Here is a 144,179-nt window from a genome sequence, read left to right on the forward strand (position 1 = left end):
TTAAGGAAGAGAAATCTAAGTGATATCGTACTGGTCCAAAACTGACTGAGTGATAAGCACACAGCACATGCGTTATCCTTTTATAGTCATGCAAAGTTATAGTGATTTTAATACGAGGGTTGTCCCAAATTCCGCAGACAAGCGTCGTTTTGTAGTAACCCAGTGTCATAAATTAATGAAACTTTCAACATAACTAAAACTACTAACAACTAATATTTTTAGTGTAAAACATTGCGTAATGACACAGATTTATCCTATTTAAATGAAATAATTCAATGTCTGGTGTAAAGAGGCGGCGCAATCTCAAAATTTGCTATTAAAAATCGGTATATAAAATGTAAAATCTCGCAAAAAAGAAATTTCTTGTCAAAATTTCGTGGGATAAAAATTATAGTTTCTCAAATTACATAAATAGCTTTATTACATTTTCAACAGTGAAATACTGTGATTTGTTTACTGAATAAAAGTGATATTCTCTCACAGTGTGAAAGGATACCAAAATGATATTCTCTCACAGTGTGAAAGGATATCAAAGTAAGTAAAAGATAATTTCTGTCCTGTCATAAGATAGAGATAGTAACTAACCATCTTGATAGAGATAAAATTGCAAATTTCATCCCAAATATGTTGCTAAAATCCATGCTATGTGATGTTTTCAATCTCACAACTGGTAAGCTATGGCGTCTCAACCGCTCAACTATGACGTCAAGCCTATGGCACTGTGTTAAGAAAAGACAGAGACAAAGGGGAAATAAAAAAAAATGTAATAAACAGAAAATTCAATGTTTTGTAGATGAATATGGAATTTATTTCACTCGTGAGACAGAATTTTTTTTTATATTTTGACTCGTGCTTCGCACTCGTGAAAATATCAAAAAATCCTGTCCCACGAGTGAAATAAATTCCATATTCATCTTCAAAACATTGAATATCCTCTATATCTTTATTCCAATTTTAACGCATATGCCTTCATTAGTAAGAATTTTATAAGGTTCATTTGCACTGGTTAGACGCTTGACTGTTTTAAGAAAATGACGCCGCATTGACACAGGCGGCGCAATGAAATATGATAAAATAGATCGGAACTTTAATAGAGGTGCATAAGAAGAATGTTTGGAACACATAAATATATTCAAGTTCGTATTATTTGTATGAAATAAGCAGTTTTTCAAGGTATATATGGAAAACGAAGCAAGGAAAAAGATCAGCCGAAAGAAATAGACAAAGAAATCGTCGTCAAAGCTACACAGTGCAACTCCATTCGGAAAAACGGACAAAAAGTCCCTCAGAGATAAGGAGATTTTTATGAATTATTTATAGATGCATGCAATTTATACTTTTTTGGCGTATATTTTGATGTTAACTACACCATAACAATTATAATATTTCATAAATCTTTATGTTAAAGTAGAAAATATGATTCTGATAATTAATGCATTTTCCCCAAAAAATCGTACCGGTGATGTTTACGTATTTTTTGACGTCGAAGATTGCGCTGGGTGGTAGGACACGGATCATATTAACATTCTAATTAAACGTACTTTTTTTCAAGAAATGATGTTAAACTTTCGTAATCTATCAGCTAAACACACACTTTAAACACCCACAAAATTACATAAAGATACATTTATTTCTGCAATAGATATGAACTCAGTTTACGGAATTTTGGGATAACCCTCGAGGGTTGTCCCAAAATTCCGTAGACAGAGCTCATATCTTTAACAAAATTAAACGTATCTCTCTAAAATTTTTTGGGTGGATGAAGCGTGTTATTGGTTCGTAAATTACTAAGTTTTAACATGAATGCTTAAAACCAATTCGAGTTATTACAATTTCAGTGTTACCGTTCCTTAACACCCGGAGCAATCTCCGACGTAAAAAAAAAAATGCACTTAACATCACCAATTCTGATTGAAGTGGTTTCACTAATAAAAGAAATAAGTTTTAAATTTAACATAAACATCATAGAAATAAATTAAAAATATCTTAATTGCTATGATACGATTTGACATTAGAAAATACAAAATTTGCACATGCATATGTATCCAATGATAACGATTTTAAAAACCTCATGTCTCTAAGGGTTTTGATTTCTGTGTCTTCTCAAATGGAGTTGTACAACGTCACTTTGGCCACGATTCCGTGCCCTTTTCTTTGGGCGGTCTCTTATTTAGTTTCGCTTTTTCACGAACTTGGACAATTTTGATACACTAAGGACCGAAAGATATTTCCATGCGTAACCAAACATTTATGATTTCTGCGTTTCTTTAGGAGTGAATTAAAATTCAGAACATTTGATCACAGTCCAGTGTGCCGCCTGTGTCGACACAGGCGCCATTTTTCAACTGGTCAGATTTCAAATTGATGCATATAAAACGTTATAAAATTCGTATTAATCAAGGTATATACAATAGAATTGGAGGAAAGGTAGTTTACATTGCAATTTGAATAATATTAATTTCTATTTTCGAAATTCTGGGTATTAAATACTTTTTCTTAAAATTTTAAATATCACATACCGATTTTTAATTGCAATTTTTGGGTACTGCGCTGCCTTCTTACATAAGACACTGGAAAATTGTATTTAAATAGGGTTTAAATGTGTAATTTTTCAACTTTTGCCCATAATTGTATTAGCTATTATTAGTTTTATATATGTACAAACTTTCATTGATTTATGACACCGGGTTCCTACAAAACTACGCTTGTCTACGGAATTTTGGGACAACCCTCGTATTATTTATGTCATTTCTATTCAAAATCAGTCAAAAAATTAATATCAATCCATGCATCGATTGTTTGTTTGTGTTATGCATCCTTGAGGCTTGTAAGGAACAAACGAGCCGTCAAGCGTACAGGATTGCTCTGAGTAGTACAAGGACCAAAAAAAAAAAGAAAGAAAAAGAAAACTGTAATGTCTACCAGAAAATATCTTGCTCATTAGATCATACTTCTTGATCATGAAGACATGGATTCAATTAACCTTATCCGTTAATTTAAATTTCGTAGTTAGGGCAATCCCTCAAACAAAACCTGGTCAGAAAAAAGAAAGATTCAACATCAACAACGCTTCAGAATGAGTTTCTCAAGGCAAATGCCAATGACATCCTTTGTTGAAATATATACTTGATGTCGCAGACGAAATTGTTTACAATGGAAATCGTTGATAGCTTGAATAAAGAGCAGCTTGCTATTTGTTTAAGATGTTGAGTTTCATGACAATTTTGTTGGATATTACCATACTGATGACAAAGAGGCATTAACTAACTTCAGTGTCAAAAGGATATGCATTCTGATGCTTGAAATTTTCTTCTATCTGTGTATGCGATAGTGTCGTTACGGTAATTGCGGATGAATCTAAGTCAAATGCAATTCAAACTGCTACTAGTATCAAAGAAAATACAAAGCTTATCAAATTTTCACCTCGTAAAAATGCCATTTTAGCAAAAACTTAAAGTGCATATAATAATGAACGTATTAGCTTTCCATGCTTATGGGTCTTCTGTCCTACTCGTTGGACATGCATTGAGAGTAGAAGCTCTACACAACATTATTGGAAATTGTGAGCTCCTACAAGAGATATGGAATGAAGCATGGAATGAAGCATTAGAATACAAGTATTCTAGATGAGATGAGAAGGAAATTTAGGGATGTGGCTCTTTACATGCAGGCATTGACTTTCTCTTTGGTTCCCTTTTCATGGAAACAATTTTGAGAAACTGTGATAACATGAACAAAGCTGTTGTCACTGCTTCTGAAGGTAAAAATGTCAGTTCTGACAGTACAGACTATGCAAAAGACGACAAATGAGGAGCAGGTTGCATGTTTTTTTTTTCTGGCACAAGGTTGAGAAGAAAAAGCAAAGAACTGATAGTAAATGAAACTGCGTTTTTTTAAAACAAAGATTCCCAGTAGTGTCATCCAGCAACAGCACAGCTAAATTATCGGAAACATTATTGTGGGGTCATGGACCTTGCAGTAAATTATATTTAATACCGGTAGGACCACCCAGGTTTTGGTCTCCATAACAACCAGAACCTTTAAAAGAAAGCATTTCAAGTCGTCAGGATTCTAACGAATGATTTTTTTGTGTGTAATTTCTTCATAACAAATAATAAATAGAGGGTTTTTTGAAAGTCAGCTCCAGAATTTGAAAACAGACCTTAAATTCCCTCCAGGGTAGGGATCACTTAATGTTTTTGAGAACTTTGTGGTAGAGGGGAATACATAATTAGGCTATATTTAGCGTTTAATCTGACGCATGCCTGCTACTAATGCTGTTCATGAGATTTCCGTCAATAACCAGCGAAAAGTGAAATCTAACCTAAATCGAGAATGCCCCCTGAAAGAATGAACAATCTTATGATCTTGCACACGTATACAAGGAGGAAACTGGAAAATGAAAGTTTTTGTGGCTATTGGAAATGAATTAGTGCAGACCAAAGAATATAGAAAATTCCTCTGTGATCACATTTCAAATGAAGGCTAAATAATAACTCGGTCTCCAAATAGGGGGTCAAATATTTACATGGAATGGTAGGCAAAATCGCCTCCTCTGGTAGAGATGGTCCTTGGTAAGATCTTGATATTCAAACATCAACAGGAACAATATTTTCTGGTTCCAGCAGAAAATGCTTCTAATAATATCGTCTTTGTTTGTAAGGCACATTATTACAACTGTATTGTAGAACTTCTATATCTGGAAATCCTTAGTCGCAGCTCACTTTCCTAGGATGAAAGTTTTCAAAATCACATTTCAGTATTCAAATAATTTTAACATTACAGTTAACCAATGTGAGTTCGATCTACCCTATTTACACTGAATTCCTAAGCGTCATAAAAATCCTTACAAAGATGCAATGACGGGTTTAGCAAATGCTCTACCAATCCCGTATCTTTACTCTTTGAAATAAAATAAAAGCTGTAAAGGAGGAAACTCCCGAAATACTGTGCTTCAGCATATTCTAGAATTGGTATAAATCAGACGTGCATTCTCAAACACCCCAAAGAACTTTAAGAAAATATAAAATCTTTTTTTTTTCAAAATTCAGTAACATCAAAACGTAGGACTTTTCTACACTTTATACAGCCATTCCTCACGATATATTAAAAAAAATAGCCTTTTTGATATCATAGACAACTACTTCCTCAATACAAATGGGACTCGAAAATTTTCATATCTTGTGATCGGTCATATCCAACAAAATTAATTTGTTAAAAATCACTCTGATTCTACACACAAGTACTCTGAAATTGATATTATTGGTCCTTGGAGACGAGGTCTTCCAACAAACTATTGGAATTCCCATTGGAACTAATTGTGCATCTTTATCAGCCGACATGTTTTCATATTCCTATAAAGCAAAATTTATTCAAAAACTTCTGTGTGAGAAAAAAGAAACACTTGCTGTGGCTTTCAACTCGACATTATTAACTAACAATAGCTACTCTCATTTGTATGTCGACTTGATATATCCTAGTTAACTCAAAATAAAAGACACCACAGTGTCAGTCAAATCTGTTTCATATTTGGAAGTTTTATGGACTATATATGATAAGGGCCAACTAACAAGTAAATTGTATGACTCGCGGGATGACTTCAGTTTTTTCATCGTCAGCTTTCCTTATTTATGTAGTAATATTCCGCTATCACCTGCATATGGTGTTAACGTCTCTCTACTTATTCAATACTCAAAAGCATGCTTCGAGTACGATCAATTCTTAAACCAAGACAGGCTACAGACAGATAAGTTGATGTTACAGAGATTTAAACAAACCTGTTTAAAGTCAACATTTCGTAAATTCAATGGTCGTTATAATGACCTTGTTATCAAAAATAACCTATCAATGGGTCGTATTTTGGCTGACGTGTTTCATACCAATTGTCAGGCCTTTGTTTTAATTCTAAATTTGAATACGCAATATTCCGTCTATTTTACTTGATCAATACATAGGGCTCATGGCGACAGGGGATGCTTACTCCTCCCAGGCACCTGGTCCGACTTAATTCTGGAATTTCCGGGGGTCTGTGTTTTATGCCCTGTTCACAGATTTGTATTGTTTGTAGATTTTGTTCAGATCGACCAATGTTCCTTACCTTAACTTTTTTTTCATTTTACAGGAAAAAAAGGATTTTTAACAAAAAGATTTCTCATGAACATTCCACCATGATGATTACTTTTATATTGATATGAAAACACCCCAATATGATGCATTTTCTTTTTTACAAACCATGGCTTGGTGTAAAAACCTTTTTTTTTTCAAACTTTAAATTTTATATGGAAATATATAGATTCTTTTAAAAAATAGATTTCTGAGAGTACTTTGTTTTGATCCTGTTTGTTAAATCATTCTGGACACAAAGTTAGGGTGTAGAAAAAATGGGGAAGAGACAAATTTTATAAAATACAAGTATATGTATTTAGGGGAGAAAATCTTGAAAAAATATTCTCCAGAAGATATTCAAAATTCAAAAAAAAAAAAAGGCAATAAATAATTAAATAAAAATAAAAAATAAAAAGATGACGACACAGAACGTCACGGAGCACCTATCATTAATAAAATCTGCAGCTGCACTCGGAAAAACACCAGAAAAAAGTCTGACAGTATTGAAGGATGCAGGAAATTTGTCAGAAGGGAGACGTGCATTTGTTTGTAAATGGCAGGCGGTTTGGGGGTGGTAGAAACTCTATGTCAGAAGATGGACGGTCTGTGAGGATACGGATAATCAGAAATAAAAATCTGATCAAAAGAGCTAGTAACAAATGGAAAGAGAGGGTTCTTCACTGTTGCAGACCTTGCGAAAGCGGCGTTAAAAAAAAAATAAAACACTGACAAACAAACTCATGCGTTAGCAAACTAAATGCCAAGTGCTAATGAAACATTTCTGATGATATGGTATGGCGTAAGACTGTGCGTGAAATGAATAGGGAGAGTATTTTTGAGAAACTCATGACGTTATGATTTTGACGTTACAATCATGAATGCTTTTAAGTGTGCTCGTGTTCATTGAAGAATTAAGTAACATGAGTTAAATTAAATCACATGGAATGGAAGTTCACTTATCAAAAATGAAAATAAACATTCTTACATATAATAATGTGCTGATCTTGAATAATACCGGTACAACGAAAAATGACATTATCCGCAAACCTTTCGAACAACCCTCGTATTTAACGAATTAAAGAAGTCGACCTTTTGTTTGCCTCTGTGCCTAGTTAGGATGTTTAAATCCCCTACATGTATATAAAGTTTTAACTCCTAGATTAAAATTTTTAATTAAATCCGCACTTACCCCCCTGGTCAGGTGTATTTAAATTAGGATATGGAATTATTTTCTTCTCCTTGGAATGTATTATCACATTCGTACAAAATATTGTCTCGATTTTTAGGTCACCTGAGTCACTCAGGTGACCTATTGCTATCTGTTTTCGTCTGTCGTCGTTCGTCGTGCGTCGTTCGTCGTCAATCGGTCGCAAACCTTTGAACATTTTTAGCTTCTTCTCTGGAACCACTGAACCAATTTCAACCAATTTCGGCATAAAGCATCTATGGATGAAGTTGAGTAAAAATTATGAAATTCATGGCCCCTGCCCCCCTGGGGCCTGAGGACTGGGGGGGGGGCTTAAACCATCAAAATTAATGCGATCTTTAAAAATCTTCTTTACTCCTGGACATCAAGTCAAACTGTTGGTATGATTGTAATAAGCATTGAGCCCTCTACCAAAATTGTGAACTTCATGGCCCAAGAGTCAGGGATTCTGGCGCTAGGGCGGGGCTCTAATGATTATATAGTGAAAATGCATTAATTCTTTGAAAATCTTCTCCTCTGCTCCTGGGTAATAAGCCAATGAACTAAGTACAAAATTATGATCAGGAAGAGTGCCTCTTCCAAAATTGTGAATTTCATGGCCCCTGGGGCAGGGCTTCTCAATCTGGTGTTAGGGTGGGGGCTCTAATGATTCTATGGGGAAAAAGCATTAATTCTTTGAAAATCTTTTCCTCTGCTCCTGGGCATTAAACAAACTAACTAAGTACATAGTGATCGTGAAGAAGAGTGTCTCTTCCAAAATTGGGAATTTCATGGAGGTGGGGTGGGGGTGGGGGGCTTTTTTAATTATATACTGAAAATAAATTAATTCTTTGAAAATCTTCTCTTCTGTCCCTTGGTATTAATTAAACAAACTAAATACATAGATATGATGAGAAAAGGTGCCTCTTCCAAAATTGTGAATTTCATTGCCCCTGGGTCAGGGGTTCTTGCGCTTGGGTGGAGCTCTATTGATAAATTAACAAAAGTGCATCAATGACATATATGGAGATAACGAAGAGTATTCAAGCTCAAAAGTCCATTAAACAATACAAAATAAAAGCAGAGCAAACACGGACCTCCAAAACGTCAGAGGTGGGATCAGGTGCCATGGAAGAGTGAGCATCCCCTGCCGACCGGTCACACCCGCCGTGTGCTCCTTGTCATGATCGAGATATAACGGAAAAATCCGTCGGCAATTCAGTGTGTAAATAATGGCCTAATAATTGGTATGAAAAACGTCAGTCAGCATTTGACTCAATGATAAATTGTATTTGTATATCGACCATAGAACTTACGAAATGATGAACTAAAACGAGACTGCTGATATTCTTGTTTCATAAACTTGTTTGTCAACAATTTACCTCGTTTTAGAAATTGTACATACGTAGAGCATGCTCTTGCGTATCGAATCAACTGAGAGATATAAACCCCGTATGCAGGTGATGAAGGTACATGTATATTGCTGCATAAGTAAGGGAAGTTGACGATTGAAAAGTTAAAGTCATCACGTTTATCATAAAGCTTGGTTGTTAGATTATAATTAACGTCTTTTTCAAGTAAAATATACAAATATGAAACAGATGTGTCAGACTCCGTGGTATCTTTTATCTCAAGCTCACCGGGATATATCGTATCGACATAAGAATGGAAATAACCATTGTTAATTGACAATACGTCGTCGATATATCTAAATGTCGACTTTAAGGCCACAGCAAGTGTTTTCTTCTTTTCACGTATAAGATTTTGGACAAATTTTTCTTCATATGAATACAAAAAAGGTCTGCTAATAACGGGGCGCAATTGGTACCCATGGGAATTCCAATAGATTGTTGGAAGACCTGGTCTCCAAAAACCAAATAGATATTGTCAATCAGAAACTCAAACATCTTTTTAATATCAACTTCAGAGTACTTGTGTGTTTTGCCCTCTTCAGTGTGTATATGCTATTTCAAATGCAAACAATTTCAACCTTTGTGAGATTGTTGCAAATTTTGGAGATTTTACATTAAGTATACTATAATGTTAGATGAAATATCAACAAAAAAAATTGTTATAATTGAGATTTAATTTTTCATCTTCATGTTTGTAGCGGCCGTCACGGTAGCTCAGCCGGTAGAGCGCTCGCTCCGTGATCGGAAGGTCGTGTGTTCGAATCACGGCCGCGGCTGACCTAAGTCGATAAAAGAAAAAGGTAGCAACTCTTCTTTCGCCAAGCGAAAAGTGACTTTGAAGTGAAAGTTGCGGGTCCTTCGGACGAGACCTGAAAAACCGAGGCCCCGTGTCACGGTAGGCGTTTGCATGATAAAGAACCCTCACTCCTTAATGGCCCTGAGTGCCGAGTAAAGGTCTAAATTTGAAGCCATTCTCCGGTATATGGTGACGTATCTATATGAGTGAAAACATACAATCAATAAATCATGTTTGTAGCACTATAGGCATTTCGCTCGCCTACTTCGCCCATCTTCTTTTTTTCTCCTGGCTCCCCCCCCCCCCCTTTTAAAAACGGTGCTACGTCCCTGTAATAGCATCAGTAGCTGGATTTGAGTAGGCGGAGACAAACATATACTTTATGTCACCTCCTTGAAAACCATCGACAACCTCACTTGCGTCTCGGTTGGCAATGGTTTTCTTGGAGTGAAGGTTTTCAATCTTACCCTCAACTACATACGATAAGATTTATTGATAATAATTTGGGGTCCCTCAGGGCATACAAGTAAAGAATAATACGCATAAGAAGAAATTCAAAATTGATAGCAGCAACATGTCGATATTAAAAGAAAAGAAACTAACTAAAGAAGATTATGATGATTATAGCAGTTGGGGATTACCTATAATAAATGCTTAAAATTTATTTGGTTCTTTTTAACATTATATAATTCACTATTTCTTATTTTAAAAATATTGATTCAAAAAATCACTCAGCTTGATAAGCAACATATCATTCTCATTAGACATAATCCAGAAAAAAAATTCTTTATTTGTTAAACTATAAAAAAAAAAAAAAATATTTTTAGCAATATTCTAAAAAAAAAAAATCATGTCTATCATGTTTATATAATGGAGATTCAATCAGTGAGTGAATCTCATCTTCCACACAATTCATGTCACACATTCTACAAATTCTTTCATTTCTTGCAAGGATGGTTTGCTGTCCTTCCGTGTTTACGCTTTTTTTTTTCTCCATATCTTCCACTTTCAACTCTGAAATTATATGCACTTATTCTAAATTTACATATAATTTTTCTTTGTTCATTTTTTTAAATAAATACTTCTCAATTCAAAACTTCTTTTTACATAGAAATATGTTGTGAGTTTTCCGGACAGATAACCCTGTTCTCTTTTTATAAACCAGTATTGAAGCAGTATTTATACAACTGCACATGTCATGGTGTTTATGTCTCCCAACTCATTCGATTGGTAGTCTAAGAGCATGTTCTGAGTACATGCATGTACGATCGATCTTATCTAACAGAGGCGGGTTATTGACAAATAATTTAATGTTAAAGGGATTTCAACAAACTCGTTTCAAATCAGCATTTCAAAAATGTTATGGTCGTTATAATGAACTTGTTTGCAAATACAACCTATCATTAGGTAGTATTTTGACTGACATACAATGCATTCCATACCAATTGTTATGCCATTATTTTTTTTACTTGTTTGACTACGGAATATTCCGTCCACCTTAGCAATGCATAGGGCTCAGGCGGTGTGACTCATCGAGAGGGAATACTTACTCCTCCTAGGCACCTGATCCTACCTCTGGAATTTCCAGGGGTCCGTGTTTTATGCCCAAAGGCGAAGAAATACGTATACTCTGTGTAGAAGACTAACATTAGACGCGGACACACGCACATACGTTTGACTAATAGTGACTTACATATATCTATATCTCGCATCAGAAAAATATCTTGTACATTTTCAATTCACTTGGTGGAGAGAAATGTAATCTTAACAACTTGATAATAAGCTATGGGCATACATTTTACAGAGTTAAGTTTAATGTATATGCATATTTAGGCTTAAATATTCCTCATCTCTTTGTTATTAACATCCGAAGTCAAAACTATCGGTAAGAATGTCCTTTAAGAAGGGCAAAGCATGTAAATATCAATATTTTCCGTGCATGCATTTTGGGGGTTGGTGGGTTGGTTGGGTGGGTTGGTAGGGTTAATTGCAACATTTTTTTTTAAATAAGGGAATGACCATTCGCTTCTGAGGAGATGAGCTGGCAGGTTTTGAAAATAAATAATCTGTCCTTGAAAACGTTGAAAATAACTGGGAAGGAGGAAATAAATACTAGTAATCTGACCTTGACTGGTGCCCCCCCCCCCCCCCCGGCCGAGACAAATTTGGGCAGATTTCTTTTTTTTTTTTCCCTACTCAATTTTCTCCAGGGAGAAAAAAAAAAGCATAATCTGTCTCTGGTTTTCTTCTCGAAAATAAATAAATTTGTCCTGCCAGTACATGTTTATAAATAATCTGACTCGACAAAAGGACATGGGCGAAAAAGGCGATCTAAATGCTTATAGTGCGACAAACATGATATGAAAAATAAATCTCAATTATAAAAAAAAAATTCTTTGATATTTCATCTACGCGCGTAAAATTAAAGTATACTTTATATGTAAAATCTTTACAATTTGTAAAAATCTCAAAAAGATTGATATAATTATTTGCCTATGAAATAGCATACACATATTAAAGAGGGCAAAAGGAGTCATTTTCTCATACTATAACACAATCTTTTGACATGAGTATGTCTTTGCTCCATATTTTTAAAAGTTTATCCTCAAAGTTTGCGTAAAAATATACCTTTTTTTGGCTAAAAAAAAAAACATGGAGCAAAGACCCACTATACCTTAAAAATACACTTTTATGACATAACATTAGCATCTCTCCGAGAAATACTTGAAGTCCATTAATTTAGTCAAGAGTCGTATCACAAACGTGATTTAAATACCACCATTCATCGGGATCTGTGTAGTGTAGCGGTTACGTAGCGTGTCAGTCTCAGGGAAAATGATACTCAGGATATTTTATTGCTAGGGTTCGAACCCACAAATACCACATTCTTTTAATAACATAGTAATTTTTGCCGAGAAAATTTTCCTCAGAAAAGTTTTGTGTTTCATAATTTCTTAACTTTCAAATATGAGAACTTTAAATACTAAATTCACAAACTGAATGTTTTTTTTTATATATATCTGAAGCTATAGACTTTCTGCACGCCTTGTTCACTCATCTTCTTTGTCAGCCCCCCCCCCCCCCTCTCCAAGTCGAATGGTTGTCCACTATAATCAACTTTTCAATACTCTGCAGTCAGCCTCATATAACGTATTTGAATGTTCAACAATTTAAGTTTCAAACTGACTGAATTTTAAGTCATAATTTTTTGGAAGGAAGGGGAAAATATTCTTTATTTTGCCACGTACAATCATCGTTATCTCGCTCTATACATACATGTATATTAAACTTAGGACTGATCTCGTGTCGCTGCACGCGTGGATCTAGAAACTCAAGTTCAAAGTAAGAACTGGGTAGGCATGCACCTATTATAATTAATCTAGACTATTTAATAAAAGGTGGTGTCTTTTTGTGTATAGAAGTGGGGGTCGGTTGATACCTCCTTTTGAATGCACACTCTTCTTACTGCTTTTCCCAAGGGGCGGGGCGTTCGCGTACTGAGACACTCCCATTTCGTCCAAAGAGAAGCTCCGCATCCCCCTAATTTAAAAGTATTTCTTATTTAAGTCCTATAAAGTTGAAATAATGTCATATTTTTATTTTTGTGTAACTAATCAAAGACATTTACTTGGGTTTACTCAAAGTGACAAATGATGCAAGTTTCACCTTGAAACAAGCTAGACAGGTATAAAAAGATATATTTTTATTCCCCTGTCATTTCAAAGTCTGGCTCAGTCGAGATAGGTTAATGTACGTATCTTTTCATCCAACACTCCATGTAGATCCACCTATAAACACACGCAGATTCCTTTGAATAACTGAGACGCATTTTAAAATATAAAAAATAAAAACCGTCGAGATCGGAAAAAAACACGTGTTACACATGTGTTGTGGCTGGCCGCGTGACTTTAAACCTGACAGGTGACGTCACAGTTTACAATGTTCGACACGTGAGGAATAGCATGAATGTGGATGCCAGGCTTGTAACACGTTTCAATTTTCATGGAGGACGGTTGACTATTAAAATTCGTGTTTTTGTAAATATTTCTTAGAAATGGCAGATTAAACAAGAATGGAGACTTGCGTAGAAGACCAGACGGCAAAGAGGATAAAACTCGAAGTTAATGACAGGTAAGGAATTTTAAAACCGGAAACGGAGCAGTTTTGCGCCGTTGTATGTTTACAAATTCCTATTAGCCAAAAAAATTGTGCATTTTTAAACAGGAAAGTAATTTTATTTTCACAAAAAAAATTTCGGTATGAAAGCGCATGAACATGTGTATGTATTGAACCGTACTGTGCCCCAATTTAGGTCAAGATCTATAAATAGACCAGTTTCGCACGTGTCGATACACATGGCAAGTGTATTTGTTGACATTATGATACTGCGATGGAGATTGAAGTTGAAAAAGGGGGGTGTGGGTTAGAACACAATTTAAATAGAAATAGTAATGCAAATGATAATTATTTTTAGTTTATATGAATGTGCCTATTGTTATTCTTTCGGCATAAATAATTAATTTGCATGCTTTTTTTTCTGTGACGTGTGTGTAAAATGCATGCAGGTTAACATGTGTTAGTGTATTCTGACTGTATGGATTTTGCATGCGGCACAGTTTGATGCAAAAAAGTGTTCATTCGAGATTCCACCGACTCTTAACCCCTACGCCCCCCCCCCCCCCATATTTATTAAACTTCAAAAAATATAATTAAGAAAGAGGAAAAGGAAAGGAATCAAATGGGTTTTTTTAAACAAAAATTAAAAGTTGTACCAACTCCGTCCATGTTAAGGAATCTTATTATGACAGCAATGCTTTGCATGTTTGTTAATGAAAGGGAAATGCTTATCAGCCAGATTTTATAACTGTCTTTCAAAAAAGGGGGCAATATTAATTCAATGCTTAATTTCTCCCCTAATGGACCCAAAAATCTATTAGGGATACTCTGCATCATGGATGGAGTGAACATGCAGCACTGAGCACTCTTCAAACAAACCCAAGGGGGGGGGGATCATTTGCTTCAGTTTGTACCACCCCTATCACACTTTGGAAATTGTAGTGAAATAAGTATGTGCCTTAATTTTGTCAGATATTGAAGATATATACCCTCATCAGTTCCATCCCCTCAATCAGGTTGGGCCAATGGCCCTACTATTCATAAAATGAATGGGCCATTTTGAAATTTAAGGGGCCAAGAAGAAATATGTTAAAATTCTAAAATATATCATAGTATATGATGCTGTGATAATGCATATATCTTTGACAACAAAATTTAAGAAATTAAAAAATAAATGTCATTAGAATTGACAATTAAGGACATTGGCAAGTCAGGGTTTTCCGGAGAAAAAAGGTTTAATACATGGGTTTTTTCGCTTATAAAATAGTGATTGAGAGTGATCTCCCGTGTAGAATTCTCTAAGCAGTGAAAACCAATATAGCGTATGTTACAGAGGTAAACATAAGCACGTGTACCTCCTTCAACGGGTAGAATCATCTATACAGCAAGAAAGAAAAGCTGTAATGGCTTTGTTGTACATTGTATTCAGGGACAAAGAGCCAACAGGTCATTATTTACCATAGTTATGCTCAGTTTGCTGGAAAGGGCAAAGATGTGACATATGCTGAAAGGTAGGTCGACCATGCCGACTGAGAACAGTTCTTAGGTCATGTGAAGGAATCGGCATTTAGTAACTACGAATAAAAGTCAAAAATAAATCCATGACAATATTTTTATGACAATGAGTTTCAATTCAGTCAATTACATGATAAAACAATCAACCAGTCTCTTGACCAATTTTAGCTGTTAAGGGACGCAACTCCAAAATAATGATCGGTGCCGATATACCCATGTCTTGTTTCTAAATATACATTTTTAGCCAAAATATCTAGAAGTCATAGGAAATGAAGATACAATAATGTATATAATACAAAAGCTGTATGAAATAAATGGATTTTGAAGAAATATTATGGTGAAAAATTATGTAGGTCCCTTTTATCAACATTTTACATAGGAAATGCATTAAGAATTGTGAAAACACTAATTTGACAAAATCTAAAAAAGAATGATGGATTGGTAGGTAAAACGATCCAGAATATAACCTGTTTAGTACATTTAAACCTACTCAAAAGTTCTTGAAAAATTCTATACAATAACCAGGAACCTTGCCAATGTCCTTAAATCATATGACATTGACTAGTAGATGTGATTGTTCTGTTTCTAAGAACTTCATAAATCATTTGTCATCTAATACAGCAAGTGTTAAAAAATATTTATTTAAACCGAATGCCCCATTTTTTTTAAATGTATAAATTGCCAATATAGAGATAAAGGGACAGACCAAGATAAGTAAACTGTTGATATTGTATTTGAGAGTAAGGTAATATTTTCCATATATGGCCACATTTTGTGGGCATGTCGCATGGCACAGCATACCATCATTGCACTGCACCACTTTTCGGAAGTATACACATGGCGCATGGGGCGGCCACTTCCCAGGCAGAGTAGGGTTCTGAAATCCAGGGTTGCTGAGAAGAGGTTAGGCTCTTTAGTTTTTGTACATATAGTTTTTCTTCACTTTCAGTATTTGCTAGGGGTGCAGCGATACACTAACCTCACGATACGATACGTATCACGGTATTCAGTTCACGATACGATACGTATCACGATACATGACAAGGTTAAAAAGTCTTTCAAGTTTGTCATCATATTTTTTAAAACTTGACAGGGTTATATAAAATGTTCATATTTTTTAATGATAATTAAAAAAAATTTTTTTTAACTTGAATTGGATTGTTATGTTGATCTTTCAGTTTTGACAATATTCTAAACCAATGATGAACATTTACCATGTTTACAGGGAACTACGGGGACCTTTCCTAATAATCTTCCTTTTAAATTGGAATGAAAATGGAATACATTCATTCTTTTATTCCTTTTATTTACGTAGAAAACCACTTGTCATATTTCTTGTGTTAACATGTTTTAGTCAACAAGACAGTGAATTTCCATCGAAATACACACCTGATGAAATATCGTGTATTACCAAAGAATACGTTTAGATCTAAAGAGTTTATCATTTGTCTTAATATCTATAACTTATAATCACATTAAGTCCATCTCCGTGTTAAATCTGAGGTCTGTAAGATGCTGGAGATGAGTTCAACTTCCGGTAATGCGTTATCGGCGACCACACGTTTTGCAGGGAAGCCATTTTGAAATTGTAAAAAAGGAAACAAAACGGACAATTCGGATAATTCTGGACCGATTGAATCGAACCGCGATATCAGTTTAGCGTATCGTGAATTGAACCGTGGAAAAATATACCGCGATATACCGTCAAACGGTTTATCGTTGCACCCTTAGTATTTGCTGCATGCATATATTTTTCCCATCTTCATTGAAACGTCGATCTAATATGCTTCTTCCAGGTAGATAATCTGTGACTGACTCAAAATGTATTCCTTCTTAAAATCTTTATTATAAATTTGAACATAAACTTTTAATTTACAATTGTAGAATTTAAGAATATTGTAAAAAGGATTTAAAGTACATTCAACATTTACAAAATTCCAACTAAGTTACAAGTACATGTATAATCTCCGTTAGAATCGTGCTTTATGTCTCTGTTCTTGTTACTTGTATTCTGGCAGTGATAATGTCTCAGATACTGCCATTTATTAAATAAGATTACAGTAACTTAATGTGTCACTTTGATATTTATGACATGTTTTAATAATGGAATATTTGCAGAATGATAACTTTTTTAAAAATTAGGTCAAACTTAAAGGTCAAGGTCATGGAGTCAAATATCATAGCACATTTAGAAACTTCTTGTCACAGGTAGATGCACTAATCAAATATGAATGCCCTTTCTTCTCTCATTAACAAGTTATCACAAACATTAAAATTGTTGAAAATTAGGTTAAACTTCAACTGTTCAAGGTCATGGGGTCAAATATTATAACATGTTTGAAAAATGTCTTGTCACAGATAATGCACATGTCAAATACAAATGCATCATCTTCTCTGTTTCAGAAGTTATACAGTACCCGCATCGTTATTCTTTACAATTCTATCGTGTCCTATCGTGCGTTTATCCTATCGTATCGTGCGTGTATCCTGTCGTATCGTGTGTGTATCCTATCGTATCCTATCGTATCGTGTTTTCCGTTTATCAGGTTTTGCGTTTTCTATCGTGTTTTCCGTTTATCAGGTTTTGCGTTTATCGTGAAGATCGTTTATCAGGTTCTATCGTGTATCGTGTTTTGCGTTTATCGTGTGCATTCGGAAACCCTCGCTTTTTATCTTTACCTTGAAAAGAAACACCCGAGATATCTCGAGTTCATCTTTCGTTTTGTTAATTTATTTAGGATTAATCTAACTGTTGAACAAAAAGAGAAATTAATACTCTAACTCTGGTATATTTTTAAAAGAAAATAAATAAATAAATTAAATAGATTAATTAATTAATTAATTAATAAACAAGTACCGTCACCAAGCAGAGAGCACAAATCGAAAGTCAAATTCTATTTTTGTACATGAAATAATCGATTTACTATTTTAGTCATTTGTTATTTTTTTTTATTTGTCGATATGTGAGAAATATTTTTGTCAAAAATAGAAATATTATCATCCCTTTACACAGTTAGAGTCACAAAAGCGAGACCTTTATTAACTTTGTTTTGATAATTATAGAAACATAAAACATTAGGTATGTGTGCAAAAAATAAATTATGAATAAACAAATATCAGTATCTTTATTAAGGCTATCCTTTTTATCAATAACGGAAACATAAATGTTGTCTATGCGCGCAAGTTTTGTTGTTCCTTTGTATTATTATTTTTCTCTGATAAGTATATATTATAATATAGATGTTTGTCATTCATATTTAACTACTGCATTTAGAAGAAGTAAAAAATAAATAAATAAATAAACAAAACCACACAAATTTTTATTATACATCTTACCTACTTCAGCGCGGAGATGAAGTAATATACCGTAACTTAGTGACAGGTGGAAGCGCTACCGTGACAAGAGAACTGACACCTACCTGCCTAATCAGTACACTGTCTTCTTGTCAAGTCAAGACACCCCCCCCCCCTTTCCCCTACATGACCGGCCCGTGTGTATTCAACGTAGACATACCTGAACTCTAACTCTCACCTGGTGTCAAGTATTTACCTTGAACCCTACTGGGTTTCAATGAAATGCATCTACTTATTTTCTGGATATTGTTCATAATTTTTATGAACAACACTTAATTAACAATTAAAGATTTTATACTAAGAAAATTGGTAAATGTACACTTCCGTTACATCTTAAAAATTGAATAATTGAATCAAATAAAATATAGGCGAGGTTTGTCCTCCAAACTCCGTTGATTTAGTTCATTTGTATATTTTTATGTAATTTTTATAGGTTTACAGTCATAAACATGATTGGTGTGATCAAATAAAAAAAAATGCACTTGCGGTACTTCTGGATCTTAGGGTTTTCTGTGTTGTCTGTCGTTGTTACATGTAAAGGCGTCTCAAAGATACATGAAAAAAAATCACCCGATTATGCGGTGATACACAAGACTGGTAAATACCTTGTATTTAATTTTATTTGTGTTTATCGATTGCATATAATACGTGACTATATTTGAAGAATTCAATATTTATTTTTATTCTATTTTATTTTTATTTATTTATTTTTTTTTAATTTTTTTTTGCCTTTCTGAATCGGATTTTTTTTTGGGGGGGGGGGGTTATGGACCCCCCCCCCCCCCGCTTCCCCGCTGACTGTGCCTCAAATGGGGTTAAGAATTTCATAATGTACAAAGTTTTGTCTAATTTTGACGATGTCGTCCTATATAAGATAAGTTTTGTAACAATTATTACAAAGTCTAATAGCAATAATTGACAATTATTCAATCCGAAAATACACTTGTCAAATTGTGGAAATTGATTTATTATTTATTTTTTTGTGTTTGTTCTAATATGTTGTAAACAAGTGTACGTAATCATTCAATGTTATTTAATACAAAGTTTAAGTACCCAATAAATATATTCATATACATTGTAAGCTTAGTTTACACGTATCTATAGTAGATACAAATTCTGTTATTGTAAATGCTTTTAACACAGGCACGCTAAGAAAGCAATATCATTTCTTTGGAGGCGGCCGGGGGGAAGGGGGTGGGGTCTAAAAAGAAATGTTTGAAAAGCAAACAAAAATGGCTAAAGACATTATTATTGTCGATGGGCAATATTATATAAGCATTATATTACTACTGTATACTACACATGCTGGTACACTGTAACATTTTTTTTTATTTATACGACTGCATGCTCTATTCTAGCTTAATCTTACAGGCCTATAAAAATACCAAAATAAATACAAAAGAATGGAAATGCGATATTTTTTCGGCTAATAGATGATGACAGATCTAGTGACGTTTATTAATTTTATGAAATTCGATTTTTTTCGCAAGTCTCCTTCCTCATATATACATATACAATGTATGTAATTGGAATGTACTTGGAATATGTAAATAATTTCTAAGTGCATGGGATATGTGTGACATATATATTTGTATATGGGAAAGATTAATTATTCACAGTCCAGTGCACGGTCTGTCTCAATGCAACTAGCAATTTCAGCAATTTTAAAACGTAAAAAAAATAATTAATTTATATAAAATATAAATCAAATTCGTAAAAACTTGGAGGAGAAAGCATTAACCTTAAAATAATTATAACAATAATTTTTCAACCCCCCCCCCCCCCCTAAATTATGACTAGTAAGATTATGACTTTGGTAAGATTTGAATTATTAAATACAAACTATTATTTGATTTTGGATATTTCGCAGACTTCTAGCAAAAGATATTGAATCCAAATATTTCATTTTTTCTTTTACATGTTTTTCCGTAAAAATAATCAATGTTTGTCATGAATTTCATAAGGTTTTATTTGTGAAAATAATGAATAATAATATATTTATAGCGTTTCGTGAATTTATTGCACTTGGGTGTAAAACTTCGCTTATCTACGGACTCAAATTTCAAATTTAATGATTCGAAGGAATATCGACATTTGTATAATTACACAAAAAAATCGCCTAATTTCCATCATAGAGTGGAATTATTCTTAAAATAATTACAGTTTCAATTTGATGACGATCAATTTTATTGACAAAAAGACCATATCTTTTACAAAGCATAATTACTTCAAATGTTTTATCATGATAAATTTAAAATGTTTTATCATTTCGATTTGCTGCTTTGTAAGTAATTAAAATTATCATACTATAGTATATCAAAAAGAAAACTTTTCGTCTTGTCAAAAAAACGTTTCGCATTTTGAAACAATCTTATCAGGTTTTGCGTTTATCCTATCGTGAAGATCGTTTATCAGGTCTATCGTGTTTTGCGTTTATCGTATTTTGCGTTTATCGTGTTTTGCGTTTATCCTATCGTGCGTGTATCCTGTCCTATCGTGCGTGTATCCTATCGTATCGTGCGTTTATCCTATCGTATCGTGCGTGTATCCTATCGTATCGTGTATCCTGTAAAGAATAACGATGCGGGTACTGTAACTAATATTAAAATTTTTGAAAAGGTCAAATTCCAAGATCCAGGTCAAGGGGTCCAAAATCCTAGTAGATTTTGGAAGGTCACAGGTAATGTACATGTGAAACATGAAAGCCCTATCTCTTTCCATTCAAATGTTATGAGCAAGTAAAAAGTAATGTTAAAATTTTTGAAAAGTAGGTCAAACTTCAAGGTCAAGGACACAAGGTTAAAAAATCATAGTAAATTTGGAAAGGTCACAGGAACTGTACTTGTGAAATATGAAAGCCATCATTCAAAAGTTATGACCAAGTTTAAAGCTTTTGTGACAGACAGACAGATGAAAATGATTTAAGGTCCCCTCACTTTTGCGTGATAGCGGGGAACAATTAATACATGCTAAACATTAGATTTCTGTTTGTGCTTATATTTATAAATAAACATATGTCTTGGTTTGACTGTGGATAACAATCCCCTTACCTGTCATCAACAGATCAGATGGTGGGTGTGACCTGTTGAGGGGATACTTAATCCTTGTAGGCACCTGATCCCACCTCTGGTGTTTACAGGGGTATTTTTGCCCGGTTGACTTTTTGTATTATTTACAGATAATGAGATTGATCACTGTTCTTTATCATCACCTTTTATCATTTTGACACTAGATATAAAAATACAAAATAATATTTGGGCACGCTGAACAATATTGATTTATAATTGTGGATGTATATTACCGTGATGTAAAAATATTTAGTTGAACCTCTGAAAGCATATACATTTAAATATTAATAATAATACATGTCAGCTTACAATATGCGAACATCAGATTCTGTATTGTTCATTAGTAGTGCGATGTACAGAAATGACTGGTATATTCTGGGTTTTATGTCGGTCAATTTAATGATGATGAATTCAGAATATTAGGTGTATTTCTAAGATGAAAATTGCGTGTTAACCATGTTTCCTGAGAATGAAAATATTCAGCCTTGGCAGTTTGTGTGGTTTTATGTCAATCACCAATACCTTAGCTTATTAAACATGTTAAAGCTAGTCTAATCTAGACGTGTCTGCATGCAGCTATAACTTATACTAATTGAATTTTAATTAAAACCCACAAAAAGGATGATAAATATGCAGTAATGACAAATATTTGTCTCAGTTACAAAATTAACAGCCAAATTTAAGATTGATAAAAATGTGCATATTTTATATATATACTAGAAGAAATATTAACATTATATCCAGAATATTCCAGTCATAATTATGATTATACATTATATTAATCTGCCAATGTCTGATTGCTTTTTGTTTTATACATGTATTGTTTAGATTAATGACTTTAATGTATATATTTTTTTTGTGGTACATTGTATCTTAGAAATAATTTTGAGAAATGTTGGATTATTATTATTATTTTTTAATTCAAGTATGGCATACTTTTGTAACTGATTATATCAAAACCATTAACATCATTATAAGCATAGCATTTCTATTTTTTTCCTTTTGGTTTTTGTTTTTTTGTATTAATAATGGAAGTTCCAAAGTATAATTAATGGACTTTCGAGACTTCTAAGTATAGATAGTTTTATTGGTTACCTATGTTAAATAAAAGGATGATAATGTGAAGGCCACCAAGAGGCTGTAAACACAAAGAGACATACTGGCATATTCAGCAAAAAATAATTATCAAATAATTCAAGAAGGGGAGGGCTGACTGTTCTTGTCTGAAGAAAAAAATACATCATAATCTGTTGGACTTTTATAATCAACTAGATGCTTAAGAAATCTCCCAGCTCTAAGTTAAACTTAAATGCGTGTCTACGAGAAAACCATGCAGAATGCTATGAAAGCAAGTTTTTCAAAATTTCTTGAAACTTTGCATACAAAGTGAGATCAAGGTCACTTACTTACTGCGTAAGTTTGGTGACGTCATTTGATTTGTTACCATGGATACAGGGAGAATTAGTTTATCGTCAGCCTATTTCTATACCCAGTATGGAAAAATAACACCTTTTGTACATATTCTGTTTGTGTATAAAAAATTTCCATAATATCTTCATAACTAATGGATTTAAGGAATTAAAACCTTTGAAAAAAATATTTACAGAATTTTTTCCACCTACCTTTTTGAATGTGAAGAGCTACGAGTGCAAAAAGGTCACGATAATTGTAAGAAATAAAGATATTTGAATAGTCTGCAGAAAAACAGCTATAAAATTCCAAGAAACGCTTCCATTGATTTCATATTTTTAAAAAGTGATTGTTTTTAAATATATTATTTAGTATTAATGGGATTTTGGTTGCAAATTTAAATTAATGGAGTTTTCACTCTTGTAAGTGCTGAACTGCAAGTGCAAAAAGGTCACAATAATTCTAAGGGATATTCTGTAGAAAAAACAGGCATAGAATTTTAAGAGACACTTCAGTGATTATATTTTTTATCAAGAAGTATTTGTTTTAAGATATTTAAGTAAAAATAACAGGCAATTTGGTGGCACATTTGAATTAGTTGATTTTTTCACCCTAGCAAAATTACACAATATCTGGGTAGAAAGGCATACTGGACTACTAGAGTGATTACATTTTGAACGTTAAATCATTTCAGGCACATGACCTTCAATCTTCATGACTGAAATTAGCTTATATTTATCCAGAATGTCACAAAGATGCATGATTTGAATATTTGTTTAACCAGAAGTCTTTTTCGAGACTGTAGCTCTACTGGTTTGTACTTCTAACAAAGGAAGAGATAAGTAGCAGTTGGACTTGACTTTGTAACAGAAATAAATAGAATAATGATCCTTGATTTGGTCTCTTTTCATGGAAATCTGACTAAAACTAAAGGGGGAGTAGATTTTAAAAGAATTTTACAGAAATTTCTATTTTAGTAACCATAGCAACACCGTTCATCAAAATCAAAATCCGATAAAAAAAATTATGTATCTCAGTGTACTTTACTTGTGCCAAGTAATATTGGAATCAGACCAAAACTGTAGGAGTAGCTTTTGTTGACGGACAGACAGACGACCAACCCCTTACTATCGCATAAGCTCTTCTGGTCTCTAACCAGTAGAGCTAAAAATCATGAGTTTTTGACAAGGCTTAATGTATTATAGCAATGAACTGGCTATACATGTAGCTATGGGGCTCATTTTACAGGATCCCTTAGCATGAAAATGCACATTGCAAAAACTGCAAATACATAAAATTGCAAGTTTAACAGAGAGATTGTTCAAAAGTGTGAACACATCAGTAAATAAAATCCACTTTTTCACAGTGTTGCCCAAATTTCATACAGTTCTTCATTGCAAAAGTTGTTTTTAAACATGCAAAACATTTTATAAAAATGCTGATTTTGTTTGCCCTAAAATTATACAAATGAATGAACAGAACAAAGTTTATGTCTTTTTTATACCATAAAGTCATAAAAACACAACTAGTATTTAAATGAAATATTTGACAATGCTCAATTAAATTCCTTCAACTGCATTTGAAAAATACCAAATGTATCATGTACATGTACATGTTACTTTTACAGAGAAAATTTAAAGACAGCAACATTATAAAAAATTTTATTACTAAGATGATCTCTAATTTTAAATTGTCAAAAAAAAAAAAAAAATTAAAAACTCATTTGAAGCTACTACGCTGAAATAAAGCAAAATAATATTTGAATTAATATGACAAATAATGGCTATGCTGTTCTTAACAAGACAATTTTTATTGATATAACATTTGTATTCCTTTGTATAACTTTGATCCCCTGTTATGGCCCCCCTATTCTCTTGGGGGGGGGGGGGGGGGGGGGTCATGATTTGAACAAAATTTGAGTCTACATTACCTGAGGATGCTTCCATTTAAATATGACTAATTATGGCTTTGCTGTTCTTGAGAAGAAGATTTTAAAAGGCTTTTTCCTATGTATTCCTATGTAAAACTTTGATCACCCATTGTGGCCCCACCCTACCCCTGGGGGGAGGGGGGGTCATGACTGGAACAAACTTGAATCTTCACTACCTGAGGATGCACCCATATAAAAATGACCAATCATGGCTTTGCTGTTCTTGAGAAGAAGATTTTTACAAATTTTTCCTATGTACATGTATTATATGCAAAACTTTGATCAACCATTCTGGCCCCACCCTACTCACGGGGGTCATGATTGGAACAAATTTGAACCTACACTACTTGAGGATGCTTCCTTTTAAATATGATCAATCATGGCTTTGCTGTTTCTGAGAAGAAGATTTTTAAAGGCTTTTTCCTATGTATTCCTAAGTAAAACTTTGATCACCCATTGTGGCCCCACCCTACCCCTGGAAGTCATGATTTGAACAAACTTGGATCTACACTACCTGAGGATGCTTCCATATAAGTTTCATATTTTCAAGCACAGTGGTTCTTGACAAGTTTTTAGGTGATGCCATCAATTTTTCACAAATTCATGATTATCTCCCCTTGGAAGAAGGTGTGACCCTTCATTTGAACAAACTTGAATTCCCTTTACCCAAGGATACTTTGTGGAAAGTTTGGTTGAAATTGGCACAGTGGTTCTTGAGAAGAAGATGAAAATGTGAAAAGTTTACAACCACGACAACGACGACGACAGACAATGGACATATTTCGATCAGAAAAGCTCACTTGAGCCTTCGGCTCAGGTAAGCTAAAAAAAAGTTTCATCCTTTTCCTTTGGAATGCCGTCGACAGCTTGAAGCATCAACTCTGTACCTTGGCATGGTGCAACAGGCCCTATTGCTAAATGTACTGACTGTAAAATATTCCTGAACAGCATTGCAAATAGTCCAATTTCTGAGATACTTGACACTTTAAGGGAGGGTAATCTCCATTTGACAGGATATGCTTTGCATGATTGAACAATTTATGCTGAGATCTTTCATCTTTTGACCAATTTATATGCACTGATGATATGAATTCAAAATCTGTAAAAGCAATGACAAATTGATGTTTGAATTAAAGTTCATAATTGATATTGCAATAATTATGATAATCAAAGAAGACATTTTAGTACAGTAAATTTTCATTTATACCCAAAAGCAAAAGAGCATGTATTTTGATGTTCTAAATGACATTGGGAATTAGGGAATAATTTCAATTTTACAACAAAGGGACCTTGGCAATGCTAGCCTGAATCACCTTTATTTCCTATTTTGTAAGAGATCCAAATCCCTTAAATGGCTAATTGAGTTTAATGCAAACCTGCACATGATCCAATGCAAATATAAAACAAGCTAATTCAGAGAATTGTGGCCCCCACTTATGGAAAAAAATGAGGATGGAAGAACTGGACCAAAAAAAAAATGCAGATGGAAAAAGAAAAAGGTCAACCTTAACCTTTCAGCTTTTGGCCTTAAAGTCAATTGGTGTCTTTTTTTATTAAAGAAATAAATTCAAGACCTCAAAGAGAACCAAAGTTATCACCAGGACATTATTTATTGCAAGATATGAATTTTTCAACTAAACCTTTTAACTTTGAAATCAAAGGGGATTTCTTTAAGTCATTGGGAATTATGATATAAAATTTAACAGAAAAAGCTCAAGGGAAACTAAAGTTATTATTTGAGTTTTTTTTGTATTGTAGGAATTTCCAACCTTGACCTTTTGACCTCAAACCAATAGGGATCTTCTCTAGGCTGTAAGGAGTTGTGATATGAAATGATATTGCAAAAGCTCAAAGGCTTTAAGAGATATTGTTCCCAAATTAAAGTGTTATAGTACATACATGTGCAGACAGAATGACCAATGGACAGACCAATAAACATTTATTGGGGGGGTTGGGGGGGTTGGGGGGGGCTGTTACCTGCAGGTATTAGGTCATATGTTTTCTGTTAAGTCCATGACTTCTTCCATTTTCCTCCACTCTTTGCTCTGTAAAATAATTGAAAAAGCCATGAAGTATATATACCCTTATACATTACAGTTAATGCTAAAAAGGCTAATGCTGAAACATTTTGAATGAATCATAATTAAATAATTTTAAAGCTCAAAACTTGAACTATATGGACTGGACTTTTCAGTTTATCAGTCACATATTCAGGCATCTTCACCATTTAGACCTTACTTCACATAAACTGTTCTTTGTTATTTTACTTATCAGTAATGTGAATGAGCAGTTACATGTATATTATCATGATTATAGTAACTTGTATGTATACATTATAAAATGTTAACCACATGTACAAACTCTGGTTCATGTCATTGAACTGCATGAGAACAATGTCCACTTGGTTATATTTTTCAGTGTGGAAATGAAACATATTTGTTAATTTTATTTTTTGAGATATTAAACATTGACATTATCTTTATTATTATGTAGAACCTTAAAAATATTATATTATATTACAGTAAGTGATCACCTGTTTGGTTTGATTCAATTGTTGCCTTGTCAATAGGAACACATTTCTGCTAAAGAATAAACATTAATTTTAATATTAACTATACAATACTTAATAATCCTCATAGTTACATGAATACTTATAACCAGTTATGTACACATAAAATGAAACAGAAATCACACTTGAGATTTTATTTTTAGAACTAATTCAAAACAATATGCAATTGAAATTTTATTTCCAAACAGGATCGGATCATTTACATGTGAAATGATCAAGATTATGAAACTATTGAGTGTAAAAGCCATTCATCAACATTTACTGTAGAATCCTTAATTTATGTGAGTACTAAATATACTCAAATGAGAACAAGAATTAGCAAGTGGACTGCTGCTCAAGAGTTTTCACTTTTTACATGTATTTCAGCTATAACATAATAAAAGCAGGTAATTTTGCTTCATAAGTGAAACTTGATGTATAAGTTACTGAGTAAATTTTAGAAATAATTTGATAAAACTTTTACGTATAATTATAAACACACAGTATATGTATATGTACCTTTAAGCTCTTCCTTCAGCTTTACTTCCATACTGATTTTTTAAAGTGTGTTTCTATACATCTTTTGCATATACCTGTAACAATTAGGAATCAAATTAGTTGATAGATATAAATCATTATAGATTGGACATGTAAAATGTATAAACTTGATATCAATAGGTTTTCACAAACTATAAACACAAAGTCAGTAAATATTTCCAATTATGATATCACTTTGTGATATTATATTTACATGTATAGGGTTGTCCTTAAGACCTGTGGGACTGGGGAATTTCTTCACCTATAATGACATAATTCCCCAATTACTCTGGTATTGCCCTCTCAACCCTCACTAAGGGGAGGAACCCCCAACATGCTTTTTTTTTTTTTTTATAAATCTGTTTCATTTCTTATTGACAACCCAAATATCATGTACAGTGTCTCTCTGAAAACTTTAAGGTCAGAAATTAAGTTAATTTCAATGGTTTAGCAAAATTTCTTAAGTTTTTAAACTGCATAATGTTCTTACCAGTTCCAACAGGCAAAACCTCATTCAGCTTGACCCTCTCGGTTAACGGGTTTGCATAATAGCGTCTCCCCTATCAGGTATGGGTGACAACATGTTCTTTTTTCCTTTTCCAGTGTAGACCAAGTATATTTCTGTGTTTGACACATACATGTACATGTAGGTATGTTTACAGAAATTAGACTGTCCAAGTCCCATAACAGCTGTATGGTTCAAGATGGTTAACGATAAGAAGCGTTTCACGGACAGAAATGTCTTATGTGCTGCATTTAAAATACCTTGTATATTCAACTGAATCTATTTTACAATCTTTCAACAAAGCTAGAGATCTTTTATCATAATATTGTCCTCAAATCAACACTTCATCTTTTCGTCTGCCATTAAGACATCACACTTTTAATTCCTTTAAATAAGGAGAGTTCCACTAAGGGAGATAATTTTTCTAATAGTTTCAGCCAACTTCAATCTATTTTTAAATTAGCATAATGCCATTTGCAACCAAATTCCTTTTAACTATATATTGATTTTGAAGGATTTTTGCAATTAAACTGATATTTATAATGTTTTAAGCGTTTCTTGGGTTTTTACAGCATTCTAAAGATAGTGGTATTTTAAACACATTGATTTAATCTAATTTTAGACCCCACTTTTACAGAATCAGTGTTGATAAATGAAATTAAATACAATATTTCTAGTTAGAGCACTTCCTTTAAATTTATTTAATATGTAACATTTGAATAAAAGTGCATTTTTTCCTGCAATTTTTTTCTCTTAATCTATGGGTGTTTTTCAAAATATTTTCATAAAATGTGCTAAAAATAGAATGTAGGGCTATAATAGGGATCCCCAAAGGTACCTGACAGTTTTGATACTGGGATTTATTAGAGGACACATGATGCTAATCAGAAACAATAAAATCAGTCAAAATGATCACAATGCCTTTCATAATAAAATTTGGATTTTGCATGGTTTTCTCGTAGACACGCATTTAAGTAGGCCTGAGCTAAGCTTAGATAGATAGCCCTGAGCTAAACTTAGGTAAGCCTGAGCTAAGCTTAGATAGATAGCCCTGAGCTAAACTTAGGTAGGCCTGAGCTAAGCTTAGATAGATAGCCCTGAGCTAAACTAGATAGTCTGAGTCTTGACCTAAACTTTGTAGCTCTGACATAAATATGTATAATTTCCATTGTCAGCCTTACAAAAAATAGTTGTAAAAGAGTTGCTATATTGAAAGTAAGAAATGTTAATGGGATGAATTGGGACATTTGGTATGTTATGATTGTGATGAATAGACATGTCATCAGAGTTGTACTGTGATGGTAGGGGATGATATCTCAGAAGGGGTCTGTGCTGATGTTTAAAAAACAATGCTACAAAATTCTAATTTTGATTGCTTCATTTCAGACCTTTGAACTTTGCCATCAACCCAGATGAGTTTGATTTGCAATGTGTGAAGAAACCTAAAGTCCCAAGGGTAATAGTGCCATTAGTTTTGTCAATACATGTAAAGCATGAAAAATGTGCTATTATATTTAAAAAAATATATGTAGACCTGTACAAAAATATTTGTTCACTGAATCAATCATTTTAGGGAAATATAGTAGCTGCCCTTTAAAGTGTTATATTTGCCATGGTGCAGCATAAAAGCCAGAGCTAGGTTATGTGGATCAAATTTCAACAATAGGTGTAAGGCAGTAATTGGGTCTCAGCTAAGGCTAATGCTCAAATCTAGTACTTGAAACACATAGTGGACAGAGGAGGGAATATCATTCAAGAGTCAGTATACCAAAGGTCAAGGTCATAGACAGGGATAGGCATGCTTGTTTACAGAGAGGCATAGTGGCAGTAGAAAGTGACTTATTCGGGTAAAAAATATGGTCAAGTGCCACGACAAAAATTTTAAGTTTTCAAACAAGAAAGATTGGATACTCTGTTTCAGAGACACCACTTAGAGGTAATAGATGACAAATGAAAAGAGAAACTGTAAGGTCAAGGCCAGTGATTGATATTAATTTTGTTATGATAATATATAAAGATCATGTCAATTTAGCACTTGAGAAACTGTGTTTTTGGAAAAAAATGATATGTTAGGGGATGACTCACTGTGTAACTGTATTTAGCTCTTCTGAGCTATGGCCACTGCACAAATGGCCATTTGTGCAGTGTGCATAAATTTTCTGGAAAATGGGCCATATCTCAAGAACCCTTAGTCATTTTTTTCAAATTTTTGTACAGAGTATCCTTGGACAAAACTAGAGTTGTGTCCCTTAAACAAGGGGAGATAATTTGAGAAACAAAAACAAATGAAGTGGTTGCTAAAAAATCTTCTTCTCAAGAACCACTGGGCAGATTATCACCAAACCTACGTACAAGGATGAAAATATGTTGTAGATTAAAAGTTGTTCAAGGCATCACCCTGGGGCAAAGGGCATGGTTTCAATGTCACTTCACCTTGTGAATCACCTTGTACATGGATGCACTTTGGAGCCTTAAAACATATTTATCAAAACGTACGTCACAGTGACTTTACTTTTTGAATTTTACAGGTATTCATTTTCAAATTGTTTTAGAGGCATATTTTGGACACTTTGAAGCATAGGATCATCAAATTTTGTCATTTGATGCATCTTGGGTCCTCAAAGTGTGTCAACCAAAAAGTAGGTCACTGTGACCTACTTTTGGCATTTTAAGACTATATCCTAATATTTAAGAAAATAATGGGCTTAAATTCATCAAACTTTGTCAGTTGATGCATCTTGGGTTTTCAGAGTGTGTTAAAACTTGTAGGTCATGTTGACCTACTTTGGGCCATTGGTACTTTCATAATCAATTGCCTAACCAGTAACATGCATTGGTTTTGCTTCTTTTGAAAATTTAAGATAAAATCTTTTTCATGCTTTTATGTACTTGTTTGTGCAACTTAACAAGCACTGTTTACTAAAGAATTTGTTATAATAATGAATATTTACATCTCACAGGACCCGATGTCCCACCGCATTATAGAGAAGAGGCGGAGAGATCGCATGAACAACTGCTTGGCGGAACTCAGTCGTTTGATCCCAGCAAATTATCTCAAGCAGGTTAGTCTCAATATCTCAGGTAAAGCATGATAGTGAGCAACAAAAGGGGAGGAAAATTATTTCTAATATAAAACAATTTATCTCAAAAAAGGAGGAAAAAATTATACTAAGTATGATAGGCAAATTATCGCAGTCAAGCAGTTGTGGAGAATTATAATAAATCAAAAGTATTACCTTGGGTGAATCAAGATATGTTTGAAAAAAATGAGAAATTATGTTTTGCAGGTCCAACTAAATTTCTTAGGTGGGGCATGCTAGTTATGTCAGAAACAAAGGACTAATTAAGGGCAACAAATTGAGAGGGAGGTATATTCACTGGTAGTAGGTCTACAGAATTAAGCGAAATCTAATAAAATGCGGAATTGAAGAGAAAGATTGTTCCCCCCCCCCCCTTTTTTTTTTTTAAATTTTTTACTATGAAACATAATTATGTACATTTGCTGTTGAAACCACAGGGTTGTGATTTTTTTGTAGTTGGAGTGGTTTTGTCCCTGAATTTTCTGCAGTGAACTTTAAACTTTAAGCAGAAAATTAATGTGAAGGGGTTATTCCTGTTAAGGATAATTCATTGTGTTACTGATTTGTTTTCAGGGTCAGGGGAGGATCGAGAAGACAGAGATTATAGAGATGGCATCAAAGCATATAAGGCATCTACAGAATCTCAACAATTTCCATGGTAAGCTCAACGTCACCTAAACAAAATATTTATATTCTTCATCAAAGCAAGTCTTCAGAATCTTTACAAGATGTATTATTCATAAATGTAACAAAATATATTGATGATTTTGAGCCCTCTCTCTCTCTCACACATACACAAAAAGAAAGGATTATTATAAACAAGCTGTTTTATCTAAAAATGTAACCGAATATAAATAATGATGATTTTTGAGCCGCTGTCTTGCACACACACAAAATGATCAAACTTATAGCAAAGCCCTATATTTTATATGAATGAAAGAAGTATAGATGTTCAAAATTAGAGGCGTCTGGAGTGATTTTGAAAGCATCATCAGGAAAATCACAGTAATCTGTTGTCTGCATTTGATTAATTCCTTGATATCATTATGTACCTGCTTTACTTATACAGGTGGGCATTTGGAGAATTTCCAGGTAGATGGTGCAGGCCGGGCTTGTTGTGAGGATAAATTCTACATGGGCTTCAAGGAGTGTCAGGATGAAGTGATGAGGTATTATGTGGAGTTTGAGGGTCGGGACATCAAGGACCCAGTGTGTATAAACATCGGAAAACATCTGGAGCAGGCCAGTCAGAAATTCCTCCCCAAACATGTCAAAGGTATATGTTTTTTTGTGGAGTTAGGAAGGTTAGGTTATCCTCCAAACAAAGTTTGGAGGATAAGGCGGTATAATTCCATATCAGAGACACCCGCATGTTTAATCAATTAAAGGGTTTATTTTGAAAAGGTCAATGGTTCTGATAGTATTATAAATTTGAGTCTTTTGATACCTTGGTTTTTCATCCGTTCCAATAAGTCTAAGATATATCACTGTCCATTTAAACTTAAGAATGTACATGTAGTAAATGATTAAACTGTTCTGCAGCAATATATGTTTAATTGATTTAATCCTGAGTTGAAACCCAGTATTAAAGACATTCAATCTAAGAAAAAATAAAGAATGTGTAGACACATTTCTGGTGATAAAATGTTTGAAGTACTAGAGACGGATGTTTTACAGACATGAAGAAATTTTTGTTAATCTGTTATGTTTGATTTCTTTAGATCATGCCAGACCCATGAAATCTGATGAGATCGTAATTAGTGACACAAATAGCAATCAGAGTTCCAGTACTTTGATGCTTGAGCCCCAGGTGGCCCCCCCTAGATCAGCCCTTCCAGAGGCCACACCCAGTAACAACCAGGATCGTTTCTTGAGGACTCTCCTTTTACCCAAAGAACCCTCCACGAGTTCTTTCAGCAGTTCTAGCCACTCTTACAGTGGGTCAAACATTTCTGAGGAGTCCTATCTGTATCCTATGTCCACGAGGAATCCCGAGGGGCACCAGGCACAGGGTCGTGAGGAGACCGAGGGGTCTTACTCCATCAGCAGTCACTCCACAGAGAAATTAAGTCATTCCACTGATTCTGATAGAGACAGTAGTCATAATGGAAGTTCTAAGGAAAGTCATGCTTATAAATTAAAACACAACATCATGAAGCGGTTCTCCCAGGACGAGAAAAGGGAGCATCATCACCTGGGGACACCCTCTAGCGATACTTCCTCCAGCAGTTCGCGGGAAGATGAAAAAATGAGGAGGAAGTACCTGCGTCACAAGCCTCGCCCCCACAGTAGTGAAACTAGTTCTGTTCATAGCAGCTCTTCTGGAAGTGATTGTCAGTCTAGTAACATTCCATTGCCAGCCTTTGTGTTAAACCCTGATGGAACTCATTATCTCCCCATCTGCATCCATCCTTCATTTCTCGACAACATTTTTCCGAAGAAGGAGTCTGGTAAAAATTCTATTTATCATCCTATTAGTATCCCGGTCAATTTTGACGGGCCTTACATTGCGATGCCTCAGTCGCCACTTAGCCAGCCATGTGGTTTGTCGGGCAGCAGTTCCAATAAAGACAGGATGTTGGGCATTCCAGAGATTGTCAACTAGGAGAAAATTATATTTTTTACTGTTACTTTTATAAAAAAAAAAATTGTTTGTAGTATTAATTGTTGTTCTATGGAGTTATCTGTTATTAAGGTTATTCATGGAACAGTTGTTAACATTGATACTTGTAAGTTGCTGTAGTATGTAAATTTGTAAATTTTTAATGTACAGATGTTGAATATTTTATGCCCCCATAATCGAAGATTTGGGGGCTTATAGTTTTTGGTCTACCTGTCCTTCTAGCTGTCTGTTTGTGTGCTAATCTGTTTGTCTTTTTGTCTGCAAAAACTTTAACCCTGTCCATAACTTATGACAGATTTAAGCTAGGGCTTTCATATTTCAGATATTTATTCCTTGTGACAAGACCTTTCTTAGAGAAATAACACTTTTGACCTCTTAACCTTGACCTGGAAATGAAACCTACATTTGAAAAAAGTTTTAACCTTGGCCTTGAGCTGCCATACGGGGGCATCAGTGTTTCAAAAACTCATCTTGTTTTTCATGTTAAAGATCTTTTCTACAAAAGGGGACTAACCTAATTGATATGTTTTAAGCCACAGTCCATGGTTTTTTTCCATATATCATTTCTATCTATATTTCTTCAGTAGCAGCTTTTTTCACTATGTTGATTGAGCCATTATAAAATTGATACATGTATTGGTATCGTTTTATGTGGGCAATTAGTAAGGTGCTATATTTTCTCTCTTAGAAAATTATGATTTTCTTATAAGACACATAGATTGTATTTATATTTCAAATATAAAATATATTGAATACGCTTATTACAATATTTGGGTAATGTTACATTTAAAAAAAAAATGTTTTTTTTTAGCCAATGAAGAAGCTTTTGTATATATTCTGTCTAATTTCTGTTTGTGTTGAGTATTGCTTTAGAATCCAAACATTATCTGATTGATGATTTCCAACAGTAATTTTTTTCTTCTGCATTTTAAAAATAAACTTAGAACTAGGAGTATATAAAAAAAACCATAACAGCTATGTCCCTTAGCCATTTGGCATATAATCTGTGCATATTTATTGTTTTAGTATACTAATTTTTCTCTTTATCTTGATAAGGCAGCCATTGTTTTAAAATTTAACAGAAGGGTCATAACCCTTACTGTGATGCTTATAATTGTCTATAGGTCATGACCCTCACTATGATTAGACACTCTTATGATTACAATTGTTAACTTTCTTTTTGTTCTCATCACAGGCCCACAATTTTTTTCTTCAATATGATACTGTAAAACAGGTTTCTTGGGTGTAAACTTTAACATTTTGATTGCTCAAAGGTATGCCAATAATTTTAGTGGAGCTATTTTGGGGGGAAACAGAGTTCCATGATACTGCAAAAAGAAAGTCCATCTTCTAGATGAGTTTTCAGTAGGTTTAATAGATGTTTCAATACTGATTTAATCAGAAGTTTTAAGTCAAATCCAGTACCAGATGACAGACATGTTTAACAACAGACTGGTCACTTGTTTTTCTAGTATTCAGTACTTATACACAAGGATGCAAATTTAGTTGTTAAAATTTTAGTGGGTTACTACAAAACTTCTAAAGTACACCAGTATCCTGCTAAAAAATTCGAGTATATGGTACCCTATTATAGTGGAACTTATTTAATAAATCTTGTACATCTGTCAGAAAAGATTCGTGACGATTACTATGCTGTGACACCCTAAAATCTAGAGTTTATTCTTGGTTTTATGAGAAAACTTTTTTTAACCATATATTTAATGATACTTGTGTGAATGAGTATTAAGTGTTGGTTTTTGGTGTCATATATAATCCATATTTATTCAGTACTAGACTACTGCTTTGAACTGTTAAGTCAGTGCTTTATGATAAAGTGAACCATAAACAAAATTTGTCGAATAATTCTCCATTTATGAAAATTTCAGAACCAATTCACCCAATAATCTTTACTTTTTCGCTGCTACCAATATAGATAGCTACTTTGACTCAGTTGTAGGTACACATGTACTCCACTGTTAGTATTGTAGGCACATTTTATATGAAAGCTTTTTTTGAAGTTGCGGATGAAAATAGTCATTTCGTTGTTTTATAAAAAAAAATTGTTAAATACACTGCGTAAAGCGGATGAAAATAGTCACTTTGTTGTTTTATAAATAATTTGTCAAATACACTGCATACAGTGATGTTTCACTTAGTATTGCATTTTTTCACTACATGTGGAGTCTTTTTGCAAGATATTCTTGCATATTGGAGCTTAATAATGAATTGACATGTTATCCTAATCACTGTCAACGCAGTGATGTTATATTGTTGATGTTTTATGAATTAAATGTTACAAATTTTTAACACTGACTTGTTATTGAATGTTTCTTTCAAAATATAACAGGTAACATATGGAAAACATTTTTAGCTCTACTGGTATCAGTGACCAGGAGAGTTTATGAGATAGAAGGTGTGTGACGGTACTTATTGTCGTTTTGTACATATTGTCGTCGGCGACAATATGTACCTACACTCACTGCACATATTGACGGCCATCGGTACATATTATCGCCGACTGAAAGGTTACATATGTACATATTGTCGCTGGCGACATTATGTGCCTTACCCTCGCTGCACATAATGTCGCCCCACAGACCTTGTTGCTTAAAGATTTTTTTTTGTTGTTTTTTATGGTAGTTTTGTGAATGTTATTGGTGTGTAAGTCACACTTAAGTGTCTCGTATGCTATTTCATATAGCGTGATTGTGACGGTACATTTTGCCGTCCTTTTCATATTGTCGCCAATGACAATATGTATCTACCCTCTCTGTGCATATTGTCGTCCATCAGTACATGCACATGTCGTATGAAAATGCATGGCAATGTTTCCATATAAATATGATTAATCATTGCTATGCTGTTTTTGAGAAGAAGATTTTTAAGAATTTTCTTATATACATGTATTCCTGTGTAAAAAATTTGATCGCCCAAAATGGCCCCACCCTAGCCCCGGGGATCATGATTTGAAGATACTTGAATCTACACTACCTGAGGATGTTTCCATAAAACATCACTAATCACGGGCCTACTCCTGTTCTCAGTGGTGGATTAAGAAACTTCAGAACCGGGGGGGGGGGGATGGGGGTTTAGAATATACATATTAAACAAACAGAATTTATAAAAGCCAGTAAAATATCAAACGAGGGGCGGTGCGCCAGTACTAGACCCGCATTTGGTTCTTGAGAAGATTTTTAACGAAATATATGGAGATAACGAACAGTATTCAAGCTCTAAAGTCCATTAAACAATACAAAATAGGAGCAGAGCAAACACGGACCTCAAAAACATCAGAGATGGGATCAGGTGCCATGGAGGAGTAAGCATCCCCTGCCGACCGGTCACACCTGCCGTATGCTCCTTGTCATGATCGGGAAATAACGGAAAATCCGTCGACAATTCAATGTGTAAATAATGGCCTCACAATTAGTATGAAAAATGTCAGTCGGCATTTGACTCCATGATAAATTGTATTTGCTGACAAGGTCATTGTATCGACCATAGAACTTACGAAATGATGACTTTAAACGAGGCTGCTGATATTCTTGTTTCATCAACTTGCTTGTCAATAATTTACCTCGTTTTAGAAATTGTATAATCGTAGAGCATGCTCTTGCGTATCGAATCAACTGAGAGATATAAACCCCCTATGCAGGTGATGAAGGTATATTGCTGCATAAGTAAGGGAGGTTGACGATTGAAAAGTTAAAGTCATCACGTTTATCATAAAGCTTGGTTGTTAGATTACCATTAACGTCTTTTTCAAGTAAAATATCCAAATATGAAACAGATGTGTCAGATTCTGTGGTATCCTTTATCCCAAGCTCACCGGGATATATCGTATCAACATAAAAATGGAAATAATCATTGTTAATTGACAATACGTCGTCGATATATCTAAATGTCGAGCTGAAGGCCACAGCAAGTGTTTTCTTCTTTTCACGTACAAGATTTTGGACAAATTCTTCTTCAAATGAATACAAAAAAAGGTCTGCTAATAACGGGGCGCAATTGGTACCCATGGGAATTCCAATAGATTATTGGAAGACTTGGTCTCCAAAAACCACATAGATATTGGCAATCAGAAACTCAATCATCTTTTTAATGTCAACTTCAGAGTACTTGTGTGTACAATCAGAATGTTTTTTTAACAAAATAATTTTGCAAATGTCCAATGACAAGGTAAGTAAATTTACGAGTTCCATTTTTATTGAAAAAGCAGCTGTCAATGATATCAAAAAACCTGGACTTTAATTTATCGTGGGGAACGGTTGTGTATAAAGTTGAAAAGTCGTAAGTTTTTAAGCTGTTGATTTTGGTAAAATCTTGTGTTTTCAAATTTTCCAAAAGTTCCTTGGAATTTTTAAGTATTCACATCTGATTTACACCACTTCTCGAATATATTGTTGCACAGTACTCTTGAAGTTTCTCCTTCACTACTGTTAATATCTTAGTGAGGAGTAAAGAAAGAGGCTTGGTTGAACATTTACTAGAACCCGCTATGTATATTTGTTTGTAAGGATTTTTATGAAGTTTCGGAATCCAATATAGATATGGTAATTCAAATTCATTTTGGTTGTTTGGAATATTAAAAATATTCAAAACTGAACTAAAAAAAGAATTTCTCTATATATTCCTATGTAAAACTTAATCACCCATTGTGGCCTCACCCTACCCCTGGGATCATGACTTGAACAAAATTGATTTTGTTTCTGTTTGTTTGTTGGTTGTTTAACGTCCCTCTCGAGAATTTTTCACTCATATGGAGACGCCACAATTGGCCAGTGGAGGGCTGCAAATTTAGACCTATATACTCGGCACTCAGGGCAATTGAGCAATGAGGGATCTTTATCGTTCCACCACCGACCCAGTAGTTCTTGAGACGAAGATTTTGAGAGAATTTTTCCTATATATTCTATGAAAAACTTTGAATTACATACTGTAGCCCAACCCTTCCCCCGAGGGACATGATCTGAACTGATCTCGTGTCGTTGGACAAAAAGAACTCTTGTGTGATAATCAGAGCTTTTGAGATGGGACAATCATAACCTTTATTGTGGGACAATCGGAACAAACAACTAGTATCGTGGGACAATCGAAATTCATGGAGCAATCAGAAATATTGTAATCAGAAACAATAATAACTATTCTAGTGTAACAATCAGAATTCACTTGTTATTGAACAATGGGAACGCTTGTTGTGTGATAATCCGAATTCTTGTTGTAGGATAACTGGAACTCTCTTGATGTTTGACCATCAGAACTACGAGTATTGTATTGGGACAATTGGAACTCTTGCTTTGGAACAATTAGAACTCTTGCTTTGGAACAATTAGAACTCTTGTGCGACAATCGGACCTCGTGTTCTTGAACAATCAGAATTGTACTTGTTGGATAATTATATCTCTTGTGGGACAATCGGAATTTTGTTTTGGACAGAGTGCTGGACAATCACTTGATGTGAGACAGTCGGAACACGTTTGCAAGTTTCCATCAAAACCTCTAGAAAAAAATTCTTAAATTTTGTAAAATATTGATAGCAGGGGTGCTGGGCTTTCAATTATCGAAAATTATCAAAACTGGGACGTGTAGGAGGCAGAATAACAAAACAATACATTTAATTAGAATAAGTCAACATGGTAAGATGTACTTTCAAGGGAACCTAAAATGACGAGGGATTTTAAAGAAGTCAAAGTTTTCGTCATTTACATGTATTTATAAATAAGTCGGATAAATTTATATCCTTCATGATTCACAATATATCACCCACAGCTGAATTGTGTCTATTAATGAGGTTTCAGTTAAAGAGGTGTGGATTTACAAATGACATCAATTCAATAGTAACCGTCTTTAGAGCACTATACTTTATAATGACATTGCCTTGAAAGACATTTGAAGGAAGAGAGGGACTAGAAATCAGGGACTGGTATGGAGAGGAAGGAAGACACCTACTTTGAATTTTAACACCAACTTCGTTTTTCTGTCGATGTTTATTGTTACCTCATCCATAACTGAGTCACCAAGGTTGATCTTTTAACTAATGCTGTCTATAAACGCTTCTGCAGTTACCTTCAGCTTGAAATGTGCGCGGTTTAACAACTGGACGTGGTCGGCTTCAAACATCTTTTATCGTTCAGATTTCTTCCTAACTGAAATGATCTAATCATGAAGTAAAATCATCAGCATCTTATCTCCCATCTCCGCTTCTCCAAAATCCACAGCAATGAGGTTCTGCTTTATTGTCTATCTTTTTGTATTCCGCTCCCGACCTTATGACCAACTAAGGAACTCAATCAACCGCCTGAGGTCAGAAAAACTGTAGAAGAAATGTGCAGATCAGACAAAAACAGTGGTGGAAAAAAAAAGTAGAATCATTCTTATGACTGGGAAAGAAAAACTAGATCCCCACAAAATCTAGCTAACAGCAGATTTGAAGGAAACTTCTCAAAGCTTTCAGACAAAATAAAAAATGAGTTTGCATCAGTGTCTATTAGGATCTGAAACCGCGTAAAAGTCAGGATGAGGCAGAACCATGACCAATTCCCATCAAATTCATCATTACACCAGATGAAGTGGTAGAACAGCTTTCGAGCATCAAAATATCCAAAGCTATGGGCCTCGTTTTCATTCCACACTGGATTTTGAAATAACTTTCAAACACCATCGAAAACCAGTATGCGCTATATCCAACAGCTCCCTGAGAGAAAATTTCACTCCGGCAATTTAGAAGAGAGCGGATGTTGTCCCTATACGTAAAGTAAACCCTTTAATCAATTCTGCCAAATATTTCCGACCAATATCTCTCACACCAATACTTGCAAAATTAATGGAAAAAACATACCTACAACATCTAAGATTAGCATGTCCCAACATCGTTCCTAACAAATATGGTGTTAGGAGTGGAAGCTCGACCACCCACACTCTTCTTAAGATTCTACAGCCTGCGCACGAGGCCAACGAGGACAGTTAAAAGTTTTTTTCGAATGTTGCGCATTGATTTCAGCAAACTTCGATCATATTGATAACAATAAGGTATTGAAAAAAAGAAAACAACGGCATAGACTTCAGGTATAAGTGATTGGGTTTAGAAGCTTTTTATCCAGCCGTCAAGTTGTCTAGTCGCCGGCGTGGCGCATTGGTCAGAGCGTTCGCTCTAGAGTTGCGGAGTGAGGAGTTGATCCTTAAGTCGCGGGTTCGAATCCCACTGTGGGACGTGGAGACAGGTCCTTCGGATGAGACCGTATAAACCGAGGTCCCGTATCGCAGTAGCTGCTGGCAGGAAAAAGATCCCTCACTGCTCAATGGCCCTAAATGCCGGGTATAGGTCAAAATTTGTAGCTCTCCACCGGCAAGTGGTGGCGTCTCCATATGAGTGAAAAATTCTCGAGATGGACGTTAAACAACAAACAAACAAAAAAACAAACAAACCCAATTACCGTCAACAACGAGTGAAAACTAACGATGTAAAATCCGAATGGACAGAAATCAATGGAGGAGTGCCTCAAGGAACATTAATATTGTGCAGCCCAGAATTATTCATTCATGCGGTGGCCGACCTAAAACAAGCGTTCCAAATGTCGAGTTGACAAAAGAACCATCAGAATTACAACAAACAGCTGACAAGTGGTCCTAGAGAAAACTGTACATCAATACTTTTGAGACAAAAGAACATGATCTCATTTGGAAAGAAGCAGCTGATTCCTCGTCCGATCAAGGAGGGTCAGGAAATTAAACGAGTAAACGAAGCCAAATTACTAGGCGTAATCATTAGCTACAACCTGAAATGGGATGTGCATGTAAAATATGCTGTAGAAAAAACCTTCTTTTTACTTTCGGCAATCGCCAGTTAAAACATGCAGGTGAGACCAGTGTGTGAGTATGCGTGTCCGGTGTGGTCACCTCATCACATGTTATGTGGTCTTTCTGCCCTACGTGGTTTGCAATTGCCAGTCGAATATATTGTGGCTGTTACGATTTAAATGTCTATCTGACCTTAAAGGTGCTTGGACACAGATTTGAAGTTAATATTTTCTCAAAATTTCTGTATAATTTCACGACTTATATGTTGCTATAGCATTTCATACTGAAATATAATAAAAATCTTATTTCCTCTCGAAGTTATTGAAACTTCAAATTTCTGGACGCGTTTGATTGACACATCCTTGCAATTTCACAAATTCTAATTTTATTCTTAATACTTAAGAAAAGTGGCAATTTTGTTGTGTATTAATGAAAAATATTCAAACTATAATACAGAAAATTCAGAGTAGAAATGTTCGAAAGCAAAACCCACTCACAGTATTGTCAGTCCGTGCTCAGTGGTGTGTGCAAACTTTAGCAATTGAACAAACCCGATGAATCGTAAACATTAACAATAACAGAACTCTTGCCCTGTTTACAAAAGCAGTTTACGTTTCACGGGTGCATTCAATTTGTTAAACTCTGTACACAACACTGAGCACGGGCTGAAGATATTAGTGAGGGGGTTTGCTTTCGCACATTTCTACTCTGAATTTTCTGGATTATAGATGTAATGTTTTTCATTAATACACAACAAAATCGCTTCTTTTCTTAAATATTAAGGATAAAGATAAAATTTGTGAAAGTGCAAGGATGTGTTAATCAAACGCGTCCAGGAATTGGTAGTTCCAATAATTTAATTAAAAATAAGTTTTTAATTATATTTTCGTGTGAAATGCTATTGCAATATATAAGTCATGATATTATACAGAAAATTTGAGAAAATATTAACTTCAAATCTGTGTCTAAGCACCTTTAAGCTCCAAAGTACATGTAACATATTATTACATTTTTTTGTCAAGAAATTGTCGTATCACATTGTAAATGAGATTATAAATGTATAATGATCAGCAATGTGTCATAAATTTTAATGAACCATTGATCTTTGAATTATGATCAGATGGAGGAAGAGAAGTGTACTAAAATGATTTTTCTAGTTTCAATAATAGGAGGACAGTCATTTCATAAACCTTGTACATTTTATACATTTACTTTCACCGCTGGTAAAAACTTCTTATTTTTTGAGGATTTCCACATGTATACACGTCATGTGCAGGTCGATATGTTTGTAATCGGAAACGAAGTTAAATTTCTTTGTGGAGAGGTTGAAGAGTCCAGCTATGCCATATACAATCTGACAGAGCTGTTTGTCAAAGTTCCGAAAAAATGTCCGTAGTGACATTGATTGGAACAAAGTTTGGACCTGTCCAAAGTATTAGGTCTGGAAAAACCTAATCAGGAAAGCGGAAATTTTCCATCTTAGAAATATCTTTGGACTCATGAATCTTCAGCTTCTGTTTTGCATTTGTTGAAATGGTTTCAAATTGTTCTCGTCTCTCTCAAGTCGCTTTCTTCATCTTCGTATTCTTGTACTAGATTGTCCACTGCTGCGTGCCATTGTTTACCCTGAAGATTCTAAGTTTGTATGTTGCCTGAAATTCGTCTAATTCGTCTATTTTATTCTGTATTTCCTTCCCAAGTCGTAAATTTTCTGGCATTTTCTGTGATTTAATAAACTCGGCCTCTCGGCTGGATGGCTTAAAGACAACTCGGCCTCTAGCTAGGCCAGACAGAAAGTGCAATACAATTGTACTGGACCTCGAGCACAAGATTTCACACCTCAGAACATCTTGTGCCCATTTCTCATCGTCACTACCTTTAGCCATTTCCCTTTTGTATCACTGTTTTTATGTCAAATCTGAAAACAAAACGTTATGACATCAAAGATGTTTCCTTGAAATGATTGGTAGAGGCAGCTAAGTAGCTTACATTTATTAACGCTTGAATTTTATCGCAGTATTATACAAACTAAACACCCTGAATGATTAATCATGAAATATAATAATAAGGTATTTAAACATTTACTAGTGAAAGCTTTTGTCAAATGCTCATAAATTTTTACTAGTTACTTACAAGTTCTTTACGGTTAAGTCGGGGGACTATGGCATGTCAAAATTAACAATATTAGATCTTTTCCATTTGTATTGTATAATTTCACATTACAAGTAGAAAATTATAGAATACAGATGGAAAATTATAGAAATTATAAAATACAAATAAAAATTATACAAAACAAAAGAAAATTATAGAATATAAATGGAATATTATGCACTTCAAATGGAAAATAATACAATACAAATGGAAAAGATTGAACATTGAAACGTTTGACATGCCATAGGGGACTGAAGGTTTTGTATCTTTTGTCTGTAGGTCTGTCTTTCAGTGTTGGTTTTTCAGATGAATCTTTGTAAATAGGTTAAAATATGATGTTCTTGATCAGTGTCTTTCGAGCATCACCAGAAAAAATGTGATGTGTTCCGGTCGTGAATTAAAAAATCCTTTCGTGTATTTTACCTTTGCAGTTGTTTTTTAACACCAGTCGTAATGTTTATTATTAGAATACATCTGTCTGTTTACAATTTAAACAGGGTTTACGAAGTCATGATATCATCTAATGTCCAATCGATATTTAAACTGCACAGATAATGATACCTGTAATAACCTGCAATAACTTCACCGGAATTATGTTCAAGTTAGCAGTCTGCCTTTTTGAACAGGAATGCAAAATGAGCTGGATGCGTGAATTAGATAAAATAAGTATACTTTTTAAAAACAACTTTAAAACTTAAAACAAAATTTAATGCATCTTCAGTTTTACTTAATTTCTCCAAACCTCACCAAGTATTTGCTGTGCTATTTATTGATTCGTTAGGAGATATGGATTCAAAACGAAAGTAGGTTCATGATATTTCAATGCATATATTTCAAAGTACATGTACAAGTAATTAAAATATGGCATTCATTTATTATTAAACCAAATTTACGTTTTGTAATCCATACCTTTCTTTTTAACAATTTCCTCGCCCGTTTCTCGATGTTGTTTTAGGCCATATATAACCTATAATATTGATCTGCTTAGTATTCAGCTTTTTTATATTTAGGACTGGTATTGGTATTCAGCTGTTTTATATTTAGGACAGGTATATGTTTTCACCTAGTGCTTCTTGTAAAGCATTTAAAATCATAACATGAATAGACATTGTTCTGGCCTTAGAAAAACATTGTATAAGTTTCTCATAGTCATTTGCATAGCTTCTCAAAAGAAAAAAATTGGGTCTTTAAGAAATAACGTGGTCTGGAATATGGTTGAGTGAAATTTTGAGCAAAGTCCTCTAATTCAATTATTGTGATTGCTGCAAAACGCATAGTATGAGTTCTTTGAAAATTTTATAAAATGTCTTTGACCAATTGCTTAAATTAGCAGGTTTATTCATTTGTTTGTCTAAATACAAACTATATATGTTTTAAAATTACAAGGATGTAATTTTGCAAAGAGATGTCCAAAATATGCCTGAAAACCTCCGGTTTTGAATACGTGTAGTGCTTTGTCCAGTTCAGTAGGTATTATTTTTGAGTCATTGCCTTTTTATCTCTTGGAATCTAAAGATTCCTCAACATCTTAACTCTTCTTCATATTTCTTCTGCTGAGACTACAAAGCACCACTTGATCTTTCAAGGTTAAGAGAATCTAGTCAATCAATTAAAAAAAGAACAAAGGTAATGATAGATTACTTTTTTAAATCAAAACTCTAGCTGTAAATAGAACACACTTCGTGACAAAATTCGGTGAATGATACACAGTAATTTTCTATAAAATTTTTATGTTTATTTGGTTGATGTTAAAAGTTTCTTTTCTGCGATCCTTGGTTTCCATACAGTAATATTTAAAATACCCTTCTATGTGGTGTTAAAAAGAATCCCCGTACATGTATGTTGGGGAGTTTTATATTCACTATTGAAAAATAAAATATTTTGAAAACAATTATAAGAATTGTTACTTTGAATGATTTTTGCAAGTCCACGAAGACTTTAATTTTAAATGTAATATGAGTGCAATACTTTTCATACAGAAAACGTGATTTTTTAATAGTATAATAGAAAAATATATACAATATGATAAATGTTTATATCAAACAGATAGGAGAAAAAAGTACCCAAAGTTGATTTAGTTATTTCAGATAAATAACTTTTGTTAATATCCTTATTCCTACAACATTTTAACTCCTAAATTTATCAATTTTGATTCAAGAGTCGATGGTAAAATAATCAAAAATCACACTTAAAAATATATATTATGTATATTAGCATAAAAATATTAGCATCGTAAAAACTACTCCTAAGTACTCTTCTCTGGCTCTCAACATCCTTTCTGGCAAGAAGATAGCATTTCACCGATTACTGGAAGAGTTTTGTGTAGGTAAATATAATAGAGCATGTTCATTTAAGTCATGAATGGTTGGTTCAGATCAAATTCATGAATGATGCAAGTTGGAATGCTTTAAATTTTCTGATATGGTTCATGATCTACAAAGGAAAAGAAGTCTTCATTAATTACTGTCACACATCAAAAAAGGTTAAATGTAAAATATGTAACTCATATCTGCAAAATTTGAATTATGAATTGTTTCTATTAATCCTTTCCCTCCTATATACAGGTACGTAGATATGACAATTTTTAATTGAAAATGACTCCAAATCAAACAGACATAACAGATTTTAGCTGAAGGGTTGCTTTTTAATACAAATTTAAAACGCTTTACTGAAAGTATTTCTAAATTTGAAAGACCTACAAAACGATCAATTCTGATAAAAGCATATAATATGTTTCAAATCTCATGGTTAAAGCAACTTTATTTAAAATTACGTATGAATTCTTTTGGATAGAATTAATGTTTATTACATCCTTAGAAATAAAAACAGTTTTTTGACATATGCCTGACGTCACAATAGCCGTATCAGCTTCCAGGGCTGATACAGATCTGCAGGGCTGATACGGATTTATATCACACCCTAGTAGTTTGAATCTTAAAAAAGTACTTGATATAATACACCTATTTTTTTGTTAACATTTTATTAATTTTAAATTAAAAATAGGTAGCAACTGTTCTTTCGCCAAGCGCTAGGCACTTTGAAGTGAAAGTTGCGGGTCTTTCGGATGAGACCTAAAAAAGAGGCCACGTGCCACGGTAGGCGTTGGCACGATAAAGAACCCTCACTGCTCAATGTCCCTGAGTGCCGAGTAAAGGGCTAAATTTGAAGCCCTTCACTGGTAAATGGTAACGTCTCTATACGAGTGAAAAATTCTCGAATGGGATGTAAAACAACACTAAATCAATCAATCATTAATTTTAAATTACTTTTCTTTCATATAATAAGCTACATGTCAGTAGTCAGTCCATGATTTTTAGGTCTTCCGTTTTCAACGGAAGACCTATAGTGATTCTACTGTTTCTTCTTCTTATTATTATTATTATTTTTCATTTTTATTTTTCTGACCTTTTCAAATCGCGATATCTCAAAAACTACTCGTTCATTTTCAGCCAAATTTTCAGGAATGATTTGTTATCTCATGCCATTTTGAAATATTGAAAAAGTTTGGAAAAATTTACTTCCGGTCGGGAATTATTACGATTTTTCACTTTTTCCACTAAAAATCTAGTCCATGAATGTTCTCAGAAACTGTTAAAGGTAGGAGTCTGAAACTTTCAAGTATGATAGAATTTGGTTTGTAGATGTGTGATGGAAACATTTCGTGTGTCGTCGTAACTTCCGGTCGTCACAGGAAGTGATTTAAAAAGGGTAATTTTTTGAACTTTTTTGTTTTTCAATATTTTTTTATGATGTTGATAGGCTTAATAAAGAGTTTTACAAGAATGCTAAATATGTAGTTTGTTTAAAAATTGATTAACCCATACTCTGAATATTTATCATTTTTCAATTTTAAGAGACGGTGTTTGATAGTGTAATTGTTAGCATGTTGAATTTTCTAGTGGGCGATCTGGATTCAATCCAAAGAATTTCCGAATTTTTTCTCACTTTTTGGGGCTCAAATATAAGATTTTATCTTAAGGGGGGGGGGGGCTATGTCTTTAGACGTCAGAGCAGCGGTGTTTGACGGCACAATATCAGCGTGTCTTTTTATTCCCTCATAAAGAGTTTGCAGTTTAATTTTGCACTAATTAATGTGCATAGATGCAATTGTGATATGACAAAATGAGGAAAACATGTTGGTGCAAATGTATATGTAGCTAGATACCTATGCAATTGTATCATAAATTGGAGAGTTGCGGAATTGTATTTTGAAAGTAGAATTTGTTACTTTCTCATGTTGATTGAATAACATATATAGCAATTTCAAATGAGAGAAAAATAAACTTCAATGATATTTTTCTTTGATTTTAGTAGGGCAATATTCCTTTATAGATGCAAGTTACAGAACATAATAGGTATCAGATTCCTTGAGCGTCATATGGCGAGACGTGTTTTGTTGCGAAACATTCCAGTCTTTTCATTAATGTGTTACTAATTGGAATAATCCACTTTGGGGGTAAAGAGGAATATAAAATGTGTAAGAAAACTTAGTGCTGCCTTTATGTTACTTGCCCGTATACGATATGTAATATGTACAGTGTGATAAATATACATTCTTAGACTCGAAAATCAGGCTACAGCAACATATTTTTAAAAATTTCATTGAAGCTATCACGTACTCTTATTCAATTGAAGACACATTCCAAAGAAAAGGCGCGATGATTTACTCGTGACGTTTGGCGCGAAATAATGTATCTTGACCCGCCTTTCACAAATGGTCTGATGCAGTAGTGTAGAAGTACAGAAAAAGATTACACGGACATGTCTGAATTTGGAATTGCATAGAATAGAAAGTTGAATGCATAAAGAATAAAGGAAGTAAACACAATAGTTTTTTTTTAGTTTTTATCAGTAACAGATTATTTTCTCTGCTATCAGTTATTGTTAAAACTCAAGTAACAAATCCGATGTAAATCTACTAGTACTTGTACAAAATTTAGCTGGCAAGTTTTCATCCTATAATTCCACACTATAAGAAATAAAGATTAACCTGCCTGACACTCGTTACTCCAGGGAATGAGTGCAAGGTAAACATCAATGATGGCTGCTACATTGCGCTAGTGTAGTGGTATCAATATTAAAGAACAAGGTCCACTTAGGGCCTTTTTTGGCCCTGTGAATTTCAGAAAAACTGAAACTTCTTTGACAATGCATTAAATATCATTTAGACCTTTGATGACTGCGTATCTATCAAAATGACGTAATTTTCTGGCTAGCCAATGCATTATGACGTCATGAAATGCGACATTTTCCTCATATCGTGAAAAATTCTACAAAACAAACCAATTTTTAAAGCTAATTTTTCGATATTTAATATAGAGCGTAACCTCTGATCTTAAATATGCAACTATAAAATGATAGAACTTTTTCTGAGGATTACAAAACCTGTTTTATTATTTAGATCAGAGGATGCAATCATATTATTTCTCTTCTTTCTTTTTTAAGCTAAAACTTGCATCACTTGATTGCATCTCTTTCGCTGTTTTGAAATATGTTAGATTCCACCGGAAATAAAACGTCAACTTCCGGTCTATTGCTCGGCAACAGTAAACGATTGAAGTCTGAAACTTTCAGGACTGATAGTCAGTGATCAGTTTATTTGAATCGTGACAAAATCTTGTATCGCCGTTACTTCCGGTCGTGACAGAAAGTAATGCAAATAAGGGAATGGTTAATGGTTAGCACGTTGGATTTTCAGGCTGACGACGAGGGTTAAATCTCCAGAGTGTCTGAATTTCTTTTATCACTTTTTCAGTTTGAGTTTTCTTTTTTTCAGAATCGGACGGAAGACCTCTCATTGCTCGCAATGAGTTTCTAGTTATTTGTATTTTTCTCAGGTTGATATGTGCTGTATTTTATTATAAAGTATGTAATAAACATAATAAAACATACCCTTTCCACATCACATCCTGTATCAGCCCTCGACCAATATCAGCCTCGGGCCTTCAGCCCTCTGGCTGATAATGGTATCTCGGGCTTATACAGGATGTGATATGGAAAAGGGCATGTATTTTTCTCTCTTTATTAAAGACATTTATTTATGTGCATCTTGGCAAAACTTGTGAGTAGCATCATTTTGAGATTTGAATTAAAACGTTAAAAAATATGGCCCTGCACATTTCACTATCTCAATGGCCAGTGATCTTATAATCTTATAATCTAAGATATTAATTAAGATTCATTTGTTCAAAATAGGAAACGTTTATATCTCAAAGGAATTAATTCCCTGAATACTTATCACACTTTAAGTAAACTTGAAGGAAACAAATTAATTTCCCAGAAAACCAGTAAAAACATGTAATACTTTATCAATAAAAGATACCATTGAGGCATTTTCATTATTTCCGCTATAAGATTCAAATACCAGCTTTCATATTTGATTTAAGTAATAATAACTTGAAACTCAGACTTACAGACATATGCATTCTGCTCTGGGACTGAATGCACTGTTTTTATGATATTTGGAGTTCCTGGAAGTCCCCGCTGGCGGGAAATAACGTACACGACGAGCCCGACTACAATAACCAGGGTACAAATTGTACCTAAGACAATGAAGGCGATGCTGGCAGCAGATCTGATCATATATAAGTATTTGTGTTAACATTTAACTACACATTTGATAAGATAAGAATACAACTTAAGAACAAATCTAGCTGAGGTTATGAGCTTCCAAATAATCAAAACTGCATGGCTACTTGTTTTAAGAGATTCCTCCCAGTTAATCGTTATGCAAAGAATTCCCTTTGTCTTATAGGTAACCATCTGCTACATCTTTAAATTTAATATAATTTAAATCATTAATTATCTGATAACTGTATCATACATTTGATGGCCTTGTTTTTGTTGATAGATCAAATCACAGCATTTGCCTCCACAACACCCATGAGAACAGTATACATAATCTTCTTTCTTATCATCGAAACACAAAGTCGAGTCTGAATGCTGCGTGCTGCCGTCTCTACTAATGATTTAATATGTAATTCCTCAAGTGATAGCTCAAAAAATTTCCTTGTATATAAATTGTATACATAATAGTTTAGAATATCAAGTTTATTTGCGATGAGTGATAATGATACAAAAGAAGGACTAACCTACAACATTCGTCACCGCAGCACCCCATTGGACAGTACTTGTAATCGTGTATATTGTTCATCCAGCACATGGTGGAGGATGGGTGGCTTAAATTAGCAAAAGAAAATCAATGAGATTCAATGTTTGACATGGATTCATTAATTTTCTTCTTTTTTTTTTTTTTTTTTTTTTTTTTTTTTTTTTTTTTTTTTTTTTGTTTGTTTTTTGTTTGTTTGTGTGTGTTTTTGCTTTGTAACTCAAAAAGCTGATATTGGCATTAATATTATACTGAAATAACCTAACCTCAATAATGTATGTCACTATAACGATATAAACTTAAAAAATTCGCTTTGCAAGATCAATATATATACTTCCCAATTTTTTTTCTGCTAAAAGAAGAAGCATTATGCTTGAGACATGTTATTATTAATGCTATACAACTTCGTAATTTTTCTAAACACATTACCTGCAACACTTTCCGTTACAGCAGCCATAACCACAGTAACGGTAACTCTGTTCAGCTTCGATGTAACAGATCGTCTCCCCTGGGTGGAGAATATCACTTTCACTGTAACAATAGGTTATAACGAAAATATTCCCGACAGATACTGCAAACAAATAACTGAATGCATGGATTGGTTTATATTTCTCTAACTTATTTTGGTTTTAAATGATGCAATAATCAAATAATCAAAGCATTAAGAATTGTAGACTTTCTGTGATGTTTAAATATCTTCTCTTTTGCCATTATTTTAATCATAGTTAAGGACGTTAATGAGAAACTTCGAAAAATTAATTTTATGCAAGTAAACATATTCATTTTACTTAAATAAGCATAGATTTAGTTGTATTTTATGACAGGAAAAAAGTTTGTATGTAGCAAGTGTCTTGAACAAATTAAAACGTGGTTAAACATTGACAATGGACAAACACTGAGCAAAGTAAAAATAAATGTTCATTGTAATAGTGAACAAAGAGTAAACTTGTGGAAAACACACCACAGGGTCTACTTCTGATAAAGGTACAAGTTAATTTAGCATTCATTAACAATAGTTCACCTCTACTTCAAATGATTATATATATCTATATGTGTGTAAAATTCGACTAATTAACAAATGAATCAATCAATCGCACAATTGGTCACTTTCTGAAAAATACTCTCCGCAAGGAATACATGTAAGTTATTGTGTAACATGCATGCTCTACTGAAGCATTAATATCCCTGGAAAAGTATTATGAAAGTGATGAATTAGCATTTCTTCTAGAATGAATTCCAGTAGAGAACAAGCCAGACTGATTTCAATCTAATGATTCGGGAATGTTGGTTTACAGTATGTATGTTTTTTTTAATTATTCACTGGACTTAGAACACAAGAAATTGAAGTATAATACTGAAAAAAAAACTCTTACTTGCAGCATCTTCCAACACAGCACCCTAGTGGACAATGGCGATAGTCGTGGACTTCATTAATGTAGCAGAAAGTGGAATCAGGGTGTTGTGTGGTGACATCACTTAAGTAAACAGAACATGATTTATTTTCTATTACGTGAACTTTAAATACTAAATGTCGTTAGCATGTTTTTCTTCTCTTAAATATAATTTTTATTTTATCAGAGATGCATGTATTTTATTCTAATAGTTATAAAAATATGTCATGGAAACCCGCATTTGTTTGTGTTTTCAACCATTGTTCTTTGTTTTCACTAACCTCTTCCGTGTTGTTAATTGACGACGGGTAGTAGTTCCATATTCACCTGGACTGAAATGTAAGTGAAAGAATGAAGATATGTATGGCAAATATATCTTTTAATTTTTTGGCACTTTAATGTTGTTGTTTTTCATGTTCCTAAAATAAGCAGGTACGTGTAAGTAATATTGGAAATGCTCACAAAAATTCACTGAAGTCACACAGAAAAGTGAATATGTGCATTTTATTTCTTCATAGTTAATCCTTATTATAGTTAATCATATCTTACAGGGAAAAAAAATCAAATCTCGAATGTATTTTCAGGAAATGTGTATAAAAGCACCAATTATGCATTTTCCAATTGAAAATTGGTCAACAAATATAATTCAGGTTGATAAACTATAGATATCCAGGCATGTTTCTTTTTAAAGTAATTATGCAGTATTTTTTCTTCTATTAATTTCAATTTTTATATAATATGTAGTGCAAAAATGCATGTGATATTATTGCAAGATGTCATAGATCATTTCCACTTTCATTTCATCCAAATAAACGTTGGTATCGAAGACAAGATTCCTAAAAATATATTTGAGATTTGATAATTTTTTCCTAAATAAGATTAACAATAATGATCAATTTTAAAGAAATAATACATACTATGTATATTCAAATAACATAACGATTTCTCTAAATATGCAATTAAGAAAAGTTTTTATGGGGTTAAAATGTCTACATTTTACAAGACTGTTTCTAAGACTCCAAAGAACCTGGAATCATGTAATATGCATGAAATGGATTTGTTGCATGAAAAAAAAAAATGTCAATTTTAAACTTCATTCTGAGAATTAATTAAAAATACTGATGTCATGAATGTTTGTTTCTGACTGAGGAGTGGATATCCTTAAAGAAAGAGGGCTTACACACAGCATCGAACTCTCATGGTGGTCCCACAGCAGCCGTGGGTACATCCATGGTAACATTTGTCTTCGATTGGCTTGGGAGACGGTGGGGTTTCTCCTTCCCTGGAGATAAAAGAATGACCTCATTTTGAAAAGAAGATTTTTTATCAGTAGAAAATATAGATGATGTTGAATAAGATAGTGTTAAACGTTATATTTCATAATCCAGTATGAAGAGAAGAATGATAAGTAAATCAATAAATGTTACAATACTGGTGTTCGTAACATCAAAGTGAGTTTGTTTTCAAGTACACCAGTGTGCTGTAAAACATAGACTGCATGTAGTATAATGCTTTATTTCCTCTTTTGAATTTGAGATGTTTAAAATAATGAGAGTTGCAGACTTATAATTATTTTTTAACCTTTTTTCTCAGCAACTCAAAAATTTATGTTCCTTGATTTAATGGAATTGAATTGTATATTTTAATTTCAAAATTCTTATGCAGAAATAATCTCAAGAGAACACCGCAAGCAATGAGCTCTGTTCAATAAGAGAAAGCTAATCATTATATCTCATCTAGAATATTCTTTATGCCTTCCATATGAAAAGAGTAAAATTCAGAGCATGGTTATTTCCTGCAGCTTCGATATTTTTGATTAAGAATACAAAACCAAGAATGTTTGTAGTTGTAAATTTTTCATTCATCAATGACACAACGGTAAACATATGAAAATTGTAGATTTATGTTTTTACAGAATTTGTATATGCAAACGCTTTTTTGAATCACCCATATTTAAAAGTACAGTATGACAACGATAAAAACACAATTTTGTCAAACACGTATGGTGAAAAATAAGGTAGAAACAAACACTACATTTTTCCTCTTCTATGAAATAGGCGATATTTTAAATGCACACGATTTACATGAATTGATAATAAATTTGAAGAAAAAGTTTATGGACCATCATTGTCAGTATAGAACAATAGCACCTGTAGGACAACCGTTAGATCTTGACCGAGGCCCCACTCTCACCCATGTCTGTAAGAAGATATATGTAGAGACTGTTTCTAACTAAAACACTCGGTATCAGAAAGAAAAACGATTACCATTTTGATTATATTTCATATTTGGAGATAATCAATGTTAGGAAAACTTTTCTGGTTTTCTTTAGTTCATTGATAGTATAGGTTTATCTATGACTATTATGTCTCAATCTAAGTTGAAATTTGGTTGCATAAACAAAGTCAATCCATCAAGCACATCGAGCTCCCATACAGCATCCTATACTCACCTTATAAGAATTCGTTTTTCATTACTACAATTATACATCGACTATTGCTTCCAAACTTTTTAATTACAAGAAAACTTTACAGGACCTTGATATCGAACATCTGAAACATATTCCTCCATCGTGTTCATGTTCTTCTTCACCCTATACATGTAACTATAGTCCTGCTGGAAACGTTATTACTGGTGACGTAAATATAGTTAATAATGAGGACCTTAGATCACTAATTTTAAAAGGTGCTAAATATAGGGAACCCCGATCCTTCAACTGGCGTCGGAATTTCATAAATATTATGGATTCTGTGGAGGATTACGCCAGGCGATGGGCCTGACATGAAAAAGAAGACCTTGACACTTTGTCTTAATGGATTAAATGTATCAGATGTATGTTAAAATCGCGCATTAAAAGATTGAGGGGCAATATGAGAACCATCTATCCTTCTGTATTCAATAATCCAGAAGTGAAAAAACAATTAGATGGATTACATGATCAGTATGTACTGGTCCCTGCTGACAAAGCAGGTAACAACATTGTCTTTGTTTGTAAGGCTCATTATATTAAATGTATTTTAGAGGAACTTAGATTTAATTCTACAAGTGGTAATCCAACTTATACTCATAGTTTCCTTTCTAAGGACGAAATTCTTCAAAAGCATATGTCAGTTTTGAATATTTTTAATATTCCAAACAACCAAAATGAATTTGAATTACCATATCTATACTGGATTCCGAAACTCCATAAAAATCCTTACAAACAAAGATACATAGCGGGTTCCAGTAAATGTTCAACCAAGCCTATTTCTTTACTCCTCACTAAGATATTACCAGTAGTGAAGGAGACGCTTCAAGAGTACTGTGCAACAATTTATTTGTGGATACTTAAAAATTCCAAGGAACTTTTGGAAAATTTGAAATCACAAAATTTTACCAAAATCAACAGCTTAAAAACTTACGAATTTTCAACTTTACACACAACCATTCCCCACGATAGATTTAAGTCCAGGCTTTTTGATATCATTGACAGCTGCTTTTTCAATAAAAATGGAACTCGTAAATTTACTTACCTTGTCATTAGAAATTTGCAAAAAATTATTTTGTTAAAAAAAATTCTGACTGTACACACAAGTACTCTGAAGTTGACATTAAAAAGATGTTTGAGTTTCTGATTGACAATATCCAAGTGGTTTTTGGAGACCAAGTCTTCCAACAATCTACTGGAAATTCCATGGGTACCAATTGCGCCCCGTTATAAGCAGACCTTTTTTGTATTCATATGAAGCAGAATTTGTCCAAAATTTTATGCGTGAAAAGAAGAAAACACTTGCTGTAGCTTTCAACTCGACATTTAGATATATCGACGACGTATTGTCAATTAACAATGGTTATGTCCATTTTTATGTTGATACGATATATCTCGGTGAGCTTGAGATAAAAGACACCACAGAGCCTGACACATCTGTTTCATATTTGGATATTTTACTTGAAAAAGGCGTTAATGGTAATCTAACAACCAAGCTTTATGATAAACGTGATGACTTTAACTTTTCAATCGTCAACTTCCCTTACTTATGCAGCAATATACCTTCATCACCTGCATACGGGGTTTATATTTCTCAGTTGATTCGATACGCAAGAGCATGCTTTACGATTGTACAATTTCTAAAACGAGGTAAATTATTGACAAACAAGTTGATGAAACAAGAATATCAGCAGTCTCGCTTAAAGTCATCATTTCGTAAGTTCTATGGTCGATACAATGACCTTGTCAGCAAATCCAATTTATCATTGAGTCAAATGCTGACTAACGTTTTTTATACTAATTATTAGGCCATTATTTACAAACTGAACTGTCGACGGATTTTACCGTTCTTTCCCGATCATGACAAGGAGCACACGGCGGGTGTGACCGGTCGGCAGGTGATGCTTACTCTTCCATGGCACCTGATCCCAACTCTGATGTTTTGCTCTGCTCCTATTTTGTATTGTTTAATGGACTTTTGAGCTTGAATACTGTTCGTTATCTCCATATATTTCATTTAATAATATATATGTCTTTCAGATATGAGCTTAATACGTACATTCCGTGTAGGCGTTGGCACATTAAAGAAACCTCACTGCTTAATGGCCGAGAATAGGTCTAAATTTGAAGTTTTTCACCGGTATAAGGTGATATCTCATATAAATGGAAATTTTTGCAAGGGACGTTAAACAACATTCATTCAAAAATCAATTTGAATATATCTGCAATTCCTAGTGAAGCGCTGAAACCCCGGCCCTTCACACTGTATAGTAAGAGAGTAGTAGGAGAAACGGTTCCACTCACCTACAACACTGTCCTCCTGTCTCCCCACAACAACCATGTTCACAATAAATAAAATCTGCAGGATACTTGCTGTTGTTGAAACAGAGGGTGGAATCTGGCTTCGGAGTTAGTGTCCTTCAATATACACAATAACGTAGGACTGCTTTTATTGAGAGTGGTTTTACGAAACACAAAACAAATTGTTTCTTGAATCTGAATGTTTTTTGTGAAACCATAATTATGATTTTTTCAAGTGTTTTGGTAGTTTCTATAGAAACTTTCTGAAGAATAAGAATTGATAATTAACCAAAATAAAAAAAAAAAACTGCATTACAAAATTATATTTTTTAAATTGAAATATGGCATTTTTCTTTCAGCAGGCTAAATAAAGCTTCAATTACTGCTTCCTAGCATTTACAAAACATTGTGAACATGGATTTACTGTTATAAATTTAAGATTGATAGATCAAGACATACCAGTTCTGCATTCTGTTAAATGGAGATTCCTCTTGTCTGCAAGATAAAGCAAAATACGTTCACGTGAGATGCAATTTGTTTTGTTTTTTTTTTTAAATTATTTTATATTTAAAAAAAATGCACTTAGGTGTTATATATAATTCAAAAATAATGAAAGATTTGAAATATATTTAGGGATGTTTATAAACGTAACAAATTGAAATGATTGATAAATGAGAATTTGAGGACTTTGCAAATGGTCCCTGATTTACAAATTCTTTGTTACTTACGTGCAACAACGTTCGTTCTGAGTGCCTTTTTCACAGCATCCGGTGGGACAGTATAGATAATAATCCGTGTTATGATCCCAGCAGATAGTGCTAGTCCCCGGGGGAGGCGGAGACTCTCCATTTCTGCAAAAAGCAAAGGCATTGACATAAATATTTGAAGACTTTAGAAGTGGATTTCTATTTTCAATCAAGAAATAAGTTTCAACTTGTTCCTTTAGTATTTTCTGAAAGTCTGAATAATAAAGTGACAAAAATGTCCTACCACAGACTAAATGACGAAATAAATATTTAGAACATAAACAATATCAATTTTTTTTCAATTTTTGTTTTACAATTTACTTTGTATACAAATAAATATCTTAAACTAGTCTATGCAAAAAGATCATATAATGCTACATAGTCATGTGACATAAAGAAAACCTTTTAAAAGATTTTGATAGAACATTTTCCAGAACTCTAGGTATCTGATATTTTTAAATACTAGAATTGAATTTATGGAGAATTATTGAATTATTTAACTGCATTGCATGTGCAAGTGTTGAATTTGCAGTTATTTTAGTTTTTAACATTTGAACTATGAAAAAGAGATTAAATTACGTTCTACACGTTAATGATTTTATCCCCTAACTGCAGCTTGAACTGACAGCATTAATTAATATATGCAGGATCTTCTAATTAAGGGTCTATAGCTACGATTGAGTGTCAGGTCTGAAAAGAATACATACTCGCAACATCTCCCAGCACAACAGGGACCAGGACAAGATGCCGTGTCCAGTAAATCATTGATAAAACATGTCGTCTCCGCTAACACGGTATCTAAAAATTGAAAAACAACACACACAAAATAGAAAATATATTTGAAGAGTAAACTTCCAGTAAAGATTTTACCTTGTAATGTTGGATTTGACTGTAAATTATTTAGTATTTTTGTTCAAAAACGTCAAAAAATGGTTCTAACGATGTCCATCTTCCCCCTTATTTTGTATATTTTGTTTACTATTGAAGAATGATTTTTCTTTACTGAATTCGTTATCAAACATTTTGATCTATCATGAAAAAAATCAAAATCATATTACTGATTATTAGTTTAATATACTGAATGCTTAAAACCAAATTAAAAAAAACTAGATTTTTTTTAAATATCACAAAGTGCAAAACTAGTGTCTGGATTAAAAGTCCATTTTCCAACCCTGGATGAACAAACAACTAACCTTTAAATCATGATCATTTTGTGACATTGTTAACAAGACCCTTTAATTCATCTTCGAAGCAGACCACCTTTAATGCTTATTTAGGCAATCCTCTATTCATGAAATAATAATGATGATAATAACAAGAGGCCCAGGGGCCACATCGCTCACCTGAGCACTATGGCTAGGAAAGAGCAGAAATCAGTTCAGTCTTGAAAGGTTGAAAGTTTAAATATAAAGTGGCTCGGGGAGGGGGGGGGGGTTCATAAATTGAACAAATTTGAATCTACATTATCTGAGGATGCTTCCATTTAAATATGACCAATCATGGCTTTGCTGTTCTTGAGTAGAAGATTTTTAAAGATTTAACCTATGTATTCCTATGTAAAACTTTGATCACCCATTGTGGTCCCACCCGACCCCCCCCCCCCCCGGGGGGTCATGTTTGAACAAACTTGAATGTACACTATCTAAGAATGCTTCCATATAAATATGACCAATCATTGCTTTGCTGTTCTTAAGAAATAGTTTTTTTTAAAGATTTTTACTATGTGTTCCTACATAAAACTTTGATCGCCTATTGTGGCCCCACCCTATCCCCGGGGGTCATGATTTGAACAAATTTGAATGTACACTACCTGAGGATGCTTCCATGTAAATATGATCAATCATGGCTTTGCTGTTCTTGAGAATAAGATTTTTCCTATATATTCCTATGTAAAACTTTGATCGCCCATTGTGGCCCCACCCGATCCCCGGGGGTCATGATTTGAACAAACTTGAATCTACACTATAGCTACCTGAGGATGCTACCATGTGAATATGACCAATCATGGCTTTGTCGTTCTTGAGTCAAATTCTATAGTCGAAACAATGACCTTGCTTTCAAATACATTTTGCTGTTAGGTCGAAAGTTGTCTAACATCTTTCATACAAACGTAAAGCCATTATTTTCATACTGAACAGACTATAGACTTCTCCGTTTACCCGATCATGGAAATGAGAGAACGGTTGGCGTGACCCGTCGACAGGGGCTGCTTACTTATCTCTGGTACCTGATCCATCTCTGATAGGTTCGTACTTGCTCTGCTGACAATTTTTATTGATTCTTTTGAGCATGATTACTATTCATTACCTTAATATTGCATTTAAAAACCCGGTTAACCAGAGGTCTCACATCATATACTAACCTCAAAACAACCACTTTTCAAAATGTGCCTACAAAGAAATCTGCTTAAAAATGCTACAATAAACAGTCTTGACTCCCCCCAAGCATAAATTCATCAAGAACATTACCTTAAGTATCAAGAGTAAGTATCTGCAATAAAATGTAAAGGTATCGAACAAAAATCATGCTCTAAAGACCTACTAAACAAAACAAATTGAGAGCAGAGGAAATATCTACACACATTAGATGCAGGTGCAGGTGCCATGGACGAGAAAGCAAACCCCTTTGACCGGTTTGAAATATGTATAATTCTGAAAAATCTTATCTAAATCATATGACCATGTCTGGAAATCCTTATCTTAGGCCTTAACGTCATTCAAATGATCATGTTGCATTCTATGGTTAATTAGTATTTGTGTTAAATATGCGTGTCTTTCATTCCTCCAATACAAAATTATAGTCTAACAAGAAGCAGCCACTTTGGAGCCATGTGAAATTAAGTTGATTTTTAATGACCTTACTTTAGAGTCAGCAGTCATCCTCTTACTAACTTTTGATATTTTATCATGAGTGAGCTTCTAATGTCTCTACAAAAGGAAGAAAGTTCACGCAGGCGAAAAGGGCAGTCACTCGTTTGGAGGAAAGATAGAAAAACAAAAAAGAAACAAATATATTTACCAATATATTTATCCATGGGTTTTATTAAATTTGTCATGGAACTATTCTACGTTCAAACATGAAACTTGTTCATATGTTTTAAACATTCTGTTTAAATCTACTTATTTGATTACTGTATTTTATCATATCCAAAGTAGTATAGTTTAATGGATATCTTTAAAGTTATTTTTAGACTTCTGTTTTGAAAACATACGATAAAAGGAAAAGAGCATGCATAAAATGTAGATACATGTATATTAATCTAAACCTGTTGTGAGTACTGTATGTAAATCATGGCAATGTTACAAAGAAATTAATAAATGTTGCTATATTACTTACCTGAACAAGCAAAAAGAGCTGCTAAAATCAATGTCGGTAATATATTCACCAAAGTCGCCATTTTTAACCAGTTCATAGACTGTTTTGTTGTTAGAGTGCACGTTTGTCAAAAATTGACATATATCCCTTTAAATTTTATACCAAGGCATTGGTGTGGTGTACCGTTTCTTTACCTGCTAAAGGTATATAACAATTGAAATAGATAAGAAAAAAACGTTTTATCACACTTCTCTTTTCGAAGGTTACCCGTGATGCATACTGGGTATCTTACCTAATCAACCGTGAATCCAATATGTAAACACAAAAATATGTGCATTCTTTCAGCTTGGTTTGATGAACTTTTTTATTTTGATGACTCAAGTGATTTAAACAAATAGCTACAATGTACTTTTTTATATTCAAGAAACATACGAAAATGATAGATACAAGCAATGTATGATAAACAAGTCATGATATCACTACAGAAAAAAATTTCAACAAAGGTATTTACCATTTTGTTCCTATTACGTACTTATTTCTTTTATTATAGTTTAATTATTATTGGAGAATGGTAGATAGTTTTCCTTTGAATGTTTATACAAATGCATATATCAAGGAACTAGTAAAATCATTATCATTGCTAAAAAAATATATCTTTAAGTAATACATTTTAATTAATATATGTACATGTACAGCGTAAATTTTATATTTGTTGCTCTCCCACTAACATATAGATTAAAACGCCATGTTCATTTGTTTCTCTGGCATTTTTGCCGCCATTGAAACTTGGTATAATGCGTTGTCCTTAATGTGATAGCCAATTGTTTATTAAAATATTTTTGAAACTGGTAGTCTTAAATCTTGATTTGCTATGAAGAAGTTAATTAAAATGAAATAGATATTAATGTACATGACATTAATAAACATTAACTTATCATACAATTACATTACATATTCAATATCTGTAAGTTTCTTGTTTGAAAATTAAGCTATACATGTTACTTATCTTACATAAACATCTGCGCTTACATGCATGACTGCAAAACATGCAAAAATATACATGTGTATTTACAAAATCATTGTTTTCTTTAAAAAAAAACTTCAAAACAAATCAAATAAAATAAGCTTATGTAAAAGGTAATAACAAACATATGAACTATAACCTTTAAAAATTATTTTATAGTATTATATTCATTATAAAGAAAAATAATCCCGATCGTCTTACGTCAAAACCAAATCTCATAGGTTTTTGTTAAATACTAGTAAACACGTATACTTTACAAACTCATAATATTTAATATGTTACTCTTATTATCATGAATGCTATTCTTGTGCATACCTAGATATTCAAGCCGAATGAATCTTACATGGTTTCTTATAAACCGACAAATATTTGTACTTCACACACACTTATAATGTCTTCCTCTACCTCTTTGCTTTTGATCATGAGTGTGACGATCCTCCCTCTACTTCCGGACGAACAGAGAAAAAGTATACGGTCTCCATTAGCGGCGGGTCCTTTGAAGAAACCACAATAGTTTTCATCCACGCTAATGAGTAAATCATGCAGTCTTTCACCTGATAAAAAAACATAGACTTGATAGCATACTGTAGAATTTTTTTATGCATAGTATTTATTTACGCAGAAATTTACAGCATACTTAAAGTACATGTTAGACATATACACTAGACTAAATTGCTAACGCACAACTCAGTATTCTCATATGCAAACAGAAAATAAACCTAGTCGACACGAGTAAATATAATATTCGATATTGGTTAATGCAGTCGGATTTGCCGATGTCATGGTGTCAACACAAGACTTCCAAAATGACTTTCTTGCATAAAAATTCGAAGCTGATAACACTTTTTTCCCACTGATATAAATTTGGTAGTTCTACCAATGGCGGTCAGTGAGGTTGGAACAGTGATTGTATTGTATTAATGAAGAATGCTTTGTTTGTCATATCGCTTAGAAGTCACCAAGTGCTTTAGCATTATTTGGTTAACCGTGCTTCCGTTTGCCACAGATTTACGGAGCAATCTTGCAGTAATTGTAACCGAATATATTGAATGCCGTGGTCACCCATAGAGGACATGGCTTGGGGTAAAAAGCTGAGTGGAGTGGAGTGGAGTCTTGTGGAGTCGTGGAGTGGAGTACTCCCTATATTATAACAGTACAGACAGTTTGAGAACAAAACAATTTCTTTTGCATACAATCTCTCCCCTGCAATGTCATTTTGGATTTGCGTAACAAGAATAATATAAGGAACAAAAGAAATCTGTGCAGCCAAAAAATTTTTGACCTTTAAATGTCAAACAGAAATGCTTTTTTTAAAACAAAGACTAGGTAATACATTAACAATATCTAAACTAAGCTGAGATATGACCCTGATCACCTATCCAAAACAGACAAACCTAGTAAGAGGTGTTGACAGCTTTATAATATCAAACAGATAGAGAATAAACAACTGCACTGCGGAACTGATGACAACAATTGAATTATAAAAACACATTATTTAATAACCTTTTTTTAGGCTTTACTTTTCAAGTGCATTCAACCCTCTTTGTTGATATTTGAAGGTCACTATTTTTTTTTCTGTAATTCATTCCTCTTGATTTGTTTATATTAACAAATTACAAATATACCTTTTTCTGGTTAAATTGGGGGAAATGCTACAGAATCTAGGTGTATAGCCTACATGTATTTGTCAATTGGGTCTATCAAAGTTAAATGTCAAGGATTAATTACTAGTATAAGATATAAAAAGGAAAATATTTATGGAAATAAACTCAACAGCTCATGTAGTTATTTTTGATATTTTGATGTACACATTGTGTGATGCATTATTCACTCTTTAAATTTTTACCTTTGTTTCTTGGGGAGTGGGCAGTGTTCATTCCTACCTATAATTAGTTTCACCAATATTTGATCAAAGAAAATCTTTTCATTTTATAAATGTGACTCGGAACAAAAAATATATCTATAATAAGTAAAACTAAAATATATTTAAAACATTTTATTACATCCTTACTGTTGAATTATTGCTTTCTTTGTACTTTGCTGATCAAGGCATCACATGCAGTCTATCAACCATTAAATGTATTACTGATGCAGCAGTTTGATATATACAGTGGTGACAACTTTCTGACAGAATTCATTTAATTGTAGTATGGGAACTTTAAAAGAATGCATCCCCATAACGATATGCTGAAATGTATTTGGTACTAATTGTTTTAAAAAGAAGACTCCAGCAGGATGTTGCCAACTTGATTCTGTTAATAAAATAACATGGATTGCTACAATGGACAAAAAAATTTCAATTTTTTTTTTAATCATTACATTAAAATTTATTTCATTTTATCTTTGATGTTGCTTAAAATATTTTTCCTAGTGGGTACAATGCTATTATATACTTCAATTAACTTAGGTACTATTTTCAAAAAATCCTTACAATATTAACCAGGAGCATGTTTTACCAAACACTTTAGATGATAATATAATCTTGTAAAATCAGTGATTCTGTTAAAAAAATGCTCGAATAAAATTATGTATATAAATTAATTTTATAAATGATTAAAACCATTTTTCAAATCAATGTTAAAAAGAAAGTTAATCTAAAAATTATATTTTGTCTTAGTCATAAGTTCTTTTGTGAAACAGACCTAAACAGTCTTATGAGCATTATTTGCCCTAATTTGAAGAATGTCTAAGAAGTTTTTCCTGCAAAAATGTCCATGGTTTGAAATATCCAGAGAGGTTATTGTCCATTGAAAAATCAGGGACCCGTTTTACTAAATAACTTACGACTAAGACCAAAATCTTAAGTTGGTTGTAAAATTTTGCAAAGTTAATGATTCTGTTTGAAATTGCTAGCATAAAAATATCTTTCTTTCTGAATTCTTTTAAAAAAGATTAAAATCATTCTCAAATTCATGTAAAAGAAAAAGTAATAAGCAGAATTAAATATTGGTCTTAGTCGTAAGTTCTTTTGTAAAACAGACCCCAGGCTCTGGGGGCCATAAGATTTAGACAAGTTCACTTCTGATTTCAGTCTCACTTTTACCAAGGGAATTAATAGTGGGAAAGTGAGACTGAGATCAAAAGTGAGCTTGTCTAAGTTTTATGGTCTCAGGGCCATTATCTGATCATAAAGATGTGATGCAAAAAGTTACTTATAATCTTATCAGTTTTTCACTACAGCTTATGTTTGTTGTTAAAAGTATATCCCAGTGGACATTCCTGAATAATGATGAACTTTTTATTAGGTGTGCTTTTACTGTAATTCTTTTATTGATACCAAATTATAAACAATGCCAAGGTGTAATTTTAGATTCCTATCTGCTGACAAAAGCAAAATGAGTTACATTTAATTCAGTTCATTTTAAATGTTAACCATTAAACCAATATAAAACTATGTAAAACTTTAAACCCCACCAGAGATCATGATTGGAACAAATCATGAATCTACGCTACCTGAGGATACGTTTATTATAATATGACTAATCATGGCTTTGCTGTTCTAGAGAAGAAGATTTTTGAAGACATTTCCTATATATTTCTATGTAAAACTTTGACCCCCTCTTGGGGCCCTGCCCTACCCCCGGGGGTCATGATACGAACAAACTAAAATATACAGTATGTAATGAAGCTCTCACATAGGTTTAATCTTTTCTTGCCCAGTGGTTCTTGAGAAGAAGATTTTTAAAAGATGCCACCAAAATTTCACGCATTCTTAATTATCTCCCCTTGAAAGAGGGTGCGGCACTTCCTGTGAACAAAATTAAATCCCCTTCACCCAAGGATGCTTTACGGCAAGTTTGGTTGAAATTGGCCCAGTGGTTCTTGAGAAGATGTCGAAAATGTGAAAAGTTTATGGACTACAGATGACAGACGGACACTGGACATTCTTTGATCAGAAAAGCTCACTTGAGCCTTCGGCTCAGGTGAGCTATAAAAGGAGACATGTAAATAGTTACACAAAATGAGAAATAACAATAAAATGAGATACAGGAAAAGACTGACCTTCAAATATCAACAAAGAGGGCAGCTTGCACTTTGATAGTAAAACCTCAACCAAAACAAAATTACCTGCTATCAAAATAATATAATAATAATATATCATAATAATTCAATCCTCAGTGCAGTTGTTTGCTATTTATCTGTTTGATATTGAAGCTGTCAACACCTCTTACAAGGTTTGTCTGTTAGGGATAGTAGTGCAGGGTCATATTACCTGGAGTACCTAGTCTTTGTTATAAAAAAAATTCCAGGTGATCCTCTTTGTGACATTTAATGGTCACTAGCTTTTCTGGCTGCATCAGTTTCATTTCCTGTTTCATTCATAAGTCCAAAATGAGGTTGCAAAGGAGATATTGCATGTAAGAGAAAACTTTTTTTAAACCTTATGTACAGACTCCACTCCATGACTCCACAAGACTCCACTCCACTCCACTACAGAGGACATTTCGATTTTGTTTTGGCATTTAAAAACCATACTTTTAACAATCGTAATATATCTATATCTATATCAAACACAGAATAAAACTGCACCATTCAGTTATAACTGAAGTGTGACTGAAAGTCTACTACAAGGTGACTGAATGGCAGAATTCTGTTGTGATGTATTAGCAGTGTAGAGACAATCTAAGAAATCCGCATAAATTTCTAGCCGGAAGGAAATTGTGATTCTGCGTAACTGTGACCCCGTGGAAAAATACATTTACAGTATTCAAATATAAATGTTAAAATGCTGATGTTAAAAAAAAACTTTTTAATGTATATTTGTCTACAGAATTTTTCAAGTAAAGGTGTTATATTGGTAGATATATGCTGATGCACAAACTTCTTGCACAATTTATTAAAGTCAACAAGGCCGTTTTCCGGCCTACGATGAAATCATTTTAATATGTGATTTTATGTAAGTCTAGTCCTTCTATTTTATGATTTTAGTGGTGATTTATCACCATCAACTCCTTTAGTCACATGATAAAGAAATAAAAATGCGGTTAAATAAAGAAAAAAATTGAGGGTGGTTTTATTTAAAAAGTTTATATGGATGTTCTTTGAAGTGATAGTTAAAAAAGATATTTATATATGTAGGTAACGTATCCTATCTAAAATAACAGGCGTTGAAAATGTATCACCTGAGGATTAAACTAAATTTCATGACAAAAATTGTGCTTCATTTACATGTTGGATAATTTGAATGTAAATCTTACAAAATGCACACCATTCCACATTAGAAAATTTCTAATTGTCATGTATTTTGCTTTATTAGTTCATGTAAGTTTATACTTATAATTGTGTATCCATTGTATAGATGTGCAACCTATTCTTAATTCGTATAATACGCGCAATCTGGGAAGACCTATGAACTATGAAAAGAAGTATATCAAAGGCTGAACACATTAAAGAGATTTTGTTTGTGACTGAATAAACAATATGTTGTTCAAAAATTATTTACTATAAATGAAGAACTCATTAACAATGAAAATATAAATACAATTACCTCTTGACTAATTTTATGAGCACCCAGTATATAAAAGTCTAAACGTTTGTATTGAATACATATATGTACATGTTTATAACTGAAAGAACATGGTAAAAAATGCATTACTTTAAATTTTATTATATTTTTTTTATTTATAAGCATGTCTTATAGTATTATATTTGATTAAAAGCAAATGCTTTTAAAACAATTATACGTAAATGACATCTATATCAAGTCAAAGTCTCTCCCCTTTCAACGGTACTCCATAAAAACTCGCAAGATGCTTAACACTTCCTTCAACTACAACAAGTCTCTGCAACTTTTAAAGCACGTGTATGTGTATTTATTATACCGTTCGCTTAACAGTCATTCTACCCAAAATATGACCAATTAAGAATTCTTAATAATTTGTAATATCTAAACTATACATTTAAAAATCGATTTCAACTCTAAGACTTAACATACACACATGGTTTTGTATATATTTACCTATATATATGCAGTTACAGTTTTGATATGAACATAATGTAATGTTGAATGCAGTTACAGCTTTGATATGAACATGATGTAATGTTGAAAAACGTATTCCACTGCAAATCTTAATGTCGGTTCATTTATTTACAAATTTCAAGATGAAATTTTCAGCCGTAAAAGCGTTCCGAATAGATTATTATGAATGTTAAAGAAAGTTTTTTATCCTATATAAGAAGAAAGCAAACCAATTCTCGCAAAGAAATGCATGGATCTTCTTTCATACGAAATTATAGTATGTCGCTAAAAATCGATTAACTTCCGTAACGATTTTGTTTTAAATTTCACGCACACAATGCAGATTTCAAAAAGAAATGAAACTTATCTGAAAGTGACCACGGAACCTAATATCATCGGTTCTAGTTGAGAGTCAGCTATTTTAGTCGATTACATTTTCGACATAACAAAATGATTTAGACAAAAAACAGTTGTCTCTCTTAAAAATTTAACTTCCGTAATTCAGGAAAGGTTGTGCATTAAAGGAATAAAGATTTTTATTATTTTGGGATCGAAAAGCTTCATACTTTTATATAATATCCTAAAACAAACTTAAATTTTAACTATTGCCGAGAATTTTACTTTTATTGCTGGGAATTAACTTCCGTAGCGATATTTTTCCCGAAATTTTAACTTAATTTCGGATTAATGCAAGTCTTCATGAATCATACTTTAGCGTTCTATACTGAACATCAGAAACGAAAAGTTGGTCAAATTCAGCTTTATTTAAAAAAAATAATAAGACTTGTTCAAGCATTAACTTCTGTAACATTAAAATCAATGGTATATAAAAATTGTTGTAAAAAGTTATCGATAACAGATTTGTGGACAATTCTTTCTTTCAAGTTCACTCATATGTCCTTTAGAGAATTATGATGTTCATTTTGCTATTTGAAACAATTATTTTTGCCATGTTTTATACCCTGATTTGGTCCATTAATCGTAGAATTTATCGCTCCGTGATGTGGATGCCAGAGGGTTCGATTCTCGTGTCCAATGCTACATGAAAACTAAAGCATTTAAAATAAGAAGTGACAGCTAAGCGTCCCTTCATTAAAAGTGAAAGCCATGTTCTATTAGATATTCCCTTTAAAACAGAGGTTCCCTGTCATGGTAGGCGCTCACGTCATACATATGTCAATTTGTTTTACACTTCACCTAAAACGGTTGACCTCTCGACATGCTTGAAAAATTATGAAATGGTGCAAAATAACATTTTATCAATCAATCATATTTGTCTTTTAGGAAGTCCCCCCCCCCCCCTTGAATTCTGGTTGTGTAGGATAGAGCCGCTCTACTCGAAGATTGTTTTTCTAACAAAGATGTGTGTTGGTTTCAAAAATCCTAATAGATAGGGTCATCTGAACAACCTCATCCTTAACATAGAAGGCTAAAGTATCGATCATATGAAGAAAATAGGAATATCCCTTTGAAAGGTTGAGGCGGGAAATCCTATTATGGAACTTTCATGCAAGTTTATTAAAACAATACTATTCGGGAGCAGACCAAACATTTCAGTCCTTCGATTTCAGAATTTTCAGCGAAAATGTCAACATTTTCGTTTAAAAATGCAAGGCGTAGACTGATTCGTGTTATATCAAGAAGAAATTTTACTCCTTCTAAAATTTATTATATGAAATAATCTACAAAAACTGATAGCCTTCATTTTGAGTAAAAAGCTTTTCCTTAAACTATCGTTAAAATAGAGCAAAGTTTTAATTTAGATGTCATAACCACCTTTAGCCAAATTTATAAGCTGGTAGTCACTTTTTATGTTTTTATGAAGTTCAAATGCAAATTTTGGTGTTGGCTAAAGGTGATTATGATATGTATAGGAGTAACCAAACGCTCCCATCCTCTTGATTTTTCTCATTATCCTAGTGCTAATACGGACCGATACACTACTGGCTTTCAAAACCCCTGTCCGTATGAAAATTCCCTGTCTTTCTCTGTAACCTACAGCATTTCCACAATTATCTACGGTATATCTACAGCATGGTACGGTATGTCTCCTCTGCATATACAGTAATTCTCATTATGTCACTGTATGTATCCCCAGCATGCCACAGTTACCTACAGTAGGCCCCAGTACGCCTACGGTAGGCCCCAGTATGGCTACTGCTTCCTACAGTGACCCACGGTATGCCACAGTATATGCCCCAGTAGGCCCCTGTATTGTTCACCGAAGCAAAACGGAAGAAGTATACACACTTCCAGAGGCGCTGTTTATCTAAGATGTGAGGTTGTCAGTTCAAAACATAGAATTATTTCCTTGAGAAACTTTTGAACATTATTTTATACATATAGTAATTCAACTGAAGTCAACTGATACGGATCTCGTGGTCCACATTAGGCAAAAACTTCACGCAAATGTTATTGCCACAAAGAAAATATCAAAATGGTCAATAATGTTGACTGATCTAAAGTGTACATTTCTTGCTGACAAAATAACAAAAATACGCTATAAACATTAAAACTGTTATAATTACTAATTTATTCGTACATTTCATTATGTTTACAATTGTTAAGAGACTTATAGGGTTATGCAGTGATTCTGAAAAGTTTACAAATCATTGCTTCAAACAAAAAAAAAAAACAAACAAACAAACAAACAAAAAAACAAACAAACAAACAAACAAACAAAAAATAAAAAAAAATAAAAAAAAAAGTTCATCAATTAATGAATTTTATTTATTATTTTTTCATTATTTATTTATTTATTTATTTATTTGTTAGTTTATTTCTTCATTCATTCAAAAAAAATTTAATTTAAAGCATCAAATTGGGAAGGGCAGACATTACGACCAATAATTTTGCAATGAAGATTTTATTCACTTATAGTACGGCTACATTGGAGACCTAAATGTATATACTAATATATATGCTCCTGGCTAGTGGCTACATGTGCTTGTAAAATATATTCCTTGGTGTTTTAATAAACTTGAACACCTCGTGTAACTAATGACCTATATCCTTAGTATAAAGGTCCCTGGTGTAAGTAAATCTCACCGATGCAAATATCTGAAAAGCAATCCGCGTCGATACAGGAATGCAAAATTTATTTTATTTAGATTTTCTGCCTGCTCAGCGAGAAAAAAGTCTTTTAATCTTGGTACATGTAACCATTCTAATAAATGAACATAGCTGTATACGACAGCAGTGGGTCTGTCATAGTATCTAATGACATGGTATCTTTAGGTAACGCAGCTCTTTTTCTTTATTGTCAACCGATTATTTTTTTTTCAATCGACCTTTGTTCATTATCTACAACTTTAACATTTTTTTTGACAATTATATTTTATGTATAATAACATGCTGTCCAGACGCGGATCCAAGAATTTTTCCAGGAGGGGGGGATATTCCACCCCAATTCAAAAAAAAAAAAAAAAAAATTAACGCAAATTCCATTTCCTTTACGTACGTGAAAAAAACCTATTTCGTGGTTGGGATCCATGCTTTCGGGGGGGGGGGGGGGGTCAAAGTCATGTTTTATTTGCTTCAATATAACTTGGTTCGGAATGCCCCCCTCCCTCCTCCCACCCCCAGGTTAGAGCATGCTGTCAGTATTAATTTTAATCGGAGAAATTCAATATTAAACGTATAATACAAGATCAGTTTATGCAAAAGAGGCACAAGTAAATTACATGTAATTGCCGACGGACAGTGAACTGTGTAATCTGTATAAAAACTGTAGACATGATTTTCTAAGAAATATTGGCATTTCAAATTTACAAAATAACGATTTAAATGTTCTATTCAGATATCTATTAACTCATTCCCCACGTCAGAATGCGAGTTTCAAATATAATGCATAAAACATACACTGTAAGACAAAGAAAAATCACACGCATGTAATTAGTATATATCGCTAAAAGTGATTTTGGGTCCGATGGGCCGGGTGTTGCACATATATGCTTATTTGTCTAATGAACGTAAAATTATTGTATACACAAGTCACTTTGTATGATAAAATATTTACTTACTTACTTATTAAATATAATTTTAAAGCAAAATTCATGCGAAAACCCCCTTTTTTTCTTTTTTCTGTCTTTTGTTTTCCTAGGGGGCAAAGCAAACAAGCCACAATTTTTTTTTTAAATCTGACGTTTAGTTAAAACGAATTCGTTATTTGTGTCAGTGATTGTGATGTTCATATTATGAAACACAATATAGGCCTATAGCTGTGTTAAAAATACATTGAACACTTTCGACAATTTCAAGAAATGGAGACCCTAAAAATTATTTGGCCATGTCTGGCAATTAAAAAAAGTTACTCAGTATTTGATATTATTTTCTTTCTTTCTTTTTTTTTTTTGGGGGGGGGGGGTATTTCTAATTGTCAGGGATGAATATACATATATATGACGTGTATACACTAAAAATGCATGCTTACAAAAAATTGCTTTTATATTTGTTCGTCTTAAAGTAATTGTAATTTAGAATTTGTGTTTCCATTCTCTCTGCAGTAAATCAGCGCATAAAATTATAATAAATAACTAGATTGAAGAACAGTCTTCGTTTATTGTTCATAGTGCTAGCTGCCGATACTTATGTTTAGAATAATGATAACGTAGAAAAGAGCAAGGAGTTCGTTAAGTAAGCATTTTAGATTGAGGATTTAGGATATTACGATATTTATCGCAAACTGTTAGACGAAGGATAAATGTACATGTATCACATTGACATGACATTAACAGGTATTGATGGGGAAGTCCTTTCCCCAGCATTGTCGTGCATTTCGTATCATGTGTCAAATAACGAATGCGAACAACTCCGTTTGGTTTGGCGTTTTTGCATTGTAGATGTATGTATACAAGGAAATATAACTTTTAACCCCCCCCACCCCCCCCACCCCCCCAAGCAGCGTACATGTTAAAAGATTTCATTCACTCTTATATATATGTAATATAAATTTCTTTTACAGTATAACAGAATTTAATTCTTATTTTAACTGTTTAGTTCAATGAATTCTAATAAAAGATAATTCAATTATGCAAGGGACTTTAATTTCAATCCATTTGTCCTTAATTACAGATCAAAGAATTATATCAGACTTCGATCTCGCTTAGCTTGCGTTGGTGTTAGGAAAATTGATAACCCGCTCTAATTTATGTTGAATAATCAAATTATTGATTTTAAATGTTTGATTATTTTGATATTACTGTCATGTCTTTATTTAATTACATGTATTTACAAACAATATAATTTTTTACATCTTCGGGTCCGTCTACATGCCGGGAGAATCGTAATTCATATTCGCACGTGTCACAATTTTCAATTTTTAAAGGACAAAAAAGTGTATGCATCTGCAGTGCCTTGGTATTTATAAGAGAGTCAGAAATTTATCATCGCAGGTAAAAAACTCTTCGGTGTTTGATTTCTGAGAATAAATTGAAAATAACATGCTAGTTCGTTGCGCCAATTTGTATACCGGATCTTGATCTGATCAGGAGCCCGTCGACTGTGGAATCATGTATATGATTACATGTAACAGAATTTATAAATGATGCTGATTTCTGTAATGCAGAATAGACCATGGCTAAACATTATCGTTTTTTTTTTTTTTTAATTTCTAACCCCGACACTTAGTATCGTTTTGAGGGTGAGGAAATGGGGGAATAGGCTTTTTAAAAAGTCAGATTTCTTTTTTTTTTTTTTTTTTTTTTTTTGACGTTCTGAATTGTTTGAGAAAAAAATTAGTCATGCATATTTCAGTGCCCTGTCTTGTGTCTAAGTATGTTCTTGAGGTTATAGTCAGAAAGAATGAGTTTGATACGAAACAATGTAAAATAAAAAAAAAAATGAATTATAATTATCTTCTTCCTTTTTTCCAAAGGTTTGAGAGATATATCCAGGTGTTTTAAATTCCGAATTTTTTTCACATCAATTAGCGTACGATACAAACTGCATATAAAGCAGAGTAAATTTTAAATTAGTAGATTTTGTTATAAAACTGACGAAAGATTTTGGTTCATGTACGGATCCTTTTTTTATCCTTATTTCTCAACTGTTTTCGCTGACCTTTGTTTAAATTAACTTCTTATCCACTTATTTTGCATAATCTAAAGTGTAATTATGTTTCTCTCTCTCTCTCTGGACTCGAATTATTTTAATGACTGCTTATTTCAATGTACCAGTGAATAAGAGGATTATAGGCATTCGTGCCTGCTTTTCAATGCATTTTACATTACAAATATATGATATTTTTAAAACAGAAATTGTATAGCCGAAACTTATATTTTTAATTCATGCGTTTCACCCCTTAAAGAAGCGCATAAGAAACAACATCGATGTTGAAAGTATTAGCAAGGATAAAGTACAAATTAGCAGTAATAATTGTAAATATATTGTTTTTCAGTGTTCATTTCTTTCTTTCCTTTTTTTTTTTTTTTTTTTTTTTGATATTTTTTTAAATTAAAGTTTTCTAGCATAACTATACTACATGTATAAATTAAACTGATATTTCATAGTGAATGTGAAAACAGTCTTGTTATGAGTGATCAGTCAGTTGTTTATTTAGTCCTAACACCAGTGGTCAGACGCAGACAGAGAACAATAGGCAATTAGGACCTATTGTTAAGCTGATCACTGCAAATTACATTAGATACCTACCCTGGTTCTGCCTCAGTACATACAATGAAGTAGATAAAAGAAAAGCGCGGGGCGGATCAATGATTCTTAATCATAAGTGGGTCTGAAAATTGAAACTAGATGATAATACAGTAAATGAAATTATTATTAAATTATAAATTCATTTCATTTTAAACAAATTAATTCTGTATCACCATAAGAACCATAAGAGCATACTAATTAATTTTATGATCGGAAATCGGAAAATTTTGTTCTGATAAGGTCGAAATTATGCAGAATTTCATCACGATATTAAACAAAAAGGTGACGTAGAATTAATGTAAAAAACTGTGTACAAGTAATCAGGCCCTGTCTTTAGCGTATTTTACGGAGACAAGAGGGGGTGGCTTATAAACTCAATAGCTTTATACAATCCTCCAATTATAAATAGTTTGATCTCTCAGCAGTTTGAAATATATATAAAAGTTGCATATAAATTAAAAAGAAAATGATTGATCGATTTCACAATCGAAACTTATTGACTTTTTGCAGAATATTACGTAAATCAAATTGTAGATTAGGATTCGTCAGAAATGCAACAAAAAAGAATGGAAAATTACATTCAAATGATTTCTGGGCCGTTTTAAAATAACGAGAAAAAGAGAAAAGAATAATAACATTTCAGTGCTGTTAATAATTGTTTCTGAATTCGTTACATAAATACATAAAAATTAAATATTATCTGAATACGACTTATAATTCAATTTTATCAAGTAAGCGTCGGGAAGAATAATTTGTTATCACGTCCCTCAGTTCATTAGCCACTGTCATTTTTATTAATGGCATCATTTTTAACAATATTTATCGGGAATTATGCTCCTAGATAAAAAAAAACCTTCTTTACGAACAAGTTCATTTTATCTGAATACGAACTATAATTCTTCTTTTTAATAAGTTCGAAGAGAGTCCAAATATGTTCATTCAATGTGTCAAAACAGACTGACCTTGTTGATGATTCGATGATTCAAAGTGATATAAAGATTCTCAGCCACTTACAACAGGACAACACTTTTTCTTGAAATAATAGTGATTAATTATCGTTATTTCTAATATATTGATCGTAATCATCCCCGTCAGAAATAAATCTATTATACTATTTTTTTTTTAATTTTATTTGTTACAACATAGCAAGTATATCATTACTTTAGAGATGTAATGTACAAAAACAATTCTATAAATCATCATAATCTTTTTCATAAATAATTTTTAGCGATGAATAGCTTCAACTGTAGAAACATTGCCTCTTAAAACATTGTGTACTTCTTCCGTTTTGCTTCGGTGAACATTCAACAATACAGGGGCCTACTGGGGCATATACTGTGGCACACCGTAGGTCACTGTAGGAAGCAGTAGCCATACTGGGGCCTACCGTAGGCGTACTGGGGCCTACTGTCGATAGCTGTGGCATGCTGGGGATACATACAGTGGCATACTGAGAATTACTGTATATGCAGAGGAGACACACCGTACCATACTGTGGATATACCGTAGATAATTGTGGAAATGCTGTAGGTTACAGAGAAAGACAGGGAATTTTCATACACACAGGGGTTTTGAAAGCCAGTAGTGATAGTTCATCTCTTTATGACCCTGTATCATAACGAATACTGTAGCGTCTTACCAAACAACATTGATCATCAAATTGGATCATTAGCCCGATTTTTCATGCAGTTTTTAAGAGATACAATTTAACTTAAAATTCTGAAGTCATTGTAGGCCCCGAACGGCCTAAAGGAAAATGATCCTTTTCAATGAACAGAAGTCAAGGCATTGAAAAAGGCGTAGTGCAATGCATTTTAATGAATGCATGTCTTTCAAATAGAGGAATAAACTAGAAACTTGTTGCCATGGCAACAAGAAGGTTTTCCGTCTCTTCTCCATTATTAGAGAAGTTGATTCCTCACTCATAACACTATCTGTATTACGCTGTGCATTCCATTCAACTCCTCCATACATTAAATACTATAAAACGTAAATTGTATGTAAAAATATATTTCGAACAGAAAATTATACCAGATATCATTTCAAAGATACATTATTATATTTCAGCTGAAAAATGTTACAAAAAAATCCAGACATTCTGGGGATTGAGTCCAGCTCGCCCGGGTGAAAATTGACCACGCTAAGCATTACGCTAGCGGGACCATTTCTTATAAGAGTTTCTATTATCCCTAGTAAAATCATTAAAATATATTGAGAGACAAATAAGTTTAAAAATTCGACCTTATTAATTCGCTTCCGGTAGCGACCGGAACTATTGACGACGCACAAAAAGGCGATTCAGCAAATCTAGAAGTCATGTTCTATGCTCTCCAATAAGTCTCCAGTCCATATCTTTAGCCATTTTTTAGATCTGCCGTGAAAAAAAAAATCATTTAAAAATCAAGAAATTGCCCGTAACATGGAACTGGAAGTGAATTTTTCCAAAATTCTTTCAAATTAAATAATGGCTTTTTAAAACGCATTTTCCCTGAAATATTGACGATAAACCACTGAATAGTTCTCGAGATATGACGTGCCTAATACTTGTCTAAAAGTATTAAAAATAATTATAATATTTATTATCCATTTTCAAACAAATTATATATTATGCATTCTGAAAAGAGTCTCTATTAACCGTACTAATATCATCGAAATATATTGAAAAACAAAAAAGTGGAAAAATTCGACTTTTTAATTCGCTTCCGGTAGCGACCGGAAGTAGTGACGACGCACGAAAGGGCGATTCTGGTAATCTAAAAGACATGTTCTAAAATCTCTAATAAGTCTCCAGTTCATACCCTTAGTTGTTCTTTAGATACGCCGCAGACAAAATTCCATTTAAAAATCAGGAATTTGCCCATAATTTGGAACCGGAAGCGAATTTTCCAAATTTTACTTCTGATGAACAAAGTTCATATAATAACTCATTTTTTGTGAAAGCTTCATTGAAAACTACTGAATAGTTCTCGAGAAATCGCGTGCACAAAATTTGGTAAAAAAAAAAGAATAATAACTAGATGCGTTTCTTGTTGCTAGGGCAACAAGTGGTCTTCCGACCGAACTTTTCTCTAGAATTCAATGCTATCTCACTTCATTTAATACTTTAATGAAGGTATTTTTCGTTTGCGTTTATGTTACACAGTCTTTCAACATAGATCATAATTATTAAAGGATTTCTGTAGAATCTCTGTTAACAAAGCTTTAAAAAATAAGCAAAAACTATCATACATGTCTTCAGGGGAAAATATTATTAACAACTTAAAAAAGAAAGAAACAATCTCCCGCCCAAGCATGATTCGAACCCGCAACATACGAGAAAGTTTGGATCAGTCATATCTTTGCAATAAATGCATCAATCAAAATAATGAAAACATACATAGAAATCTTCGATGACTCTATATTAACATTGTAAATTTCAAAGAAAAATATTGAAAAACAAAAAAGTTACAAATTTAACATTTTTGAATTCACTTCCGTTCGCGACCGGAAGTACGAACGACGAAAAATAAAGGTCGATCACCATATCTCCATTTGATGCTCTATCACGTCAGTGAGTTTCAATTTCATATCTTTAGCCGTTCTCGAGAAAGTTAACGGACAAAATTGCATTTAAAAGAAAAAACAAATTTCCCCAAAAATCACGATCGATGTGAATTTCAAAAAATTGAGGGACACCCCTGGAGATATATTCATGATGCATCTTCCCTGAAAAAATCTTTCAAATTGAACCAAGCATAGCTGAGATATGGCGTGTACTATGAAAAAAGAATAATAATAATATTAATAACTAGATGCGTTTCTTGTTGCTAGGGCAACAAGTGGTCTTCCGACCGAACTTTTCTCTAGAATTCAATGCTACCTCATTTCATTTAATACTTTATTGAAGGTATTTTTTGTTTGCGTTTATGTAACACAGTCTTTCAACATAGATCATGATTATTAAAGGATTTCTGTAGAATCTCTGTTAAAAAAGCTTTAAAAAATAAGCAAAAACTATCATACATGTCTTCACAGAGAAAAATATCATTTACAACTGAAAAAAGAGAGAAACAATCTCTCGCCCCAGCATGATTCGAACCCGCAACATACGAGAAAGTTTGGATCGGTCATATCTATGCAATAAATGCATCAATCAAAATGATGAAAACATACTTAGAACTCTTAGAAGACTCTCTATTAACCGTGTTAATCCCTGAGAAAAATATTGAAAAACAAAAAAGTTACAAATTTAACATTTTTGAATTCACTTCCGTTTGCGACCGGAAGTACGAAGGACGAAAAATAATGGTCGATCAACATATCTACATTTGATGCTCTATCACCTCAGCAAGTTTCATATTCATATCTTATCATATATATCGGAAGACCTTAATAATAACTAGTAAACTAATTGTTCAGAGAACAATTAGAGGCCTTTCCACATTTTTAAGTGTTTTTCTTGTAACTTTGGCTGAAAAAAAAATGCAAAAAAAAAAAAAAAAAAAAAAAAAAAATTGCTCCTCCAGCTGGGATCGAACTCAAAACCCTTGGTTTGAAAGGCAGGTGCGCCAACCACTGCGCTTCTCATTCCGATAAAATTGAGTAAGTTAATTGTTTAAGACTATAGAATAAATACAAGCGTATTTTTAGAGTCGGTAGGGGAAGAAAGAAGTTCCGTAAAAGGAAATAGTTCCTGAACTTGAAAGCAGTATATAAAATAACAGGGGACGGTCTGCGTGAGAAAACGTTAACACTGTTCCCTAATGAAAATGTATTAATGGACTGTAGCCCGATTCATCGATATTGTGAGCATGCTGAATTTTTTTAAAATAGCTTTGTTGTAAGCTTAAAAAGATCGGGTTCGGATTTTAACATTTCTGACTGAATATCCTGAAATAAATATGAAACATTGAAATAAGCATTTCTTTGGGTTAAATTAAATATGTGTAGCACAAATTAAACTCCCAACATGCATTTTTAGAAGGGAAACACGACAATGAAAGCGAGAATTGTTTTTAATATACCGAAAATCGCTATTTCTGGAAACTGATTAATTCTAAATAAAAATCAAATAAATTCCAAATGTAAAAGAAAGAGAGAATGCTTGGTATTAAAATGTCGTATCATATCAGGAAAATTGAATGCTACTAACGACATCTGAAGAAATAGCCGATAAAAGGTTTAGATCATTTCTTCGTTCACCTGCACTTTAATTTCAAACACAACAGAACTTGTAGTTCTTGCCGTGAAACTTCATGACTTCTATAAACTTATAAGACTCACCGTAAAACTCTCAAGAAAGTTTCTCTGAGGTCTATATTACATATGTACCAAATATGTTGTCGATCCGAGGTCTGGTTTGAATTTTACAGAAATATTCTACGTTGTTGTTGATGTGATTTTTTTTTAAGAAGGGGGGGGGATGAATTATTTATTTTATGCCTCTTTTAAACTAAGAATTGTAACTGCTTTCACATCTTTAAGCCTGATTGTGACCTCTGGGTCAAGATCAAAGGTCAAAGGTCAAGGTCAATTAAAAAAAACAAAACAAAAAAAAAATACAAAACAAAAAAACAAACAAACAAAAAACCAAAACAAAACAAAACAAGGAAATCTTTACTTTCTATGTTTTTACCTGATACTGGAGCTGGATGCATGTCCTTACTTTTCATTTGACCCAATGTCAAGGACAAAGGTCAAGGTCAAAGTTCAAGGTCATTTGGTGAATTGCTATATTTTACACATATATAAGGAATTTCTTACGTTTTTAAATGACTTTGACCTTGACCTATATTTCAAGGTCAATGTCAAATATGCCGATGCAGTTGGTCCTATGTTTCTAGGATACACCGATTTAAAAAAAAAGTTCATTAAATGTAAGCAGCATAAACTTTCAGGGACAGTAACTCATACAAGGGACCAAAGAATGCTTTTGCAATGATAGAATGAAGAGAGTACTAAATGAGTCGAAGACACTGATGAAGGCTTGGAATCTCTACGTTTTACGGTTTCGGAGGAGTAGCGATAACAAGGTTTTATTGCAAAAGGGGTGACAATTTTTGAATGGGTCAAGCTTTGGGGACAAGAATGAAATCCTTAAAATAGTTTTAGAAGGACATATTATAGATGCAAAGATATTCAGTGTATGTCGAAAGGTTTTCTACTGAATCTCTGACAAAAAAAAGCTTTTAAAAAAAATTAGCAAAAACTACCATACATGTTTTCAAGGAGAGAGAAGTCATTAGCAACTGAAAAAAAAGAAAAACAAAGAAAAAAAAAATTAACTGCCTCCAGCAGGATTCGAACCCCAGACAGTGGGACAAAGTTTGGATTGGTCATATCTTTGCAATAAACGCACGCATCAAAGTATTGAATACATATTTAGAATTCTTGTAAGTCACTCTATAAACCCTGTAAATTCTAAAGAAAAATATTGAAAAACAAAAAAGTGGAAACATTGGACTTTTTGAATTCACTTCCGTTTGCGACCGGAAGTGCCGACGACGAAAAATAAAGGTCGTTCCCCATATTGAAATTTGATGTTCTATCTATTCCTTGAGTTTCAATTTCATATCTTTAGCCGTTCTCGAGAAAAATTCTGGACAAAATGCCATTTAAAAAATACAAATTTCCCCAAAAATCGCGAACGGAAGTGAATTTTGAGAAAATGAAAAACACATCTGGAGATATTTACATGATGCATCTTCCCTGAAAAAATCTCTGAAATCTGCTTACCCACAGCTGAGATATCGCCATAACTATGAAAAAAAGAATAATAATAATAACTAGATGCGATCTCGTTGCGAGCAACGAGTGGGTCTTCCGTCCAATTTTCGATAAGATGAGATAAAAATTTGACTGAGATTTTCGTTCAAATATAATGATATAAATAAATTGTCAAGACGAACAATTTTGCTTTAATAATGTTTAACAAAATATTGATCATAAAAGGTTATAGATTAAAGACTTTCGCCCCTTCTTGGTTCCTAATGTGAGAGGTCAGCCCCTTTTTCTTGATATCATCTTAAAGCTCTCATGATTTTGAACACTTTTTGTTCAACAACTAGTCAGAAATTCTTTTTCGTTTCTGAGATATTTGCAAAAGAAGTATTTAGGGGCCAGCCCTTCAACTCCTTAATGGGGACGTTTAGCAAAAAATGAAAGGTTGCATATTGTTAAGAACATTATTTTGAACATCTTTTGTTCAATATTGCTTATCAAAATATTTACCACTTTTGAGATATAGAGCGTCAAAGATTTAGCATTCTGGCCCCTTATGGCCCCTAATTATGTAACATATAATGTGAATATCATAATATATAGTTGTAAATTGTTGAGATGTACATTTTAGCTTCAGTAATGCATTACAAAATATTGATCGTCAAAGAGTTATTGTTCAAAGACTTTCGGCCCCTCTCAGCCCCTATTTTGAGGGGCCAGCCCCTTTTTCTTCATATCACTTTAAAGCTCTCATGATTTTGAACACACTTTTTGTTCAACAACTAGTCAGAAATTCTTTTTCGTTTCTGAGATATTTGCAAAGGAAGTATTTAGGGGCCAGCCCTTCAACTCCTTAATGGGGACGTTTAGCAAAAAATGAAAGGTTGCATATTGTTTAGAATATTATTTTGAACATCTTTTGTTCAATATTGCTTATCAAAATATTTCCCACTTTTGAGATATAAAGCGTCAAAGATTTAGCATTCTGGCCCCTTATGGCCCCTAATTATGTAACATATGATGTGAATATCATTATATATACTTGTAAATTGTTGAGATGAACATTTTTGCTTCAGTAATGTATTACAAAATCTTGATCGTTAAAGAGTTATTGTTCAAAGACTTTCGGCCCCTCTCAGCCCCTATTTTGAGGGGCCAGTTCCTTTTTCTTCATATCACTTTAAAGCTCTTATGATTTTGAACATTTTTTGTTCAACTTCTATTCAGAAATTCTTTTTTCATTTCCGAGATATTTGCAAAAGAAGTATTTAGGGGCCGGCCCTTTAACTCCTTAATTGGGACGTTTAGCAAAAAATGAAATGTTGCATATTGTTTAGAACATTATTTTGAACATCTTTTGTTCAATATTGCTTATCAAAATATTTCCCACTTTTGAGATATAGAGCGTCAAAGATTTAGCATTCTGCCCCTAATGGCCCCTAATTATGTAACATATGATGTGAATCTTATAATATATAGTTGTAAATTGTTGAGTTAAACATTTTTGCTTCAGTAATGCATTACAAAATTTTGATCGTTAAAGAGCTATTGACTAAAGACTTTCGGCCCCTCTCGGCCCCTAATGTGATGAGTCAGCCCTTTTTCTTTGATATCATATAAAAGATCTTGTAATTCTACACAATTTGTATTCAATATGTTTTCAGAAAATCTTTATAGTTTTAGAGATATGATAAAAAATGTCTCGAAAATTCACTTCTGATTCATGTCCTAAATTTCGACCCCTACCGAGCTTCCATACTAGGTACTTCCGGAAAATTTGAAAACCCAGGTGCAAAACTTCAACATGTCGTCTATAATCGCTGAAAATTTCAGCGCTCTAGCTTTTGCCGTTTTTTAGTTTTTGTGTCGACAAAATGGTTATCTGAAAATCGATTAAAGGGCGATAACTTCCGACCGGAAGTGAATTTTAAGGATTTGAACAAAAAAGGATCATCTTCAGATACAAAGGCATTACCCCTGAAAATTTCATAAAAATTGATCGAACCGTTTGCGAGATATCTTCTGCACAAAAATTGTAAAGAAAAAGTGGAATAATAATAATAATAATAATAATAAAAGTGAAAAAGAAACAATACAATAATAGAAGGGTCTTCCGTTGGAGACGGAAGACCCTAATAACTAGATGCTTGCTTGTTGCTAAGGCAACAAGTGGTCTTCCGACGGACTCTTCGCTGAAAAAATATGCTGCAATACCTCATTGGAAACATACCTAAATGTACAATTTTCTTATGTATTTAAGTATTTCAGGTTTTCAAAAATAAACCATCAATTTTTACAATTTTTTTTCAATAAAGTTCTTAAAAACAAACCTTTAAAACACCGGTGAAAAGTACGAAACAGAAATGCCATTTTTAATTGAAAAAAGAGGGAGGACACGAAAAAAATTTTTGCCTCCAGTTTGAATCAGCCATATCATATCATCAGAGAAGTTGACTTCTTACTCAAAAGGTAACAATTTTTTATTTTATTTATTCCCGGTATCTGTAGCTGTATCCCTACATGAAATGTAATAAAATCTAACATGGATAAAATATCACAAAATTCGAACAGAATATATACCAGGCATCATTTTGAAGATAAAATATTTATGCTGAAAAAGTAAATTAGTACGGATATTCTGGGGATTACACCGCAGTCGCCCGCGTGAAAATCCAACATGCTATCCATTGCGCTACCACGGACCACTGCTTCAAAGTGAAAAATGACGAATATCTAGAGTATGAGATGATCAATCTTTAAACAAATTATATATTCAATCTTCTTATAAGACTTTTTATTAACCATGTAAATTCATAGAAAAATATTGAAAAACAAAAAAAGTTGAAAAATTGGACTTTTTGAATTCACGTCCGTTCGCGACCGGAAGTACAAAAGACGAAAAATAAAGGTCGATCAGCATATTTACATGTGATGCTCTATCATGTCTGTGAGTTTCATTTTCATATCTTCAGCCGTTCTTGAGAAAATTAGGGGACAAAATTCCATGTAAAAAATATAAATTTCCCCAAAATTTGCGAACGGAAGTGAATTTCAAAAAAGTGAGGGACACCCCTGGAGATATTTTCATGATGTATCATCCCTGAAAAAATCTTTTAAATTGACCCACGCACTTCTGAGATATCGCCTGTACTATGAAAAGTGGAATAATAATAATAATAATAGAAAACAGAAGGAAAACAATAAGGTCTTCCGAAGGAAGTCGGAAGACCTTAATAACTAGAAACTCATTGCGAGCAATGAGAGGTCTTCCGTCCAAATAACCATCCTTATATGTGATATTCTTTGCATGTAAAATTACATTTATATATGCTCGTAGTAAAGACACCTATATGTGATATGGGACTTTCAAAAATGCAAGGATTTCAAATATTTCTTTTAAGAAAATGAAAATAGCGCAGAATTCACACAGAAAGAAAAACGCGAAACATCATCAATAAACGTAAATTTCAGCTAAAATGAGAAAGAAAATTCAGACAACGGGATTAAACCCAGATCGCCTTGTGAAAATTCAATATGGAACCACTACACAAGCGAAATTTAATCAGCCATCATCGATATTTACTTTGTACTCATTGCCTAAAATAACCAGCGTCAGGGAGATTAAAAGTTTTTTTTTTATTTAGTGTGGAATAGTAGAATGAGAGCTAGCTAGCCAAATTCTGCGCAAAAAAATTCACATCAGAATTTGTCACTTGAGTTTAAACACTTACTGTTAGCAGAAATAATCTATTACTGATGAACTGATGATACTGTTTACTTCCTTTTTTTTCTTTATGTATTCAACTTTTTATTTCATGTAATTCCATATACAGGCATGTCCATGTAATCCTTTTCTGCACTTCTATATACTTCTGCATCAGACCATTTGTCTACTAGGAAAGGCTGGTCACGATACATTAATTCGCGCCAAACGTCACGGGTAAATCTTCGCGCATTTCCTTTGGAATGTATTTTCTATTGAATGGTGATAGCTTCAATGAAATTTCAAAATGTATGTTCTTATAACCTGAATTTCGACCTTTAGAAAGTATATTTATTACATTGTACTTATAATATATCGTATGGATAAGTAACACTAAAGCAGTGAATTAGGTAAGATTTTCTACAAATTTTACTTCCCTTTACTCCCAGAGTGGAGTATCCCGATTAGTTACACATTCATGAAAAGACTGGAATGTTTCACCGAAAAACATGTCTCGTCCTGCGACGGTCAAAGAATCTGATACCATTTATGTTCAATAAGAATATTTTTTAGAAAAAAAAATATTTATATCAACTTCATTAAACAGTCTTTTAAAAAATTGCTTTTTTGTCTTTTCTGTTCATTTAATATGACACAAGCCTGCACGGGGAAAAGAAACAATGACCAAGTAATAATTACTATATATTGATTGATTTAGTCAGGCAAGTTTCTTGAATAGCTATTACTTATAACCATGGTTTAGGATCAGTTTTTCCGTTGTGCAAAACAAAAGATTGTAGTTACCGTACTGTTTCCACTTTCCACTTGTAGTCATGTCGTTTATCTACTATAAGATACAGACAAGAGCAATTATAGTAGACGTTTAGGGAAGCCTCGGATTAAAACTCTACTTCGAAACAGAATTGCAACGTAATTGTAATTCCTTTACATTTCTTTGATCCTTATGGCAGTTTCATTCAAACAAACGCTCGGCTGACTCCGTAAACTCCGACTTGCTCATTGGAGTTTACAGAGACAGCCGCCATTTTGGACTACCGCTTCAAATTTAGAAATGCAAATATCTAGAGTTTGGACTGACCAATTCTAAAATAAATTATATATTAAGCATTTTCAGAAGAGCCTCTATTAACCCTACTAATATAAAAGAAAAATATAGGGAAAAAAAACAGTTTCAAAATTCGACTTTTTTAAATTCGCATCCGGTAACGACCTGAAGTACTGACGACGCACGAAAAGATGATTCCCCTCATTTAGAAATCATAATCCAAAATCTCTAACAAGTCTCCAGTTCATATCTTAAACCATTTATGAAAAAAAGGGAGGACAAAATTTCATTTTAAAATCAGAAAATCAATAACTTGGCACCGGAAGCAAGTCTTCCAAATTTTTCTATGAACAAAGTTCATTAGACGACGCATAATTCCTGAAAGTTTCATTTAAAACCATTGAATAGTTTTCGAGAAATCGCCTGCACAAAATTTTGGGGAAAAAAAATAATAAGAAGAAACAGTAGAATCACTATAAGGTCTTCCGTGAAGACGAAAGACCTTAATAATAATAGAAAACAGACGGAAAACAATAAGGTCTTCCGAAGGAAGTCGGAAGACCTTTATAATAGGAAACAGACGGAAAACAATAAGGTCTTCCGAAGGAAGTCGGAAGACCTTAATAATAAGAAACAGTAGAATCACTATAAGGTCTTCCGTGAAGACGAAAGACCTTAATAAGAGAATGCCGTGTAAGGTTTAAGTCAAAACATGGCTGACGCAAAACAATTCCTGAATTTTCCCCTTCAATTCGAGCATTTCTGCATTGGACAGGGCTGATGGTTGTTTATGAGATGATAAACTATGTGTAAACTTTCTTAGTTTAGCGGAATCATGAACATTTTCGGCGTGATCAATAATTTGTTTACAGTAGTGATGAGGCTTTCGCGCACTTGCAGGAGCGGATCCAAGGATTTACAAATTAATAAGATTTAATAGAAATGAAGTTTTAATACTTTTAAATATTATTTAATGAAATTATTAATATGCAAGTAATAGATATACAAGAAAACGCGAAATGCTAATGAATGCAGCTGACAATCACTACTTTTTAAAGATAAATTAATTCTAAATAAAATAATTATAAATTCTATAGACAAAACAGAAGGAGAATGAATGGTAGCAAAATATCAAATCACATCAGGGGAACCGAATTTTATTAATGAAACTCTTAAGAAGTTCCTTATAAGTTGTAAATTTTATATCTGTGTATTCTACCTGGTTGCTTCGCGGAAAGGGTGGGATGTCTTGAACATAAACATGAAAATAACCATTATTTTGTAGAAAGAATTAAGGCTTATAATTTCGAAAACGTCAAGAAGAGTTGCTTGTGATATGAAGGTCAAGGTCATTTTATAAAGAATCCAAAACATAAAAGCGAAAAGAGAGAAAAAAAAGGGGGGGAGATGACAATGTCTTCTACAGTTGACAAAAAAGAGGGGCGAATAAAATGCACACACATATCATATACAACCGTTTTTATTTAATATAAACTCGTTTCCATCGCAACAGGTTTTTCTGGCCTATCCCAATAACCAGGTAGGTGTTAACTCTATACCACCTCCTACGTGAATGAGCAGTGAGCAGTCCCCGCAAACTATATACACGGGGAAAAAAATCAATATTTTGTAGTGTTTAAGAAACGTTGGTCCTACGTTTTCGGAAATTCTAAGATATTTAAAGATATTTAATTCCTTCTTAATCCTATCAAGAAACTGGTAATACGTAAAATCTTCAAAGAGGGGCCTTTACATACCCTATGAATATTACAGAAAAAAAAGTTAGAAAGACGAAGAAATTGAAAAAAATCGACTTTTTAATCCAATTTCTGTGACGACAAGAAGTATTGACGACGGAAAGAATAGTCATGGTGACATCTACAAGTCATTATCTATGACATCTGACAGAGTTAACTTTCATATCTTAAGCTGTTCTGGAGAAATGGAGAGGACAAAGTCCTTTACAAAATTTCGTCTATACAATAATATTAAGAATACTAGATACTTATTGCCTAGGCAATAACAGGTCTTCCGTTTTCTTGACTTCTTTGAAAAAAAAACCCACAATCTTCTCAATAAGATTACTCTAAATAATTAACAAAAGTTATCTCGAGGCTTCCAAAGAGAAATACAGATAAAAACAAACGTTTTCTTTATGTACTTAGTCATGAACGAAAGTGCTCCAAACGAATAAAATGTTCATTCTACACCTAAATTATTCACAACTGATCATTCCTAAAAGTTTCCACGAAAAACTTCTCATGTTTGAGACAACTTCTGGTGTTTTGGTTGGTTGGTTGGTTGGTTGGCACTTCCGATGAAAATTAATTGCATGGTCATTGTCTATCTAACATCTGCATTAGCCAAACATTTCTGTAAAAAGAAAAGTAAAAAGAAAAAAAAAACTCTAAAAATTCACTTTTTTGCATCGCTTCCTGTCAAAACCGGAAGTGTCGGCAACGTACGATTTTTACATGATGTAGTTAAACTGGTGACTGACTATCAGTTCTGAAAGTTTTAGACTTCAGTCATGTAGTGATGTACTGTTTTTCAGCAATTAGGTGAACAAAATCCCAATTTGAGGACGGAAAAACACACGACCGGAAGTGCATTTTTCTAGGATGGTTCACTTTAAACTAGACAATTTAGTCTCAATAACATATGTAAAAATCATTCAAAAACTTTATCAATAAGTGATATTTTTGGCAAAGTTAAAAATCCCAATTACATAGTTTCTCTCTTATAACCGGAAGTTGTCGATTTTGTTTCCAGTGAGACCAACATATATAGAAACTGTGAAAGAGATTCAATTATATGATGTAAGTTTTATTTCAAAAGAGAAAAGTTTAAAATTTTGATTTCTTTGATCACTTCCTGTAACGACCGGAAGTGACGGCTGACGCTATTAACCCAAAGGGTTTTGCCTACTCATTAAGTTCTATCACTAATATAAGTTTGGTGTCTTAATCTTTTACCGTTTCTGAGATCTCACTTTGACAAGTTCTGAATTTGCGGACAGTAGAACACGCGACCGGAAGTGAATTTTACCAAGATATTTGACGTTACTCTAGACATTTGCAGTCTAAATAACATAACTAAAAATCATTTCAAATACTTCATCTATAAGCGATATTTATGGGAAAGTAAAATACTCAAATTATATACTTTTTCGCTTATAACCGGAAGTTGACGTTTCTGTTTCCGGTGGGACCAACATACTTCGAAAGTGCAAAACAGATGCAATAATGTGATGCAAGATTTAATTAAAAAAAGAAAAGTTGAAATTTTCGATTTCTTTGATCACTTCCTGTGACGACCGGAAGTGACGGCTGACGGATTTGAACATGTTCCACAAACGTACTTGTCATGATCTATAATTCCTGAATGTTTGAGGTCGTAATCTCTTACCGTTTCTGAGAAATCGTCCGGACATGATCTCTTTGGAAAAAACGGAGATCGGACATATCTGACGACCGGAAGTAAATTTTGCAAAATCCTTCAAAATGTTTTTAGTTTATTGTATTTGCCATAATTCCAGTTTCAAGAAAATCCATCAAGGCATCTCTGAGAAATCGCTTGGACAAAAAATGGGGAAAAAAAAAAAAATAATAAAAACTAGATGCGTCTCTTGTTGCTAGGGCAACAAGTGGTCTTCCGACCGAACTTTTCTCCAGAACGCTATGCTATCTCACTTCATTTAATACTTTATTGCAAGTATTTTTCGTTTGTGTTTATGTAACACAGTCTTTCAACATAGATCATAATTATTAAAGGATTTCTGTAGAATCTCTGTTAACAAAGCTTTAAAAATAAGCAAAAACTATCATACATGTCTTCACGGAGAAAAATATTATTTACAACTGAAAAAAAAAGAGAAACAATCTCCCGCTCCAGCAGGATTCGAACCTGCAACATACGAGAAAGTTTGGATCAGTCATATCTTTGCAATAAATGCATTAATCAAAATGATGAAAACATACATAGAATTCTTAGAAAACTTTCTATTAACCCTGTAAATTTCAAAGAAAAATATTGAAAAACAAAAAAGTTGCAAATTTAACATTTTTGAATTCACTTCCGTTCGCGACCGGAAGTGCGAACGACGAAAAATAAAGGTCGATCACCATATCTCCATTTGATGTTCTATCATGTCAGTGAGTTTCAATTTCATATCTTTAGCCGTTCTCGAGAAAGTTAACGGACAAAATTCCATTAAAAAAAATACAATTTTCCCCAAAAATCGCGAACGGAAGTGAATTTCAAAAAAGTGAGGGACACCCTGGAGATATATTCATGATGCATCTTCCCTGAAAAAATCTTTTAAATTGAACCACGCATAGCTGAGATATGGGCTGTACTATGAAAAAAAGAGAATAATAATAATAATAGAAAACAGAAGGAAAACAATAAGGTCTTCCGAAGGAAGTCGAAAGACCTTAATTAACAGTACAATCACTATAAGGTCTTCCGACTGAAACGGAAGACCTTAATTACTAAAGTTGTCAAGAATAGTACTGATGCATAAGACAGAAAAATATATATATGTCTTAACATTCCATGGTCAAATATAGGTCCTTAGAAAGTGACAAATAAAGAAGCTCTTAACACGAAATCAATGAAAAATGTTTATGTTTTATAGACTTTGAGAAAATTGTATCCTTTAAAACAGGCTATACTAAAATTATCTAGTTCATTTTCATAGGGTACAAGCAGAATCACTCCAGAAAAAAAATTCAAGACAGTGAAGTGATAGTAAACAGAAATCAATGTTGCTAGCTTTCTTTGGAAAAAACACATGCAAATGATGCTTTCAATTACTTTATCTAGTTCTAATATAATGTTAAGAATACTTTGAAATACCAGTTATTCAACTTGTGTCATTTACTGTAAATTTCGGTCTATTGTGTTTTACATCATATCACTCTGATTACATACCATCACTATGATATATCCGGTAAGCAGTATATAGAGTTTTCATAAAATCAATATTGATTTAGCTGGACTGGACGAATTGACTTATGCATACGAGGGTTGTTAAAAAAAGTTCGCGAACTATCTCTATGTCTAAAAAACCACAATTCAGATCAGAATGAAATTTGGCACACATATAGTCATACACATGTTCTACAAATAGCAAATGTTAAATAATGTTTTGCTCCGTGTTTGTGACGTCACAATGTGAAAATGACGTCAGTATGTAGGTCACTTGTGACAAAAAATGGTTGACTCAGTCGTACTCGAGCAACGAACGGCTATAAAGTTTAACGTATATCTCGGAAATTCCTTTGCAGTAGAATATGATAATTTGTACAAGGTTTATGAAGACAAAAGACTTACCAGAAGTTCAATCATTAATTGGATTGAATGTTTTAGTGAAGGCAGGGAGATGGTTAAAAATGATGTTTGTTCTGTTGCCCAGCGAAAGCAGGCCGGTAAAAAGATGTGTCCTTAGTTGAACAATTTGTTTTGAATGATCGCCAAATTACAGTAAGAAAAATAGTTGAATATCTGAGCAATAATTTAATGATTAAATCCCTAAAATATCGTATACTTTAGACTTTAAACATATTAGATATGAAATAATGAAGGCGCCCATACTTTTTCCACATTGAATAAACGACGCTCCCGAGACAGAGGACTCGGATTGTGATGGTCGCCATGCTAATTCTGGGAAGGGATATCCTTCTCCACCCATCCTATTGCCGAGATTTGGCCATTTCTTACAGATGGTCTGTTCTTGTTATAAAAAAATTACTAGTAATGTAAGAAATATAAGACTCGGAAAAATCTCTTAGCTTCCGTGAATAGACCGCTACGAAGCATGTCACGTGACCGCCTGGATCATGTGATTCGCTCATGGGCAGAACAATGGCAGTTGTGCATTAAAATTGGAGAGGACTACTTTAAAAAATAATGAACACTAAAACCTCATTTTATTTCTTTTAAGGAAGTAATTCAATTAGTTTGCGAACTTTTTGATCACCCCTCGTAATTATATCATAGAATCAAAATAATCCTTTGTTCATTAGATATCTAAAATACTTACCATATCCGTCTTGCCTGTTGTAGACTAGAACTTCAACAACATCAAATGTGTTCTGCAAGTCTATCTTGATCCACGGATTGATTTCTTTTTTTGTGTGAGCAGTAGACAGTCCGATCTCACAAACAGTGACGTTATCCACAGCATTTGACGCGTGCTGGTATTTAGGGTTATATATCGATATCATACTTGCTGATTTATTTACTGCAACTATAAAACAGAAGTATGATTTTGTCTGCAATTTTTTTTATAGAAAATACATATGACATTTAAAATAAGAGAATTTCATTTCTCCAGGCTAATGATTTTGCCTCATCACTCTAGAATATTGGGTACACTTTAATTCCTTGTTCCATGCAAAGAAAACCTTCTAGAGTGGGAGTTTACTGATAGAATCTGTTTTCCTCCCGCATTCTGTTAGAATTTCTATGGATACTAATTGTGTCCCTCTATAAGACGAACTTTTTCTGTATTATTATGTATCAGAATCATTCTATAGCTTTCACTTAAAAAGAAGAAATCGCTTGACCAGGTCTTTAATATGACATTAACAATATTCATTTTCAATCAGAAATTGAATTAATATATTCCATCAAACCCAAAATAGAAGGAAAAAACATTCATTCGACACATCTGTTTCATATTTTGATACAGGCATCCAAATAGATATACATAAATGGCACAATAACAGATAAAGTTGATAATAAACAAATTGACTTCAGTTTTTAGGTCATTAACTTCCATTATTTATGTATGGTGACGTCTCTATATGAGTGAAAAATTCTCGAATTGGACGTAAAACAACATACAATCAATCAATCAATCCATTTTTTATACAGTGATATTACTTTTTCTCGTGTATACGGTATGTATGTCTCTTTGTTGATTCGATAAGCAAGAGTGTGATCGATATCTAAATCGACGGAGGCTGCTAACAAATAAGTTGATATTACAGAATTATCAATATTCTTGTAAAAAGTCAACATTGAGCAACATAGTCGTTACAATGACCTTGTTTGCAATTATGCATTTCGTTGGATTGAATGCTGACAGACAATTTTCGAGGGATTGTAAGACCAGTGTTTTCATTCTGATTTGTTTACTGATAATTAATTTATTTTATGAAGGACAATGGCTTACGGAAGGGATGCCTCCCCATCCGTTGCACTCGATCACACTTTTGGTGTTTTGGGTGCTCTCCAATTATATTTATTTTAGTCTGATCGCTGTTTGTTTTTCTTCATATTTCAACAAGACCTATATTTTAGTGGTATATCAAGCCTTTTTCATTTGAAATAATAATACAATTCCATATTAGATCTACATATTTCTTTCGGGATATAGTTGCAAAAGGTAGCTTGAATATCAATTCCAACAGCATGATGAAATAATTTTAAGCTGGATGGATCACATGGATCATTTATTAACATTTTAAGAATAGACAAATCATCCTAAGTGTCATTTATGCAATTTTGAAAGTATTAACAATGGTTATTTCAATTTCTTTCCTTAAATTTTTTTTGTTTTATATGTGATTTTTTTTTTGTTTTCGATTGTTAACTTCTAAGCTCACCTGAGTCGAGGGCTCAAGTGAGCTTTTCTGATCAAAGAGTGTTCGACGTCCGTCTGTCGTCCGTTGTCTGAGTGTGTCTTCTGTAAACTTTTCACATTTTTGGCATCTTCTCAAGAACAAGGCCAATTTCAATCAAACTTGCCTCAAAACACCCTTGGGTAAAGGAGATTTAAGTTTGTTCACAGGAACTTTCAAGGGGAGATAATTAAGCATTCGTGAAAATTTCGTGGAATTTTTATAAAATCTTGTTCTCAACTACTACTGGGTAAGAAAAAAGATGAAACTTAAGTGAAACCTTTATTACATACTCTAGATTTATGTTTATTCATATCGAAACCCCAGGGGATAGGGCGGAGTCACAAGAGGGGGTAAAAGGAATATATAGGAAATGTCTCTAGAAATCTTCTTCTCGAGAAAAGCAAATCCATAATTAGTCATATTATTAAAGAATTATTCTTAGGTATTGTAGATTCAAATCTGTTCCAATCATGTCCCCTGGGGGTAGGGCGGGGCCACAACAAGAGGCCAAACTTTACCATAGGAATATCTAGGAAATATCCTCTTCTCAAGGACAGCTTAGCCATTATTAGTCACATTAATACAGAAGTATCATCAGAGTATCCTTGAGTGAAGGGGATTCAAGTTTTTTTCAAATGAAGGGTCACGCCCTCTTCCAAGGGGAGATAATTACAAAATAGTGAAAAATTAATGGCATCTTCTGAACATCTTCTTTTCAAGAACCAGTGGGCCAGGAAAGATGAAACTCATGTGGAATCATTGTCAGGTAGTGTAGATTAAAGTTTGTTCAATTCATGACCCCCAGGGATAGGGCGGAGCCACAACAGTGGGTCAAAGTTTTACATAGGAAAACATAGGTGTAATGCTTAAGGGGCATTTGCGTAAAACGCATTGAAGACTTTAAACAGTGGAATGACCTGAACAACCCCTGGAATGGACTAGCCGAAGGGCATATAAGGCAAATCTTTGGGAAAGTCGGGTATTCAGAAGCTAGGGAAGAAAGTTGGCCCTTTAATCAGCAATAAAGAAGTTAAAGGTAAGAGCAAAATAAAAGTATAAAAGTTATAAGCACCAGTGGCAAGTATCCTAGTGAATTTATATTAGGTTCTGGCTGAATTTAATCTGAAAAAGATTGAGATACTCGGTTCTTATCTATCAATAGGAACCTAGGGGAGAAACACGGGGCAAGTAGTACATTACCTAGTCCCCATCTCTATATAAGAGAAAATTTAGATACTGTGTGATAACCCTCGAGCTCAGACAGAGCAGTCTTAATAATCATTCCAATAAGTAACACAGACAGAGTAAAGGGAAAACCTATATATTCCTTGAAAGAACCTGATCATACCATTACATAGGAAATGTCTTTAAAAATCTACTTCTCAAGAACAACTAAGCCATTATTTGTCAAATTTATACAAAAGCCTTAGATATTGCAGAATCAAGGTTGTTCAAATTATGAAAGCCAGGGTTTTTGGGGGCCCAACAGAGAGTTAAATCTTACATAAGAATAAATAGAAATCATTTTGAAAAAATCTTCTGCTCAAGAAGAGCAAAACCATGATTATTGATATTATTATAGAAGCATCCTCAGGTAGTGTAGATTCAAATTTGTTCAAATTTAGGGTGGGTAGGGTGAGGCCACAATGAGCGATTAGAGTTTAATTTACATAGGAATACTTAGGGAAAAAAATCTTTAAAATTCTTCTTCTCGAGAACAGCAAAACCATGATTAGTGATATTGATATGGAAGCATTCTGAGTAGTGTAAATTTAAGTTCTCCAACCCCCCAACCCCCCCCGTAAACTTTACAATACTGAAGTGATTTCTGCTTTTTCTTAGCCGATGTGCTCAGATGAGCGATGTGGCCCATTGGCCTCTTGTTTTATGCTTGTAGTAACTGTTACATTTTTATATAATTCAAAGACATTTGTCTCCACAATTGATGCGAAATCCATACTAAAATTATTAAATCATTTAATGCTTGTGAATTTCTAATTGACTATTTTATATGAAGACCCCCCCCCTTATAAAAATGTAGTATACAAATATGCACAGATGAAGGAGCAAGGCGTGGTATCTTGCATTTTTTTGGAATGAATGTATAATTTTTTTTTAGTTGCAATAACAAAACAAAAATTAATTACTATTTTAGGAAAACTCCGACGGATGTCTTTATCACCTGATTTTTAGGAGCAATAAAGAGACCGTCTACCTGAAATTTCTAAACGGTTGCCAAACTATATATAATGACCTCTATGATAAAAAGCCTATAACGAGACGAAAACATCCTATGTGTACCGATATATTTACGTTGATTTTCTTTATCGGTAACATGACAAATAATGTCAATTCATTGATACTTAATTGAAAAATGTCTTCCACTTGTCAATGTTTTATTTGCTTCATGTTGTACATGTATTTTGTCTTTAAATAGTGTGACAATTATTCTGTCACCACAAACACCCACACCCACCCACACACACACAAAGAAAAAGAAAAGAGGAAAAACAATGTTGTAACGAGGAGAAGTAAAAAAATAATAATAATAACAACTAGAAACTCATTGCGAGCAATGAGAGGTCTTCCGTCCGATTCTGAAAATAAAAACAAAAATTCACGCTAAAAAAAGTGATAAAACAAATTCAGCGTGAAAATCCAAGAAAGCTGACCATTAACCATTCACTTTTTTGCATCACTTCCTGTCACGACCGGAAGTAACTGCGATACAAGATTTTCTCACGATTCAAATAAACTGATGACTGACTATCAGACCTGAAAGTTTCAGACTTCAGTCGTTTACTGTTGCCGAGCAATATTGTGAGAACGAATTCTAATTTTGAGGACAGGTAAACACTCGACCGGAAGTGAATTTTATAAAAATCTCTGCAAACTTTTTCAATCAGAAAGGTGAAAACATACATAAAACTCCTAGAAACTCTCTATTAACCCTGTAAATCCCAGAGAAAAATATTGAAAAACAAAAAGTTGCAAATTTAACATTTTTGAATTCAATACCGTTTGCGACCGGAAGTAAGAACGACGAAAAATAATGGTCGATCACCATATCTACATTTGATGCTCTATCACCTCAGCAAGTTTCATATTCATATCTTTAGCCATTTTCTGATGATACTGTTTACTTTCTTTTATTCTTTATGTATTCAACTTTTTATTTCATGTAATTCCATATACAGGCATGTCCATGTAATCCTTTTCTGCACTTCTATATACTTCTGCATCAGACCATTTGTCTACTAGGAAAGTTGGTCACGATACATTATTTCGCGCGAAACGTCACGGGTAAATATTCGCGCATTTCCTTTGGAATGTATTTTCTATTGAATGGTGATAGCTTCAATGAAATTTCAAAATGTATGTTCTTATAACCTGAATATCGAGATTGAGAAAGTATATTTATCATATTGTACTTATTATATATCGTATGGATAATTTACACTAAAGCAGTGATTTAGGTAAGATTTTCTACAAGTTTTAGTTTCCTGTTTACCCCCAGAGTGGAGTATCCCGATTAGTTACACATTCATGAAAAGACTGGAATGTTTCGTCCAAAAACATGTCTCGCCCTGCGACGGTCAAGGAATCTGATACCTTTTATGTTCAATAACAACATCTTTTAGAAAAAAAATATTTATATCAACTTCATTAAACAATTTTTAAAAAAATGGTTTTCTTATTTTTGTCTTTTCTGTTCATTTAATATGACACAAGCCTGCATGGGGAAAAACAATGGCCACGTAATAATTACTATATATTGATTGCTTTAGTCAGGCAAGTTTCTTGAAAAGCTATTACTTATAACCATGGTGTAGGATCAGGTTTTCCGTGGTGTAAAACAAAAGGCTGTAGTTATCGTCCACTTGTAGTCATGTCGTTTTTCTACTTTGAGATACAGACAAGAACAATTATAGTAGACGTTTGAGGAAACCTCGGATTAAAACTCTAGTTAGAAACAGAATTGCAACGTAATTGTGATGTGACAATCCAACAATTCCTTCACATTTCTTTGATCCTTCTGGTACTTTTATTTAAACAAACGCTCGTCTGACTCCGTAAATTCCGATCTACTTATCGGAGCTTACGGAGACAGTCGCCATTTTGGACCCGCTTCAAATTTAGAAATGCGAATATCTAGAGTTTGGATTGATCAATTCTAAAATAAATTATATATTAAGCATTTTCAGAAAAGCCTCTATTAGCCTTATTAAAATAAAAGAAAAATATAGAAAAACAAAAAAGTTTTAAAATTCGACTTTTTTAAATTCGCATCCGGTAACGACCGAAAGTACTGACGACGCACAAAAAGGTAATTCCCCTCATCTAGAAAATATAACCTATCATCTCTAACAAGTCTCCAGTTCATATCTTAAACCATTTTTGAAAAAAAGGGGGGACAAAATTTCATTTTAAAATCAGAAAACTGTCAATAACTTGGCACCGGAAGCGAGTTTTCCAAATTTTCCTTCTGATGAATAAAGTCCATTTGACGACGCATAATTCCTTAAAGTTTCATTTAAAACCACTGAATAGTTTTTGAGAAATCGCCTGCACAAAATTTTGGGGGAAAAAAAATAATAATAATAAGAAACAGTAGAATCACTATAAGGTCTTCCGTGAAGACGGAAGACCTTAACTAGAATTATATGCAATCACAAAATTTTCTTTTTTTTTTCGTACATACTATAAATAAAAAAAACTGAGAGAAAACAACAACACAGAAAACTTACTATTAATTTTTTCCGTCCTTTCTTGGTTTACCTAAATTGTACATTTTATACAGAGGTAATCAGAAGAAGCCACATCAATGATTTAAACTAGTCATTTAATATAAAAACAAAACCAATACATTTTAAATCCTTTCTAATAGCTTTGTAAAATTCCTACTTTTCACTTGCATTCAATTCACCATTTTCAAAGATTTTAAAATCAATGTATATAAAACTTTACAATATATAGTAAACCAAATTTATAAAATTTCTCCCAAAGTGTTTTATCTACTCAGTTTGCTTTAATATAATTAACATCTCGGCAAAACATCCTGTTTGATTTAAAATATAGATTTTAACCCAACACATTTTTTCTCTCAAGGAAGTAGGGAACGTCTACTTCTTTCTCTGAGGTATGGGTCTTATACTTTATCATTTTCAAAAATACATAAGATTTTTTGAAAAGGATGTTAAATCTTGTAGAACGATCAAATATTTAAGGATTTGCTGAAATATATGAAAAATAAAAAAAGAAATAAAGACCTGACTTTACAAGAGTAATATGAATCAAAGATCTTAAATAGTCTACTTGATGATATACTGCACGAGATATGTGTTTAAGTCATTTTTAAAAAATCTTTAAGGTCGCTCGCATGGCGTTTGCTCTAGAGTCGCGGAGAAAGGAACTGATCCTTATGTCTCAAATTCGAATCTCACTACATGGCGTGGAGACCAGTCCTTTGGATAAGACCGTATAAACCGAAATCCGGTTTCGTAGTAGGTGCTGGCACGAAAAAGATCCATCACTGTTCAAAGGCGGGAGAAGGGGTCTAAATTTTCAGCCTTCCAATATTAGGCGTCTCAATATTAGTTAAAAATTCTCGAAGGAACGTTAAGCAAGCAAATAAACAAACAAACATCTTAAAGAGAAAATAACTAAGAATAATGAATTATTTCTTTATATTCTTCTGTTATTACCGAGTGTTCTGTTATCTAACTACTTCAAAACAAGTTGCAGTAATTTAATTCTAGTTGGATCACGTCATTTGATTGGATAGAAAAATTAATTTATATCGCATGATCTTTGGTATATACATCGCAAAATGATTTACGTCAAAAAAGTATCAATGCGCATGACGTTAGCGTGAAATCATTTTTGAAGAGATATTTCCAATTTTTACACTTAATGATGGAAAATTAAATTATGAAAAAAAAATTTAATGGCTACCCAAGTTATACTTTAATGACCTGGATTGGAATAAATGTTTAAGATATTAAAGCGCAATCTGCCCCAACCCAAATTATACAAAATAACATGTGAAGGTATTAAATCCATTCCTTTAATCAATTAGTTTTACTCCTTGATAATAATACCTTGTGGAGATACGTGCAATTGTTCCCCTCCTCCAAATTCTTTCCTAGTCCGAGATTCTTCCAGGCACAACATGCTCTGCACTCAAAGAGATTGTCCTGAATTTGACAAATCTCAAGTCCGATACATCGACGATCGCCATTTCATTTGTATGTACAATTTAAAACCACTGATGCTAAACTAATTCCCTCGGCTGTGAACAAGAACTCAAATTGACCCGACAAGGATTTTGAAGAAAGTTCTTGATACAGTTGAGCATGAACGCGAGTATAAAAACGTAAAAGCCAAACACATATAAAACTGAAACATTTAAAAGATAACATATTTCTGAGGTGAATATGAACGTCCAAACGAATAGACATCGACCTTTCACAACACTTTGTTTAATATCTAAAGTTACGTCGTACTTCTTTGAAATATTTTATGTAATGTCGTCATTATTCAGGATCATTTCCTGTAGGCGTAGATACAAATTATAGACCATTTGATAACCTGGATCACATGCTATTCAGCCAGCAATCAATGCAACTTTTGAAAATATCTAAAATTTTTACTGTAAGCTCAATCACATGCTACAATTGATTTACTATCTCTTACAAATATCTTAAAAACAATTAATCTTTAAGGAATTCTATGAAAAGTTTTAAAAAAATGACATCTGAACGTTTAAGTTCTGAATTTAATGGAGACACCCACTATTTTCCTTCATTGTTCATAATTAGACAATTTATCATGTTTAATGTCGACAAGGAACCGACGTCTGGTGAGTTAATTACTTTGTTAGCAAGGGTACAGTTGGATTTTGTAGCAAAACTCATGCACAAAATGTATTATCTAAATTTAACAGGAATCTTGCTTAATATCTATCACAAACAGCAAGAGACACAAACAAAGCTTGACACATTTTAACAAGTGTTAGCTATTGTTTTAAAAAATAGAACTATAAAAAATATTTTTTTAAGAAAGTAGAGCAGTGTTCTTTTATTTACAATAAAATACGAGATTAATTACCCTACTGAAATATATGTACCAGAGACATAACTATCCCTTATTTCGTTTCTGTTTGTAATTAAAGCTTATTCTAATGCATCTAAAAATGGAGAATATCCCAATGCCATGGCTTAAAAATAGTATGAAAAAAGTCAGCATTTGACTTAAAACTTGCAAAATGACGACTTTAAACGAGACTGTTGATATCTTTGTTTCATTAACTTGTTTGTAAATAGCTTGCCTCGTTATAGAAATATGTTCATCTCTTATGTAGTAATATGTCCTTGTCACCTGCATATGGAGTGTATGTCTCCCAGTTGATTCAATACGTAAGAGCATGTTATACGTTTTTCATACAAATTGTTAGGCCATTATTTACTAAATTGTCGACGGATTTTTCCGTTATTTCCCGATCATGACAAGGAGCACACGGCGGGTGTGACCGGTCGGCAGGGGATGTTCACTCCTCCATGGCATCTGATCCCACCTCTGATGTTTGGAGTTGATGGACTTTTGAGCCTGAATACTGTTTGTTACCCTCATTTTGTATTGTTTGATGGACTTTTGAGCCTGAATACTGTTCGTTACCTTCATATATTTCACGTATCAACAATTTCTAAACCGAGGCAAGCCATTGACAAATACGTTGATGATACAAGGATATCTACCGTTTCGTTTAAAGTTAACATTTGGCAAATTTTGACTTTCTTTGCTAATACAATCTGTCGATAAATGGAATGTTCACTGATTTTCTTAATACAAATTATTGGCCATTATTTAAACAATAAATTATCTACGATGTCCGATCATGACAATGAGCACATTGCTGATGTGACTGGTCGACATGTAATTCTTACCTCCCAAATGGCACCTGATCCCACCTCTATTTTAAGAGGTCTTTCTTTGCTCTGCTTGTAATTTGTACTGTTTTAATGGACTTTTGAGAATGAACACTATTCATTATCTTTTCATTCAATAAGACCTAAATTTTCTCTGTTCAGTTACTAATTGATTTTGCTGCTTTTCAGAACTTCAATTTATATCAATAAAAAAGTTAAAGATAACGAACAGTGATCGACCTGAAAAGCCTAGAAAAATTCTTGGAATCATCTACCGTCTTGATTTTTTGATATGAAATGCAAATTTTTTCCTAACGAATAAACGTCACTGCCTATCCCAGTATCTATTTAATATTGAATATTTTTATTGAACTGAAATTAACGAAAATGAAATCCGCTTGCAATTTTAGATACCCAGGAGAAAAAATATTTTTTGTTGAAAATTGTCGATTCAGTTTGGTAAGCACATATTTCAATTTTATAAGCAACATAATAAGGAAACTTCGTCAAACCTTTTAAAGTTTACTGATCGTTGACTCTTCCGTCCTATGAATTTTTAACATTGTATTAAAGGACTTCCCTGAATCGATATTCTGAAACGATAAAAATGTCAGTTTGTGCGTTGCATTGACTTTCTTTAACATCATATGTTGCTCAATTAGTGGTAGCAATATGTTAATATTTTTTTAGCATCAGACAACAAAATGAATATTAAAATAAGGTCAGACGAAACTTCAACCATTAATGTAACCTTTCATTTATGTCACATGATCTCGTTGTTTTTAAAAAAATGTGACAAAAGAATAAAAACAAACTATGCTTTTTTTATTGTTTATCTGTATTTTCTGCTCTTGAAAGTAGTATTCTGTTGTATTCAAATAGTTAAAATAAAAAAAAAGGCTTAATTAAAAAGAAATATGAAATATTTTGAGAGAATATATAATCAGGAGATGAAAAGGAGTAGAAAAACGCAGTGAAGTTTAAAGACGAAAGACCAATCAATATGTCTTGCTAAATAGAAAAAAAACGAGACAACATCCGCATCATAATTGATACATTACAATTCAAACTTCGCCACAATGCTAGAACATTAATCCACCATATATTAAACCAGTTTTTCATGAAAAGGATTATAAAGAAAAAACCGATACCTACCTCTATAATCTGCAGGTTTTCCACACTTTTCATTGATTTTAATCGACTGCTGAAAGTTACTGACTTAACACAGTTTGTCCGTAATTTCCAAATTTAATTCCCCATATACTGTGATGACTTTGAATATGAACCGAAACAACATCATTATACACCTAATGGGTCATGATTTTCTGAATTTTGGAATCATTATAAAACAAATGTTCTAGAGTTATAATCCTTTTACTTCCACAATAACCTTGAAATCTAAATATTTGATTCAAAATCACTTTTTACCTTTCATTCAAAAGAAAAGAATAATAAATTTAATTTTTTAATTTAATTAATTAATGGGTAATGTTTCTAAAATTAAGACGTAATACTGGACAGATCCTAAGTAAAGACAACGGCACTGGAAAAGACATAAAATGACGGCTCAATAAAACACGGACAGCATTTACCAAACTTCAGCCCATCTGGAAGTCAAACAACTACAGTCTGAGAACCAAACTCCAACTTTATAACAGCAATGTTAAATCAGTTCTCCTGTATGGATCTTAATGCTGGCGTGTTGTTGACAGCGACATGAGAAAAGTAGAGGCATTCCACAACAACTGTCTCCGAAAAATCCACCGTATCTTCTGGCCGAACAAGATCTCTAACAGAGACCTGCACAAGAAAAGCAAAAGCAGGAACATAACAACTGAAGTCAAGCAAAGAAGATTGAGATGGCTGGGACGTGTGATGAGAATGCCAGAGTATAACAGCTAAAACAGCCTACATTGGGCACCATCTGGAAAGAGGAAACGAGGTAGACCACGAAAAACGTGGAGAAGAACCATAACATCAGAGCTAGAGGAAATGGGCTACTCGTGGGGACAGGCACAGTATGTGGCAAAGGATAGAGGAAGATGACGCAGCTTGTTGAAGCCTTATGTCCCATAGGGGACGAAGAGGATAAGAAGAAGAAGAAACTGGACAGATAACAATGCCCAAAACAATATCATAATACCGTTGTCTCAGACATATTTTTGGCGGAAAAAACAATAAAATACTTTTACTTTGTCGTTTTGTCAATTAGCGTTTCACATTACATTAACAGGCATGTCACAAAACTTTCTATAACAATTTTATCTTGCATTCTTGTCTTCATCAAAACACCGTATTGTACACATACTTTGTTTAACTTTAGGGGCCAGTTTGCATAATATGATACCAAAGATTTTATGTGTTCTATAGAAGTTTTTGTAGTTTCTTCTGACCCTTTCACTATGTGTAATTTTGTTTTTTGTCATTTACTTGAATAAATTACTTTTTTCTGTCATTTACAATGCCGCTTTTATTTTTTTTTTAGTCCATCAAAACATCTACGCAGCCATGTTAAGGCTGTCCGAAGGCTTAATATGCATTAGATATATACTATTTTATTTTGAACTATGTTTTGATTTCAATTTGTACTCTATGTATACCTACACGGTTACGTTGTAAAGAGAGTTGAATAAGGTATTATAAAAAGGCATTTTGTGATATCACATGACTGTGTTGATCACGTGACGGACACATAAATTTTCTTAAATGTTGCACAAAAATCGCATCGGCACAAGTGAAAAACAATGTTATTGTGAACGGCTTGTTACATAAATCAATTAAACGTATTCTTGGGTATATATAAAGTGCTGGGGGTAAGTCTGAATTTTACTTCTTAAGAAAATATTTCACGAGAAATTCAACTTACCCACATACAAGGGGTCATTTTCCACTCTTCATCGCAATTTATACAAAATGGGATAAAATACATACAATCCCCTAGCAAAATTCAGTTAGAGGACATATTTCTCTAGTAGATTCACACAGAATATCTTCAATTAATCCTTATTATTCACTTGTGCCAGTCTAATATATCTACGATTTATAAATTCTACTTCTATCTACGGACGTGTAAGGGGGAACATTTCACATTCATTTTTTGTAATTGTTTGAATACGTACATGTTAGACAAGAAAAAGGAATAACGATATTATACTGCAAATATTTACCATCATAACAGCCTCAAAACAACAATCCAGACACATGAATTAAACATCAACGTAAAGAAATTCTACATGTGATGTGAAAGGAATGTAAAAATTATGATACTTCCCCGTCATGTCTGCTCAAATTTGCAGTGACTTGACGTCATATGCCATTATGACGTCATATCTAGGTAGTTCAGAGAAGTTACTACGGATGGTACACTGTGACTTTCTTCGGACAGCCTTATCCTAGCCGCGTAGCACATTTGACTTTGATTCTTAATTATAAAAATAACAAAATAATATAAAAATTATTGTTTTGAGCACATTTGGAATAAAAAAAAATGATTTGAGCTTTTGTAATAAAAGGTTGTAAATTTAAGAAATAAAGTCCGCGTTATCGTGAATGTTGCAGGATAACCTCCTCGGTCGAGAAATGTTGTCTGAAATATAAAAGCCGAGGCGTTAGCCGAGGCTTTTATATTTCAGACAACATTTCGAGACCGAGGAGGTTATCCTGCATCATTCACGACAACAAGGACTTTATTTCTATTCTACTAACAGGTCTAAAATTTGGACGATCGTTTTCTCTATAGAGAAACGAATTAGGTCACCATGTCGCGATTTTGCTGTTCCATTTTACACCAGAGTCAATTTGTTTGTTTACTTGTGTATCGATTGCATAAAATGCAGACGGTTTCAGCTTTCGTTGGATTAAAAATATCCTTTAATTATCTATAAATTTGTTTGTTACATGTATTGATTAATTTTTTATGAATGTAAAATAACAAAATCGTTGTCTATTTCATTGCTTTATCAGTAAAATCACGGAGTGTAAATGTTGTGGGGAGGTCAGTGGAACAACCCGACCTGGCTATAAAAAGGATATTTATCAGCCGTTTCAGGCAATACACACTATTTAGAATGCGTAAGACGACACATCGATATGGTCTAAATAAGTATTAGAATCTACATTGAAATATTTATTTCAACTGTACAGGTTTGACATGTGTTTCTAATCTGATAATTTTTTTGATGACGTTCTTGATTTATTGGAGAATAATGTCCGCGGCATTTCTTTTTTCTCGTCAATAACTGCGGTAGAATACGAATTATAAAATTAAAATATTAGATCAGGTAAAACTATACACATGTAAAAGGTAAAGATAACAAACCGTGATAGATCTAAAAAAAAAAATCCATAAACAATACGAATATATGAAGGGACAAAAAACACGGACTCCTTGATATTTCATGGATGGGACAACACAGCCATCTGAGACAAAGTTATTATTGTGCCTGTACTAGGGTACTTGAAATGAATTTAACTTTTTTTTTGTAAACATACAAAATGTTGTAATTCACTCACTCTTAAAATGTTTTCTTCGATTTCGATTTATCTTGCATTTCTGTGGTCTTTAGATTAATATTACATGCTTTTAATAACAAGACAAATATTTGTTATTCACATGCACGTATAACATCGTGTCCTTCTTCACCCTGCATCACGAATGGGACATGCCTCCCTCAACGAAAAAGTTTACGGTCTCCAGTAGAAGCACGTCCATGGAAGAAACAAAGGTAATTTTCGTCAACATTAAACTTAATGAGTAAATAATTAAGTATACGACCTTATAAAAAGCATAGAATTAAATTATTTGTAAAAGAGCTAATGTTTAAAAAAAAACCCTATTATACATGATTGTTAAAAGATCTTCGAACAGAATCATAGAAAAAAGTACAATATATTTTAGTAGATGATTTTGTTTTTTCAGATAAAGGCGATAAATACCAAAATAAAGGTGATGCATAATGATACCGTTTAAAAAAATGGAAAATTAGAATACTGAATATTCCTTGCTTGAAATTAAAATTGAAAGTAGAATCTTAAAAAGTGGCAACTATATTTGGGTAACTTTAAATTCATGTTGACTCCGCGAATTATCTTCAGCTGATTTCAAAGGTACGGTATGACTCCTGAATATCTTTGCGAGTTGTTTAAATTTCACTCTTCAACTTCTTATAATCTGCGATCTGAATCAAACTACCATCTTAGATTACCAAAATTCCGTACAAACGTATTTAAGACCTCTTTTCAGTACTCAGGTGTACATCTATGGAACAAACTACAACAACAAATCAGGCTTTCTCAGTCTCTACGTTTATATATATATATATATATATATAAACGTAGAGACTGAGAAAGCCTGATTTGTTGTTGTAGTTTGTTCCATAGATGTACACCTGAGTACTGAAAAGAGGTCTTAAATACGTTTGTACTCGTATATATATATATATATATATATATATATATATATATATATATATATATATATATATATATATATATATAGAAAGCACAAAGAAATTCACTTTTGTAAGGATACCCACTTCCGCCCCAGCCCGGGGTTGAACTCTCGACCTACGGAATCTGTCTCCTAGCAGTACAGGAACAGCGCGCTAGACCGCTCGGCCATCTAGGCAAGTTAAAAAACTTGCTTTCGATGCCGATGGAATTCTCGCGGCGCTGTCCTACACTACACGGTCATTGAGAATGGAAGTGAGATACAGTTATTTGGACATTAGTTTTATTAGAGGATCGTTACCAATACACGTTGTAATGAAATTAATTTTTATTTATAAAGCACATTTTACAACAACTCTTAAACTAACATAACTGCCCTAAGTGAAGAAATATTAATACAGAAAGCACAAAGAAATTCACTTTTGTAAGGATACCCACTTCCGCCCCAGCCCGGGGTTGAACTCTCGACCTACGGAATCTGTCTCCTAGCAGTACAGGAACAGCGCGCTAGACCGCTCGGCCATCTAGGCAAGTTACATTTTACAACAACTCTTAAACTAATAAATACTGCTAGGAGACAAAATGTAAAATGTGCTTTATAAATAAAAATTAATTTCATTACAACGTGTATTGGTAACGATCCTCTGATAAAACTAATGTCCAAATAACTGTATCTCACTTCCATTCTCAATGACCGTGTAGTGTAGGACAGCGCCGCGAGAATTCCATCGGCATCGAAAGCAAGTTTTTTAACTTGCCTAGATGGCCGGGCGGTCTAGCGCGCTGTTCCTGTACTGCTAGGAGACAGATTCCGTAGGTCGAGAGTTCAACCCCGGGCTGGGGCGGAAGTGGGTATCCTTACAAAAGTGAATTTCTTTGTGCTTTCTGTATTAATATTTCTTCACTTAGGGCAGTTATGTTAGTTTAAGAGTTGTTGTAAAATGTGCTTTATATATATATATATATATATATATATATATATATATATATATATATATATATATATATATATATATATATATATATATATATATATATATATATATATATATATATATATATATTACAATTTATACATAAATATGTATCAACAAATCAACAGCTTAAAAACTTACGACTTTTCAACTTTGTACACCACCATTCCCCACGATAAATTAAAGTCCAGGCTTTTTGATATCATTGACAGCTGCTTTTTCAATAAAAATGGAACTCGTAAATATACTTACCTTGTCATTGGTCATTTGCAAAATTATTTTGGGAATTCCAATAGATTGTTGGAAGACCTGGTCTCCAAAAACCACATAGATATTGTCAATCAGAAACTGAAGCATCTCTTTAATGTCAACTTCAGAGTACTTGTGTGAACAATCAGAATGTTTTTTTAACAAAATAATTTTGCTACTAACATAGGTTGATATTAGAGAGCTCTCAGCAATACAGAGTCAGCTTTTTGCAATTCTATGGTTGATATAATGACCTTGTTTTTGAAATTCAACGTATGATTGGGTCGTATTGTTGTCCAACGTTGTTGGTTTTTTAAAATACTTATTTGATTTACGGATTATTCCGTCTACCTCATAAATAGAGAGGGCTCTTGGCGGGAGGGGGGGGGGGAAGAGATGATGCTTAAACATCCTCCGGTCATTACATAAAGGGATATTTTTTGTAGTATTCTTTATTAATTTTTAGCTTTGTAATTTATAAGTTTGTTTGAAAACTCAGCCTTTTCTTGTTTTTTCCATGTTTCTGAACAAATGGACTATTCAATATTTCGTTTACATAACATATATTGGATATTGTTTGACTCTTTTTTCAATGGATGGCGTTGTCTTATTAAAACACGCGTTTCCTTTCGATTTTTTTCTTCAGAGTGGATACGTGTATGCAATTGTAAAGTGCCTCGGTTTTTGAAATTTAAAATGACCTTAAACGCCCACTTTATTTCAAGGACAGGCAGCTTCTATACTTTTAATGTAAGATTTATTTTTTTTAGATATATTGATGGATTTAAAATAATGGATAAAACAACAAAAGAAATTAGAAGTGAATGAAACTTACAATTTAATTTTCTACTGCAACTTTTAAAAATTGTGTCTACATTTTCTTAGTTAATATAAAAGTTCTTGTGTTTCCCTTACAATTTGAGATTTCTTCTTTTTTTCTTTATAAACGTACAAATATTTGCACTTCACACAGATTTAAAGTTTCTTCTTTCCCCTCTTTACTCTGGATCATAAGTGTGACGATCCTCCCTCTGCTTCCGGAAGAACAGAGAAAAAGTATAAGATCTCCAGTAAGAGCAGGACCTTCGAAGGAACAACAGTAGTTCTCATCCACAGTAATGAGTAAATCATGCAGTCTATTCCCTGGTACAAAAGCATGGATTTAATTTTATATTGAAAGAATTATATTTCGTTTAGTGTATAATTGTTAAAATGTCTTTCTACTAGAGGTGCAAGATAGATATTAGATTTATAGACTAATGAGTAAATCATGCAGTTTTATTCCCTGGTAAAAGCATGGATCTCATTTTATATGTGAAAAAACTTATTGATTGTTTGCTGTATTATTGTGAAAACATCTTTCTGCTAGAGGTACAAGATTACTATTAGATTTATGCTAAGGCCTAATTTGGAAAATGTCCATTTAAGAGAAATCAGTACAATTATTTTTGGTAGAGGATTGGATCTTATGCAGATAAATTTGTGCCAGCTTATGGGTATATCGATTAAATGTAATATATATAATCTGAATACACGTCAATCTATAATCTAAATTATATATAGGGGTTTAGGCAATAAAGATAAAATATGAACATAATATAAAGTCAACAATTTCTTAATATTTAAATTGTATGTATGCATCACCATTTACAACCGAAAAAAGTTCAAAAAGACATACAATCAATGGATTCATTACTTCTGTTTTTAGCATGTGTTCTTATAATAAAAGTATTTTACTTTCATTCACTTACCAAATGAATCTTGCCTGTTGTAGACTAGAACTTCAACAACATCAAAGGTGTTCTGCAAGTCTATCTTGATCCACGGATTGATTTCTTTTTTTGTGTGAGCAGTAGACAGTCCGTTCTCACAAACAGTGACGTTGTCCACAACGTTTGATGCGTGATGATATCTGGGGTCATATAACGATATGATACTTGCTGGCTTATTTACTGCAACTGCAAAAGAAAGATGTGAATTTCGTGCCCTCATTTGATAGAAATATGTTCTTTAGAGAGACCTGTTCTTCGTTATTCGAGTACATGAGTATGTTCTTCATTTTTCTCTGATGCACAGGACAATAATTTCATTGTAATTCCCGTAGAACAGAATAATTTTAATAAAAATTATTAAAACTTATTTTTTTCAAATGTCAATTTGTTGTAATTTCTCTGGAAGTCATTGAATATTATTATTTTGTAACAACAAAAACAGATTTCTGTTATCATGGAAAAGAACACAAAAATAAAAGATATATAAGAACACATTGAATTATTCAGAAAAGTCTCCTTCTCCCCTTTTTATGAAAGTTAATAATATCAAAATTTATGAATAAAAAGAATTGTAAAGAAACTTACAACACAAGAACTTACCATTAATTTTATCAATATTTTCTTTCTCTACCTAAATAAGAGTTATTAAAATAAAGTGATCAGAATTAGTTATGATTTAAAAAAAGTTTGAAATCATCAAACTTTTCAAAACAACAACATCAAACAGTAAAGACTTTTCAAGACTTTATATAAACATATCCTACGATAATAAAAGACCAGAATTTTTGACATCATAGACAATTTATTCTTCTATTAAAATAGAGTAGAATTTGATTGAAAGTTACAAAATTACTTTCTTAAAATCATTCTGAATCTACACATATGTTATCGGCAGTTGACATTTCATTATTCTGATATATCATTGTAAACTTTGTAGACTAGGTCGTCGAACGATCTGAAAGTTACGTTAAGGGAGTATTATGTTATTTGCAAAGTTAAGATATAAGATGATTGGGATTGATTGATTGATTGATTGTTGTTTTACGTCCCTCTTGAGAATTCTTCACTCATATGGAGACGCCACCACTTGCCGGTGGAAGGCTATAAATTTTGACCTATATTCGGCACTCAGGGATCTTTTTCGTGCCAGCACCTACTGCGACACGGGACCTCGGTTTATACGGTCTCATCCGAAGGACCGGTCTCCACGTCCCACAGTGGGATTCGAACCTGCGACGTAAGGATCAACTCCTTACTCCTCGACCCTAGAGCAGACGCTCTAACCACTGTACCACGCGGGCGACAAGATCATTGGGATAAGCAAGTAAAAGATTTTTTTGAGTGTTGCACATAACTTTCATTGGAGTCAGTGGTATTCACTGTCTGTATATGAGATAGTACAAGGAAAGTTCCTTAGACTTGTCATGATATTACTTGAAATCGAAATACTTATGACCTTTAACCTACATACTTATTTGAGGGTATAGTCCTTTCTGCAACTTAATTTCTATTAAAGCACAGCCATTACACAACGATCCTAGACAAGATTTGTCTAACAACAAAGCTTTATGATAAACGTGATTACTTTAACTTTTCAATCGTCAATTTCCGTTATTTATGCAGCAATATACCTTCATCACCTGCATATGGGGTATATATTTCTCAGTTGATTCGATATGCAAGCACATGCTCTACGTATGAACAATTTCTAACACGAGGTAAGTCATTGACAAACAAGTTGATGAAACAAAATTATCAACAGTTCGTTTAAAGTCATAATAACGTAAGTTCTCTGGTCGATACAAAGACCTCGTCAGCAAATTCAATCTATCATTAAGTTATATGCTGACTGACTCTTTCAATAATTATTATTAGGCCATTATTTACACATTGAATTGTTAGGGATATTTCCCGATTATAACAAGGAACACACGGCAAGTGTGACCGGTCGGCAGGGGATGCTCACTCCTCCATGGCACCTGATCCCAACTCTTACGTTTTTAGAGGGTCGTGTTTGCTCTGCTTCCCATTTGTATTGTTTTAATGGACCTTGAGCTTGAATACCGTTTGTTATCTTCACAATAACAAGTACCGGTATAATAATTACTCAGCTATACAGGAGAAATTATAAATGTCAAACTTCAGTCTTTAATTAAAGTATAAATATTTAAATTGTATTAATTTAACCATCATAATTTTCCAAAAATTGGAAATGGCCAATTTTTAACAGTGGAGAGAAGTGATTTTTTTTTTTACTTTAGTGTATTCAAAATACCATAATTTCTAATATCAGAGCAATCAAAAAATACATATGGCGGAATTTTAACATCTAAACTTACAAATTTAAGAGGAAAGAAAACCTTCAAATATCTGAATTGAACTAACGTCTTCATTTTTAGAAGCAGTTGCCATTAACTAATATCATATTCCATCTTTTTTAGTTTGAGTTAAAATACTTCAAACAACCTGTCAATATAAACACGCACCATTCTGAGATACCTGCATGTGTTCAAATTATTGTTAGTCCTTTCTTGTCCGAGTTTCTTCCAGGCACAACATGCTCTGCATTGGTAAAGATCCTGCCTAATTTTACAGATCTCGAACCCGATACATTGACGAATGTCCTTACATCTGTAAGTACACTTTGTTGCGGCTGTAATAAAGCTTTCTCCTTGAGTAGTAAACAAAATCTCCAGCTGACTGGACAAAGATCCTAGAAATTCATCAATCAAATGTTTTTGGACTATTTGGGCATTAGAGTAATAAGCCATAGCTGCTACAGAAAGACACATCCATCTGTAACTCATCATTAAAGAGGACATGTTCTTCTTTCAAAATTTAAATGGCTGAAAGAAGACTTGCTTAAGCTTCTTTAGAACTTCTGAAGACCAATCTCCAAACCTGTATTATTCCTTATTGTAAACAGTTACTTCGTTTTGCTTCTAAGGACATAGAAAACCGAACTCTAAGAAGAGCAGGCAGAAAAGATCATTTTTATTGTCATTATATAACCCCCTTTGAAAATCTAAATCAATATAAGTATTCGTTATCAAAATCTATAGCTTATTTTGTAAGATCAAATATTTATTAACTTTCGGACTATAATGATTAATTTGAATTAGAAAAGATTTTTTTACTGAAGATGATAAATTAAAAATGCTACAAACAATGATTTATGTGCTCATTTGATATCTACGACCTAGTGCAATACATGAAACTCGTCTGTTTTATAATAGAATTTTTCAATATCTTATTTCTTACTTTTTTAAATCTTAAAATAATTAGTTTGCAAAACAACAAAAAAAGATACATCTGGAAAGGAAGACATACTTTTTCCTTATTAAATTTGCTTCTTTGTTTTTTGCTTTTGTTTTTGTTTGTTGTTTTTTTTTATCATTCTCATCTAGTCGACTTTGGAAATAAAATAGGATTTCTGAGCATACCCTGCATAAAAAGATAATTTATGCATTTCTGATATTCTATTCAGTAAGAATTTCTTTTACATTGATGTCTGTGCCAAGTTTGTGCAACAGAATTGAAATATAAACCACGAGTACATATACAAAAATCGGAGCAATGCACAATTAATCACGAATGTTATTAGCATATTATTTTAATTTGTATATACAAGACGCACGGTCCATACTTTCAACGTTTGCATTAGTGACACCGCAAAGTTTGTGCGATAATACTAGTATTTTATTAATTTTGAAATAGACCGTGATTAATAAATAAATAAAAATCATAAAAATGTACAATATTTTATGAATGTTGTCAGCATAAATACTTTGTATATACAAGATTGATACATTGATTGTATGTTGTTTTACGTCACATTCGAGAATTTTCACTCATATAAAGAGGCCAAAGTGTACCGTGAAGGGCTACAGATTTAGAACTATAAAGTTTCTCAGGCGCTAGGCACTCAAGGCCATTGAGTAGTGAGGATTCTTCATCATGCCAGCGCCTACCGTGAATTTGGACCACTGGTTTTAAGGTCTCATTCGAAAAACCCGTGACTTTCACTTTAATGCCGGGCGCTTGGCAAAGAAACAACTACTCCCTATATGTTAACGTCTTAGGCTTGATGCGGCGTTGGGAACGAGAATCGAACCCGAAACTTCCAATCACAAGTTTTAATAAATTGTGGAATATATTCAGTAAAACATTGAGCACATAGTTTCAAGAATATTATACCGGTATGCTCCATAATCCACCAATTCAACCCGATGAATTGTCAGTTTTGATAATCATAAGGATATATATATATATATATTTTCTTATAGCCAGAGCAGGAATCATATAATGAAGAACAAAATATTTCTTTGAATGAAAACACTATTATTATTTATTTCAATTTAAATTTAAGTAATGTATTGTTTGATACGTTACTATTTCTTTATGATAATAAGAAGATCGGTTGACAGCATTGTACTAGACACGATTTCTACATACCCACTATGATCTGCAACAACTGAGAATTATTGAGTTGGTGAGTTGCTGCATATGGCTCACAGTTACGCTTAAAACTTGAATTTACTGCACTGAAATACAAAGTTTTTGACCGATACGAATTTCCTTTTGATTGCATTATATATGTATTTATATACTTTATATACTTACAAGCATGACACACAGAATAAAATTAGAAATATATTTTCCAAACATGGTCCCACTGGGGAGCATAACAAAAGTACGATTAGCATAATACATGAGGACACAGTAACATGTAGAAAAAATTCATAATATAGTACTTTTAACCGAAGCGGACGTGGAGAATAATTTGAATAACTCCCCTTTCACCGATGAAGTTATAGATTATAGTATTTAAGGTGGTATTGGTAAATTTAGCAAATGTATTGATTTATTCCATGTATAAGATTAAACAATCACTAACTTTCTGAATGGCTGAGATAGAATATGATGATAACGAAAAGTATTCAATCTCGAAAGTTCAATGAAACGATACAAATTTGGAGCAGAGCAAACACGGACCTCAAAATTTAGAGGAGGGATCAGGTGCCATGAAGGAGTGAGCATCCCTGCCGACAGGTCACACCCGCCGTGTGCTCCTTGTCATGATCGGGGGAAAAAAACGGAGAAATGTGTAGACAGTCCAGTGTACAAATAATGGCCTAACAATCAGTATGAAGAACGTCAGTCAGTATTTGTCTCAATGATAGGTTGTATGTGCTGACAAGGTCATTGTATCGACCGTAAAACTTGCAAAAAGATGACATCAGACGAGACTTGTTTGTCAATAGCTTGACTCCTTTTAGAAATTGTTCATACGTAGAGCTTGCTCTTGCGCATCGAATAAACTGAGAGACATAAACCCAATATGCAGGTGATAAAGGCATATTGCTACATACGTTATATATATATATATATATATATATATATATATATATATATATATATATATATATATATATATATATATATATATATATATATATATATATATATATATATATATATATATATATATATATATATATATATATATCAATCACGGTGGAAAGCTTATAAACCACTTCACTGAGTTTTTTATCGATTTTACCTTCAATCAACATTATGATTGATGGCATCATTCTTTGAGATATTGCGGCTGTAAAACCATTAAAAGAGTATGAATCGTTGAATGAGAATCGTTTTAGCTTAAGTTTTTTTGTTACTTTGTTTGCTCTCAAGGACGATTAAATTTAACAATACAAAATGACCCCAAAAAAGTTTCTTTTTATGATTTTTATGAACATAAAAATCCATTATCAAAATTTGCATCTACTTTTGTGAGTTATTTTTTAAGCTCTTTAACATCAATGATTATTTTTTAATATGCATTTGAAGGATACATATATTTTTTCTACCATTAGTAAAGATTGAAATTGCTTATATAAATGTGTTTATTTTTTTTTCTTATTAATACCATCTAGTATAAATCCGTCATAGAATATTCGCTTTTATGTTTCTTTTACTTTTTGCTATTTTCTTTTTGATCATTTTCCATTATTTAGATTGCAAAACTACGAGAAAACTACTTGCAATTTGAAAAAATGGCATATCATTCCTTCCATGATGAATTATTTTTTTTATCCAATTTCATTTAATCTTGTCTACCCTTGAAATCAAATGGTATTTCTAGATAAACCGTACATCATCTTATAGTTTGTAGATTTTGTATTTTTGTTTAATTACTGGCTTTTCCATATAATATAATAATAAATATGCAACAAAATAAATAATACATACAAGAACACCAAAATATATAATATGAAATACTAAAAATCTCGAACGAAGCATGGAATGTATGCAACAAATACCATCCACATACAGATTATTTTTTCTTAATCAGTTAGAAAAACATATGTTGAAGGAATTACTTCTTTCTGTCCATAACATTTTGTTCACTCACATGAAACACAATAAAACACGAGTTAAAAGTACTGAAGAAATGATTATAATACATCTACTATGCATGATTTATTTCTTTAAAAATATCTAAATAACTATCAGAAAAATACACTAACTTTTTAAAAGAAGGCTTTATTTCAAAAGACTTAAAATGCATGAAATTTTTTTTAAATACATCCAAATCAAATACAAGTACTGAATGTTCAATGATGTACATTTAATAAGCAAAAGAGCCTAATTCATTTGAAACTATAAGATTTTTCCACATACGAAATTATAACAATAATTTGAATGAAAAACTTATCTTTCTGATATTATGTCCACACACAAATACAAAATTAAAACTTCTTATCCTATGGAATACAGAGCGATACATTCAATTTTCATTTTTTACAGTAATTTGTAACGAGATATGGTAATATGGGGGGAGTTTCTTTCGAGATCTTTTGATGAAGAACCACTTGACTGAAAAGACAAAACTTATAATATATATGTTTTCTGATATACTAGTAGTGTAGATTCCAATTTGTTCAAATTATATCACAATGGTGGAAAAAAAGTTTTATGCAGTAATATGTAACTATTCGCAGGCTGTGTGAGTTTTTCCATTTTATTTACCCTCAGGTTAGGTTTTGGCTTAAATTGTGAAAGACATTTTACACAAAACATTATAAAGGGTGGGGGGTGGGGGGTAGGGAAGCCTTCTGTTATAACAACAAAGCCAAGTCAGTTATGTTTATATCGAAGTATTCCCAGGATATGTTCATTCAAGTTTGGAATGTTATGACCCCTTTAGATCATGGTTGGGCAACAATATTGGGTCATATTTTCCATGTGAACAAAAGAGGGAAACAATCTTTGAAGGTAAAACAGCGGGGCTAGAGTGAATCGGGTGATTGGTGCGGTCCTTTGGTTCTCGTCTACATTCATCATTGAATACCCATGAAAGTTAATATATGTGATGAATTTAACAGAAAATTCATATATTTCTAACACCATGTGATTTTTCTTTCATTTTCCTTTATAAGGTTATGTGATAAGGTAACGTATAAGGCTATTTTTGTATCTTTATTTAAAGTTGACTATCAATTGTAGTTTCGCCAAAGCCATGATGTAAACAAATTCATTCTATATAATATTCACTCTATAAAGTAGTTTTCAAAGAAATGTGTTTTATGATCCAGTCTTCTAATAATGTTTGAAATGACTCTCTGCTATAATCTTTATTTATACGTTCAGAGTTCAATTTTTTAAAACTAAGCTAAAACAATCCTTGATATTGATACAAATTTAAACATATATATTTTCTAATGCTCTTCTTTACATTTCCACAAAAATTTGTACTTCACATATATGCAGCAAGTTTCGTGTACCGCTTTGAATCTGTAGAGTAACATACTTCACTCGAGTATCGACAGGGCAGAGAAAGAGTATACGGTCTCCGTTAGCTGCTGGTCCCTGGTAATAACCGCAATTGTTTTCTTTTGCATTCTCGCCAACAGTAATGAGTAGACTGTGTAGATTTTGACCTTCATGAAAAAAACGATATTTTTTTCTTCATTGGTTATCAACAATGCATATCGTTGAAAATGTTAACCTAAGAGAATTGTGACTAAAACTAAAAGATGTAATATACATTTTATATTTTGGCCAAAGGTGGGTATGGACCTAGCAAAATAATTAGAGTTCGTTTGTTGACAGTTTTTCCAAACATGAACATAAAAAAAATAGTGCTCCAATAAAAACATTTTAATAAGATGATTTGCTTGAGAGTAAGTAACCGATGCAACAATTACGAGTGTGTATCCTTACAAAAGTAAATTTCTTTGTGCTCTCTCTCTCTCTCTCTCTCTCTATATATATATATATATATATATACACATATATATTACTCTGAAATATCTCTTAATATTCTCACCACCATAATCTTGTCTGTTGAACACTAGAACTTTAACAACATCAAACGTGTTCTGCAGGTCTATTTTTATCCAAGGACGGTTTTCAAAATCTGTATGCGCATTTGATAGACCATCTGGACAAACAGTAATATTGTCAACAGCAAGCGAGGCACGATGATACTCTGGTCTGTGTACTGAACTCATAATAGCTGGTTTGTTCACTGCAACTATCAACATAAATTGGACAATAAAATCGATTTAAGTGGTGTCAACAATTCTTGTTCATAGTTTGTCTTTTGCAAAATCAATAGAATCAATAGCATGGCGAGTAACACTTTATTTCTTTTTAAAATTCATTTAAAGAAAAACATATTCATAACTCTTAATAATGATGTGTCTCCATATACAATACTGGCAACGTATTCAGTTATCGTTAAAAAATTCATATTCTTCTAAAACTCAAAAACAAGCTCATTCATTTTTATTACAAATTGCCCTTTAAAAACATCGCTTCACGACAGAAATAACTGCAGGTAACCTCTTGCATAACTACGAGGACTGATCGAAAAGTTCGTGGAATGTCTTAATATTTTATCTATTTATTAGTGGAAGTGATTGGAAATTACAGATGAATATATATATATATATATATATATATATATATATATATATATATATATATATATATATATATATATATATATATATATATATATATATATATATATATATATATATATATATATATATATACATGTTGAATATTTTTAATAAAAAAATATTTTAAATATTGATGATAGTAACACTTTGGGTGTTGCCATAGAAATGGATGTTTGAAAATGCGGGGGGGACAATTATTCTTTCATTATCAATTCAATTCTTAATACTCACTGTGGGGAGAAAACACGCTAAGTGTCATATGAAACGAAAATAATGTTACTATTACGATTGCTTGACCTCTTGTAAACCTTTGCGTGAAAGTTTAATCGATTTTACTGGATATTTAGTTTTTTTATTGATGATTTGTTGTTCATCATGACATTGTTAGAAATTCGGTCAAGTAATAAGTTTTGTGAAAATCTCGGTAACACTCCGACTTAAACGCATATACTACTGACACAGGCAGGACAAAAGTGCAGTGAGCCATTGGTCTTCCAGTGGTGTGATAAATTTAAGGAAACTAGAACTTCCATGGAGGAGGATGAATGGTGTGGCTACCTATTGGAAAGTAATTGTTTCCTCTTAGACAAATTGAAAGCGTAAATGGACGTGGACCGCCGAAGTACTGTGGATGACATTGCTACTGAAATAGGAACATCATATGGCACGATGGAGGGTATTTTGAAAAATGATCGTAATCAGAAGAAAATGGGTGCGAGATGGGTACCCAGGCTTTTCTCGAGAACAGAAATGGAGAAAAGAATGCAGCCTTCTGCAAAATTTCTAAGTTGATTTGAACGTAAGAGTGAGATGATCCTACAAAGTGAGATGACATATATAACGAAGTTACGTCGAAATCTCCCCCGGATTTTACAACTACCCATATTAAGAAAGCTCCTGTGACTTTAATGGTAATTAGAACGCGGTAAAAATTTTCCAGTATTGTTGCATAATGGCTCTATTTTATATGTCTTTTCTTAGCTTTAATCACATTACGATAAAATTTTAGGAAGAAATTCCACGAACTTTTGGATCACCCTCGTACTTTCCAAGCCGATTTACACCTTGCGCAATTTCGTCATAATCTACGACAGAATTAATATTATGATTCTCTCTCTCTCTCTCTCTCTCTCTCTCTCTATATATATATATATATATATATATATATATATAGCCATAACCACAGTAACGGTAACTCTGTTCATCTTCAATGTAACAGATCGTCTCCCCTGGGTGGAGAATATCACTTTCACTGTAACAATATGTTATAATGAAAATCTTCCTGACACCTACTGCAAACAAATAATTTAATGCATGGATTGGTATACATTTCTTTAACTTCTTTTGGTTGTAAATGATGCAATAATCAAATAATCAAAGTATTAAGAATTGTAGACTTTCTATGATGTTCAAATATCTTCTCTTTTGTCAACACCTTTATACATGTAATCTATACATTTATTTTAATCTCAGTTAAGGACATTAATGAGAAACTTTGAAAAATAAATTTTATGCAAGTAAACATATTCATTTTACTTAAATAAGCATATACTTAGTTGTATTTTATGATAGAAAAAAAGTTTTCATGTAGCAAGTGTCTTTGAATAAATTAAAACATGGTTAAACGTTGACAATGGATAAACACTGAGCAAAGTAAAAATAAATGTTCATTGTAATAGTGAACAAATAATAAACTTGTGGAAAACTGAGCACAGGGTTTAATTCTGATAAAGGTACAAGTTAATTTAGCATTCATTAACAATAGTTCACTCTACTTCAAATGATTATTTATATCAATATATGTGCAAAGTTCGACTAATTAACAAATGAATCAATCAATCGCACAATTGCGCACTTTCTGACAAATACTCCCTGCAAGGAATACATGTAAGTTATTGTATAATATGCATGCTCTACTGAAGCAGTAATATCTCTCGAATAGTATTGTGAGAGTGATGAATTAGCATTACTTCTAGAATTAATACGAGTAAAGAACAAGACAAACTGATTTCAATCTGATGATTCGCGAATGCTGGTTTACAGTATGTATGTTTTTTTCATTATTGACTGCAATTAGAACACAAGAAATTGAAGTATACTACGAAAAAAACAACAACTCTTACTTGCAGCATCTTCCAACATATTACCCTAGTGGACAATGGCGATAGTCGTGGACTTCATGAATGTAGCAGAAGTGGAATCAGGGTGTTGTGTGATGACATCACTTATTAATAAGTAAACATTATTTATATCCGTTACTTTAAATATTAAATATCGCTTGGATTTCTTCTTTTCTTAAATATAATTTTCATTTTATCAGAAATGCATATATTTGATTATAATAATTATAAAAATGTTATGGAAGCCCGAGTTTGTGTTTTCAACTATAGTTCTTTCTTTTCACTGCGCAGCACAGTTAAGGCTACAAAAAGGAGGCGGGGTCTAATTTTTACGGGAAATATCAACTATGACATCACACGAAACTAACAATCCTTACAAATACATCAAAATGAAGTGATTTGCGATTTTAAACTGTAGGAGACAATTAAACTACATCAAAACTTACTATAACATGCGTTTTTGTTGCTAGTTAAATCCCACATAGCAATGTATAAACAAGTCACTGATTGCACTGCACTTGTCGATATGACGTCATTCCGTAAAACTTGACGCAGTTTGTATGCAGTGAGAAGCGGATCAAGTAATATTTTCACAACAGAGAAATGTATTTTACAAATAAATAAAATATTATTTGAAGATTTTTAAGAGGCAATTAATTTGGATGCAATGTCCTTTTTATCAATTTGTTCATATATTTCCCGTACATTTCCTAATAAACGGATACTGCCGTATATTTGTATACAGGTACATTGAAGGATGATCTAAGGGTCTTGACAAATCTATCAAGTAGAAGGGCATACCTTCAATGGATCATGACAAGTTTTTAATCATAAACTCTAGAAGTATTAAGCTATTTGAAAATTTCTGCGATCCTGTTGAAATTTTGAAACTGAATTAATTATTTCTATATTAAATGAAGCTGACCAGCAAGAAATTCAGCATGCATTCATACAAATATGATTTTAACAATAAAATAGTAGAATCTATATAGGATCGCAGCACTTTTCATGAACTATAATGGGTGTTGAAACTATTTAAAAATTAAACTTTGAAGTTAAACTTGGTTATGCCCTTGCACTATTGACATTTATGGGCGACCTCAATACTGCAAGTATATGTGCTAAAATCACGTGACTGCCACATCACGTGACAAATCTAAATAGAAAATCTAATTGTCCTCAATATGTAGTTAATAACCATAATTTCATTTGTCCGATATTAGTAAAGAACTAAAAAGAATCGCCATCCTGAAAAAAGAATATATTTTGTTTCATAAAAAAATCGCCGGTATTTCCATTGCGCACCTTAACTGTACTGCGTGACCTCCGTGTTGTTATATTATTTGACGACGTGTAGAAGTTCTATATTCCCCTGGACTGAATTGTAAGTTAAGGAATGAAGATATGTATGGCAAATATATCTTTTAACTTTGTTTCACTTTAATGTTGTCTATTTCTCATGTTCTAAAGCTAAGCAGGCACGTGTAAGTAATTGGGAATGCTCCCAAAAATTCACTGAAGTCAAACAGCAAGGTGAATATACGCATGTTATTTCTTCAAAAGTTCATCATTATTTTAGTTAATCATATTTTACAGAAAAAATATCAAATCTCGAATGTATTTTCGGGAAATGTGTATAAAAGCACCAATTATTCATTTTCCAATTGAAATTTGGTCATCAAGTACAATTCAGGTTAATAAACTACCTATAGCAAAAAGCATGTGATATCATTGCAAGATATCACAGATCATTTCCACTTTCATTTCATCCAAATAAGCGTTGGTATCCATGGCCAAGACAAAATTCCTTAAAATATATTTGAGACTTGATAATTTTCCTTATTAAATAAGTTTAACAATAATGATCAATTTTGGAGAAATATCATACTAGGTATATTCAAATTACATAACCATTTCTCTAAAAATGTAATAAAAAAAAAGCTTTAATGGGATGAAAATGTCTACCTTTTACAAGACTGTTTCTAAGACTTCAAAGAACCTTGAATCATATAAGATGTATAAAATGGAAATTGTTGCATGAAAAAATGTCAATTTTAAACTTCATTCTGAAAATTATTAAAAAATACTGATGTCACGGGTTATTGTTCCTGACGGAGGAGTGGATATCCTTAAATAAAGAGAGGACTTACACACAGCATCGAACTCTCATGGTGGTCCCACAGCTGCCGTGGGTACATCCATGGTAACATTTGTCTTCGATTGGCTTGGGAGACGGTGGGATTTTTTCCTTCCCTGGTGATGAAAGAATGACCACATTTTGAAAAAAATACTTATAGCTTGTTTTTTATCAGGAGAAAATACAGATGATGTTGAACAAGATAGTATTAAATGTTATATTTCATAATCCATATGAAGAAAAGAATGATAAGTAAACCAGTAAATGTTACAATACTGGTGTTCGTAACATCAAAGTGAGTTTGTGTTCAGGTACACCAGAACACTGTAAAACATAGACTGCATGTAGTATAATACTAAATTTCCTCTTTTGAATTTGAGATGTTTAAAATAATGAGAATTGAAGATTTATAATTATTTTTTAACCTTTTTTCTTCAGCAACAACTCAAAAATTTATGTTCCTTGATTTAATGGAATTGAATTGTATATTTTATTTTCAAAATTCTTATGCAGAAATAATCTCTAGAGAACACCGCAAGCAATTAGCTCTCTTCAATAAGAGAAAGCTAATCATTTTATATCTTATCTAGAATATTCTTTATGCATTCCATATGAAAAACGTGAAATTCAGAGCATGGTTATTTCTTGCATCTTCGATATTTTTGATTAAGAATACAAAACCAAGAATGTTTGTAGTTGTAAATATGTCATTCATCAATGACACAACGGTAAACACATGAAAATTGGAGATCTATGTTTTTACAGAATTTGTATATGCAACCGGTTTTGAATCACCAACATTTAAAAGTACAGTATGACAACAATAAAAAAACAATTTTGTCAAACACGTATTGTGAAAAATAAGGTAGAAACAAACACTACATTTTTCCTCTTCTATGAAATAGGCGATATTTTAAATGCAAACTATTTACATGAATTGATAACAAATTTGAAGAAAAAGTTTATGAACCATCAGTGTCGGTATAGAACAATAGTACCTGTAAGACAAACGTTAGATCTTGACCGAGGCCCCATTCGCATCCATGTCTGTAAGAAGATATATGTAGCGACTGTTTCTAACTAAAAACACTCGGTATCAGAAAGAAAAACGATTGCCATTTTGATTATATTTCATATTTGGAGATATCAATGTTAGGAAAACTTTTCTGGTTTTCCTTAGTTCATTGAGAGTATAGGTTTATCTATGACTATTATGTCTCAATCTAAGTTGAAATTTGGTTGCATAAACATAGTCAATCCATCAAGAACATGGAGCTCCCATGAACTGTCTCGGAATATGCAGCATCCTATACTCACCTTATAAGAATTTGTTTTTCATTACTACAAATATACGTTGATTATTGCTTCCAAACTTTTTAATTTCAAGAAAACTTTACGGGACCTGGATATCGAATATCTGACACATAATCCTCCATCGTGTTCATGTTCTTCTTCACACTATAACTATAGTCCTGCTGGACACGTTATTACTGATGACGTAAATATAGTTAATAATGAGGAACTTAGATCATTAATTTTAAAAGGTCCTAAACATAGGGAACCCCGATCCTTCAACTGGCGTCGGAATTTCATAAATATTATGGATTCTGTAGAGGATTACACCAGGCGATGGGCCTGACGTGAAAAAGAAGACCTTGAGACTTTGTCAGAATGTCAGAATGGATTAAATGTATCAGATGAATGTTAAAATCGCTCATTAAAAGATTGAGGGGCAATATGAAAACCATCTATCCTTCTGTATTCAATAATCCAGAAGTGAAAAAAGAGAAAGATTACAAGATCAGTACGTACTGGTCCCTGCTGACAAAGCAGGTAACAACATTTTCTTTGTTTGTAAGGCTCATTATATTAAATGTATTTTAGAAGAACTTGGATTTAATTCTACAAGTGGTAATCAAACTTTTACTCATAGTTCCCTTTCTAAGGAAGAAATTCTTCAAAAATCATATGTCAGATTTGAATATTTTTAATATTCCAAAGAACCAAAATGAATTTGAATTACCATATCTATATTGGATCCCAAAACTTCATAAAAATCCTTACAAACAAAGATACATAGCGGGTTCCAGTAACCAAGCCTTTTTCTTTACTCCTCACTAAGATATTAACAGTAGTGAAGGAGACACTTCAAGAGTACTATCCAACAATATATTCGAGAAGTGGTGTAAATCAGATGTGGATACTTAAAAATTCCAAGGAACTTTTGGAAAATTTGAAAACACAAGATTTTACCAAAATCAACAGCTTAAAAACTTACGATTTTTCAACTTTATACACATTCCATTCCCCAAGATAAATTAAAGTCCAGGCCTTTTGATATCATTGACAGCTGCTTTTTCAATAAAAATGGAACTCGTAAATTTACTTACCTTGTCATTAGACATTTGAAAAATTATTTTGTTAAAAAAACATTCTGATTGTATACACAAGTACTCTGAAGCTGACATTAAAAAGATACTTGAGTTTCTGATTGACAATATCTATGTGGTTTTTGGAGACCAAGTCTTCAAATAATCTATTGGAATTGCCATGGGTACCAATTGCGCCCCGTTATCAGCAGACCTTTCTTTGTATTCATTTGAAGCAGAATTTGTGCAAAATCTTTTACGTGAAAAGAAGAAAACACTTGCTGTGGCCTTCAGCTCGACATTTAGATATATCGACGACGTATTGTCAATTAACAATGGTTATTTCCATTCTTATGTTGATACGATATATCCCGGTGAGCTTGAGATAAAGGATACCACCGAGTCTGACACATCTGTTTCATATTTGGATATTTTACTTGAAAAAGGCGTTAATGGTAATCTAACAACCAAGCTTTATGATAAACGTGATGAGTTTAACTTTTCAATTGTCAACTTCCCTTACTAATGCAGCAATATATCTTCATTACCTGCATACGGGATTTATATCTCTCAGTTGACTCGATACGCAAGAGCATGAGGTAGATTATTGACAAACAAGTTGATGAAACAAGAATATCAGCAGTCTCGTTTAAAGTCATCATTTCGTAAGTTCTATGGTCGATACAATGACCTTGTCAGCAAATACATTTATCATTGAGTCAATTGCTGACTGACATTTTTCAGACTAATTATAAGGCCATTATTCACAAACTGAACTGTCGACGGATTTGACGGTTATTTCCCGATCATGACAAGGAGTACACGACGGGTGTGACCGGTCGGCAGGAGATGCTCACTCTTCCATGGCACCTGATCCCACCTCTGATGTTTTGGAGGTCCGTGTTTGCTCTGCTCCTATTTTGTATTGTTTAATGGACTTTTGAGCTTGAATACTTTTTGTTATCTCCATATATTTCATTTAATAATATATATATATATGTCTTTCAGATATGAGATTAAAACGTACATCCTGTGTAGGCGTTGGCAAGTTAAGAAACCTCACTGCTCAATGGCTCTCAGTGCCGAGAATAGGTCTAAATTTGAAGTTTTTCACCGGTATAAGGTGATATCTCATATAAATGGAAATTCTCGTAAGGGATGATAAACAACATTTATTCAAAAAATCAATTTGCAATATATCTGCAATTCCTAGTGAAGTGCTAAAACCCCGGCCCTTCACACTGTATAGTCCAGTTAGTAAGAGAAATGGTTCCACTTACCTACAACACTGTCCTCCTGTCTCTCCACAACAACCATGTTCACAATAAATACAATCTGCAGGATACTTGCTGTTGTTGAAACAGAGGGTGGAATCTGGCTTCGGCGTTAGTGTCCTTCAATATACACAATATCGTAGGACTACTTTTATTGAGAGTGGTTTTACGAAACACAAAACAAATTGTTTCTTGAATTTGAATGTTTTTTGTGAAACCAAAATTATGATTTTTTCAAGTGTTTTGGTAGTTTCTATAGAAACTTTCTGAAGAATAACAATTGATGATTAACCAAAATAAAAAAAAAAACTGGACTACAAAATTTTTTTTTTAACTTGAAATATGGCATTTTTCTTTCAGCAGGTTAAATAAAGCTTCAATCACTGCTTCCTAGCATTTACAAAACATTGTGAACATGGATTTACTGTTATAAATTTAAGATTGGTAGATCAAGACATACCAGTTCTGCATTCTGTTAAACGGAGATTCCTCTCTTCTGCAAGATAAAGCAAAATACGTTCACGCGAGATGCAATTTGTTTTTTTTATTCTTATTAATTTATATAAAAAATGCACTTAGGTGTTATGTATAATTCAAGCATAATGAAAGATTTGAAATCTATTTAGGTATTTTTATAAAAGTAACAAATTGAAATGATTGATAAATGAGAGTATGAGCACTTTGCAAATAGTCCCTGATTTACAAATTGTTTGTTACTTACGTGCAACAACGTTCGTTCTGAGTGCCTTTTTCACAGCATCCGGTGGGACAGTATAGATAATAACCCGTGTTATGATCCCAGCAGATAGTGCTAGTCCTCGGGGGAGGCGGAGACTCTCCATTTCTGGAAAAAAGCAAAGGCATTGATATAAATATTTGAAGACTTTAGAACTGGATTTCTATTTTCAATCAAGAAATACGTTTCAACTTGTTCCTTTAGTATTTTCTGAAAGTCTGAATAATAGTGACAAAAATATCCTACCACAGACTAAATGACGAAAAAAATATTTAGAACATAAACTATATCATTTTTTTTTTCATTTTTTGTTTTACAATTTACTTTTTATACAAAGAAATATCTTAAACAAGTCTATGCAAATAGATCATATAATGCTACATGGTCATGTGACATAAAGAAAACCTTTTAAAAGATTTTGATAGAACATTTTCGAGAACTCTTAGGTATCTGATATTTTTAAATACTAGAATTTATGAATTTATGGAGAATTATTGAATAATTTAACGGCATTGCATGTGCAAGTGTTGAATTTGCAGTTATTTGAGTTTTTAACATTTGAACTATGACAAAGAGATTAATTTACGTTCTACAAGTTAATGATTTTATCCCCTAACTGCAGCTTGAACTGACAGCATTAATTAATATACGCAGGATCTTCTAAGTAAGGGTCTACGATTAAATGTCAGATCTGAAAAGAATACATACTCGCAACATCTCCCAGCACAACAGGGACCAGGACAAGATGCCGTGTCTAGTAAATCATTGATAAAACATGTTGTCTCAGCTGACACGGTATCTAAAAATTGAGAAACAACAACACACAAAATAGAAAATATATCTGAAGAGTAAACTTCCAGTAAAGATTTTACCTTGAATGCTGGATTGGACTGTAATTTTTCTAGTATTTTTTGTTCAAAAACGTTCAAAAATGGTTCTAACGATGTTTGTTGCACTCCATTTTCCCCCTCATTATGTTCCCCAAACGAAGTTTGGGAACATATTGTTTTTACTCTGTTTCTTCTTCTTCTTATTATTATTAAGGTCTTCCGTCTCCACGGAAGACCTTATAGTGATTCTATTGTTTCTTATTATTATTATTATTATTCTTTTTTTTTTAGACAAAATTTTGTGCACGCGATTTCTCGAAAACTATTCATTGAATTTCCTTGAAATTTTCAGGGATAAAAGGTCTTTATATGAATTTTATATAAAATTCCGTTTTTTGGTAAATTCGGTTCCAGTGCCAAGTTATGGACAATTTTCTGATTTTAAAATGAAATTTTGTCCGCGAGTGTTCTCAAGAATGGCTTAAGATATTAACTGGAGACTTGTTAGAGATGATAGAACATGATTTCTAGATTGGAGAGGGCACCTTTTCGTTCGTCGTCGGCACTTCCGGTCGCTTCCGGAAGTGATCAAAGAAATCGTTAAATTTCAACTTTCCTTTTTTAAATCAATTCTTACAGCACATTATTGCATCTCTTTTGTAGTTTTGAAATATGTTGGTCCCACCGGAAACAGAAACGTCAACTTCCGGTTATAAGAGAAAAACGACATAATTTGGGTATTTTTCTTTCCCATAAATATCTTTTGTAGATAAAGTATTTGGAATGATTTTAAAATATGTTATTTAGACAGCAAATGTCTAGAGTAACCTTAAATATCTTTCAAAAATTCACTTCCGGTCGCGTGTTTTTTTGTCCTAAAAATAAGAAGTTCTCTGAGCAAGATCTCGGAAACGGTAAGAGATTAAGACACCAGACTTATATGAGCAACAGACCTTAAGATGAAGCCAAAACCACATGGGTTCAGAGCGTCAGCCGTCACTTCCGGTCGTCACAGGATGTGATCAAAGAAATCGAAAATTTCAACTTTTCTTTTTTTTATTCAAAAATTGCATCACTTTATTGCATCTTTTTCGCAGATTCGAATGATGTTGGTCCCACCGGAAACAAAAACGACAACTTCCGGTTGTAAGAGAAAAACTACAAAATTTGAGTCTTTTACTTTCCTATAAATATTCTTTATAGATAACGTATTTGAAAAGAAATTTAAATATATTATTCAGACTGCAAAGGTCTAGAGTCAACTCAAATATCTTTCAAAAATTCACTTCCGGTCGCGTGTTTTTCTGTCCTCAAAATGAGAAATTGTCTGAGCAAGATCTCAAAAACAGGTAAAATATTAGAACACCAAATTTTTATGAGTAGCAGACCTTGAGGAGTAGGCAAAACCATTTTGGAGAAACGTGTCCGTCGTAACTTCCGGTCGTCACAGAAAGTGATCAAAGAAATCAAAAATTTTAACTTTTCTTTTTTAAATTAAAGTTTGCATCACTTTATTGTATCTCTTTCGCTGTTTTGAAATATGTTAAATTCCACCGGAAACAAAAACGTCAACTTCCGGTTTAAGGTGATAAACTACGTTATTTCGATATTTAACTTTCTCATAAATATTGCTTATCGATATAGTACTTGAAATGGTTTTATGCATTTTGTAGATACTGCAAATGTATAGAGAAACGTCAGAGATTTTTTTTTTATAAAATTCACTTCCGGTCGCGTGTTTACCTGTCCTCAGAATTATAATTTGTTCTCACAATATTGCTCGGCAACAGTAAACGACTGAAGTCTAAAACTTTCAGAACTGATAGTCAGTCATCAGTTTATTTGAATCGCGAGGAAATCTTGTATCGCCGTTACTTCCGGTCGAGACAAGAAGTGATGCAAAAAAGTGAATGGTTAATGGTTAGCACATTAGATTTTCACGCTGACAACCAGGGTTAAATCTCCAGAGTGTCTGAATTTCTTTTATCACCTTTTCAGCTTGAATTTACGTTTTTATTATCAAAATCGGACGGAAGACCTCTCATTGCTCGCAATGAGTTTCTAGTTATTATTCTTTTTTTCTACTTTCTTCTCCTGTACTTTTTTGTCCGGGAGTGTTCTCATAGAACCACTCATCCGATTGACATGAAACCTTTTTAGGGTTAATAGGCATGTTGTGTAGGTGTTCGGAACGAAGGTCATTTTGCGCGCACATGCATCCACGTGCGCGCGCGTGCAATGAGTGAAATGACTGATATACTTGATGAAGCCGTAACTTTTATATTTCTTGATGAATTGCTTTGAAACTCAAGATATAAAGATATATTAGTAGTCTAGACAAGAAAACATGGTCAAATTAGTGTGAACTCACGCGCATGCACGTGCGCTCTTCTCTGATTGGCTGATACAAAAATCTCAATAATTTCCTTGTTTTTTGACAAAATACTTTGAAATTTAGAATATAAGTATATATTATAAGGTGCTACAACATGTTATATAGGAAATTTCTTGAAAACACGCGCATGTAGGTGTGCTGCAATCTGATTGGTTGAAACTTTAAATGTCTATAACTCCCTTGGTTTTCAACAAAACAGGATGAAATTTACGACATGGATAGGCACATGGAGCTTCTACATTATGATACTATCAAAATTGAATGCAAGGTCATGCATGCGTGTATGCTGAATTCTGATTGGCTAATACTTAAAGGGTTACATCTCTCTTATTTTTCAATGAAATTCTTTAATATTTAACACAAATGTTTGTATTGTGAGACACTATAAGAAAATTAATGTGAAAAATGTAGAAAACATGTGCAAGCACATGCGCTGACATTTCATTGGCTAATACCCATATGGCTATATCAGAGTAGTTTTCCAATGAAATACCCTTAAAAATAAAGTCTCCATCTATATTACAAAAGTATTGTCTAATTTATTGAAGCTTTTGGGGAATGGGGCATCATAAGGGATTGGGGAGCCGTTTGGGGAACATCTGTAACGGTTCCCGTTACAATTAGCACTAGTTTTGTATATGTTTGTTTACTTTTAAAAACTGATTTTTTATTTACTGAATTCATTATGAAACATTTTAATCTAACATAAAAATAATCATGAAAGAAAATCAAAATCATATTACTGATTATTAGTTTAATATACTGAATGCTTAACACCGAATAAAAAAAAACTAGTATGTTTTTGGAAAAATCACAAAGTGCAAAACTAGTGTCTGGATTTAAAGTCCATTTTACAACCTTGGATGCACAAGCAACTAACCTTTAAATCATGATCATTTTGTGACATTGTTAACAAGACCCTTTAATTCATCTTCGTAGCAGACACCTTAAATGCTTATTTAGTCAATCCTTTATTCATGAAATGATGATGATAATAAAAATGAAAAGCGTCTAGTTAATCTAGAATTCAAAAATCATGTTATAAAAAAAATTCTATGTCAATTTTAGCTCATCCGAACAAAAGGCTCAAGTGAGCATTACTAATTGATATTGGTACGATTTCTGTCGTCCTCATTCTCGTTGGCATCAACATTTTAAATTCTTGACTTCTTCTCCAGAACCATTGGTCTATTTTGAGAAACATGACACGAAGCATCCTTTGGAAAGAGTTATTCAATTTTTTAAAATAAAAGACCAAGCTCTACTAGAAGGGGATATTTTCAAGAGAAAGCAAAAACAGTATGAATGTCTTATTTTTTCAAAAACCAATTAGGCAGAAAAAATGAAACATGTGTAAGCTTTCTGACATGGTGCAGATCCAACTTTGTACAAATAATGAACCCAGGTTAGTTTTGGGCCACAGCAGGGGATCAAAGTTTTACATGTAAATATATTATTTGATGTTCTAAAAAAAAAATCAAGAACAACTGGGTCATGCTAAGTTATATAAATAGGGCCTAAAAGTAGTACAGATCCAAGTTGGTTTAAATCATGGCCCCCGGGTGGGGAGGGACCACATCATGGTATCGAGCTTTTCCATGTCAATGTATAGGAAAAATTTAAAAAAAAAAAATAAAAATTATATATTAAAGGCCATGATAAGTCACGAATATGTCACTAACTTAAAGTAGTGCAGATCTACGTTTTTTTTTTTTCAAATCACAGTTTCTCAAGGCAAGATTGACTAAAATTTATTTTTTATATGTGAATGCAAAAGGAATTAATGTATACACATTTTTTCAATAGTCCTAGGGCCTTATTTTACTAAACAAGATTAATATGCAAATACTACAAAGTTGTGTGAATTCAAGCGTATTTTCAAATTATGAGCCTCGGAGTTATAAGCGAGTATGAAATAACTCGGGACAAAGGTTTGGCCACAACATGGTGTCAAAATTATTCATGGGAAAAGGTGATTTGTTTTAGATCTTCATAACAGCAAGGCCATGGTGACTCAGATGAGCATTGTAGCTCATGGGCTTTATATAATTCTCGTTTTGGTTTCAGAGGTATAGCCAAGCAAAAGTCACCTCAGCTTGACAAAAGTCCTTCTATGTAAAACTTATTATTGTTTTATATGTCAAGAAAGAGCGAAAGTTACATGCAAGTAGGCACAGCATCCTAATTTTTGTTATGTATTTAGATTATGATTCAAGAGTTTATCATAAAAGTATGGGGTTTATGTCTCACCATTGATTCAGTACACAAGAACATGTTCTTTGAACGACCAAGAAAGATAAGTTCAAACTCGCGCAGCTAGGTTAAGGACGCCCATGAAATATACGCCTTTATATATTCAGGGAAAATGAATACAATTTTAATATTTTTTTAACAGCAGTAGTTTTGATAAATGTGAATTGTGGTGATTGCATTTGTATATATCGGGTCTCTGCTGAGTTCGGCCAAAGTGACATCGCTTACATCAGCTGTTTGTCACGTGACAGGTTTAAAATTGGACCATATATGTACTACTACAAAGATCGTAAAAGTTCAACGATATACGGGCATTCTTCTGCTATAAAATTTATTTTGTTTTCTTTGAGACAAATTCCTTAACCCGAAAAGTGCTGGGAGCAACTTCCTCATGCTTAAGAATTGTTTAAAATTTAGCCGTCTTTCTATAAACTCCAGACAAAAATGTAATACGCATTGGAATAATGTTAGATTACGGAATAAATAAACGATGTACAACCAGCTCCCAGCACTTTTCAGAATAGTAGGAATAATGGCTACACGTGTTTAAAAAAATTCAGAATTTATAGTGAAACGGATATCGTTGAACTTTTGATATTTTCGAGGGGCTGGACCCCTCATTCTAGCACGTTACTGTACAAATGTGCTCCCTACGGCTATATATAAAGTCTACACATTATCAATTTAGTTTGACAATAAAATATGGATTAATATATTTCAGAATATGTCTCTCTTTTTCTCAGACTACGCATGTTTCGTATTTATTTTCATTTTTACAAGCCACGATAAAAGTTTTATCCACGCCTCAAATACAGAGAAACTGCGTGTCAAACTAAGAAATGACGTCATCTCAGTAAGTACAGCGAGATCAAGCTGGCTTTCATTCTGCATACGCCAAGTGCTATTATGGCAAGATAAGTTGCACTTCGATTTATTTTTATAACATTTATGAGAAACGAAAGTATTTCGTGTGTTTTAAAAAGAACATTATTGTATTTATTCATCGAGATTCAGTTGTATTGTTTTAACGTGACGTCATAATAGCTCTCCCAAAACTCTGCATAGGCTGACGTAGATAATGGGAGTCCTTAACCTAGCTGCGCGTTTAAAGTCATAATTTAGCAAATTCTATGGTCGATACAATGACCTTGCTTTCAAATACATTTTGCCGTTAGATGGAAAGTTGTCTAACGCCTTTCATACAAAATGTAAGGCTATTATTTTCATACTGAACAGACTACAGACCGTTTTCCAGATCATGGAAATGAGAAAACGGTTGGCGTGACCCATCAACAGGGGATGCTTACTTATCTCTGGTACCTGATCCCATCTCTGATAGGTTCGTACTTGCTCTGCTGACAATTTTTATTGTTTCTTTTAACATAATTTCTACTTATTATCTTAATATTGCATTTAAAAACCCGTTTAACCAAAGGTCTCACAGCATACTGACCTCAAACCAACTACATTTTAAAATGTGCATACAAAAAAAAATCTGCCTAAATTAATACGCTACAATAAGCAGTCTTGACTCCCTCCAAGCATAAATTCATCAAGATCATGTACTACAGTATCAAGAGTGAGTATCTGCAATAAAATGTAAAGGTATCGAACAGAAATCGTGCTCTAAAGACCTACTAAACAAAACAAATTGAGAGCAGAGGAAATACCTGAAAATACAGACGCAGGTGCAGGTGCCATGGACGAGAAAGCAACCCCTTTGATTATTATAATTAATATATGTACTTGTGCAACGTAAATTTTGTCTTTGTTGCTACCCACTAACATATACATTAAAATGCTATGTTCATTTGTTTCTCGGGCATTTTTACCGCCATTGAAACACATAATATAAGGTGTATTCCTTAGTGTGACCGCCGATTCTTCATTAAAATATTTTTGGAACTCATAGTCTTAAATTTTGATTTATTATGAAAAAGTCAATTAAAAATAAAATACATATTAATGTAGATGACAGCAACAAACATGAATTTATTGTACAATTACATTAAATATTAAATATCTGAAATGTTCTACATATTACTTATCTTACATCAACATCTGCGCTAATGACTACAACACATCGCTCACCTGAGCACATTGGCTAGGAAGAAGCAGAAATCAGTTCAGTAATGAACGGTGAGTGTGTGTGTTTGGGGGGGGGGGCTTAAATTTACACTACCTCACTATGCTTCCATATCCTGACTTTGTTGTTCTTAAACAGAAAATTTTTTAAAAAAATTTTCCCTATGTTTTCCTATGTAAAACTCTGATCTCTCATTGTGGCCCCACCTTACCCACCCTAATTTTGAACAAATTTGAATCTATGCTACCTGAGGAGGCTTCTATAATAATATGACTAATCATGGCTTTGCTGTTCTTGAGCTGAAGATTTTTTCAAGATGATTCCTATAAATTCTTATGCAAAACTTTGACCCTCTGTTGTGCTCCCAACCCCTTGGGGTCATGATTTGAACAGACTTGGTTCTAAAATACCTAAGGTAGCTTCTGAATAATTATGACTAATAGTGGCTTGTTGTTCTTGAGAAGAAGATTTTAAAGATATTTCCTATGTAACGTGTATGATCAGGTCCTTACAGGGCATATTTAGGTTTTCCTTTTACTCTGTCTGAGGGTATATCAAACAGTACTTAATTTTTCTTATCAAGAGACGGGGACTGGGTATGGTACGATACTTGCACCGTGGTTCTCCCCTAGGTTCCCATTGATGGATAAGAACCGGGTATCTCAACCTTCTTCAGATTTACTTCACACAGAAACATCAATTCCTTAGGATACTTGCCACTGGTGTTTATAGCTTTTGTACTTTTATTTTGCTCTTACCATTAAGGTTTTCCATTCCTTATAGGATCACATTCTCTATCCTTAAATGTCCATCACGTACATAATACTCTGATATTAATTTAAAGCAGTTTTCAGTACAAAAGGATTTACCAAGAGAAAGTTTCAAAAATGCAATTAATAAGCATTAATTAAATAACAAAGATTGCATTGTAGTCTATGGGGACAAGCGATTTTTTAAAAATAAAAATTCAAATAAGAAGAATATCAATAAATACTGTGTTCGAAAGATGCATTAAAACATTAGAATTTTTTAATTATTAAAAACAGAGGAAGATTACTCTTACCAACATTCAAGGTCATAACTTAGGACACATCCCACCCTTACATGCTAATAGTAATAAATGGAAATTATGTCTAAATATACTGAGTATTCAACACCTACATATCTGTTATGTATTCAATTTCATTGAACCTGTTGCTATTAGGGATGGAATACATTAACTTTTTTATTGCTGATTCAACATCAAACTTCTTCAGCTAGCTTCTGAATGCCTGACTTTCCTAAAGCTTTGCTTTATATACCCTTTGGTTTGGCTAGTCCATTCCAAGGGTTGTAAGGTCATTCCACTATTTGAAGTCTTCAATGCGTTTTACTCAAATGCCCGTTAACCATTACACCTATATGTTCCTATGTATGTAAATGTCTTACCTACTGTTTTGGCCCCGCCCTACCCCCGAGGGTCATGATTTGAACAAACTTGAATCTACAAAACCTGAGGATACTTCTGTATTAATATGACTAATAATGGCTTAGCTGTTCTTGAGAAGAAGATTTTTAAAGATATATCCTATATATCCTAATGGTAAACTTTGACCCCCTAGAGTGTCCCTGCCCTTAACCAAGGGGTCATGATTGGAATAATCTTGAATTTACACTAACTGAGGATACTTCTATTATACTATGACTAATCATTGCTTTGCTGTTCTTGAGAACAAGATTTAGTAAAGACATTTCTTATATATTCCTATGTAAAACTTTGACCCCCTCTTGTGGTCCCGCCCTACCCCCAAGGGTTATGATATGAAAAAAAAAATAGAGTATGTAATGAAGCTTTCACAGAAATTTTATCTTTTCTTGCCCAGTGGTTCTTGAAAAGAAGATTTTTAAAAGATGCCACCAAATTTTTAATTATCTCCCCTTGTAAGAGGGCACAGCACTTCCTGTGAATGAACTTAAATCCTCTTCACCGAATGATGCAAACTTGAGGCAAGTTTGGTAGAAATTGGCTCAGTGGTTCTTGAGAAAAAGTCGAAAATGTGAAACATTTACAGACGACTGACAACAGACCACAGACAGACGCCGGGCATTCTTTGATCAGAAAAGTTCACTTGCGCTTTCAGCTCAGGTGAGCTAAAAAGCATTGTTTTCTTATATAAATATGAATAAAACAAAGCCTATGTAAAAGGTTATAATTTACATATATACAAAAATGTAAAAAAAAAAAAAAAATATTATATTCATTAAAGATAAAATAATCACTATGATCATTTTTTAAACTAAATCTCACAGATTTAAATAAACCTGTACTTTACAAATTCATGAAATAATCTGTTTACTCTCAAAATAATTCTAGTGCATACCTAGATATTTAAGCCGAATGAATCTTACATGGATTCTTATAAAATGACAAATATTTGTACTTCGCACACACTTAAAATGTCTTCTTCTCCCTCTTTGCTTTTGATCATGAGTGTGACGATCCTCCCTCTACTTCCAGACGAACAGAGAAAAAGTATACGGTCTCCATTAGCGGCGGGTCCTTTGAAGAAACCACAATAGTTTTCATCCACGTTTATGAGTAGGTCATGCAGTCTTTTCCCTGATAAAAAGCATCGACTTGATAACATACTGAATTAATATACGCTATGTACGCTGGCACAAATATCCGCAGAAATTTGCTCCAACATACTTAAAGTACATTTTAGGCATATACACTAGACAAAATTGCTAACGCACCACTCAGTATTATCATATGCAAAAAGAACATAAGCCTAGTCGACACGAGTAAATCTAATATTCCATATTGGCGAATGCAATCGGATTTGCTGTTGTCAAGATGTCAACACGCTATAAAATGGATTTCTTGCTTGCAAAAAAAAAAAGAAAAAAAAGAAAAAATCAAAGCCGATTACACACTTTTTTGCACTGACATAAATTTGGTAGTTATACGGATGACGGTCAATGAGGTTGGAACAGCAATGCTATCCCTGTTACTGTAATGATAAAGAGTTCTTTATCTATCATAATGCATAGAAGTAACAAAGTGCTTTAGCATTATCCAGTCAATCGCACTTCCGATTACCACAGATTTACGGGGCAATCTTGCAGTAACTGTAACCGAATATATTGAATGCCGTGGGCACTCATAGAGGACAATTCTTCAACCAGTTTTGGCATTTAAAAGCCTTCCTTTAAGCAATCGTAATATATCTATACATCAAACACAGGATAATGTCTACTGCATGGTGACTGAATGGCAAACTTTCAGTGACCATTCAGTTGACTGAATGGTGCAGTTTCATCCTGTAAAATTTATCATAAACAAGTTTTGAAAAGGTAATTATTAAGTTTTTTATTGTGATGCATTAGTACTTTTTCCCAGTGAAGTGGCAATCTAGTGACAATCTAAGAAATCTGCGTAATTTTCTACCTGTGGAATAAACGGAAATTATGATTTCGTGTAATTGTGACCCCGTGAAAAAATACATTCACAGTATTCAAATGTTAATGTTAAAAATGCTGATATTTAAAAAAAAAAACCTTTTAATGTATAATTATAAACAGATTTTTTTAAGTAAAGGTGTAACATTACTGGATATATGCTGATGCAGATACTTGCTGCAGATTTTCCTAAATTTTATTCTCTATAAGGCCGTTTTACGACCTACGATGAAATAAATTTAATTTATGTAGATTTAGTTCCTTTTTTTTAATCGATTAAATAAAGAGAAATTGAGGGTGGTTTTATTTAAACCAAGTTTATATGGATGTTCCTTGAAGTGTTAGTTAAAAGCGATATATGCAAGTTACATATCATTTCTAAAATAACATGCGTTCAAAATGTGTCACTTGAGGATTAAATTAATTTTCATGAAAAAAAGTTATGCTTCATTTACTTGATGAATATTTTGAATGTAAATCTTACAAAAAAACACTGTATTCATTATGCTAATTGTCATGTATTTTGCTTAATGAACTCATTAAAGAAGTCTTGTTTGTGACTGAATAAACAATATGGTGTAAAAAAAAAATTCAACAAATTTTATATTTACAATAAATGAAGAACCCATTAACACTGAAAATATGAATAGAGTTACCTATTGACTAATTATTTGAGCACTATGTGTAGAAAAATTCTAAACATTTGCATTAAATAAATATTTGTACATGCATAGAAATGAAAGAACATTATAAAAATACTTTGCTTTTATTTTAATTACGAGGGTTGTTCGGAAAGTTCGTGGAAGTCTGCCATGACATTTTTATTTGACGTCATATTGACGTCAAATTATATCCAAATTAGGTAGAAATGTTTTAAAGTGCATTTAAGTGCATTTAAGTGTAAAGAACATTTATATTTTCATTTATATCGTACACATGTCTTATTATATAAATATTGCATGTAGTTGAGTGTAACATTGAAAATTTTCACCCCAAGAAAACCATTGTCAACCTCCCTAACAAAAAAATACTATGGTAAACTATAGTTAACTATAGTTTACTATAGTTAACTATAGTACCAAAGTAAAAACTTTGGAACTTTGAGTTACTATAGTAAAAACTTTGGAACTTTGAGTTACTATAGTAAAAACTTTGGAACTTTGATTTACTATAGTGAAAACTTTGGAACTTTGATTTACTACGGTAAAAACTTTGGAACTTTGATTTACTATTGTAAAAACTTTGATTAAGTACGATAAATCCCATGGAATTATGTTTTTGATTCCCATTCTTTACATTTTATGATATTTCAAGTTTTAGATTCATAAAGCCTTAGAAAACATTTTAAAAAATCGACTACTCCCCTAAAAGAATAATGTACAAGATATGAATTTTAATGTAAAGGTTGTCGCTTGAGCCGATAAAAGAACAATATTTATTTCAATGTATTTAATTTTAATGTTATGCAGATGTAACGTAAGTATTTCTTTTCTTTTGAAAAAAAAATATATTATTAAAAAATTGTCATTTAGAATCAAAATATCTGCTTCATCAACTTCCGTCAAAGTGTATTTTTTTTTAAATTCATAAATGTAAATATTGCATTTGAATTAACTACTTTGTATGTTTAAATAAAGATATACGACAAAAACCAGCCCAAACCAACCCCATATCCACCCCCACCCCTAAAACGGCTAAATAATCAAAAAATAAATAAATAAATAAATAAATAAAAATACAAAAGTTGTTAAACTAATAAAAAAACTGAAACTTTGATTTACTATAGCAAAAACTTTGAAACTTTGATTTACTATAGTAAAAACTTTGAAGCTTTGATTTACTATAGTGAAAACTTTGGAACTTTGATTTACTATAGTGAAAAATTTGGAACTTTGATTTACTATAGTGAAAACTTTGGAACTTTGATTTACTACCGTAAAAACTTTGGAACTTTGATTTACTATAGTTAACTATAGTAAACTATAGTTAACTATAGTTTACTATAGTATTTTTTTGTTGGGGGCGCCTCGGTGACAATGGTTTTCTTGGGGTGAAAATTTTCAATGTTTCACTCAACTACATGCAATATTTATTATATTATACTGAATGATTTTTACAAAACGTATAACAGTGAACCGTGCGCGCATAAATTCTGCGCGGTCACTAATTTTTGGAATATCACCCGTCGTCAAGCAATGTTGACTGTTGCTACGCTGTAGGGCGTGGCTTCATCATTCAGCGGGTAATAGTGTTTTTTAATAAATGTTTCTCGACGAATCAGATTCAACTAATTTACAAGAAAGTATAATATAGTACTATATTTAATCAATAGCAAATGCTATTAAAACAATTATACGTAAATGCTATATATAAACCCTGATAGATAGAGTTATCTGAACAAACTCAGCCTTAACATAGAAGGCTAAAGTATCGCTTATACGAAGAAAATAGGAACACCCCTTTGAAAGGTTGGGGCGGGAAATCCTATCATGGAATTTTTAAGGACGTTCATTAAAACACTATCATTCGGGAGTAGACCAAACATTTCAGTCCTTTGATTTCAGAATTTTCAGCGTAAAAGTAAACATTTTCGTGTAAAAATGCAAGGAGTAGACTGATTCGTGTTATATCAAGAAGAAATTTTACTCCTACTAAAATTTATTACATGAAATAATCTACAAAAACTGATAGCCTTAATTTTAAGTAAAAAGGCTTTTCTTTAAACTATCGTTAAAATAGAGTAAAGTTTTAATTTAGATGTCATAACCACCTTTAGCCAAGTTTATAAGCTGGTAGTCACTTTTTTATGTTTTCATGAAGGTCAAATGCAAATTTTGTTGTTAGTTAAAGGTGATTATGATATGTGTAGGAGTAACCAAACGCTCCCATCCTCTTGAGTTTTACCATTATCCTATATAGTGCGAATACGGATATAGTACATCTCTTTATGACCTGTATCATAACGAATACTGTAGCGTCTTACCAAACAACATTTATCATCAAATTGGATCATTAGCCCGAAGTTTCATGCAGTTTTTAAGGGATACAATTTAACTTGAAATTCTGAAGTCATTGTAGGCCCCGAACGGCCTTAAAGAGAATGGTCCTTTTCAATGAACAGAAATCAAGACATTGAAAAAGGCGTATTGCAATGCATTCTAATGAATGTATTTCTTTTCAAATAGAGGAATAAATTACTATAGTTGTCAAGAATAATACCGATGCATAAGACAGAAAAACAATATATATTTCTTAACATTCCATGCTCAAATATAGGTCCTTAGAAAGTGACAACTAAATTAAAGAAGCTCTAAACAAGAAACCAATGAAAAATGATTTTATATGTTTTATGGACCTTGGGAAAATTGTATCCTATAAAACAGGCTATACTGAAGTTATCTAGTTCATTTTCATAGAGTACATGCAGAATCACTACAGAAAAAAAATGTCAAGACAGTTAATGGAAATCAATGTTGTTAGCTTTCATTGGAAAAACACATGCAAATAATGCTTTCAATTACTTTATCTAGTTCTCATATAATGTTAAGAATACTTTAAAATACTAGTTATTCAACTTGTGTCATTTACTTTAAATTTCTGTCTATTGAGTTTTACATCAGATCATTCTGAGTACATAAAATCACTGATATATCCAGTAAGCAGTATATAGAGTTGTCATAAAGTCAATATTAATTTAGCTGGACTGTACGAATTGACTTATACATAATTATATCATAGAATCGAAATAATCATTTGTTCATTAGATATCTAAAATACTTACCATATGTGTCTTGCCTGTTGTAGACAAGAACTTCAAGAACATCAAACATGTTCTGCAAGTCTATTTTTATCCATGGATTGATTTCGTTGTTAGTGTGAGCAGTAGACAGGCCGTTGTCACAAACAGTTACATTGTCCACAGCGTCTGATGCGTTCTGGTATATAGGGTTATATATTGATATTATACTTGCTGGTTTATTTACTGCAACTATAAAACAAAAGTATGATTTTGTCTGCAATTTTTTTAATAGAAAATACATATGATATTAAAATAAGAAAATTTGATTTCTCCAGGCTAATGATTTTGCCTCATCACTCTAGATTATTAAGTACACTTTAATTCCTTGTTCCTTGCAAAGATAACTTTCTAGAGTGGGAGTTTACTGATAGAATCCATGTTTTCCTCCCACATTCTGTTGGAATTTCTATGGATACTAATTGTGTCCCTCTATAGCCGAGCTTTTTCTGTATTATTATGTATAAGAATCATTCTATAGCTTTCACTTAAAAAGAAGAAATCTCTTGACCAGGTCTTTAATACGACATTAACAATATTCATTTTCAATCAGAAATTGATTTAATATATTCCATCAAACCCAAAATAGAAGGGAAAAAAAATTCATCAGACACATCTATTTCATATTTTGATCCAAGCATTCAACTAGATGTACATAAATGGCACACTAACAGATAAAATTTATAATAAACGATTTGATACAGGCATTCAACTAGATATGCATAAATGGCTTACTAACAGATAAAGTTTATAATAAACGAATTGACTTCAGTTTTTTTAGGTCACCTGAGTTACTCAGGTGACCTATTGCTATCTTTTTTCGTCCGTCGTCGTGCGGCGTGCGTCGTTCGTCGGTCGTAAACTTTTGAACATTTTAAGATTCTTCTCTGGAACCAGTGAACCAATTTCAACTAATTTTGGCATATAGCATCTATGGGTGAAGGGGAACAAAAATTGTGAAATTCGTGGCCCCTGCCCCCCTGGGGCCTGAGGGGTGGGGTCAAAACCATCAAAATTAATGCAATCTTTAAAAATCTTCTTCTTTATTACTGGACATCAAGCAGTCAAACTGTTGGCATGATTGTAATAAGCATTGAACCCTTTACCAAAATTGTAAAATTCATGGCCCCAGGGTCAGGGGTTCTGGTGCTAGGGCGGGGCTATATAGATCCTATAGTGAAGGTGAATTATTTCTTTGA

The 144,179-nt window shown here is 32.9% G+C and overlaps 3 protein-coding genes and 1 long non-coding RNA gene across 5 annotated transcripts; 1 reads left to right on the forward strand and 3 right to left on the reverse strand.

The window, feature by feature from the left end:
• The first annotated feature begins 13,412 nt into the window (after positions 1-13,412).
• On the forward strand, positions 13,413-36,492 carry LOC133195508 (hairy/enhancer-of-split related with YRPW motif protein-like). Its single transcript, XM_061331367.1, has 6 exons — positions 13,413-13,630; positions 29,869-29,938; positions 31,443-31,544; positions 32,136-32,220; positions 32,632-32,838; positions 33,284-36,492. Exons 1-6 carry the CDS (start codon positions 13,572-13,574, stop codon positions 34,165-34,167), a joined length of 1,407 nt encoding a protein of 468 aa, XP_061187351.1. The 5' UTR covers positions 13,413-13,571; the 3' UTR covers positions 34,168-36,492.
• On the reverse strand, positions 24,885-29,013 carry LOC133194384 (uncharacterized). The gene is made up of 5 exons (XR_009722069.1): positions 28,468-29,013; positions 27,960-28,033; positions 27,426-27,474; positions 26,870-26,937; positions 24,885-25,991 (listed from the first exon to the last, which is right to left on the reverse strand). It is a non-coding gene; the product is annotated as an uncharacterized LOC133194384 (long non-coding RNA).
• A 9,271-nt stretch (positions 36,493-45,763) lies between the features above and the next one.
• Positions 45,764-61,708, reverse strand: LOC133194385 (keratin-associated protein 9-1-like). 2 transcript variants are annotated; one of them, XM_061330349.1, is made up of 13 exons: positions 61,486-61,708; positions 58,857-58,947; positions 58,132-58,254; positions 57,863-57,898; positions 57,407-57,520; positions 53,816-53,917; positions 52,917-52,967; positions 52,618-52,719; positions 51,674-51,775; positions 51,228-51,314; positions 50,960-51,094; positions 50,550-50,710; positions 45,764-46,569 (listed from the first exon to the last, which is right to left on the reverse strand). In XM_061330349.1, exons 1-13 carry the CDS (start codon positions 61,559-61,561, stop codon positions 46,544-46,546), a joined length of 1,206 nt encoding a protein of 401 aa, XP_061186333.1. In that variant the 5' UTR covers positions 61,562-61,708; the 3' UTR covers positions 45,764-46,543. The 2 variants fall into 2 exon arrangements, with proteins under 2 accessions (XP_061186333.1, XP_061186332.1); XM_061330348.1 differs by having other exon boundaries at positions 50,960-51,097; positions 61,486-61,707.
• A 76,382-nt stretch (positions 61,709-138,090) lies between these two features.
• On the reverse strand, positions 138,091-143,376 carry LOC133194475 (uncharacterized). The gene is made up of 3 exons (XM_061330426.1): positions 143,349-143,376; positions 142,966-143,172; positions 138,091-138,342 (listed from the first exon to the last, which is right to left on the reverse strand). The coding sequence occupies exons 1-3, from the start codon at positions 143,374-143,376 to the stop codon at positions 138,140-138,142; spliced, it is 438 nt and encodes a 145-aa protein (XP_061186410.1). The 3' UTR covers positions 138,091-138,139.
• Positions 143,377-144,179: the final 803 nt, after the last annotated feature.

The sequence above is a fragment of the Saccostrea echinata genome, unplaced genomic scaffold (genome assembly GCF_033153115.1).
Source record: "Saccostrea echinata isolate AGI-Se365-2 ecotype Australia unplaced genomic scaffold, CSIRO_AGI_Sech_v1 ptg000029l, whole genome shotgun sequence".
Lineage (NCBI taxonomy): Eukaryota > Metazoa > Mollusca > Bivalvia > Ostreida > Ostreidae > Saccostrea > Saccostrea echinata.

Excerpts from the sequence above, each read along its gene's own strand:
- LOC133195508 (XM_061331367.1), top strand. The coding sequence starts at position 13,572 with ATGGAGACTTGCGTAGAAGACCAGACGGCAAAGAGGATAAAACTCGAA. Across the intron at positions 29,939-31,442 it reads AGAAACCTAAAGTCCCAAGG|GACCCGATGTCCCACCGCAT; the intron begins GTAATAGTGCCA and ends TACATCTCACAG. Across the intron at positions 31,545-32,135 it reads CAGCAAATTATCTCAAGCAG|GGTCAGGGGAGGATCGAGAA; the intron begins GTTAGTCTCAAT and ends ATTTGTTTTCAG.
- LOC133194475 (XM_061330426.1), bottom strand. The coding sequence starts at position 143,376 with ATGTGGGAGGAAAACATGGATTCTATCA. Across the intron at positions 143,173-143,348 it reads GGAAAACATGGATTCTATCA|TTGCAGTAAATAAACCAGCA; the intron begins GTAAACTCCCAC and ends TTTGTTTTATAG. Across the intron at positions 138,343-142,965 it reads CAACAGGCAAGACACATATG|GGAAAAGACTGCATGACCTA; the intron begins GTAAGTATTTTA and ends GCTTTTTATCAG.
- LOC133194385 (XM_061330348.1), bottom strand. The coding sequence starts at position 61,561 with ATGAACTGGTTAAAAATGGCGACTTTGGTGAATATATTACCGACATTG. Across the intron at positions 58,948-61,485 it reads AGCTCTTTTTGCTTGTTCAG|ATACCGTGTTAGCGGAGACG; the intron begins GTAAGTAATATA and ends TTCAATTTTTAG. Across the intron at positions 51,098-51,227 it reads TGCGGTGACGAATGTTGTAG|TAGAGACGGCAGCACGCAGC; the intron begins GTTAGTCCTTCT and ends TTAAATCATTAG.